At 38.6% G+C, this 144,179-nt stretch overlaps 3 protein-coding genes across 11 annotated transcripts; 2 read left to right on the forward strand and 1 right to left on the reverse strand.

The window, feature by feature from the left end:
* Positions 1-6,560: 6,560 nt before the first annotated feature.
* On the reverse strand, positions 6,561-81,817 carry AP3S1 (adaptor related protein complex 3 subunit sigma 1; the record flags this gene model as incomplete). Of its 8 annotated transcripts, XM_080699291.1 has the most annotated exons (7): positions 6,561-6,689; positions 8,786-8,833; positions 16,081-16,188; positions 30,445-30,516; positions 50,137-50,248; positions 60,128-60,219; positions 81,749-81,817. In XM_080699291.1, the coding sequence occupies 7 exons, from the start codon at positions 81,815-81,817 to the stop codon at positions 6,561-6,563; spliced, it is 630 nt and encodes a 209-aa protein (XP_080555417.1). The 8 variants fall into 8 exon arrangements, with proteins under 8 accessions (XP_080555417.1, XP_080555418.1, XP_080555419.1 ...); XM_080699292.1 differs by lacking the exon at positions 8,786-8,833; XM_080699294.1 differs by lacking the exons at positions 6,561-6,689; positions 8,786-8,833 and adding an exon at positions 13,081-13,116.
* Positions 81,818-82,264: 447 nt separating this feature from the next.
* Positions 82,265-92,508, forward strand: ATG12 (autophagy related 12; the record flags this gene model as incomplete). The annotated part of the gene is made up of 4 exons (XM_080699308.1): positions 82,265-82,418; positions 86,713-86,849; positions 91,552-91,614; positions 92,449-92,508. The coding sequence occupies 4 exons, from the start codon at positions 82,265-82,267 to the stop codon at positions 92,506-92,508; spliced, it is 414 nt and encodes a 137-aa protein (XP_080555434.1).
* A 9,067-nt stretch (positions 92,509-101,575) lies between these two features.
* On the forward strand, positions 101,576-113,763 carry CDO1 (cysteine dioxygenase type 1; the record flags this gene model as incomplete). Of its 2 annotated transcripts, none has more annotated exons than XM_080699305.1 (5): positions 101,576-101,745; positions 104,700-104,777; positions 106,650-106,804; positions 111,330-111,499; positions 113,734-113,763. In XM_080699305.1, 5 exons carry the CDS (start codon positions 101,576-101,578, stop codon positions 113,761-113,763), a joined length of 603 nt encoding a protein of 200 aa, XP_080555431.1. The 2 variants fall into 2 exon arrangements, with proteins under 2 accessions (XP_080555431.1, XP_080555432.1); XM_080699306.1 differs by having other exon boundaries at positions 106,653-106,804.
* Between the last annotated feature and the right edge of the window lie 30,416 nt (positions 113,764-144,179).

Genomic DNA, 144,179 nt, shown 5'->3' on the forward strand with positions numbered 1-144,179 from the left:
ACTTCTACTCCTTCATGCCTGGCCCTGTGCGGTCTACCTGCTGGGGAGGACAGCACCACATGATTACTGATGCTGTTCCATCTTTGAGGGCATCAAGTCCAAGCTGGTAACAAGGTGTGTCTGTAAAAAGCCATTCTGTTACTCTAGTGACTGGACTTTGCGGTTAAAGCCCAATCTCATGCATCTGTATTAACTATTCTACCTTCTTTGCTGTTAAGTGGATTTCATAGTATTTTGTGATGTTATACAAAACTCCATGTTGATCAAATCAAACTTTTTGTAAGTCCCTGGACAGGTATGACTGTGACCATATAACCAGGAAGGGTGAATTTACACTTTGAATATGTATCAACTTCAGTTACTTGTCACCAAGTGGCAGGTTCCTTCCCTAAATGGAAGAGGGTGGAGTGTCAGGGACTAAGCCTTGAGCCCGTGACTGGTAGATTGGGCTATTTGGCAGAAACAGTGGCTAAATCAGTCTTGGTGAGTAGAAGCCTATGCTATTTAGCCCAAATTTAGCCTCCACTCTGATTCCATCGCTACTTCATTCAAGTTCCTTTTATGCCAATTCTGTAGTGGTAGTAACAGAGACAGACTATTATTTTATTGAGTCATTCCACTTATTTATTTATATAGTACCTCTTCTGTGATACTTTCTGATGGGTAACATGATTCAAAAAATTTCAAATACAAAATAAAAATTTCATATTGAATAGATAACAAAAATGTGGTATATACATAATGGAATTTTACTTAGCCATAGAACAAAATTATGTCATTTTCAGATAAATCGATAAAACTAGGGACTATTATGCTAAGTGAGATCAGCTAGTCTGATCTCATATGTAGAAGCTAGAAGGAAATCAGGAAACAAAAAGGATATCAGTCAAATAAGGAGACACCAGCAAAATGGTAGAAGAGGACGGGAGAGGAAGACCAACAGGGGAAACAAAGGACAATAAGAAATGCTCAAAGAAGGTCATAGTCATGACCCTCCCAAGTATGGATAGAAAAGAATGCACTTACTAAACTAATGGCCAAATATCACCTACAGGAGGCCTTACCTGCTCTAACAGATATCACACCTAGCACAGCAGCTACACTTGGGTCTTCAACTGATCAAGTTTACTAAAATAGTACACTGTCATTCTCTAGGACCTATTTGTAGGGAACAGATTGGTCAATTAAATGAGGACATAATGACCATTCCCAAATTCTTAGGTCCTTTAGGCAATAATCTCTTTATACTTATTCTGTTTGAGTGTGGGGGCACTTTCAAAGATTCCACAGTCTTTCTTTCTACAGTAGTTCTTCTCCCACATATTAAAGGAACTGCTATCACTTCAGGATTTTCAAACACTGAGTGAACAGTTAGACATGTTCAAGAGTAAGAAAATTACTACGAGGAGGATTTGTGCCCAATGGACTAAGAACTAGCCGTTGGTCAGGACTAAATTTATTACTTGATCTCCATGTTTTCAACGGTAATGGGCATACAAGGGTGCAATGATCATTGGTTCTTAGGTATCAATGCCAACCTGGAAACTGTGCCCAACAGTCAAAATATTGGATATTTTCTATTTCACAGTTATATTAGTAAAGCAACAGGGAAATCATTAACTTAGGTGAGTGCTGTGGTATTGCAGGGTCTTTCTCCTAAGAGATTCCATCTTTTCCTCAAATTATTAGTTCTGGTCTTGAGAAGTGGCTCAGAACCAGATACTGGCTCATGACTTTATTGTGGCAGTTGTTCTCCATCTGATCATCCATTCTTGACTTGATATGATTGTACAGACTGATCAATGCCCTTACTGGTGGAGAACCTCTCTGGTACCACAGAACCATGTTCCACTGAACACCTCTACAGTCTGCAGATCATGATCCTTGGCTGATACTCTGACTTTGCAATTCTTTTAAGATTAATTTACTCACTTTGCTCTTGGCAGTTAAGTTCCACAATCTGATATTTATTATTTGGAGATCTTATCATTCCCATTGTTATCAGGCACCCAGTTCTACAACACTTCATACTATTGGCCCTGACCTTCAGAGGATAGTTACTACTAACTTCTAAATAATGCTGGTGTCCTTGTACATTGATCTGGAAAATGTAATTCTTGCTGGGCACCCTGCCTTATGCAGCATATTCCCTTGTGCACACACATTTCTCTTTTGACCCTTTCTTTCCATGTCTGCCTTGGCAGTTCTGGTTATACTTTACATAGCTGGGCCAAGGTAAGTGGTCCAAATTCCTCTAAGCTTCCGAGAACTACCCTAAGTGTTAACACTGCTTAAGTTTCCACTATTTTAAGACTGTTTATATAAAAATAAACTCTCATCCAAGGCCCTGTTCCTTTCTCCTTGACCCTAGCTCTTGGATCCAGGCCCATACACACTCTTATCAGCTTCTCTAAGTTTGTTTTGGCAAGGTGCTACAGCTAAAATGAAGCTCTGGGCCAGATCCTGAGGTTTTGTTTGTTGTTTTGTTGTTGTTTTTGTTGTTCTTTAGCTACAGATAAGTCTGTATGTCACCAAGAAGGCCCTCTCGCCTTCATATATCATGTTCATTAGTGATTAATCACTCTCAGTTTTTTTCTTTCTTTTGCCTCGGCAATGGGAATTGAACCCAGGAGCATTCTACCTCTGAGTTACACCCCCAACCATTTTTCTTATTTTGAAACAGGGTCTCTCTGGTACCCTTAGTATTTCTTGAGTGCATCAATTCCCCAGACCCAATGAAGCAGCCACCTGATTTCACACTATTTATATCTATTACTTCTCTTGGAGAAGTCCAAGTAATTACTTTCCTTGGATTTTTCACTGCTTATGACAGTGTCCCTATCATAACACTCCTAGTATTTCATCAGTCAAAGTTTCAACAATTACAATTCTCACCCCACCTGCCACCAGTAAAAGGAGTGTTGCATTACTAGCCTGGGAGAAGTGATGCAGTTGCAAAACTTTATTTTGGAATTTGCCTTCTCAAACCATTCCAGGAAGGTTTGAGACAGGAGGATTGCAGGTATGAGGCCAGCACATAGTAACTTAGTAAGATCTTGTTTCTAAATAAAATATTTTTAAAGAGCTGTGGGTGTAGCTCAGAGGTAAATCATCCCTGCTTCAATCCCCAGTACCACCACACAATAAAAAAAATAAAAACAACAAATACATACATTCTTTCTTTCTTAAATAGTGCACTGTGATAGATAATTTTATGTGGTGACTTGACTAAGCCATAAACTACCTATATATTTGATTAAGCTGAGTTGATGGGCTTCCCAGAAAAACTGAGATGGAGATATGCGTGTACTCTGGTATGCATTGGGGTCAAAGCCTGTAAGGGTATAAATGATGGAGGTTAATGCAAAGGAAAAGGTTAAACTGCAAGCCAACACAAAAACCTCAACTGATCCCATGGCTAGCAAGGGAGCTAGGATGGCCTTAGAGCTGTCCTGCCTGAGCCAATGGGGCTGGGGCTTTACAATTTGATGGAGGAAGTCCTAGGAGACGAGTTATGACTTTGGGTGAAGCAGCTCTCTCCAACTGGTGTCACTTCTCAACAAATCAGCTAAATGCTCACAGCCAGCTGCAGAGGCACTCGCCACAGGCCTGATAGATGTGCACCATGGCATCCAAACCGGTGTACTTTGTCTTTACCCAACAACCCACACGAAGTCTCAGAATAATAAAATCACCAACACTGTGATTACTGAAAACAATTTTTCCCCCCTGCAGGGGAAGGAAAAAGCAAAAATTTTTTTCCCTTTGGTCTTCAGTGGTATATAGTTAAGTATTTTAAAATAACATGGAATGGTTCTCTTCTGGGAGATTATGCTACCAGTTCACTGTATAGCTCTGTTCATTTGCTCTGCTTTTATTATTTAGAGTTTAATATTTCAAAATTTTATTTTAATAATTATGTAAAATATTAAAATCGGTAAAAAATAAGGTACTTCCTGAGAATTTAGCTTTTATCCCAAATATTCTGCCCCATTCCCCCTTTGATGATGGGCATATTTTAAAAATGTGAATGCTTTATCCTTCATTTAGGAAATATAAACTGGGAGTAGTAGCACATACCTGAAATCCCGGTACTTGGAAGGCTGAGACAGGATCATTGCAGGTTTGAGGTCAGCACATGGTAACTTAGTAAAGACCCTGTTTCTAAATAAAATAATTTTTTTAAAGAGCTAGGGGTGTAGCTTTGAGGTAAATCAGCCTGGGTTCAATCTCCAGTACCACATACAGAATAATAAAATAAAATAAAATGTAAACAACACATACATACATTCTTTCTTTGATAACTGATAATATACTATGATAGCTAGCTTTATGTGGCAACTTAACTAAGCCATAAATTACCCATATATTTGGTTAAACACTATTCTAGATGCTTCTGTGCATGTGTTTTTGGGAAGAGATTAACTTTTTTTTTTCCAAAGTTTTTTTTTATTTAAAATTCATTGAAAGAAATAAATTTACATTAAAAAACAGAATTTCACAAATTGGAAGCCAGGAACAAAAAGAACAAGTCAGTACTTTTTCCTGAGAGTGTGGGGAGCCATTAAGGTCTTCCCCCTTATCTTTACTAAAAGCATACTTCTGACTGTCCTTCCGCCCAGAGCCAACAAGGTTTGGAGTCAAGGAGGCTTCAAAGTAATTAATGTTAATGATGCTATTGTTCTGTCTGAGCTAAGGCTAGGTTTGTGTTGTTTGTGTTGCACCAGGGTATTGTTTGACCTGCCCAGACTTTGAACTTTTTCTGGTGTGGGGGGGTAACCTAAAGCTAAAAACTATAAATACCACAAGAGACTAAACCCCAACATCGGCCAGTAGAGATATCGACCCGGGAGTGGACTGGCAATCCTTCCATGTTTAGGAATAAATAATATTTGGAATTTAATTCTTAGAGTTATATTATTTCATCTTCACTCCTCTCTTCGGAACCGTAAGCTCCAGCAGATCTAATTAGCTATACAATGAACTTTCCTAGCTTTTGTTAAGCAAATCAAAAGTATTTGTCCTATCTCTAAGGCATCAAAAAGCACTCTGAATGCTAAATGGATTGTTCAGATACAAAGTTTCAGCCCTCTAACAGGGATTAAGATACATCAAAAGCTGCTATGATTAACTTTAATATCAAATTTTACATACTTCTACTCTACATAAAATTAAGAATTCCACACTCATGACCTAAATTTCAATAATCTGGCCATATTTTAGTAAAATCTTACTACTAAATTGATATTCTGAGTAAAATAGATTGCCCTGCCTATGTGGGTGGGCTTCATCCAATCAGCTGAAGGCCCTAACAGAAGAAAAGGGCTGACACCTAATCCCCACAAAGAAAAGTCCTCTTGCCTCACTGCCTTTGAACAGGGACATTGGCTTTTCCTGCCTTCATAAATGAATGAAAATCTCCATTCTTCCAGGTGTCTGGAGCCATCAACAATCTTAGGTCTTCAGCTTATCTGTTCTCCCTGTAGATCTTGGGATTGGTTAGCCTCCTGAATATCAATTTCTTTTAATAATTTCCTGATGTACATACATTCACGTGTGAACTTATCCAGAAATAAGAATAAATAAGAACATAAAGGTCAATTAGAATAAGTGAGTATCTGGACTTTTAAAATCAAACATTAGTTAAGCTTTGACTCTGTGATGGGATACTCAAGTGGAGCCCTGTTTCACAGGCTTTTGTTTAAAAAAAAAAAAATTGGTACTTGCTAAAATTATCGACCATCATCTGGACAAGAGAAGATGAGATGCAAGGCCTAAAATTATTTGTATAAAAATGTTCTCATATTTTCTTAATATACATTATAAAAAATAATTGTCATTTCCAACTATAGATCTCATCCTATGTAATATATATACTATGAGATATACTACTCTTGATTTGTGAAATAACTAAGTTTCAGAATAATTGTAGGTTTCTGAGTATTAAAAGCTCAAGTATATATTAAATAAAACAACATTAACAGCTGCTCTCAGTGATAAAATATATTTTATTTACTTTGTTGTGTCAGAGGATTGTAAAAAAAATTATTGCTAAAGTAGATATCAGGCAAACAGAAAGGTGCTTTATAAGTCCAGTTACCTTGGAGTTTATTTAAACTAAGAGGAAAAGATCATGTTTTCATGCAATACACACTTGGTTCTTTAAATAACAACTGTGACAAATAGCAGAAAGAATTAAGGAATGTTGTACTTGTGATACATACAAAACACCAACATTTTGGATTGTACATAATTAAAGAAATAGCTCACTTTTAGAAATACTGTTAATAGCCAACACATAGAGGCATGTCTTAGGTGGGCATAGGAATGTAGTTAAGAAAAAAAATCATACTGGAACTACTCAATTTCTTTAAAATAATTGAGCAAGAAGAGCAACATTGAACTTCCACACTGATTTACACAATTTCTATACAGTACCTTGACTTAAATCCAAGAGCAAAAGTTAAGACTCTCATCCTCAATTTTTGGTAAACAACTGCATGGTAAACTTAGATGACTTTTCCCCCTGATTTTTACCTGGGAGTGGCCTTTTTAATATTTTATTTAAAAGAGGGCAGATTTGGCACTTTTATACTGATGTCACCAATGTTAATATTTCTTGGGATCTCAGGAAGATTCATATTCTTTACAGCTGATACAGCACGGGCTGGGGCTCCTGCTAAGCCAGCCTGTATACAGAAGTAAATAAAAAAAAAAAAAAGAAAATGTACAACTCAGGTATAGCTCATCAAAAAACAATTATAATGAAAGACAATGATGAAAGATTTTCACATAACAAGCTTAAGAGACCAGATGGTAGTTTGAATTGGTATGAGATGGTTACTTTGAAATACTACTCTATAAAAGAGAAAAGAGTTGACACATTAAAAAAAATATAGTGAATACATGCAATAATAACAATGTAAGATTTAAATACAAAATAATTTGTATTACACCTAGATTTATCACAGGCAATATTCACATGACAAAAGCTAAGCTTTATCTAATTTTTTATTTAACTGACATATAAATATGAAGCATAATTTGTTTCCTCATTAAACATCTCTTGCAATAATCATGTTTTTCTTTCAAAATGGCATTTATTATCAAGTATGTGCTTTAAAATAAAAATTGAAGGGAATAACTTATATTTGTTTAGTTTCTTTATTCAGGGATAAACCCTTAAAACATTCCACAATAATAAAACGATTAAATTGTTTAAAATTGTGGTAGCTCTTATAAACTGTGTGTGTGTGTGTGTGTGTGTGTGTGTGTGTGTGTGCTGGGAATTGAACCCAGAGGCATACTACCTCTGAGCTAGTCCTCCCCCCCCACCCCGCCCTATTTTTATTCTTTATTTTGAAACAGGGTCTCATTAAGATGCGGAGGTCCTCACTCTGTAGCTGAGGCTATCCTCGAACTGTGATCTTATCTCAGCCTCCCAAATGCTGGGATTACAAGCGTGTGTCGCCACACCTGGCTTTTCTAAATCTTTCTAAGAAAGTTTTAGAACATTTTTTATTTTTTATTTTAACTTTTTGAACCCAGGGGCATTCTACCTCCAAGCTACACCCCCAGCCCTATTTTTTATTCTTTATTTTGATACAGGGTCTCACTGAGTTGCAAAGGGCCTCACTAAGTAGCTAAGGCTGTTTGTGAACCACAATCACCCTGTCTCACCCTCCCAAATGCTGGGATTACAAGCGTGTACCACCATGCTCCGCTTAGAACATTTAAAAAAAACAAGCTTTTATGTAAAACCTTAATCCAAAGAGAATGGCCTGCCTAAAAAGATAAAACTGCAGCTGGGCGTGGTGGCACACGTTTATAATCCCCGTGTTTGGGAGGCAGAGAGAGGAGAATTGTGCAGGTTTGAAGCCAGCCTTGCTGGCTTAAGAAACCCTGTTTCCAAATAAAAAATATAAAATAGGTCTGAGTGTAGCCTGGAGAAGGGTTCCATCCCCAGTACCACAAAAAAAAAAAAAAAAAAAAAAAAAGAAACTGCAAGAAGAGGATAATTCCAACCTACCATACATTAAAAATGATTATAAATTTTTGTCATATAAAGTAGATTCAACGACATATATGTTCAATTGACAGTGTACAATTTTAGAGAATGAAGAACATACAGAAATTAATGAATTCTAAAATTTCCACTATGTATAATATTTGGCTTCCCTCTTAGTAGGAAAATGTAATTTGTAAGATAACTGTGGAAGAAAATATGCTTAAAAATAAAAAATTAAAAATGCATATGTAGCCAGATGTGGTGGCACACGCTTGTAATCCCCGTGCTTGGGAGGCTGAGACAGGAGGATCGCCCAGGTTCAAATTCAATCTCGGCCATTTAGTGAGGCTCTCAGCAACTTAGTGGGACCCTGTTTTCAAATAAAGTATAAAATAGGTCTGGGAGTATAGTTCGGAGGTAGAAAGCCTCTGGGTTCCACCCCCAGTACCACACACACACAAAAAAAACAACCATATGCATATCATTTTTCAGAAATAATATCAACTGCCTTCATATTTAAGGCTTACTTTATATATCAATAAGGTTTTATCACTTTTATGTAATAAAAGTAATTTAATCACTTTGTATATAATAAAGCAAAACTAAGAAACACATATAAGTTCACTGGCATCATCTTGCACAAAAGTAGACAAGTAACAAAAAAAATCTTCCACTTTGTTCAGGAAATTTTTAAAGGTCCCTTTTTTCATTTTAGTTTTTTGATTTAGGTAATCCTACCTCTTTTGTTAACTAAAATAATAATAATAAATCTGTTACCTGAGAAAAATCTTGACTGATACAAAATAGGCCAGTGTAAACTATTTGCTGAATAAAGGATACAAACATTGTTAAGCAATGAAATAAAAGCCATGGATTATCAGTTCAGAATTGGAAATAGTAAAATAGTATTAATAATAGAAATGGTCTAATATGATATGGATGAAAAAATCCATACCCCAACTAAAGACTGTACAGGGCTGGACAATCTAATTTTCACAATTTAGTGGAGGTTAACTGTTCTTAGTGTGCAGCTAAGTACCTACCTGAGGCAGTGAGGTTACGTTAAATCCCACTTCCTTCCTAGGCTTCCAAAAGATGTTAGAGATGCAACTAAATATTATTTAGGGTAGCAGGTATAATATTCAAAGGATCTTTAATTTGATCTTAAAATTTAGAACAGTTAAGGTCAAAGGAAAATACAGTTCATAAAGGTTCATCACCCTGCCATTTTTCTTTCAGCAGAAATTATGTTGTCTTCCAAAGGAACAAAAATTACTTTACAATGCTATGGACATCCTGAAACTAGCATCATTTTTCCAAGTAGAAGAATTTTACAATTTTTATAACTAAAGAGCCAATTTGCCACTATTTTCACTTAGGAATGAATATCTATGAAGAGTACAAATTGTAATTGAACAACAGAAATGTATGGATATAATTTGAATATAAATATTTCACTTTATAAATTACTGAAGGATTTTTTATGGTGAATAAGAAAAATGTGTTTATTTTATTGGATTCTACAGTTTATATTTATTAATAGTAAACATAATTTACTATTATGAAACCTTGTTTTATTACTCCATACCGTGTACAGCTAAACTAAGCTTAAGTAAAGAAAATGAGAATAACAAAAATATCTTGTTAAGTTTCATTAGATTAAGTTGGTTATTTTTTTTTGTGACCAAAGTTGGTATTGACTGTCAGCTGCTAATAAGAATATACAAATTTAAAATAACAATTGATTTAAATAGCATATATGTGCCCATCCTTATTAAACAAAACCAGAATAATTCTTCTAAAAACCATCTATAATTCTTCTAAAAATAAGCAGCAAGCCACAGACATGCAAAGGATGGGAACTATTTAGAACACGCAGATGAATTAGGAGAATCAAATTATTTCTCAAGCATGTTCAATCCTTTTGTGTGGCACATCATGAGCCATATGGAAATCCATTTGCTAACAGAGGTATGAAGTAATTTTCATCTGGGTTAAGATTTCTTTTTCCCAGTAAGATATATGCAAAGCAATAGGATAATTTTCACTAAAACTTAACTTTCTCAACACTAAAATTTACCAAGAATAAGTTTACCTGGCTTTATATAGTTTATATACAATCAAAAAATTTTAAAAGATATTTCTAACATACAACATGGTTCTTAAAGATTTAAGATTACACAGCTGGCACAAAGCAAAAATAAGAAGAATGAAATTCTACTGGAGAAATAACTTGTTTCCATCTATGTTATACTGAGCATGATCACGGCAGGTAAACTGCAGCCAACTCTACTAACAAAAACAAATACATGAATCCAAAGCAGTTAAGAGTATGAGCTGGATGAAAGAATGAAGTACAGTATATAAAAAATGGTCATGTTTTCTCTCCCATGAGATTAACAGAATTAAGAGAAAGAAAACAAAATGAAGTCTGCAAGTATACCAAAATGAGGCCAAACAGAGAGAAGACTTATACAGACATACTCTTGGGAATTCCAAGCACTTGAATTACAAAGATAGTAATGGATGGATATGATTTGTTTTTTATTTTGTTTTTAAATTGCCAGACCCAAAAATAAACAGAATATGAGCAAGCAAAACCGAAAAAGCAGCACTGCTAAAATATTTCAAAGAACCAGAAAACTTTTTTTTCTCATGCAATAAGCAATTAACTTTTTTGAAGGGAAATGGAAATTAATAATCTATTTCATCTCAGATATAAAATACCATCTTAAAATATTTTCTTCAAGCTTGCAATATAGCATAGCAAGATGGTAGCTGGAATGACTGTGCATGCTAAAACCTTTCCTCACCCTGCTGGAAATTACTATTGTGCATATTCATAATTTTGCCCTAACAACAGAGTGAAAGAACACCAACACTAACAAATGTAGTTTTAAATGGTTTCAGATTCAAAATTCTTAACAAAATAAGGGCAGACTTTTAATGGATGCTTTTGAGGAAAAAGTTTAGTATTTTTATTTCTGAATGTGAGGCAGAATAATTTAATATAGGGAGGTATAACAGGATTTAAAGGCAGCATTTTAATACCATAGTTATAAACATATCAGAAGTACAGATGACAACCTTCTAGTGAGCAAGAACTAAAGAATTTACAACTCTGTCAAAATGAGAATGCTCAGGATTTTTACAATCTTCAAAAATTACTAGTCATTTTATTTATCTCTGGTTATAGTTTTAATTTCTAACAGGATTTACCTATTGTAATAAGTATAGCAGACTAAAGATACTAATGTGGTTTCTTATATCATAAGTTTTGACACTGTAAGTGACCTCAAGGGTTGATCCTCACCATACTTTAGTAGAAGTTTAAAAAAGATGTGAATTTCAAGGTCTCTAGAGGGGCAGAGTCAACTTTGACCTGACCTTCCCATGGTTACTTTGCCTGCCTTTAATTCTTTGAATGTGATTTTTAAAAAGCCAATTAATAATTCTAATGATGAAAGTTAACAAATCCAAGTGGTTAAATGGTTCCTTTGATAGAAAACAGAAGTTTGACATAAGTGAAATACTGGAACATAGAAACTGGCAGTGCTCTCAATCAATGGAGTGAATGAGATTACTTATTTTCCATTTCAGAGACAAAGTAAAATGGGCACAGGGACCAAAAGTGGTATACCAGCTTTATAATTCTGCCCATAATATCAAAGATATTATAAAGCCACATGTATGGTTTTTTGTTTGTTTGTTTGTTTGGTGGTACTGGGGATGAAACCCTTCTACCTCCAGGCTATACTCCCAGACCTATTTTTATATCTGATTTGGAAACAGGGTCTCTTAAGCCAGCAGGGCTGGTTTCCATCTTCCTGTCTCCACCTTCCAAGCACAGGGATTACAAGAATGTGCCACCACGCCCGGCTATGTTTTTATTTCTCCAACCATCCAGAAAGTAATAAGGCAGTAGCTAAAAAACAATGCTAAATTCCCAGTTTTTCTAATTCTCACTTTTTCTAACCAGTCTAGTACGTAACCTATGTTGTTAAGTTTATAGATTGTTTTTCCTCCATAAGACCCAATAAGCTATTTTCATCTGGAAATTTTTAATTGGAGGCATATAAAAATTTTCATTTTTCCAGAAATGGTTTTGTACTAAAAAAGTTGCTCATTTCATTAATTCCACAGTGTAAAAAAAGCAACAATGACAACAAAAACTCCAGAAGAAAAATTAGTTTTGAAAGCTTAAAGTCTATTAAAATACTTTTAATATTTGCCAATATGCTTTGCAAAAATATTCAGGCATTACAATATTTGATTGATCTGATTATGACATGCTATATTTGCTACAGTATATACCCATTGTATATCAGCCAATTCTATGTTTATATGTTGTAATTCTACTTTGCATGTGGTTAATTATACTTTTAGAGCACTGAATTCAAGTTTTAGAAAATTTCTGGTCTTACTTTTTGTTGGCCACTATTAAAATGCACCTGCAGTTAAAATTGTAAAAGCAATTCTGTTAAGACTTTGGAACTGAAACCCATTTGGGAACTGGGGGAGTACTATTTAACAGTCATTGTTCTAAGCCTTCACTGTTTCCCCATTTGTATGCAAAATTCTAAAGGCTCTAAAGGTTCAGCTTTCTGTTTTTAAATTCACAGCTTCTAAAACTAGGTAAGTAACTTTATGTTAGAGTCCTAATTTAGAGATGGACAAAAAATTTGAGAGTTAAATTAAGATTGTTTCTGCTACATCATGCTCAAAATAAAGCCTAAATTTTAAAAAGTAAATTGTCATTTCTACAAATGCAATTTGTCAGTTAAATGACAATGTTTTAAATAAAAACCAAAAATTTTAAATTTCCTTTTACAATGCAGGCAGACAAAACAGAACAAACATGACATCAATGATTTACTAGTAAAATACACTAAGTCCAATAAAAGATGAAGAAACTACAAGGAAAAACTAGAATGGAAAATAGGCTACAGGGACTATATGGGTTCATTAACACAAAGAATTTTTGAGTCTGGCCTAATTAATTAATTGCCTTTGACATCATTTTGCTTTCCCTTTGTTAAAGTACATTTTTCTCAAAGTCAGCAATACCTTGTCTACCTGTCCTGTCTGGGAGACTGAAAGATAAAGGTCTGTAAGAGAGAAGAATGGAAAGAGCTAGAAAGATCAGGATGTTCAGAAAAAAAGAGGACTAACTTTTAAAAAGTAATGACTAAATTCAGACCCATTTATCCATCTTAAGAATAACATGAAATATATAAAAACTAACAAGTCTCCCTGACCCCGCCCCTCTACCTCCACCCCCAGGGAGTCATTTTACTCTTAGGCAGATTTTTGGGTGCCTTTTATAATCCCCCAAATCCCACCAGCCTCCCAGCTCCAACCCTCCTTTCCCAGGTCCCCAATGTTGTAGTGAACCATTTTTCTATCAAAACATAAGAGATGAAAATACAGTTGGAGCATATCTGTTTCTTCTCTCCTTGAGGACCTGGCAGGTCTTGCTTTCACCTGTCTAGGTATTTAAGAGTTAAACTCATCACCTTTCAATTGCTGAACATTTAACTATCTTTAAATCAACAGAATAAAATATTTTATTTTTGACAAGCACCAAAAATAAGTCCACATTATATTTTAAAAGATGCATCTTAATTATATTCATGTTAATTTTAAAAAGAAAAATGCTATTCCTAAAATACTGCTCATATAAAGCGTAAAATATAATTGGTTCATTTCATCAATCATAATATTCAGAATTAAAGTCTTTGTTGTTAAGTCTTTGTTTTATAATAAATTATAACTAAAATTTAAAAAAAGACTAGTAAGTTTTTAACTTTGCTCTCAATAATATTAGATTAGTTTGCAGAGTCCTATCTCTGGGAGATATCACCAATTGAAGTAACTAAGAAATAAAAAGTATGCGAAAACTTTTGATACTTTGATGCTTGTAGCCTTACAAACATATTTAAAATATAAAAAAATTGCTGATAAGTTACACAAAGTCAACATATTTTTTAATACTATTTCTTAAAACATGATCAGGATTATATGGCCTCATTTTGACTCAAAAATTCTATTTCATACCTAAGATCTTAGCAGACATTGTATGTAGAGAAACATCTGATAAAGATAATTTTGTGGTTTATTTCCAACCAAAATTAAAACATAATCTTCTTATAAAGTACAAAAAGAAAAATTAATTTATAGCAGATAACAACTGATTATACATGTTAGAAGATGGTCAATGGGTGAATAATAGAAACATTCACCAGTATTCTAAACTTTCAGTAGTACTATTTCTGTGAAAGTTCTTTTTGAAATTATTTTAATTTTCTAACTATAGTATTCTCCTAAACTATGTAAACTTCATTTTACTACTCTTTATAAACAAGAAAACTCATTAACAAAGTTTTACTGAAGAATAAAAAAGCAGATCTCTATAAGGCACTTATGACTTCTGCAAAAACTATACACTAAGAGATAAAGAAAAGAAAGGGACCCCAACCCCCAATGAAGGCAATAAATGCCTGGAAATGTGAAATTCCAAACAAGTGGCCAATATATTTCTATAGTTACACAGAAACAATAAATTATTTATTCATGTTAGACCTATTAAGAATGGATGTTATTGTTTATCCCTTGGCTTTACATTTAAAATCTATCACCATAAAGTTTTATGAAACAATGTTTAACAATTCATATACATTTCAAATTATAATTTTATGACTTTAAAAACTATAGGGCTTAGAGTTAATTTTTTATACTAAATAATATACTCCAAGTCAACTATACTAAATATTCTGGGCCCCTTCTTTTGTTCTAAAACAAAATTTTCTATATTATTCTATACTATGTATTTCTCTTTTAAAAACCAGGGCTTTCAAAATGGGTTATAAACATGCACAAAACATAAGTTGCTTAAAAGAGTCCTAAGTTTTAAGCTCTTTATCACCACTACAAGCCTGTCCCTTAGGAAACCAATACGAATAGAAAATTAAGATGAGGAGAAATGCAAGACTAGTTTTACTTTAAAATAGAACACTGGAAGTGATTTTTTGGAAAGCTTCAACTATATCTAACCCTCACATTTTAGATTTATCTATCATCCTGTATTTCCTTCGATTCAAATGAGCACAAAACTGTGTCAAACTGATCCTTTGAAATTTCAACAAAATATTTTTTTCAGAACTCACCTGTTGTAAATTAATGCTAGTGTATTGATGCCCTGCTGCTTTTATAGTAATATTAACTTTCAGCAAACCAAACACCTGAACTTATACTAATAATTGTAAATGAAATGTTCTCCCAATTTGAGTTATGACTTGCAATATCAAATGTAGGGTGTCTTCAAATATGTACAGCACTGAATGAGATATCACCTTTCTAAATTTCTGTTGTAATTTAATCCTTCAACCAAAATTAAAACATACCTTCTTATACAGCACAAAAAGAAAAAGTAATTTGTTCTTTTCTTTCTCTAATGTACTTGAGAGGCTCAGCCATGGCATCTGCTGTTGATAAACACCCTAATTCTTAGGGTTTTATAACAACATTAAGGTGCTACTGTCCATATTCACCCATCCTAAGGTTGAATATAATAGCATATATTTAGTCATGTATAAAAACCCGATTCTTTCTCTTTCAGAATACAGTAAATGCCATGAATATATGTAACAATGTAAAAAATGTGTGACATAACTGACTTATTAGTGATCTTTGGGAAGGACCCAGAATCAGAAGATTGAGGTAGATTTAGTGGGCACCCAGATTACTAAGTGCCTATTATATCTTAAAACATTACTTTCTCATAAGAATCTCTTCTCCTCTCCCTTTCCAGAAACAGAATATGAAGTTGTGTTTATTACTCAAGGCAGCTGACTATGGGCTGGAAGAAGAACAATGTAAAGCTACTTGGTGTATAGTAGTCAGAGGACATTTAGCATACCAAAATGATTATATTCTATTTTTAAAAACTGGATAAGCGTACCAGCTATACCTAAAGGTTGATACTGAACGACAAACAGTGAAAGTTACAAATCATGCATAATTTATGATCATGCTTTAGAACCTTCATTAACTAGAGCATTTTCCATTCTTACCTCAGATTTTTCCAGTTTATTCTGTGCATCAATTTGTGTAACAATCTCATTCATGTTGGTTTCCAACACCATTCCTCCCATCACCATTTCTGCAAGAATATTGTGAACCTAAAGGAAAAAATAATATGAGCCCCTAAAAACGTGAACCACAAAAAGAGTTCATGATTCCAGTAGCTTTGGTTTAAATATGGCCGAGTTTATTTTGTAGGCAGGAGTGGTAATAATTTGCAGTGAGGACTCCTAATCAGTTTTCATCACTACTGTGACACAGTTGTACAGCATCTCTAAGTCTTTAATGGAGGCCAGGAGTGGTGGCTCATGCTTGTAATCCTAGCACTTGGGGGGGCTGAGACAGGAGGATCGCACAGGTTCGAAGCCAGCCTCAGCTACTTAGTGAGGCTCTCCTCCACCATGCAATCCCACCATCAATAAGGCTGAGTGATCATGAATAGAAACCTCTGAAACTTTAAGTAAAAAAAAAGCCTTTCCTCCTTTTTGGTTGATTATCTTTGGTAACTTTTTAATTTTTTTTTTTTTAAAGAGAAAGCTGATTACATGGTACTAGCTGCAGTGTCCAGCAACTTCTAAGGGGTCTTAGAATATATCACCCTTGGATAAGGGAGCTAGATTACCACTGTTGTTATAATATTAAAACAAAGTATCAAGTTTAATACTTTAAAAATGACCTATAAAAATTTTATACTAGATTCTTAGCCAACAATTACTAGGTTGTAATTTTATACTCAAGGTACTTAAAATGATGTAGCAGTACTAAAAAACTCTAGATTAAGAAAAATTTTCCTTTTATTGTAGGTACTTTAATAGTGCTTTTGCCACCAAATGTTCTATATATGCAATACCCATTTTTCTTATCATAAATATGTCAGATGACTAAAAATAGTATCTTCTATTCAAGAGTAATAACTCATATTTTTAAAAAAGTTTTTATTGGACAAAAATCAATAATTCAGAACTGAAATAGTTTCCATAAGATAGCATATTGTATTATATTTTTTAAAATATAAGGTGATAAGATTATGAATCGAGACTCTAAAATTATATAGGTATGAATAAAGATTCTACTACTTATTTATATGACCATGAAAAGTCATATCACTTCTGAGTCTGTTACCTGGTTTATTAGTTTAGTATCTACAGAGTAGAGATAGAAATAGTATAGATAATCAACAGGATTAACCTAAATTAAATGAATAATTCATGAAAATACTTAGCAACTTATTTATTAGGTTTTGTCTTTTTTTTGGTGGTACTGGGGGTGAAAACCAGAGGCAGTCTATCTCTGAGCTATACCCTTGACCCTATTTTATTTTGAAATAGGGTCTCATTAAGTTGTAGAAGGCCTCACTAAGTAGCTTAGGCTGGCCTTGAACCTGCAACTCTCCCATCTCAGTCTCCCAAGTACTGGGATTACAGGTATGTACCACCACACCCAGCCAACTGCTTTGAAACTAATGCTAAACACAACTAATATCATCATTACTACTAGATACTATTTTAAAAACTGTTTTGATGCTATATTTATGATGTATAATTTTATTCTCACACTAACCTTTGTTACAGTTAAGAGAATAAAACAACCTACTCAAGACACATAAAAGCTAATATTTGCCGGGTGTGGTGGCGCACGCTTGTAATCCCCATGCTTGGGAGGCGGAGACAGGAGGATCGCGCAGGTTCGAAGCCAGCGTTCTGGCGTAAGAGACCCTGTTTCAAAAATATAAAATAGGGCTGGGCGTGGTGGCGCATGCTTGTAATCCCCGCGCTTTGGAGGCAGAGACAGGAGGATGACGAAGGTTCGAAGCCAACCGCGCGCACTGGCTTAGGAGACCCTGTTTCCAAATTAAAAAAAAGTAAAAATAGGTCTGGGAGTGTAGCCTGGAGGTAGAAGGGCTTCCAGAAACCCCAGTACCACCAAAAAATAAAGAAAGAAAGAAATAATAAATAAAATAGGAACCCCAGTACCACCAAAAAAAAAAAAGCTAATATTTGATAAATCAATAATTTAAAACGAAGTCTAGGTGATCCAAATCCAATTTCTTGCTTTCTTCCATAGCAATAATAAATGTAATTCACATATATTAATGAATATTATAAAATGACACAATTAACTTTTAGTCATAATCTATGAAAAGTTGATTAAAGGTCAAGAAGGTGATTAATATAATAAAACTAACTAACTTATAATTACTAATAGGTAAAGGAAAAATGCTTGGAAAGGCCATGGCCAGAGACATATATTCATTAAAACTTCTGTTTTAGAAGAAGGACCTCTGGTTTCTCTTCTTAAAAATAAATTTGTATAAGAAAGCACAACTGTTAAGGCTCTTAAAGTGCAGCAGCTCTCCCAAATCTCTCTTGTGGGTTCCCAACTTCATCCCTGAGTGCACTATACTACTGCCTTTCCAAAATAAAAACAAAAAACAAAAAAACATAGAATGCAAATAATTACTAAAAAATTACAGGTTTTGGTAGTACAGAAAAATCTACCAGGTTTAGAGATGTCAAAATATGGGTGGCCTACAATTGGGGGAATACTCAAATTATAAAACTATATGTCAATTTAAAATAGAAAATAGGATGCAAATTTGTACTAAAAAATAACTCTATGACAGAAATTCAGGAATATAGAAGAGATAGAAAAGGGTCCAGAGAACTAAATCTTTAATCTATAATCCCATTGATTACTGAGGGAGGGAAAGTTTATTACTCCTATACTCTCAACTCTATGCTTCTGTGACCAAAGATATGTGTTTGTGTGCGTGTGCACAGTAGGTGGGTGGTATGGTTCTGTTAATCAATTCTGCAGTAATACTAGCTAGGTGTCTTCAATTTCAATGTAATGATGATATTATCTACTGAGAGATAATGTCAGATTCCATAGGTTGAGGGATGGGGTTCTCAACTATTCCTTCTTTAGATTCAACTAATTTGGTAAAGTGGCTCACTTAGAAAAATACTTATACTTACTGGTTAATGATAAGGATATTACAAACGATATAAAGAGACAGGGCATGAAGATGTGGGAAGGGGTGCAGAGCTTCGGTGCCCACTACAGGTGCACTATCCTCCAGCACTCTCTGGGTGTTGAGCTATTCAGAAAAATCTCAAAACTCCTTTAGGTTTTATGGATGACACATTATATAGACAAGATTAAGTTGATGACCACTAACGATCAACTTAAACTTCAACGCCTTCCCTAGGCTGAAAGTCGCAAGCCTTTAATTATGCTTTGGTGTTCTAAGGTGAAAAGCCTGTACTCCAACCTAAAATTTCCTAGGGGCTCCTAGCCATCAGTCATCTTACCAGTATACAAAAACAATCATCACTCTGAAGATTCCAATGTTTGTGAAGCTATTTTCCAGGAAAAACTATGACCAAATACAGTCATCATTCCTGTTGTCTGGGGAAGGGGAGCAGTTTAGTGCCAGGACCCCTATGGATACCAAAAATAGTTAACCAAGTTTCTTACGTAAAATGGCACAATATTTGCATATCACCTAGGAACATTCTCTTAAAAACCCTCCTGTATGAGAACAAAGTCAGAAGTTCACTACCACAGTTCATTCCTTGACAGAGAGCATGGTAGGTCAGACCAGATGGCAGGTCTCGTGTACCTTGCTGTAGTCTCAGGTGTGCCTTCTTTTATGGCTGTGGATAAAGGGGTTGCATCACGTATATTTTGATAAACTCACATTCCTGGTTTTTTTAGCATGGTCTTGACAAGCCCATGACTCTATGCACCCTTGACTTAACTTGCACAGGTGATAATTTTGTATTAGCATGTGTAAGTTATTTGTCAGTCTGTGTCTAATGATGTGGTGGTTCTGTATCATCTGGTGGTTATCTACTTGAACAGTCAAGGTGCTAAGTCATTCCACCTTAGCATATCACTTGCAAGACACAGCCTAAAGGCTATGGAGTAATTCAGAGCACAGCACAATCTACTCTCTATAAATAGCAAATACCATATTAATAATATTTGTTTATCTTAAACATATGCTCTCCCTACTCAATGTTATAAGTACTTTTGAACATAGACCATAACTTGTGAATTATACTTCTATGTTTTTCTTAGTAGCTATATAGGGAAACAATTAATAGTTCAAGTTATACAGAAACTTTTGTGAACAACAATAACCAACACACTGCATCTAATATTAGGTCTCTTTATCCAAATATAACCAATTAGGAGTATCTCATATATCCTCCTAGAAAACTAATTATATACACACTTATATGACTGTATGCATGAATAATTTACAAAATGAGATTCATTCTTTCCACCGGCCCACAGAAAAATAAAGGATGAGTTGTTTTTTAAGGAATACCTCATACAAGAAAACAAAAGTTTAAAAAAAAATGAAACCAAAACAGAGTACTAAATCTACTCTAAAAACTAATAAGACATGATACTTTATTATTATGACAGAATAACTGATTATAAAGTTATTTAAAATTGTTAAACATTTCCACATATTTGTCTTCCTAAGTCATGCTCTAACTAATCAGATGATTAAAGTTTAACACATATATAATTTAGATAATTTACTAAGACCTGTATTTAAAATTCTAAATCATCTAGATACTTGTCTTTACATTTTGTTATTTCTTCAAAAATATGCTACCACTGATTATAAAGAAGGTAATTATTTTATGTACCACTAAAAAGGAAAAATATTGACAATAATGACAAGTTATAGAATGAGTGTCCTAATCTCAGAAATGTTAAAATATAAAAATGATTTCAGAATCCATAAATATAGTATTTTCTCATGCTTCAACTCTACAACTCTTTAAAATTTTATCTATTTTAAAGATAAAATAGAAACCACAATGAAATCTTTTAAGAAAATGGATGCCTCTGAGTTTTGCTGAAATCAATGCTAACACTATTTTAAAAACAATGTTTAAGCCTATTATGGTAGCACACACCTTTATTCCCATTATTTGGAAGCTAAGACAAAAGAATTAAGACCAGCATGGGGTAACTCAGAAAGACAAGTTCAAAATAAATAGGGAGGTAGGTAGATAGGTAGGGCTGGTGGTGGTAGAATGCCTGTAGGTTCAATCTTCAGCACCACATACAAAAAGACTTCTTCACTCCCCAATTATATCTTCTCAAAATATGTTTATATGAATTTTGTTAAAATAGACACTTCATGAAAAAAGAAATTCAATGGCCAATAAATGCATGAAAAAATGCTCAACATCATTAGAAACCAGAAATGCAAATAAAATCTACCATGAGATTTCAACTGACTCCAACTAGAATGGCAATCATTCAAAACACAATAACAATGCTATTTCAAACAATAACAAATGCTGGCGAGGATGTGGAGAAGTGAGAACTCTAATATATTGCTGGTAGGATTGCAAATTTCTGCAACCACTTTGGAAAACTATATGGAGGATCCTCAGAAGAATGGGAATGAACCTATCATATGATCCAGCAATACCACTTATTGGTATCTACCCAAAAGAATGAAAACCAAATTACCAAACTAATGCATGTGTATCTAAGATGATAGTTGAACAATTCACAATTGCCAATAAGGAACCAGCCAAGATGTCCAGCAATAGATGAATGGATTACAAAACTATGTGATATGTACACAATGGAATTTTACTCAGATATAAACACAATCATTTACAGGGAAATGGATGGAACTGAAAAACATTATGCTAAGTGAGATTAGTAAGTCACAAAAAATAAGAAATCAGATGCTCTCCCTAATATGCGAAAGCTAAGGAGAAAATGGGTCACAGGAGAAAATAATTAAATGAAAAAGAATAAAACTGGTCTCTTACCTAGCACCATATACAAATATTAACTCAAAATAGATAAAAGACCTAAATATAAATCTTAAGACTACAAACTTTTAGAAGAAAATCTGGGTCATAAAATCTCACAACATTGAAATTGGCAGTGTTTTCTTGGATATGATTTCAATGGCACAGGCAACAGAAGGGTAAACAAACTCCCTAAAAAATAAAAAATATTGTATATCCAAAGACAATGTAAACAGAGTTAAAAGTTACTGATAGAATGGGATAAAATATTTCCAAATGCTATATCTGAAAGTATATTAATATTCCAACTAGAAATCCTAAAAATTAGCAACAATAAAAGCAAACAATACAATTTAGAGATAGGTAAAAGACTAACATAAATAATGAATCTCCACAGATAACCAATCTTAGTTGTCTGTTGGATGGAAAATCTTGTTTCTCTGGTTCTGGTGTGTGTTACCTATTTCTTATTTGTAGTTAATCTCTTTGAGTATTTTCTCTAGCGCTGGTTTTGAAGATATAAATTCCTTCAGTTTCTGTTTGTCATGGAAGCTTCTTATTTCCCCATCTAATTTGATAGAAAGTTTTGCTGGGTAGGAAATTTTTGGCTGGAAGTTGTTTTCTTTCAGAGTTTGGAATATGTTACTCCAAGCCCTTCTGGCTCTCATGACTTGGTTTGGGAAGTCTGGAGTGATTCTAACTGGTTTGCCTCTGAATGCCACTTGGCCCTTTGTTTTTGTTGCCTTTAAGATTCTCTGCTTGGCTTCCACATTGGTCATTTTGACAATGATGTGGCGTGGGGATCCTCTTTTCCGATCCTGTTTAAAGGGAGTTCTATAAGTTTCCTGGACCTGTGTATCGACCTCTTGCTCTATGTTTGGAAAATTTTCTACTATTACTTCCTTGAAGAGATTGTTGATCCCTTTGGTTTCACCTTCTTTTCCCTCCTCTATTCCAATTATTCTTAGGTTAGCTTTCTTAAAATGGGCCCATATTTCTTCAATGTCAGATTCCTGCTGCCGGATTTGTTTTCTAAATTAGAAACTATGCGTTCATTTTTGGAGTGATCATCTTCTAAGAGCGAAATTCTATTCTCCATGTGGTCTAATCTGTTGTTTATACTTTGAATTGAGGCCTTCACTTCATTAATTGCATTCTTTATCTCTTCTTGGCTATCTCTGAATTCTTTTCGAAACACCTCTATTAATTTCTACAGTTATTTTCCTGATTTGATCTTCTAGAAATCTCTGAATTTCTGTTTTATCAGGTTCTGATGTGGTGGGGTTGTGGGCATTCATTGCTCCATTGTTATTCCTCTTTCCCATGATTTCGGAAGTTTGTGCCTTCTCTGGGTTCTTCCCTTAGGTCACCACAACTTTACTTAAGGTGCTCTGGATCTCGAGTCTGTGGTATCTCAGTCCCCACTACTCCTTTACTGGGTTGTATCGCAGAGTCTTAGACCCAGGGAGTCAATCAAGGCTGCTTTAGATCATGGGGGGTGCCAGTTTGGGCATTCTCCTATGGTGTGATATCTCTGCCACCGCCACTCCCCCACTGGGTCAAGTTCCTGGGAGTGAAGTACTGGGATTTCTCCGCTAGGGGCCGCAATTTGACTCACTGTTGTTGATTGTGCTGATGGAGCTGTAGTGGACTCGGTGAATTCGCTGCTGCTGTCGCTGGTGGCAATATGGTGCTGCTGACATGCTCTCAGCCGTGAGGCTGGCGTATTTCTTCTCTGGTTTTGAGCTCCGCTCTGAGTTACTGCAGGGTGTGCTGAGTCCAGCCCCTGGGAACTTTAGATGCTCCCTGAGCCAAAAAATCTGCCAATTTCCGCCCGGCTGATCTGCAACAGCTCTCCTGGGCTCGTTGTCCGCCATTCCTCTCTGGAGCCTGGTGCGCTGTTGAGTGCGTTGGTCTGGAACCGTTCGGTCAATTCGCCGCTGCCGCCGGCAGTAAGGCGCTGCTGCCGCGTCCTCGGCTGTGAGGCTGGCATAGCTCCTCTCTGGCTCTGAGCTCCGTTCTGAGTTCCCCTCCTCTCTGGGGCCTGGTGCTGCAAGGGAAGATGGCGCCTGTGCCACTCTGCTCCGCGGCTCCAGCTGCAGCACTGCAGTTTGGTTTCTTTCTGGTGTCTTGTTTTTCCAGCCCTCTTTTTCTCTCTCCCTTGTAATTACATTTTTTGTTTCTCTGCTGATGGTGTTCTCTGGCTATGAAAGGTGCTGATTTTGTGGTAACAGAGATTGGTTGTTAGCGGGGCTCCTAAGCCCCACTTTTCTCCGTTGCCATCTTCCCGGAAGTTTCACTTGATATTTTTAAACTTTAGAAAGTGTTGCTAAGTTGGACATGGTTGCACACACCTGCAATCTCAGTACCTTGGAGACCAAGACAGGAAAACTGCAGGTTCAAGACCAGCCTAAGCAACCTAGCAAGACCCTGTTTTAAAAGCAAAAATAGTATAATAAAGGAACCACTTCCACTTAAACTATGTGCATATGTGAGAACACCAATGCCAATATAATGTATCTCTCAGGAAGAGGGGAAAGAGCTGGGGGAAACCTCACCAAGTGCTGTGTGCATGCATGTCACTAGTATTCTGAACTACATAATTGTTTGAAATTACAATGCAACAATAAAATTATCAAAACATTTTTTTTAAGTCTGGGGATATAGCTCATGAGGTAGAAGGCCTCTAAGTCTAGTCCACAATACCAAAAAATAAAAGTGTTGCTAAGAAAATATAAGCAGTTCTACATGTAGTCTATTTGACATTATCTTGAAATTAATTTAGTTGAATAGGATCTACTGATAAAAGAGCAATATCCTCCACAAAACTAACTTTTTTCTTTAGAATTATATTATGAAATTCCAAAATATAAATATTTTTAAAAACTCTTGAAAAGATTGAGGTATATATTTTATTAGCAAAAATTCATCAAAATTTTGGCAACATTTTCAAGATAAAAACATCAAGGCAAGTATATAACATAAAATAGTAATAATAATGAATACATTTGTTATTGGCTCAGAAGTAAAATTCTATTTTAGTACATAATATTTATACGTGGAATGTGAATGTCTCAAAATATTAAGGTTTAATATTAGAAAGTTGTTCTACTTTTTATTCAGAATTCTGTGACAATTACACAGAAATCCCATTTAAGAGCTGCTTCTCTAAGACACAGCTCTCAAGCCAGGCGTGGTAGCGCATGCTTGTAATCCCCATGCTTGGGAAGCAGAGACAGGAGGATCGCGCAGATTTGAAGCCAGCCTTGCTGGCTCAAGAGACCCTGTTTCCAAATAAAATATAAAATACATCTGGGAGTGTAGCCCGGAGGTAGAAGGGTTCTATCCCCAGTACCACCAAAAAAAAAAAAAAAAAAAAAGAAAAGAAAAAAAAAGACACAGCTCCACGCCCCCCCATAAAAAACTTTACAATAATCCAATCAACTCTATTTTTACTTTCTGGTTTATGTGTTATTATTGCCATATTCAGTGTTACTTTTTTGTTTTAATCCTGTTTGAATTCTAAGAGTCAATATTCATTTATACTACTTACAGATTTATCACGTGTGTGTGTGTGTGTGTGTGTGTGTGTGTGTGTGTGTGTGTGATACTGGGAATTAAGACTTAGGGGCATTCTACTTGCAAGCCACATTCCCAGCACTTTCTTTTATATTTTGTTTGGAAACAGGATCTCGCTATGTTGCTGAGGCTGTCCTCCAACCTGTAACAGCCTCCCAGGTACTTGGGATTACAGGTGTGCATCACCACATCTACTCTTCATTCTTTCTTCATTTCAGACCGCTCCTGTGTAAAGTACCTAGTTAAAATTTCCACTAGAGAAGATTTGCTCGTGGCATATTTATTTTCTCATTATTTATTTCCTTGACCCCCCTTTTTAGAAGATATTTTTGATGATTTTAACAAGGAATCACAGTTTGACAATTAATTTCACTAGTCTTCTAACTTTTTCCTACTGAGAAGTCAGTTACCAATCTAACCATACTTCAAGTGAAGATGATTTATCTTTTCTTTCTGGATACTTTTAAAATCTTTTCCTACTATACAACTTTGCCATCATTAGTCTACGCACACATTTATTTCTAAATAGATTTAGAAAGATTTCTAAATCTAGCAGATTTCTTTCTGCTATGCTACTTTTATCTGCAGATTGGTATGCTTCATTAATTCTGAAAATTTCTCAGATTTTGATACTTAGATATTGAATCTATTTCATTCTTCTCTTCTGAAACTAAGAAGAGATGTTGATTAGCTCATTCTCATTCTATCCTCCATGACCTAAATCTATCATTTATATTTTTCATCTTTTTTGTTGTTATGTTGTATTATGGATGTACTAGCTTTAAATTTACTCAACTATATCTTACCTACATTTAAATCTATCCACTGAAGCTGGGTGTGGTGGCACACGCTTGTAATCCCAGTACCTGGGAGGCTGAGACAGAGAATCACAGGTTCAAAGCCAGCCCTTAGCAACTTAGCAAGATTCTAAGAAACCTAGTGAGACTCTATTTCCAAATAAGAAATACAATCGAGCTTAGGGTGTAATTTGGAGGTAGAATGCCTTTGGGTTCAATCCTCAGTACAAAAAGAATAAAAAATGAAATAAACCCATCTACTAAAATTTTTAATTTTGGTATTTCTTTCCTCTTTTTAAAATTGTATTAGAATTCCTTTTAAAATCATCTAGGTCACTTCTTAACTTGCACTTATACAGAGGCTGCTTTTTCTTCCTCCACTATTGGAATTTAACTTTCCAATAACTTGATCAGCAGTAGACAGGAGCTGGTGTGTCTTAGGCCAATTTCCTAAGCTGCCATAAGAGGGTGGAGCCTGGTACACCTGGCATTTTGTTTCACACAGCCAGGAGTTTGATTGTAGAAAGGAAATACTGAGTAAATAAATGCATCAAGAACAAGAGGAATTAAAATAGGTAAGAATAATCTCTGTCGAAGAAATAAATTGCCAATATGGAGAAGTCTAGAATAAATTATGTCGTATTGCACTACACTCTGAAGTATTAATGTGAAAATATAATTAGATCTTTTCTACCAAAGGAATAACTTGACTTGGGCTCCATTTTGTTAAACTGCATTTTGTGACCTTGTGTATACTTGTATTTTTTGTAAAGTTAGCATTTCCTGAAAATTGTCAGTGCCAATCCCCCCACCCCTGGAATCCCTTTCAGACAATATGTAAACATTGTGAGGCCATGCTGCCAGAAATAGGAACACAACACAGAAGCCCCATGCTGGAAATAAATTACCCAGCAGTTTTCTATCATGCTGTTACTACACGCCTGACTTTACTAGAGGGAGGACCACTTTTTGAAAAAATAAAATTTGCCTTGCTGAGCTGCTTTCAAATATGTCTTTTCTTTCGATGCCTTTTTTTTTTTTTTTTTTTTTTTTTTTTTTTTTGTGGTGCTGGATATTGAACTCAGGGCCTTGTGAGTGTTATACCACCAAGCTACATCCCTTGGATGAGCAGAGTCAGGCCCGGTATGGTGGCCTGACTCACTTAGTGAGACCCTATTTCAAAATAAAAGAATATAATAGGGCTGGAGGTGTAGCTTAGACGTCAAATGCCCTTGGGTTCCATCTGTAGTACCATACACACAAAAAATAAATTAAAAAAATAAAAAGTAACAGGAATATTCTTAAGTGTGAAGTAGTATAAAATATATTGATTTATAAACGTAGAATACTAAAAAAAGACTCCTAAAAATATCAAGTTTATGTTCTCTGTCCAAAATGAGATAATATATGAAATCAAATCACTTAGTGAATGAGTAAATATGATCTAGAAGACTGGTTAAAGTGTATGATTTGGATGGCAATAAATAAATAAGCGTGTGTGTACATATGTATATATATATATGCATATATACATACACACACACACACATATATATATATATATACATACATACATACATAGTATTTTTTTTTCCCAGTACTGGGGACTGAACCCAGGAGCAGTCTACTTTTGAGCTACATCACCAGCCTTGTTTTTTATTCTAAGTTGCAGAGGGCCTAAGTAGTTGAGGCTGGCTGAAAACTTGCGATCCTTCTGTGACAGCCTCCTAAATACTGGGATTACAAGTGTGTGCCATCACATCCAACTCAAATAATTTTTAAAAATGCTTCTTTGTGCTATACTTTGATTGTGGTAGTGGCTACCTAACTACATGTATTTGCCCAAATTCAGTTAATTATCTGATTAAAACTGCTGACTTTTAATGCATGTAAATTATACTTTAGTGAAGCCAATTTTTAAAAATCAGTTACATTTTGGCTAAAATTTGTAATTATTTAAAATTATGTTCAATGGCTTAACCTTTAAAAAGGATCAATGAGATTATACCAAGTTAATAACAGGAAACCTGTACACAGTAAGAACAAAATCTCTTCCTACTAAATTCCACATCAGCAAGCCAATACTGTATAGAAACCTCATTTATAGTTCCTTCTATCATCTTCAGCTTTCAGGGAGTCACTGAGCTCTGTCAATTCTCCTCTTGGAGCCTCTATTCATTTCTTTATGGGCTATTCCAATCGATTTTTAATTTTCTTCCCTGTTTTTAATCTCCCTGCCTACTAATCTGACTTCTATAATGCAGAAAAATTACCTTGCCAAACATATATATAAAATGAACAATGACCATAGAAATTTCTTGAGAAATATAAAATTGCTTCAGAATAAAGTCCAAAGTTCATGGCACTAACAACTCTTCAAAATCAGACCTCTTGATCAATTAGACCTCCTCACACAAAAAACCCTGTATTTGTCTCTGCCAGTAGAGCTGCCTTTTCCTTTCCTATCTGTGAAACATCTATTAATTGTTTAAAATCCAGTTTAAATGCAATTTCTTCCATTCATAGTCTCACAGAGGTAAGTGGTTCAGCTGTATTCCCATTAACAATGTTACTTGTTAATGTCACTGTCTCCCCTTCTCTACTGTGAACTCCTGTTTGGCAGGGCCTGATTCTTCATTACCAAGTACAGCAGCTGGCTCAGGGTAAAAATAACTAATGAACTGAATACTAAAAGAATAAAAATATTATTACTTAGCTGAGTGTGGTGGCACATGCTTATAATCCCAGAGCTTGGAAGGCTCAGACAGGAGGATCACACAGGTTCAAAGTCAGCCTCAGGTACTTAGTGGGGCTCTCAGCAACTTAGACCCTGTTTCCAAATTAAGTACAAAAAAAATAGGTCTGGGAGCATAGCCTAGAGGTAGAAAAGCCCGTGTTCCACCCCCAGTACCACACACACAAAAACACTTATGACATACTAAACCTATTTTTACTCTGACAAATACAAATTAGTGTTATTCTTTAATTTTTCCTCTTCCCCCCTCCCATTCTCTGTTAGGTCACCTTATTCATCTATAATATCTTCTTCATCTAGAGTTCCTCCTATGACCCATGTAAAAGATGCTTTTTAATTTTTATTTTTTTTAATTTTTATGTGGATCATATTGAAAATGTCATACATTCAGACTGTGCTTGGTGCTCTCCCCCCACTTCCCCTTCCTTCCTCTCAAGAATGAGGTTGACCATGCTATATTCATACTTTTACATATATTCATATGTAGCTCTTCCACTAATCAACCTCAGCCTTATTTCTTTCCTACCCTTCCATTATAGCTTTGCTGAGGTTTCCTCTCCATTATCTTGAGTCCCACTGGTATTCTTAGTACTTCCTAGTTTGGGCATATTAGAGAAAACATATGTCTCTCCTCTTTCTGTGCTTGGCTGATCTCACTTAACATAATGTTCTCCATGTCTTTCCATCTTCTTGATAATGAGATGATTTTTTTCTTCTTTATTGCTGAGTAGAATTCCATTGTGTGTATTTCCCATAATTTTGCAATCCATTCATTTATTGATGGAGACCAAGGTTGCTTCCATATTTTGGCTATTACAAATTGTGCTGCTATGAACATGAGTATGCATATGTTACTATAGTTCTCTAATTTCAACCCCTTTGAAGAGATACCCAGGAGTGGTATAGCCAGATCATGTGGTAGATACATTCCCAGTTTTCTAAGGAATCTCCACATTGATCTCCATAGTGGCTGAACGAGTTTGCACTCCCACCAACAGTATAAAAGAGTTTCTCTTTCCCCATATCCTCGCCAGCATGTGTTGTTATTTGATTTCTTTATGTTTGGAGTTAGATTGAATCTCAGCGTAGTTTTGATTTCCATCTCCCTGATGGCTAATGATGTTCAACATTTTTTCATAGATTTATTGGCCATTTGATCTCTTTTGTGAAGTGTCTATTCAATTCAGTTGCCCATTTCTTGATTGGGTTATTTGTTTTGCTAGTGTAGAGTCTTTTGAGCTCTTTGTATATTTAGCAAAGTTGCAGGATACAAAATCAATCTAAAGAAATCAGTTGCTTTTCTATAAGCCAACAATGAATCCAGTGAAAGAAATAAAACAATTCCATTCACTATAACCTCAAAACCAATAAATACCTAGTGTTATTCTTTAAAGCTTGGACTCGACAACATAGAAGCAGTACCTTGTCTACGTGGAAAATCAAATCCAGTTCACAGACATTTTCAAAACATTTGTCCAATGTTTCCACAAATACCTACAGAGAAAGACAAAAAAATGTTTTTGAGAATTGTGTAAATATATTCAAAATTATTATCTGTATGGCAAACAATTCAGACAGTTAAAGATGCTACACAGCATTTCATCTTTATTAGCCATTTAGTTATCCTTTTATAATTCCTGTTCAAGATTTCCTGTTCAAGTCTGTTTGACTTTTCATATTGATATATAAGAAGTCTTTACATAATCAAGATGCAGTTTTTGTTTTATGCACATTTTACAAATATCTTCTCCCACTCTGAGACTTGCCTTTTCATTCTCCTAACAGTGTCCCTGGAAACAAGTTTTAACACCCAATACACTCCAATTTGTCTCTTTTTTTCTTTTACAGTTAATATTTTTGTTATATCCAACTTAAGAAATCTTTGCCCACAACTAGATTTGGAAGATATACTCTCAGGAGAAAACAAAAGCTTTATTATTCTAGTCTTCATGTTTGTACTCAATCTATCTGGAATTCATTTTTGTGTATAGTGTGGGATAGTCTCTCATAATTCTAAATCATTATTTTATTAGATTTACTAATGAGAACAAAGTTTCCAGTATTCCTTTAGTTTTTCTTAACAGCTTTTACCAGTTCCACTGCTTTGATTACCTCTAAGGTGCAGGCATCCCTTTCTAAGCATCAAAAAAATGACTGTGCTGTTAAAAATGTTGTCTAAATACAGTTTTACTTCACTTACATGTACTTGTAAAAGATTAGAATTTATTATATTGGGCAAAAAGGGAAAAAATTTTGAGAGTATTAGGTATGTCATCTGTGAACTATGGAATAGCAATAAACCTGGGCTCCTTACAAAAGCAGTATGGTAGAATGGCGAGGACCTATGATTTGAAACCATTATGTCTTGGCTTCAAATTTCTGCTCTGCTACTATCTAGCTTGCTCTGCTGCTAAGAAAAATGTGAATACTAAAAAAAACAGAGGCCCACAGCAAAATGTTGTTATGACTACATGCTCTTAATTTATAAAAGTACTCAAATACTAAGTTTGGTTTAAAAAAAAATCAAAGACCTTTAGCCGGGCGTGGTGGCACACACTAGTAATCCTAATTTGGGAGGCTGAGAAAGGAAGATCTGAGTTAGCAGATAGGCTCAGCTAATACTTAGTGAGGCCCTTTACAACTCAGTGAGAGCCTGTTTCAAAATAAAGAATAAAAAATAGGGCTGGGGCATAACTCGGAGGTAGAATGACCCTTGGTTGCAACCCCAGTAACTAAAAAAAAAAAAAAAAAAATCAAAGACCTTCAAAAAATTCCATTAATTTTGAGTTAGCAAAAAATTATTTGATATAATTACAAATGTAGAGCCCCCAAGGTGAAAATAAACTGTTCTGTTACATGGAGAAGGCAATACAAAACAATACTCTACAAACTTAAAAAATTAAGAAAAAATTTAAAGAAACTTGCAGATTCTAATCAATAATAATGATGATAAAACTGTTTTATTATAATTTCACAAAGAGAAAAATAAGAGCTAAACCTAGAAGTGACATGAAATAGCACCCTCTTGTGTTTCATTTAAAAATGACCAAAAAATTTAAAGACAATTTCAATTTAAGATATTTGTCTAGTACATAGCTACTCAAGTGCTTGATATAAAACCAAACAATTTCTGACCTCAAGGAATTCAAGTGTTAGTGTGAGAGAAATTAAGATCATGTCATATCCAGACATAAAAAGGGTCCCCTTTTCCTGTGCTTTAAAATCTATCAACAGAACTTGTTTCTATTATCTTTAATTTAAAATATCTGTATTCACAGGCAATAAAGGCTAACAGGGAAGATATTGGAGTGCCTAGAATTATACATAAGTTAACTACAAAAGGTATGTCCTGAGGAAAGTGTTGTTAGATGATTCTGTCATTGTTCAAACACTGTACAGTGTACTTAAACAAACCTAGACAGTATATCCCTAGGCTATATCATACATATATATGACACCGTCTATCTATCCTAGGGCTATGATGAATGGAACAACAGAAGATTAAATTGAGCACAAAAGAAAACGGGATCAATAGAGTGGTGAAGGGTGGAGATATAGTGGGGTAAGGCACTGATTGCCTAGCATGTGCCAGGCCTTTCATTCAATCCCCAGCACCAAAGGAAAAGAAAGAAATGGTGACCACATTTATGAGTATGTGGTACTGTAACACAGCATGTTACTTATGTTATATTTATGTTATAACCTTTGTATTTAATATGACTTCAAGTCCTTTATTCTGAATTTAAGTCTTAAGAAAAAAGTTTTAAGTAAGAAAATAAATAAATTAATTAAAAAATGTAAGCCTCTTGTGTGGGCAAGTTTACACATATTTATAATCTCAGTACTTGGAGGCTGAGACAGGAGGAATGCAGGGTTGAGGTCAACCTAAGACACTGCTTAAACATTTTTAAAAAGAAAAAGGGTTGAAAATATAGCTCAAAGGCAGAATGCCCCTTGGCTTAATCAAAGGATGAAAGAAGGAAGGCAGAAGACAGGCTGGTTCTAAATAATTTCCTTCTGAGCACAAAAGTAACAAGTTTTTGTTTTGTTTTTGTAGTATAAGAGCATTCTACCACTGAGCTACACCCCTGGCCCTTTTTACTTTTTGTTTTTAAAATGAGATCTTACTAAGTTCCTGAGGCTGGCCTTTAACCTGAAATTCTCCTGTCTCAGCCTCTCAAGTACTGGGATTATAGGCATGTGCCGCTATATTTGGTTGAGATTTTTTTTTTTTTTTTTTGGTGGTACTGGGGTTCCTGGAAACCCTTCTACCTCCGGGCTACACTCCCAGACCTATTTTTTTATATTTTAATTTGGAAACAGGGTCTCCTAAGCCAGGGCAACTGGCTTCGAACCTGTGCAATCCTCCTGTCTCTGCCTCCCAAGCACGGGGATTACAAGCGTGCGCCACCACGCCCGGCAAGAATTTTTTTTAATTTGTATTAACACAAACTATTAGAACTATATTTAAACTGCTACACAAAAGCTTATTTCAATAATGATATTCTTCTACCTATAATTGAATATTCTGCAATGAATATTTTGAATACTGACTTAAAGTAAACTGAATAAAAATATTAGAAAGCTTTTCTTCATAGTAGAATTTCAACTAACAAATATAGAAGGTAAACCTGTATGATGGAAAAATAATCACTACTTGGAAATATCACAAATAATTGTTTCAGAAAAATATCATTATATGCTATAATTAATACATATATGATTATAAGAGATATTTATATGGTTTTAAAATATTCTGCATAAGATACTTATTGGTACAAAGGAAAATATTAACTTTACTAGTAGGAAAAATACAACTTTACTAGTAGGCAAACCTGATAGCCTGCCCATAACAAGTAAATAAATATCACAATAGGACAAAGTGACATGATGTTTCTCCTGATATTAGGCTTTAAGGAGTCAATAATAAAAGGATACAGAATCACTTCTGTGGTGTCTTTGAAAAAAAACAAACATAACCAAAATCATGAAACATCAAACAAAGCTGAACTAATATTCCATACAATAAATGACCAGTATTCTTCAAGGGATCAAAGGTATGAAAGATATGAAATGAGCTGGGTGTGGGGGTGCATGCTTATAATCCCAGTGCTTGGGAGGCTGAGACAGGAGGAACACACAGGTTCGAAGCTAGCCTCAGCTACTTAGTGAGACCCTCGGCAACTTAGTGAGACCCTGTTTCCAAGTAAAATATAAAAAATATAAGTCTGGGAGTATAGCCTGAAAGTAGAAAGCCCCTGGGTTCCATGCCCAGTACCACCAATATAAAAACTAAATGCAACATATGGTCTGAATTAATCTCTGAGAAAAATTACATTAATGGGATAACTGGCAAATTTTAAATAAGGTGGGCAGATTAGACAAAAGCATTGTGTCAATGATAATTTTCTGATTTTAATAACTTTACTGTATGTATATGTATATTTTATGAAAGATATTAAATTTGGAGAATCTGGGTGAACACATATGCGAGAATTCTTTGTACTATGTTTGCTCCTCTTTTGTAAATCTGAAATAATTTTAACAAGAAAATTTAAAAATATTCTTAAAAGAAAAATTTACATCGAAAGGCCACTCTTTCACTATATCCAATTTCTTCCTTAAAAATCATTTCCCACTAGAAATGCCTTAAATTCAAGAAAAACACTAATAAAAGCTGATTTTTTTCACTAAACTTACACTGTAGAAGAGAAAATATATTTTAAGTGGTTTCTAGTTCCAAACTTGTGAAACTAAGTACTTTTTCCAAAATACTTCCTTTATTACTATGGAGGAAGTGATAATGATGTATCTATTATATTCTAGGCTCTATGCTGGATCTATTATATTCTAGGCTCTATGCTGGATGCCTATAATCATTAAGCTTTAATTCCTACAAAAATGTGGGCAAGGTAGGTATGATATATCAGAACTTACTGAAGAAAATTGGGGAAAGATGAGGCAAAGAAGTTACCCCAAATTATGTAACTGTTAGATTACAGAGCTAAACCTGACTCATACTATCATCCATTTCTAAACACCAAGTTGATACCATGATGCCTCTCAAGAGGACTGAGATATCAACAAAACATGTAAATTGGAAAGTCGGGCATCATCAAATTTGGTACCAGAATTATCATGAACAAGTGTCAATGTAAAACACTAAAAAGTGAATATTACATTCCTAATTACTAGAAATTATACTTCCAATCATGAAAATAAGGAAAAAGAATTATAGGAATCTTGAGCAACTTTAACAATATCCAAGTTGTTTATATAAGTATTTTCCTAGTTTCCCAAAGACATATGAGAAACAAATCTTACTGAAAATAGGAAGTTTTAAATATTCTGGTAAGGGGCCCTAGGCAGGATTGCACGGAGCATGCCAGACCCCTGGAGAAACTGGGGCCCAATCGCAAGGCCCTGGGCCCCGGGTGAGGGTCAGGTGGGGCACCCTGGATCCCGGAATAGCTGAGGCCTGGGTCGCAGGACTCTGGGCACCGGGCGGGATCGCGTGGAGCACACCAGACCCCCAGAGAAACCGGGGCCCGTATGCAAGGCCCTGGATGCCGGGTGGGGGTCATGTGGGGCATGCTGGACCCCCTGAGAAACCTGGGCTGGGACACAGGACCCTGGGCCCTGGGCGGGATCGCGCAGAGCACTCCATACCCCTGGAGAAATCGGGGCCAGATCACAAGGCCCTGAGCCCCGGGCGGGGGTCAGGTGGGGCACGCCAGACCCCTGAAAGAGACAGGTCCAGGTCACAGGACTCTGGGCCCCGGGCGGAGTCGTGCAGAGCACACTGGACCCCCGGAGAAACTGGGCCCAGGTCACAGTGCTACTGAGTGCCTGATCCCACAACCTCCTCAAACCACACATACTGTCTTCTCTTATTAAAAAAAAAAAAAGGAAAAGAAAAGAAAAGGAAAATAGAAAAATATCGGAGAAGGGCCAAGAAGGCCGTGGCAGATGCCAGGATACTGGAGATGCAGAAAAAACTTATCCAAATGAACTGAAACTTTTGGAAAAATTCCCCGTGAAGGACTGCTTCTTCTCTACATTCTTAAGAATCTTGGACATCACATGTAAGGAGAGAGTTTAGCAGAGACCTAGGAGGAAGGCGGTGTTGGAAGCGGTCTTTGCGATAGCGGTGGAGACTTGTATTCAGGAGAGGCAGAAATCGGATCCTACCAAACTTATTTTTTGGAGAAATTAAACCAAACGTCGAATACTACCGTTGTGCATGCTTAGGAACACTGAACAACATTCAGGGTGGAAAAAGAGCTTGGGAAAGATTTGAAATGGTGGAGGCAGTGGCAATGGCAGTGGCCAGTACTCAGGGGAGGCAGAGATCTGATGCATTACACCTGGAACCTTTAAAGTAATAGTCCCAGAGGCAGTATGCTACCACCACGCACCATCAAGAACGTGGGAAAAATGGCTGGGCGAAGAGGGTGCTCAGATTGGAGCCTGCCGAGGGGTGAGGCTGGCAATGGAGACAGCAAAGCTGGGATTGGAGCCTGCCGTGAGGCAAGGCTGGTGCTGGGGCCTCCGTGGTCGGGATCGGAGCCTGACAAGGGGTTAGGCCGGTGCCGGGGCCAGCAAGGCTGCGATCGGAGCCTACCGTGAGGCAAGGCTGGTGCTGGGGCCTCCGAGGCCGGGATCAGAGCGCACGGAGGGGTTAGGCCGGTGCCGGGGCCAACGGCCAGCATCGGAGCATGCCGTGAGGCAAGGCCGGTGCTGGGGCCTCCGAGGCCAGGATCAGAGCCTGCCGAGGGGTTAGGCCGGTGCCGGGGCCAACGGCCAGCATCGGAGCATGCCGTGAGGCAAGGCCGGTGCTGGGGCCTCCGAGGCCAGGATCAGAGCCTGCCGAGGGGTTAGGCTGGTGCTGGGGCCAGTGAGGCCAGGATTGAAGCCTGCCGTGAGGAAGGCTGGTGCTGGGGCCTTTGAGGCCGGGATCGGAGCCTACTGAGGGGTTAGGCCGGTGCCAGGGCCAGCAAGGCTGGGATGGAGGCTGCCTTGAGGCTAGGCCGGTGCTAGGACCACTGAGGTCAGATCGGAGCCAGTCGAGGGGTTAGACTGGTGCCAGGGTCAGCGAGGCTGGGATGGAGGCTGCCTTGAGGCTAGGCCGGTGCTAGGACCACTGAGGTCGGGATCGGAGCCAGCCAAGGGGTTAGGCCAGTGTGGGGGCCAGCGAGGCCAGAATCGGGGCCTCCCATGAGGCAAGGCTGCTGCTTGAGCCAGCGAGGTCTGGATCAGTCCACCGGGTAGCCAGGCCACTACTGGGGCCGTCAAGAGTGGGATCGGTACTTGCAACGCGGCATGCACAGAGAAATATCACAGAAAATAAAAACCAGATGCTTCCCCTAATCAGCAATAACGAGGAGGAAAGGGGCAACAGGAAAAGGTCAAGTTATAGAAAGGGCCCTATAGTGAAGCAATTAAGGTGATCAATCAGAGGGTATGGAAAAGGGGAGGATGGAGCCTCTTTATAATGCAGGAGGCACATAAAAAAATGTATCAAAGTTAATCACCAAACAAGCATGGGATTGAGGGAAGGGGAGGGAATGGGATGGGGAATGGATGAGAGCTAATTGGATGATGTGTGCTTGTATATCCTCTCAAGTCTTGTATTCCAATGTGATATATGATTACAATGCACCAATAAAAATAAATTATAAATAAATAAATAAATATTCTGGTAACAGAGTATGGTATAGAAGGCAAAACCTTCCTAACATGATCCTGGGCATTTACTCTGGAATGAATGAATAGCCTAGGAAATGAGCCCCCTGCGACAGGGCTCCCTCTTCCTCCATCAAGACGAACTGTACTGAAACTTGTCTTCTTATGGTACCTGAGGTTTGTTTTCCCTTAACAGAGGAGTTACATCTTCCATTACCCTGAATACCGGTGGTTGGCTTTCCCAATTTTTAAACCAGGTACCATCTAATCCTAGATAGCCCTAAGATTAATCAGCTCATCTACCAACACACTAAAAAGAGCACTTTCACACCTCCCCTTGTAATAGAAAAAAAAATGAGGCTGAGGTGGTTCTGCTGGCAACCACTGTATGCTAGGTGTGTCAGCTAGAACCTACCACAGCATAATTTGCTATATAGTCACGGGAAGATCTTTCCTTCATTAAGTATTCTTGTCTTATTAAAAGTTTTCCCAATTAAGTCCATCTCTTATCACATAAATGTACAATCATTAAAATTCATCCTAAGTTATCATACAGAATATAGAATAAGGAGATTCACAAGTTTCTAAAAATGAGAATAGAGATAAAGGATCATTTATCTAATTCAGTTATGTACTACTGCAATATTTTATATGCCTTTCTTAGGAATATATGCTTTAATTAAAATGTTAGCTAAAAACCAGACTACTACATGTCAATCATAGACATAGGTGTCATATACAATATCATTTTTTAATTCTCACACTTACTCATTGGGAGTTGGTATTATCATTATTGCCCTCAACTTGCTGATAAGAAAAATGGGCCAAAGAGGTAAAAAAAAAAACCTACCCATAGTTATTCGCCTAATACACAGCAGAGCCTAAATGGTTATAACTACTATAAGGTACTAGATACTAGATTCACTGATCAGTCTAACAATCTCATGAGATCTATAGATAGCATATTTGAATCAAGCATAATTTTCAGGTGAAAAATTCTATGTCTATAAAGATTAAATAACATGGTCAACATTATAGTAAATTAGCATAGTAGCAATAAATAAAACAATCTCCCCAAACCAATATAACAGTCCTGTAATCATGACAAGTGCTATACATAAGTTAAATATATATTCTAACACTGCCCTTTCTAAACTGAAAAAAAAATTTAACTGTTTTCAGTTTTTTCACTTATAACTGAGCAAAAGTAATGCTCTGATAATGGTATATGCAGTATAGGAAACTATTAACAGGAATTTAGAATTATCCAGTGAACTTTCATGCCTCCATTATCAGCGTGGCACAATAAACTAAAGACAACATGACTGCTTATAAATAACTCAATTAACCCAATATCAATATTTAATGAATTTCTATTGTTGGCCTGTAAATATTTTAACACTTCCAATGAAAAAAGCTACAACAGACAGACAAAACTCTTAAAAAGGTAGATATTAGCTCTGAAATTTGCTTCTATGGCAGTCAGTATCACACCATAATAGTACGTAATAAGGAATAAAAAAGAACTATCTCTTTTTTTTAACTTATGAGGAACTGGCGGAACAAATAAGTGACATAGTGATGTATAGTAGGATTTACTTATAATGCCTTCCCAGATTTTATACAATATACAAATCTACGACAATATATACACGCCTTAGGAATACTACATCCTGGCATTAAAAAGCTTTCCAATGATCATTTGAATGGTATGATTTTATACTTAAAACATCAAAATTATAAACATTTATTTAGTTATATGTTGATGTTAAATTTTCTTGATCTGTTCTCCAAAGAATCTATAAGACCAAGAAATTTTTATCTAAATTCTTGATTTTTAATTTTCCACATTTTTATATGAAAGTTGCCCTTCTCAAAACAAGATAAAGAAACCAAGAAAATCAATTTTCAATAAGCTCTGAATAGTTCTTTGATGAAACCAAAGAAAAATAGTGAGCTACACTTCCATCCTTGTTCATCTGACCAATAATTTATTTTTTAAAGTTCATTGACTCGTTCATGATTAGCACTCCTTAAATACTTAATGAACTAGAGTAATCAAAAGGAAAGACAATATCCAGGCATGGTGGTGTACACTTGTAATCTCAGTACTTGGCGCACACTTGTATTCCCAGTACTTGGGAGACTGAGACAGGAGGATCGCATAGGTTCAAAGCCAGCCTCAACTATTTAGTGAAGCTCTCAACAACTCAGGGAGACCCTGTTTCCAAATAAAAAATCAAAATAGGTCTGGGAGTATAGCCTAGAGGTAGAAAAGCCCCTGGATTCCACCCCTAGTACCACCAAATAAATAAATAAAATAAATAAATAAATAAATAAAGGAAAGACAATAAATAACTACAAAAATGTGTATGTGTGGTGTGAAGGAATAAATCCAGGGATGTTCTACCTCTGAGCTACACTCCTGGCCCTTTTGTTTTTAAATTTATAAACAGGGTCTTGCTAAGATGCTGAAATTTGCTAAAATGACCTCAAACCTGTGATCCTCCTGTCTTAGCCTCCTAAGTACTAGGATTTTAAGTGTGTACTATTGCACCCAGCTAACTAGTCCCAGTACTTGGGATCCTCCTGTCTTAGTTTCCTAAGTACTAGGATTTTAAGTGTGTACTATTGCACCCAGCTAACTAATCCCAGTACTTGGGAGGCCTGAGAAAGGAGAGAAAACTCTAGTACTTGGGAGGCCGAGACAAGAAAATCCCAAGCCAGGCGTAGGCGTGGTGGTGCAATCTTGTAATCTCAGTATTCAGGAGGCTTAAACAGGAGGATCATGGATTCACGGCCAGCCTCAGCTACTTAGTGAGGCCCTGTTTCAAAATAAAGAATAAAAAATAGGGCTGGAGAAGCTAAGTAGAATGCCCCTGGGTTCCATCCCCAATACTTAAAAAAAAAAAAAAAAAATCGTAGGTTCAAGACCAGCCTGGGAAACTTAGCAAGAACTTATTTCAAAATAAAAATTATAAAAAGATGGGGATATATCTCCAATGTAGATCACCCCTGTGTTCAATCCCTAGTACCATAAAACAAATGCTGAACTACAGAACTTTCTATATGTTTGTGGTAATGATAAATGTAGTAGCTGTAAAGTAAATTATAAAACTTTTTTTTGCTGGATGTGGTAGTGAACACTTGCGATCTCGGTTCTTGGGAGGCTGAGACAGGAGAATCAGAGGTTTACAGCCAGCCTCAGCAAATTAGTGAGGCCATCAGCAACTTTGTGAGAACCTGTTTCAACGTAAAAAGAATAATATAGGGCTGGGCATGTAGCTTGGAGGAAGGATGCCCCTGCATTCAATCCCTAGTACCACCACCAAAGTAATAATACTACTACTAATAACAATAATTAATAATAATAATAATAATAATAAACACTTCTTTTTGTGACATAACGGATGAACATATGATAATTCCATGAGGCTTTGTAAATATCTCTAGTCTACTTTTGTAATTGAAAAATGACAACTGTCCTTAAGTTCTCTTTTATGTATCATATCTAATATTAAAAAATAAATTATGGCCAGGTGTGGTGGCGCACGCTTGTAATCCCCGCACTTGGGAGGCGGAGACAGGAGGATTGCGCTGGTTTGGAGCCAGCCTCGCTGGCTTAAGAGACCCTGCTTCAAAAAATAAATAAATAAATAAAAATAAATAAATATAATATATATATGTATGTATGTATATATATGTCTGGGAGTGTAGCCCGGAGGTAGAAGGGCTTCCAGGAATCTCAGTACCACACACACTAAATAAATAAATAAATAAATAAAGAAAGAAAGAAAGAAAGAAAGAAAGAAGGTGGAGGGCATGGTTTAGTGGTAGAGCACAAGCTCAGCATGTGTGAGGACCTGAGATGAATCCCAAGCACATACACAAAAAACAACTGTCAATGTTTGAACATTAATAGCTAAAAAATTTTATAAAACACAAGGGATTTTTTCTACTTTCCACACGCACAAAACAGAACTTACTTCAAATATTAGAGAATATTTGTTCTTTGACAATTCCCCATCTAATTTCCTTCTAAGATATAACAACTATTCTTTCATTAACAATTAAAATGAGCTACAGCATCAAAAAAATAAGAGATGACAATCTCAGAACACAAGTACAAAAGACTTCTGATTTACCTTTACAAAACTTTCTATTTGAAGATGGCGACCGAGAAAAGCAGCATTTATGAGTCCTGCTAAAACTCGATCTCTATTGCCACAACATCAGCGCTTTTCATAGCCAGAAAACACTATCAGCAGAGAAATAAAAAATGTAAATACAAGGGACAGAAAAAAAAAAAAAAGACTAGAAGAACAATCAGAAACCAGAAAAGAAATCAAGCCCGCAATGTGTTGGCGGAGACATGCCGGCACCATCTTCCCTCACAGCACCAGACTCCAGAGAGGAAAGGTAAACAAGGAGCTGAAGTGAGCAGCTGCGGATCATTAGGGTGTAATTCAGCAGTTCTTTCAGCGCAAAGAACGTCTAAAACTCCCAGTGGCCAAGCTCAGCATGCCCTCCAGGAACTCAGAACGGAGCTCAAAACCAGAAAAGAAATACGCCAGTTTCACGGCTGAGGGTGTTGCAGCGGCGACATATTGCCAGCAGTGGCGGTGAATTCACCGTGCCCTGCGACAGCTCCTGATCAGCGCGCATAATAACTGTGAGTGAAATTGCATAAAGGAGAAATCCCTGTACTGCATTCACAAGGATATGCGCAGCTTTAATAATCTCCCTGGCCTTTATAGCAGTACTACACTGTTTCAATTATTGTAGCTTTATAAGGTTTGAAATCAGAAAATGTACATCTTCCAGCTTTGTTCTTTTTTGAGATTGTTTTGGGTATTGAGAGTTCATATTTCATGTTAGGATAGATTTTTTCTGGGGAAAAAATGTATGATAGTTTCACCTTAAAAAAAGAAAAAGAAAAAATATCCTCTGGTAAGAAAGAAAGCAAAAAGAAATATTGAAATGTTATCTCTAAATGATCAAAAGTTTGATATCAGACAAATGAATGTTATGTGAGATTATCATTGTTAATTTTGGATAAATTGCTATAATATTAGGTGTCAACCACTAAGCCAGGCATGGGACGAAGGGATGGGGAGGGAATGGTATGGGGATTGGGTAGGGGCTAACTGGGTGATGTGTGCATGTATGTCTACACAAGTTTTGTATCCCATTATGATGTATGAATACAATGCACCAACAAAAAATAAAAATAAAAAAAAATTTAAAAATCTCTTTTTTTCTTTCTTAATAACAGTATTTCTCTTCAGTAAAAGACTTATTTGAAATGGGATAATATCTCTTTTTATACCTCTTCTAACTCTAGTAGCTAATTCAGGTAAATAAAAAATAATGTTTTGAGAGCCAAGAGTGGTGGCACACACCTGTAATTCCAGTACTTGGGAGGCTAAGACAAGAGAATCACAGGTTCAAAGACAGCCTCAGCAAGTAGTGAGACTCTCTACTTAGTGAGACTCGGTTTCTAAATAAGAAATAAAATTAGACTGAGGGTGTAGCTCAAAGGTAGAATGCCTCTGGATTCAATCGTAATATGACAAAAAAAAACAAAACAGTGTTTTGGAATGTACTATATGTGTCTTACTACCCTCTTCAGTTATGGATAACCAAGAGAAAAATAGAAAGTACAGTTTATACTAAAACAGTTTCTTCCTATAAAAGCATAAAGCATTTTGAAATAAATAATAAATTACTCCCTATATGAAATAAAAATGTAATAATGAACAAAGTTTTAAAGCAATGGGATATATAGTCTTGATCAATCTTAACTGTTACCAATCCATCTGTGAGTAAAATATGGTTTGTTTCTTTACCAGAAAAACAATGAAAAAAACAAAACTGTTTCTCAAGATAGATTTAAGAGTAATGAGACATATTAATGTTCCCTTTATCACTTATTTTTATTAACAATTATAATATCAAAAGTTTTAGTCCTTCTATATTTCCTTTTTTTTGGGGGGGGGAGTACTGGGGATTGAACCAAGGGGCATTCTACCTCTGAGCTGCACCTCCAGCTCTTTTTTATTTTGAAAGAGGGTCTCACTAAGTTACCACCCATTGCCCTTGTACCTGAAATCCTCCTTTCTCAGCCTCCCAAGTCTGAGATTACAGGCTTGAGCCATTGCTCATTTTTATGGCAAACACTGCTTGTTCTATAGTCCTCCCACAGAGGGTTGCTGCTTCATGCAGCTCCCAAATAATTGTTCTGTGATTCTTGCCATGGAAGGTCTCTGCTCCCTACAGCTTCCTAAAAATTATCCCATGGTTCCTACCCTGGAAGGTAGCTGCTCTAAGTTTCTCGCACGACAGTGACATGAAGCCTAATATGATAATTTTAAGAGAATTTAAATAACTGGGGGATCAGGGAGGAGATAGATGACAATTCTTTTGCCTGTCTGTAGCCAGGGCCTTACTTTTATAGAAACTTTGGGCAAGGCATCATAAAAGTTAATCATACACAGAAGCTAACAATTGTCACAGGTTACAATAAAGAAGATCAGTGAGGCAGGCATATGACAAGCTTGGAGGAAGGAGGGATTAGATATTACTGAGCAGAGGCAACATCAAAGACCGCACCTTAGAGACTGCACCAGGTCTCTTGGAATTGACCGCTTGCACACAAATCCCACCCGGCCAAATATCACGTATTCAAACTGAGCTGGTCCAAGATGATAATCTCCATGTATGTTCTAAGATGGCCCTTAACATCTGATATTTCTGAGCTTGGTTTCTCTGAATTTCTGAATTTATTACTTAAATTTTTTGCTTGGGTTGATTTACCATTTATTCTATAACCTAACTATAGCTCAAACTATACCCTTTTTCCTGCTGATTTAAACAAAACATACAACTCCTGAGAAACAAAACTTCCTTTTTATATGCAGCTTTCTCCAACTTAAAAGTACTGACACTGTATTCCTACATTTTTGCACTATCCAGAAAGAGAAAGAAAACACAAGTTTAGTGTGTTCCTTTATGATAATCTTAATCCAATATAATTATTTAGTGAAAATTCCTGGTGACAGAGTCCTTTTTTTTTTTTTTTTTTTTTTTTTGGTGGTACTGGGGATGGAACCCAGGAGTCTTTCTACCTCCAAGCTACACTACCAGTCTATTTTTTATTCTTTACTTTGAAACAGGGTTTCACTGAGTTGGAAAGGGCCTAAGTAGCTGAGGCTGTCCACAAGCCACGACCTTCCTGTCTCAGTCTCCCAAATGCTGGGAGACTGAGACAGCTTGTAAACCACTACACCTGGCGAGTCAATTTAAAAAAAAAAAAAAAAATTTTTTTTGCTTTTTTCTTTTATTGTACAAAAGATTGAACTCAGGGACATTCCACCTCTGAGTTACATCCACAGCCCTACTTTTTCTTCTTTATTTTGAAACAGGGTCTCATTAAGTTGCAGAGGGCCTTAGTAGTTGAGTCTAGCCATGAACCTGTGATCCTCCTGTCTTAACCTTCCAAGTACTGGGATTACAAAAGCATGTGGCTCCATGACTAGCAATTTTTCAAATTTGTATAGAACATGTTACATATAAATACAAAATACAAAACATAGATGTACCCAGAGATTAATGATTTTCACAAATTAAACATATCAAATATTAACTAGCACTCAGTTGAAAAGTTTCTACTAGTCTGTAATAATTACCATATTTTATTTTCTAACTATTCCTCTAACTAACCTTTGGACCTTTGTCAGTTATTTTACACAGAATATTACATATGAGGTATTAAACTCACAAATTCAGCAATTATCTTTCAAGGACCTACTATATGTAAAGAGCCATTCTACATAATAGGGAAAAAATCCATAAATAAATAAAAATCCTAGACATCATGGACTTTATGTTCTTGTAAGGGTAAATCACAATAAATACAACAGAGTAGATCAACTATTTATTATAGTAGATGGTGCACAGGGCATGATGGTGCACGCTTGTAATCCCTGTGCTTGGGAGGCAGAGACAGGAGAATCGCTCAGGTTCGAAGCCAGCCGTGCTGGCTTAAAAGGCCCTGTTTCCACATTTTAAAAAAAAAAAAAAAAAGTAAAATATAGGTCTGGGAGTGTAGCCCATGGGAGTGTATCCCAGAGGTAGAAGGGCTTCCAGGAACCCCAGTACCACCAAAAAATAAAATATAGTAGATGGCGCTATATGAAATATATAATACATATTAACATAATATATATTATATAATATAATATATAATATATAAGTAATATTATATATTATATAATATAATGAAAAGAATAATAAAAGAGGAAAGGGGTTAGAAAATGTAGAAGTATTTTTAGAGAGGATGGCCAGAGAATACCCTATCAAGAAGGTAACATCTAGGTCAAAATCTGAAAGAATGATGGAACTAGGCAAGGGAGTATCAAATGAGAGGATATTCTAGGTGCAAAGATCAGTAAGTACAAAGATTCTGAGATAGGAACATGCCTGGCATATCTGAGGAACGGCAAGGAGGCTATGCAATGGGGAAAGGAACAGAAGATGAAGGCAAGGGGAAGGAAGATCAGCTGGGGTCTTATACTATTATTTTAGGGAATTTGGCTTTTATTCTGAGTACAACAGTGTTAAAAAGTGGCACATTTCAACAGGATAACCCTGGCTGTTTCAGAGAAAAGACCAAGGAGAAAACAGTAGAAACAGGGAGGGAGGCCAGTTTGGAACCTTTGCCATAACAATACAGGCAAGTATTTTTGTGGCTTGGACAAAAGGTGGTGGCAGTGGAGAGAATGGTAAATGGTCAGATTTTATACAGCCAATAGGATTTGCTGAAGAGACAGATGTAGAAAGGTCACAAAATGAGAGTTCAAGGACAAATACCCAGGTTTTGGCTGGTTTGACTGGAAGACTAAAGTTATTAACTGTACAAGAAATGCAGATTTTTTTAATGGACCAACCAGAACTCAGTTTGGGACATGTTAAGTTTGAGGTCATCATAAGATAACCAACTGGAGCTGTCTAGTAGGCAGTTGGATGATCAGGTCAGTAGTTTAGTGGCAAGATACGAGCTAAAAATTTAAATTTTGGTGTCAACAATACACAGGTAATATTTGGATACAACACCTAGCAAATGAATAAAGAAGGCATTCAAGGATGGAACCTTTATGGCATCATCAACATTTGAAAGTAGGTGAGATCAGAAAACTAAAATGAAGTAGCAAAATACAAGGTAGGAGAGAAAAGCAGGCAAGTAGGTTGTTCTAGAAACCAAGTTAAACAAGTAGTTCATGGAGAAGAATTATCAATATCTTAAATAAAGGAGAACTGAAGAGAACTCTTAGATTCAGCAATAATATAGCTCAAAGTCTGACTGGAGTGGGTTTAAGAGAGAACAGAAGAAACACTTAAGACTTAGTATACTTTAAAAAAAAAAGTTTTGCTTAAGCTGGGCATGGTGGCGCAAGCTTATAATCTCCACACTTGGGAGGCAGAGACAGGAGGATCGCGCAGGTTCAAAGCCAGCCTCACTGGCTTAAGAGACCCTGTTTCCAAATAAAAATATAAAACATAGGTCTGGGAGTGTAGCCCGGAGGTAGAAGGGCACCCAGGAACCCCGGTACCACCAAATAAATAAATAAATAAATAAATGAATAAATAAATAAATGTTTTGCTTAAAGGGAAGATAAAAAGACAATGCCTAAAGAAGAAAAATAGGTTCAGGACTTTTTTTTTTTTTTTAAAGATGGAGAGTGTCTTGTAAGCTGGGAGAAATGACTAGAGGACAAGGGAAAAAATAATAATACAAAAGAAAAGGGGAGGATTGCTTGAACAAGAAGATGATAACTACTATATAAGTTCATGGGTTGGCCTTAGCACGGTGAGTTCATCCCTGAAAGAAGATAAGAGTATACAGCACAAATGTAGATGGTTAAATAGACAGAGCTTGTGAAAGTTCTCTTCTGAATGCTTCAATTTTGTCTGTGATCCAGGAAGCAAGAGGCTAGAAGTGCTGGAGGTTTGAAAAGACAGGGGATGTATTACTAAGTCATCTAGAACTATGAGAAAGTAAATGCACCAGGAAATAAAATGAGATTACTGGGTAGCATTAAGGACTCAAAGAGGCTAGGAATCACAAATTAAAGTGAGACTAGTGAGTATGTTTTCTTTTCCTCTAAGTATTTTCACATGTATGAGTACAGGAAAGCAGTTAAGGATACAGAAGCCTATGTTACCATTATAGACTACGGAATTTAAGCTGAACGAAGAAAGGTAGGACATCAGTACAATCACAGTGAGTGAAAAAATGATAGATTTTTTTAAAATGGAGGAACTGGATGGGCCCAAAGACTTCTTGGATAATAGAAATAATGATATGAAAAGATATGAAAAGAGATGGTTGAGAGAAGGAAGAAACTTCAAAATTGAGATTACGAACTGGTGGAAGTTTGGATAACAATGAGGCCTAGAAAGAAGTAGTAAAGTAGGTCTGACAGCAAAATTCAGTGAGGGAAAGGAGTTGCAGGCTGCTGGCAGAGTTATGCATATGTATACTGAAATCATTAAGAATCCTAAGCAGTCTTGGAATGAGTGACAGTGAACTAAGAAATACAATTTGTTAGAAGATAATGCTCCCTCGACTTTGTTTCTGCACATATGAGAAGCAGAGGCACTTGCTGTCTTTGTTCTGAACAATCTTTCTTTTTTTTTAAAGGGTTTTCAAAAATGTTTTAAAATTATTTTATTTATTTTATTTTTGGTGGTACTGGGGGTGGAACCCAGAGGCTTTCTATTTCTGGGCTATATTCCCAGACCTATTTTATACTTTATTTGGAAACAGGATCTCACTAAGTTGCTGAGCGCCTCACTAAATAGCTGAGGCTGGCTTTGAACCTGTTTGATCTTCCGGTCTCAGCCTCCCAAGTGTGGGAATTACAAGTGTGCACCACCACGCCCACCTCTGAACAATCATTTTAAGCATGCTATGTAACAGACTTGGAAAATACAGCATCATCCTCCTGAGAAAGAGATTCACCTCCTCCCTTGAAAGAAAAGAGAGAATCTTTTCCTGGCAACAAAGGCCAAGAATACTATGTGTCCATTATAAAAGATTCCAGTTCCCAAAGCTTGAAGCTCCTCACCTATAACTCCACCTGCTGTGTAGACAGGTGGTCACCTGGCCTTCTCCACTTCACCCTTTCAGAATTACTGATATTGTGGCTGATTAAAAAAAAATTATAATGCTTTTGCTGTTAATAATAAAACCTTTTCTTTCTGACTCAGAGGTTTTCTTTGGCCAACAACTATGAAAATGTGGAGGGATAAATTGTCAGCTTACAAATAGAATAAAATCTTCAACCCTTGACTACTGTTGACAAAATCTCCAAGGAAAGAGAGATATATAAAGACATGATTAAAATCAAATTGATAGAAAGTGGAATAATTTGATAACATGAAGATGTCACAGAATCTTCTAGAAAGACAAGCAATATAAAACAATCTAAGAGAAAACAGCTACTACTTAAGAGGGTAGGAAGTAAGACAGTAAGCAAGGCTTAACTTAGAGCAAAAAGTCAAGTAGTATTCATAGAAAAAGTTAAAAGACAATTGTCTCGTGAGTTACTCTGAGTTACAGGGACATTATGAAAAGATTTCAGGAGACAGAGAGTTAGGTTTTAGGGTCAGATTTGAATATATGTAATGAGAGACCTGTGAATTGTGGGTTCCTTGTGGTAACTCACATGAACAGGAAATAAGTCTTAATGAACTCAGGTTTTTGTTTTTTGTTTTTTGGTAGTGAATATTGAACCCAGGGGCATTCTACCCTGAGCCATACTACCCTCCAGGCTTTTAAAATTTTTATTTTGAACTAGAACCTGCATACGCCGGATGTGGTGGTGCACGCTTGTAATCCCCGCGCTTGGGAGGCTGAGACAGGAGGATCTCGCAGGTTCGAAGCCAGCCTCAGCTGGCATAAGAGACCCTGTTTCCAAATAAAATATAAAATAGGTCTGGGAGTGTAGCCCGGAGATAGAAGGCCCCTGGGTTTCACCCCCAGTACGAAAAAAAAAAAAAAAATCTGAACTAGAACCTGCATTCTTCCTATCTCAGCCTCCCTCCCAAATACTGGAATTATAGACATGTGCCACCATTCCTCGCCTGACATAATTCTTAATCAGATTAAGTTTCTTTACCTATTTCTATATCCCTTATTCTTCTTTTAGCCACCCAATAGCTTATGGAACATTTATTTCTTATCTAATGAAACATCCTTAAAAAAATCTTTTTTCAGTGCTAGGGAGTGAATGCCTTATGCATATTAGGTAAGTGCACTATTAATAAGCAATAACTCCTGCCCTTAGAAAATGTTAAATATAAAAGCTTTTAAAAACATAAAATGTAAAAACTATTAAAGACATTAAGAGACAAGTGTTAACTTACTTGAATCAGATCTAAAATGCCAAGTTCACTTTCTGAAGAATCCACACAGAAGACAAAATAGAGCGTTGCATAATGTCTATAAATAAGTTTGTTGTCAGATCCTCCAATTAACCTAAATGATAAAACAAATAAAATGTTATAGAGACGAAATGCAAAGCATTTTATTCGCTCAAGCAAAGTGAGAATTCCTTTAAAAAACGTAAAACTGAAAGGTAACATATAATGGTATAACATTCAAGTGTACTTATTTCAGAAACTAAATAAATTAGGATGGCTGTTTTCTTCGGAAATGCCAAATAAAAGAAGCCAGTGCTCATTAAACTATTTATTGAGTAACTAGTATGTGCAAGGCACTGATAGTGGGTAAAGAGCAACAAACAAAAATACCAGCTAGTAAAAGATGCTACATCAGGAAACAAAATAAGATAATGCCACTTTATTGGGTTCACCATTTCAGACTGGGTATTAAAAAGTGAAATCTAGGCAGAGATCATTAGATTAGGAGCTAGCCATGAAGAAACTTAGAGATGAGCAATTCAGGCTAAGGTGACAACTAATAAAAATGCCACTTCATGAAGAACAAAGTATGTATGTTCAAGGAAGAGAAAAGACCAGTGGAAAAGAAAACATTAGTAAAACAATAAAGTCAAAGAAGTAGGGAAAAATTAGATCATAGGGCATTTGTAAGTGCTTACTAGATTTAACTCCATAGGTCACAGTAAATGACACAGCTTAAGACTGATATATCAACTAGAAAAAAAAAAAAAGAATGACATTTCTTAAGTTTTAGACAGATATACCATCAAAATCTCCAAAAATACATTGTTTTGAAATATAAATGAAAGAAAAGTGAACTAAGGTAATTCTTTCAAGTACGTTTTTATTTATATTTTCTGGAATTTCAGCATTTTAAAAATAACTTAGGAATCATTTGAGACAGTTTATATTATTCTAAATATAGTTTAGCTCTATCATACATAAGTTTATGTTAACAAATTCACTTCAAGAGAAACCTAAACACTAACATAATTTAAAAAAAATCAAGGCTAAATGTAACAAAAGCTTACTAAACAGTCAAACAAAATACAGGAAATACCATGTATTTCTTACTATTAAACATAATACTAAATTTACAGGTTCTGTATAAAAACTTCTCCAAATAAATGCCATGCTGTGTTAATAGCAAAAGCAGAAATGACGTCCAAAAAGAATTAAGAGTTGCTATAATAATGGATTCTTTCTAAAAAAAAAAAATTACTTTCAAAATATATATATGTTCCTTAAAGTTCTGAAATTACGTTTATAACTGTAGTTACAACTGTTCCCTAAAAAAGACAAAAAGAATACAAACAGCAGGCTTCACTATATCCCAAATCCTCAATTTAGTGATTTTCTTAAATTTTGTTTTAAAAGAAAGCCAAATTTCTGAAACAAGTTTCAAAATGGCCACTATTATTTAAAGAAACCAAAGATACTAATATGGCAAGTACATACTTTGCCTTAAAAATACAATTTTTGTCTTCAAAGTATAGTACAATACTGACACAACTTCTTGTATGAAATGCAATACAGAATATAGTACGGCAGAATTTCTGAAATATTCTTATTTCAAGTTATTTCAGGGGAGAAAACTGAGGTCCATGAATTTGTGTGACCTGAGGAAATCAGCCTATTAGTAATGAAAATAGAACCAAACTAGATGTATAGCCTCACTTCTGTTGTAGTATTTGTTTTCTACTTCATATAAACTTAGAATAGTCACAATTTCAAGCCATAATTTCTGTCTACTACATGTCATATACTGTTCTGGGTGGTTAAGTTTCCTATAAGATGAGAAATTATGCAACGAGAGGAAGTTACAGTAATGGCAAAGATAACTCCTACAGAAATTTGGGGAAATTAGGTATAAATAAAATTTAAAAGCAGAAGCAGATATACTTTGTTCCAATCATTAAATTAGAATTCTTGAATTAATAGAAAAACTTACAAGTTGCAAGTATGCATTATATATTTAAGTATATATTTAAGTACATATTAAGTATATATTAAGTATATTACATATAAAGTATATTATGTATTAAGTATATATTAAGTATATTTAAGTATATATTTAAGTATAGCATGATTTAAGCTTTTAAGAAATCCAAGTAATGAAAAGGAATTTATGGTCAATAAGAATGGATTCTGTTTCCCTGTGCTACTGTACACAAGATGTATCATATATACTAAAATATAAAAAACTCTAGGTTTATAGTTATTCTGTTATTAATGATACTGAGAGTCACAGTTTAGTTTGAATTCTCAATGAGAAAAGTCTTAAGTATATTAATTATATAAATAAAAGTAGTATATTTTTAAAACAAACTTTTTTCATAGAAACCATTAATTTGAAAAATAATACTTACCAAGCTAATTTTAAGTAATTCTTACTTATTCATTTAATAGATTAGCTAAATTTTAATTTATACCATAAATTATGTATGTACATAGATACAAAGACATATTTGAAAAACAAGCTTCAATCTTTATAGTAAAAAAATAAAGAAATTATATATATAGCTACACTTTTTTTGGGTGGTGCTGGAAACTGAACATACTAGCACATTGTAGGCAAACACTACCACTGAGCTACATCCCCACTCATTTTTATTTTTACTTTTATTTTGAGTCAGTCTCACTAGTTGCCTAGGCCGGGCACAAACTTGTAATCCTGAGTCTGGGAAGATGGTGACTGAGAGAAGCAGCACTTACAAGTCCTGTTGACACCTGGTCTCCATTGCCTCAAAAACAACATTCTACAAAGCCAGAATAAAAACGATAAATACAAAGGACAGAGAATAAGAAGATTAGAAGACTGACCAGAAAACAAACAAACAAACAAAAAAACCCGCCCACCTTGAGGCGGCGTGCGCCACACCAGCATCAACTGGCCTTACAACTCCAGACTCCAGAGACAAAAAGAAAAACAAGGACCTGAACTGAGCAGCTGCAGATTCACAGGTTGTAAGTCATCAGTTCTTCCTGCACAAATACCAGCTATAACTTACAGCAACCGAGCTGAGCAAGCCCTCAAGGGATCCAGAGCAGAGCTCAACACCAGAATAAAAAAAAAACCTGTAACCCTTGTGGCCCAGGTTGCTGCTGCGGTGCCATCTTACCAGCAGCAGCCAAGCTCACTACACCCACCAGAGATCCAGGTCAGTATGCACCAATATCGTAAGTAAAACTGTGGTCCCCATAGGATAAGTCCCATTGTTGTTCCCCCAGAGACTCGCACAGCTGCGATAAACTCCCTAGGTCTGAGATTTGGCAGTTCATCCCAGTGAAGGAGTAGTGGCAGCTGAGAGTAACCACATTCTCCAGAGATGAAAAGCAGCTCTCAATAACACCATAAGTGAAGCCATAGTTCCGTGGGAAATCACGCAGCCTGGCACCCCAAGGGTCGCCTGCAGTCCCGATAAACTCTCTGAATCTGAGACTTCGCAGCGTTACAACCCGAAGATGTAGGAGTAGAGTCTGCTATTAGACATAGCAGAGGCTCAGACAGACTCAGGCTCTGATCAGTGAAAAGTGTGGGGGGAGACTTATTCTTAATAATAGATCCAACTAGTAGTATCTCTGGGATCATTACAGACCTCCCAATCATGAAAAAGGGGGAAAAGTGAGACCAGCCCAGCTTTAGCTGTGGAGAACAGAGACTCCTCTGCTTACCTGCTGAACCTCTAAATTCCCACTACTAAGATTGGATCAGACATAATATCCACAAAAGACAAGATGCCAAACATCAGAAAAACAAGCCTGAAAATATGAGAACTAGGAATAGTGGAGAAATAATGGAAATCACAAATACTGACCTACAAGAAATGCAAAAAGGAGAATTCTGAATCCTGATCTTCAATATGATGAAAGGCCTCAAAGCACATGTACAGGAAATGAAAGAGCAAGTAGAAACACTAGAAAAGAATCAGAAAGAGGTCTGGAATGGAATGAAAGAGTCAATAAATGAAATGAAGACAGCAATAGAAAGAAATTCTGGAACATTAGATAAAATGGAAAACAGAATATCACTTTAGGAAGACAGTTCATTCTAAACCAAAAGCACAATCAACAGCATATAGAAGTCATTGCAGCAACAAAACCTAAATATTCAACAAATATGGGACAATATGAAGTGTCCTGATTTATGGATAAAAGGCATTGAAGAATGAATATAGGTACAGACCAAGGGTATTAATAATCTACTCAGAGAAATAAGTTCAGAGAATTTTCCAAACATGGCAAGAGACTTACACGTTCAGGAACCATACAGAAGACCATTAAGACAATATCAAAGAAGGACCTCCCCACACCATGTAATAATCAAAATGACCAACAAAGAGGCCAAGAAAAGAATCTTAAAAGCAGTGAGAACAAAATAATGGGTGACATATATGGCAAAACAATACAAATCACCCCACACTATACAACCAAGTCATGAATGCTAGGAGAGACTGGTATGATGTGATCCAGACCCTGGAAGAAAAGAACTTCCACCCAAAATTGCAATATCCAGTAAAGTTATTATTCAAAATTGACAGAGTAAAATTTTGGGTGTTTCAAGATAAGCAGAACCTCAAAATATTCATGAATACAAAGCCAACAAAGAAAAAATACTTAAAGAAATAAACCATACAGAAGAAAAAAGAAACAAATTTCAGAAACAGAGAAGAGACAAAGTTGATCATCAGGACATCTAAGTAATAACATTATATCAAACAGAAGATAGAAACAAAATGAAAGGAAACAAAGATCATATTTCAATAATAACTCTGAATGTCAAAGGACTTAACTAACCAAGCAAAAGACACTGACTTGCCGGGTGTAGTGGCGCACACTTGTAATCCCAGCGCTCAGGAGAAGACAGGAGGATCACACTGGTTCGAAGCCAGCCTTGCTGGCTTAACAGACCCTGTTTCCAAATAAAAATATAAAAAATAGGTCTGGGAGTGTAGCCCAGAGGTAGAAGGGTTTCCAGGAACCCCAGTACCACCAAAAAAAAAAAAAAAAAAAAAAAAAAAAAAAAGATATAGACTGGCAATGTGGATTAAAAAACATAACCAATATATGATATGCTGTTTGCAAGAAACTCTCCTTACAGCCAAAGACATTCACAGACTAAAAGTGAAAGGATGGAAAAAGATGTATCATGCTAATGGAGACCAAAAACGGGCAGGGATAACAACGCAACAGAAAAGACTTTAAGCTAAAACACATCAGAAAAGGCAGGGCACTTCCTTTTATTAAAAGGAACAAGCCACCAAGAAGATATAATGATAGTCAATATTTATACCCCAAATGTGGGTACAGTCATATTTGTAAAACAAACCCTCTTGAACATATCTCAAATACACCCAAATACATTAATATTAGGAGACTTCAAAACACCTCATACACCACTGGATCGATCTTCAAGGAAAAAGATGAGTAAAGACTCTTCAGAACTAAAAAAAAAAAAAAAAAAAAAAAAAAAAAAAAAAAAACAAACTATAAACCAAATGGACCTAATAGATATATACAGAATATTTCAACCGGGAACAACAAAATACACATTCTTCTCAGCAGCCCATTGAACCTTCTCCAAAATAGATCACATCCTGGGCCACAAAGCAACAACCAGCAAATTCAAAAGATGTAATATAATTCCCTGTGTCTTTTCAGACCATAATGGAAAGAAACCCAAAGAAACAATTTAATTAAATGGAGACTGAATCATACACCATTGAACTACGAATGGGTGAGATCAGAAATTAAGAGAGAAATAAAGAAATTTCTGGAATTTAAATGAAAATAGACACAACTTAACAAAATTTATGGGACACTTTGAATGCAGTGTTAAGAGGAAAGTTTATAGCATTGAGTGTCCACATAAGAAGAACATAGAGTCCACAAGTAAACAACCTAATGACACAACTCAAAGACCTAGAAAGACTATAACAGTCTAAGCCCAAAGCCAGCGGAAGGCAGGAAATTATTAAAATCAGAGCAGAAATAAATGAAATGGAGAACAAAAAAATTAAAGATCAACAAAACAAAAAGCTGGTTCTTTGAAAAGATTAATAGGATTGACAAACCTCTGGCCAACCTAACCAAAAGAAAGAATCAACTCAAATTATTAAAATAAGAAATGAAAAAGGTGACATCACCACCGACAGTGGGGAAATTCAAAGGATTATCAGAAACTATTTTGAAAATTTATACTCCAACAAACTGAAAATCATGGAAGAAATTGATAGATATCTAAGCACATATAACCTACCTAAACTGAACCAAGAAGATATAGCAAGCCTAAACCAACCAATAGCAGGCAAAGAAATAGAAACAGCAATAAAAATTCTGCCATCAAAGATAAGCCCAGGCCCTGATGGGTTTCCAGCTGAATTCTACAAAACTTTCAGTGAAGAAATAATACCAATACTTCACAACTTGTTCTTGGAAATTGAGAAAGATGGAATTCCTACAAATTCTTTCCACAAGGTCAGTATCACAGTAATCCCCAAACCAAATAAAGGTACCTCAAGAAAGGAAAATTACAGACCAATATCCTTAATGAACACAGATGCAAAAATTCTAAACAAAATACTAGCTATATGCATTCAAAACCATATTAAGAGAATTGTACACCACGACCAAGTTGAGTTCATCTAAAAAAAATCAAGGCTGTTTCAACATACACAAATCAATACACATTATTCACCACATAAATAGAACTGAGAACAAAAACCACATGATCATATCAATAGATGCTGAAAAAACATTTGACAAAATCCAACACCCATTTATGTTAAAAACACTGCAGGAAACTGGAATAGAAGGAATGTATTTCAACATCATTAAGGCAATATACAATAAACCCAAAGCCAACATATATTGAATGGGGAAAAAAAATTGCAAGAATTCCCTCTAAAATCAGGAATAAGACAAGGATGCCCACTATCATTTCAATATAGTCCTGGAGACTCTTGCCACAGCACTAAGACAAGAGAAGCTAGTCAAAGGAATTCAAGTAGGAAGAGAGGAACTAAAACTATCCTTATTAGCAGATAACATGATCCCTTATCTAGAAGACCCAAAGAACTCAACCAAAAGAATACTGGAGGTGATTAACCAATAACTTGCAAAGTTGCAAGATACAAAATCAACCTAAAGAAATCAGATGCTTTACTTTATGCCAACAATGAATGCACAATGAAAGAAATAAAGAAAACAATTCCATTCACTCTAACTTCAAGACGAATAAAATGCCTAGGAATAAACCTAACCAAAGATGTACGAAGAAAATTACAAATCATTAAAGAAAGAAACTGAAGAAGACCTTAGAAGATGGAAAGATCTCACTTGCTCATGGATAGGCAGAAAAAATATCAAAATTGCATTTCTGCCAAAAGTGATCTATAGATTCAATGCAATTCCCATTAAAATATCAGCGACATTCTTCATAGATCTAGAAAAATCATTCATGAATTTCATATTAAGAAAGAAAAGAGCCAGGCACGGTGGCGCAAGCTTGTAATCCCTGCGCTTGGGAGGCGTAGACAGGAGGATCGCATTGGTTCGAAGCCAGCCTCGCTGGCTTAAGAGACTCTGTTTCCAAAAAATATATAAAATAGGTCTGGGAGTGTAGCCCAGAGGCAGAAGGGTTTCCAGGAACCCGAGTACCACAGAAAGAAAGAAAGAAAGAAAGAAAGAAAGAAAGAAAGAAAGAAAGAAAGAAAGAAAGAAAGAAAGAGGAGAAACCCAGAATAGCTAAAGCAATTCTCAGCAATAAGAAACATGCAGGAGGCATCACAATCCCAGGCTTCAAATTATACTACAGAGCAATAGTTGTTAAAAAAAAAAAAAAGCATGGTATTGGCACAACAACAGTTATATTGGCCAGTGGAACAGAATAGAAGATACAGAAACAAAAACAGCCACCTATAGTCAATTAATCTTTGACAAAGGAACCAAACTCATATGTTGGAGAAAGAATAGCCTTTCTGACAAATGGTGCTGGGAGAACTGGCTATCCATTTGTAGACAGATGGAACTAAACCCTTACATCTCACCATGCAGAGGAATCAACTCGAGATGGATCAAAGACTTAAAATTAGACCAGAGACTGAAGTTACTAGAGGAGGGCATAGGCTCAACACTCCCAACATATAGGCACAGGCAGTAACTTTCTCAATAAGACCTCCAAAGTGCAGGAAATTAAAACAAGAATTAACAAGTGGGATGGCATCAAATTAAAATGTTTCTTCTCATCAAAGGAAACCACCAAGAACCTAAAGAGAAATCCCACAGAATGGGAGAAGATCTTTACCAGCTACCACTCGGATAGAAGTCTAATATCCAGAATAAACAAAGAGCTCTAAAGATTCAACACTACAAAAACAAATAATCCAATTAAGAAATGGGCAACTGAATTGAATAGACACTTCACAAAAGAAGATACAAATGGCCAATAGATACATGAAAAAATGTTCAACATCATTAGTCATCAGGTAGATGCAAATCAAAACTTCGCTGAGACTGGATCTAACTCCAATCAGAGTGGCAAGCATAAAGAAATCTAATAACAAATGCTGGCGAGAATATGGGGAAAGAGGAGTTCTTTTACACTGTTAGTGGCAGTGCAAATTAGTTCAGCCGCTATAGAAATCAGTGTGGAGGTTCCTCAGAAAACTGTGAATATATCCACCATACAATCCAGCTATACCACTCCTTGGTATTTGTCCAAAGGGGTTGAAATTAGAGAACTACAGTAACATATGCATACCCATGTTCATAGCAGCACAATTTGTAATACAGGTGTGTGGGTTTGTGGAACCAACTTAGGTCTCCATCAACAGATGACTGGATTGCAAAATTATGGAAAATACACACAATGGAATTATATTCAGCTACAAAGAAGAACAAAATCATGTCATAGCACAGAAAGAAAAGGGACACATGTTTTCTCTAATATGCCCAAACTAGGGAGTATTGGGGATACCAGAGGGACTCCAGATAATGGAGGGGAAATCTCAGCAAAGTTAGAATTGAAGGATAGGAGAGGAAGAAGGCTGAGGTTGAGTAATAAAGAAGCTATATACAAGTATGTATAAAAATATGAATATAGCATGGTTAACCTGGACACTCATTGTTTGGAGAGGGAAGAAGGGGAGCTGGGTAGGGGAGAGGGCACCAAGCACAGTCTAAATGTATAACATTTTCAATATGTTACATATAAAAAAATTTGTAATCCTCCTGCTTCAACCTCCTATATAGCTGAGATTATAGGTATATGTCACAATACCTGGCTTAATCTAAAATTTTATGTATATTCCCATTAAGAAATACTCTATCTAATCATTAAAAAGGATGAGGTTGCTTGAAACATAGAAGTTTTTCAAAATAATAACAAGCAACCCCCCCAACAAAGCATGCAAATAAGCATATATGTGATCTCATAAGTAAAATTTTTTTTTAATTCTTTATTTTTTTTTAAACCGGGTCTCACTGAGTTGCAGAGGGCCTCACTAATTAGCTGAGGTTGTCCGCGAACTGCGATCCTCAGGTCTCAGCCTCCCGAATGCTGTGATTACAAGTGTGTGCCACCACGCCCGGCTAAAATTCTTCAATATTATGCTTTTGTATGTTAATAAATGAAAGATACATTTTCTAGGCTATACAAAAAACTGGGGAGAAAAACTGAGATTGGGAGGAAACTCATTTAATATTTTATACTTACTGTAATATTTTAATTTTTACTATATGAATATAATTTTCTTGTTAAAATGCCTTTATAACATTTCTAGAAAGACTACAACTTTTGAAAATATCTGTTAGATTTATAGCTAACAGATGGCAATTAATCTTCCTAATCAATTAATCAAAATTATATTTTAAAAATAAACTGACCAAACAGTATTTATGTATACATTTAATCACACTGTTAAAAATTATAAATTCTATAAAATACTTTACTTACAATCCTCCCTCTAGGAAATTACAAACATTTTCATCTCTCTTAGATACCAAATGGAAAGTCTCCCTGATGATCTGTTGTTGTGTATCTTCACTCTGAGAAAGAATAATTCATGAACATTAGGACTTAATTTATAGTTTTAAAAGCATTTTTGAATTTTTAAAAGTAAATTCAATTAAGTGAGGGGTGCTTGCAGAGCTGACTTAAATTACACTTCTCAGAAGCAAAACTCAGTATTTTTTCATGAAAAAGGAAAAAAATTGCTTTATACTTTACCATTATAATCAAACAATGTATTTCTAAGTTTAAAAATCAGCAAGAAAAAAAAACAAACAAACATATGCTCATGAAAGGGAAACTAAATAAAACTTTGTCAAAGTCCATTAGTTTACAAATGAATAAACTGAAAAAGTGAACAGAGGAGTTAAAATTAATTCACATAGTCAATATATATTTGAATGAAAGAATAATGAGGTTTGGGACTTCCAATTAGGTTTACCCTTTATTAACTACATACTGAGGTAAGAGTTCATCCATCTTATTCATCTTTATATAGCCCTGACCTAAAATCAAGAATTAGTTCAACAAATATTTATAAAACTCAACAAAGCAATTTATATCCCAGTAAACAAGAATCAGCTTCACAAACTTTGCAATAGAACACTGACGAAATTATGAGCAAGAATATCACAGAAAAGATAAAAATGGTCTATACACAAGTGAAATTTCTTCAATAGTTATTAAGTGACATAAAAATGAAAAGAACATTGAAATGACTCTACCATTTCAATGATGAGATGCACCATTTTGGCAAATGAGTAAAATATTACAGTATCCAATATTAACAAAGATGAGGAGATAAAACTCTCACCTCACCATTGTTAAGGCAAACAGTACAATCACTTAGGAAGAGTTTTATTAACCAGTATTTTTAGTTCTAGATACCATTCAAAAGCATATAAAACTACCATTTTTGAAGGTTAAAAAATATTGGTAATTACATTTATGAAGTAAACTCTTATGCACCAGGATATACATAGAATATTCATGAAAACACTGCTTGTAAAAACATAAAAGCTGAAAATAGCTCAATGTCCACCATCCACTGAATGGATAAATTATGGTATACTCATATAACAAAATCTTCTAAGAAGTAAATTATATGCTTAAATATGAATGATTCTGAAAGGAATAATGAGGAAGAGAGTGGCTTAGCTCAGACCTCCATGACAAAATGCTACCATCTGGGTGGCTTAAGTAACACTTATTTTCTCATAGTTCTGGAGACCAGAAGTCCAAGAGCAAGGTGTCAGCATGGTCATTTTTGGTGAAGGGCTCTCCTCCAGTCTTATGATGACCACCTTTTCACCATGTCTTCACATGGCAGTGAAAGTGGGCAAAAGTAAGTTCTCCATTATCTTTTCTTATATAGGATTTTTATTAATCCCATCAATAGGGCCCCACATCATGGTCGCACCTAAACCTTATTATTTCCCAAAGAGCACATTTCTCAATACCATTATATTGGGAACTGGGGCTTCAATATGTAAATCTGGAAAAGACAAGTGATTCTATAGCAGGGGTAGAAAAACAAATATCAGATTATAAACATCCTATTAGCATAAAACCCAAAACTAAGCAATATTTTGCTTAAATAATACATTTAAAGACACATACACTATAGATGATAAAAGTAAAACTATAAAAAACCAAAAAGAATGAGCAAAATAATTTAAAGGATTAATTTCCACAAAAAGTATATTCTTTAACCACATTGCAATTAAGAAAGTCAAAATTCTTTAAAAACAATTATCAAAAGGTAGCCAAACTGGAAAAGAAGAAGCTATTTCTTTTTAGATATGATAGGATCTTATTTCCCCTTCCCAAAGTCCTAAAGAATCTAAAAAAACAAAAGAAAAAAGAAACTGGTAACGCTAATAAGCAAATTTAGCAAAGTAGAAAGATAAAAAATGAACACCAAAAAAACCTTTAGCAATGAACAATTCTAAAAATAAAACAATACAATTCCATGCGCAATATCATCCAAAATATTTAGGAATAAAGATAATTAATGTTATAGAAGGCTTATACACCAAAACTAGAAATCACTACTGAAAGAAATTAAAGATAACAATTCATTTTTTCTTTTCTTGAGGTTTTATTATCTTTTTAAATTTTTTATTGGTACAATGTAGTTATACACCTTAATGGGATGCAAGATGTTGGAGGCATACATGTACACATCACCGAATTAGCCCTTACCCAAGTCCCGCCCCATTCCCTCCCAATCTCTCCTTCCTATGCTTGGCTTAGTAACCAACTTTGATATGTTTGTTCAAGTACATCATGTGCTTTAAAGAGTTTCCCTCTTCCTCTCTTCCATTCCTTCAGGTCACCTTATTTGTTCCTCTATAGAATCTCTTTCTTCATCTAGAGTTCCTCCTGTTAACCATTTCTCCCTAGCTTTCGCTTATTAGAGAGAGCATCCAATTTCTTATATTTTTGTGACTAACTAATCTCACTTAGCATAATGCCCTCCAGTTCCATTCATTTCCCTGTAAATGATGTAACTGTTTTTCTTTATGGCTGAGTAAAATTCCATTGTGTACATATCCCACAGTTTTGTAATTCATTCATCTGTTGATGGACGCCTTGGCTGGTTCTATAGTTTGGCTATGGTGAATTGTGCAGCTATGAACATAGATATGCATGCATTAGTTTGCTAGTTTGGTTTCCATTGTTTTGAGTAGATAACCAGAAGTGGTATTACTGGATCAAATATTAAGTTCATTCCCATTCTTCTGAGGTTCCTCCATACTGTTTCCCAAAGTGGCTGCACTAATTTACAATCCCACCAACAATGTTTTAGGGTTCCCACTTCTCCACATCCTCACCAGCATTTGTTGTTTGTGTTTTGAATGACTGCCATTCGAGTTGGAGTTAGGTGAAATCTCAGGACAGTTTTGATTTCCATTTCTCTGATTGCCTGTGATACTGAGCATTTTTTCACGCATTTATTGGCCATTTTAATTTCTTCCTTCATTAAGTGTCTATTTAATTCACTTGCCTAATTTTTGTTACACATAATAAGAAATTTTATTATCTCCAATGCTGGTGCATAAGGAACAAGTTTAATTAGAGAAAGAGACAAGAGGAAAATCTTAGATATTAAGGTGGATTTCTGAGAAGCTTTAAAAGCTTCTAAGTTGACAGAAAAATTGCTCATAAAGTCTTTTTAATATATAAGGCTTTACTTAACAATTTTCTTTTTTTTTTGGTGGTGGTGGTACTGGGGTTCCTGGAAACCCTTCTACTTCCAGGCTACACTCCCAGACCTATTTTTATACTTTTTTACTTGGAAACAGGGTCTCTTGAACCAGCGCAGCTGGCTTCGAACCTGTGCAATCCTCCTGTCTCAGCCTCGCAAGCGCGGAGATTACAAGCATGCACCACCACGCCCGGCCTACTTAACAATTTTCACTAATTTTGTAACAATATGAAGTTCATCCAGTCTTTCACATGTCAAATTAAATGAAAAACATATAGCAAGCAAAACAAAAATTCCCTGTGATATAAGAGTACTAGAAATAGTTTGTCTTCTTTGTATTTTCACATACATTGTAATATCTAAATTTGAAGTCTTTACAAAAGATATTTTAAATTTTGCCTTTTAAAAAATTATGACAATGGATTTTCCTGAATTATAGATCATAGTAGCCATTATCAAGATACAAAATTTCAAATGCTGTTGGAAACACATTTTAAGATATGGTACACGGAAAAAATATTTTTAGTTTACTCATCCTTTTGGGATAATGAAGATTACTTATTTGATTGATACTCATATCAAATTTAGCCTTTGATAACTATTGACTTGGCTAGATCCCAAAGTAGAATTTTGAAAGTTTTCTCAAGAAATATTCAGTCCAAATAACTCAAAGGCATGTTGTGGATATATTTTTGTCCCTCATTCTATGATTAGTTTCAGTGGTTGATTGTATTGGCAGTTTGTCTTGGACATGATTTGCTCTTGCAAAACCATCTTTACAGCGAGACAAATGTCAAACGTTATCTTCCCCTACGAAGGGGAAATCATCTCGATCAATAAAAGTCAAAGCCATGGGTGTTTCAGGGCATTTCTTGGAAAACAGATTTCGACAGTCTTGAGATCCTTTCTGTTTCATGATTCTTTTTCACAACCGTGCAGTCACTGCCCTACTGTATTCTGAAAAAAGTAAAAACCAATTTTTCTTTTTGAAGATCCAAGTTTTTCATCAGCACAGGACTATTGGAAATGAACCCAAATGGCAGCGGAATGAGTCTCTCTCCTCGTGGTAGTTTCCTCCTCTATCAGTATGTCACTAGTTACTCTTGATTGATAATCTCATCACAGCCTAGTGTTTCAGTCAGACGATTGACCGCCATAAATGAAAAGAGCTCTTCGATAAAAGCTAACTGATCAGATGAGGTCTCATAATGGATCAGAAACCTGCCATCCCTTGTCTTGTATTAAATCCACTTCATATTACTATACCAGAAACTCTACATTGGTTACTAGAATATTACTACATTTGTACTCTCGCTAATATCTAGTATATACTACCTTACCAAACTCATATACTATTTGACCCTGAGACCTTACCCTATTCTTCCATTTACTCCTTCACTTCCCTCCTTATTCAACTGTTGAATATAATACAACTTGCCCTTGAATATACAAGCTGACACCTAGAGACTGAGAGAAATCTACCAAAAGCAACAGTTACAAACATCTGAAATCATGGGAAGGAAGAATAACAACGGAGCAATGAACTTCCACAACCCCACAATAACAAAACCTGATAACACAGAAATGCAGAGATCTCCAGAAGATCAAATCAGAATTATAACTGTACAAATACAGGACTTCTGAGAAGAATTTAGAGTCTGAAAGAAATAAAAGATGCATTCATTGAAGTAAAATTATCAATTCAAACTATAAACAATAGATTAGATCACAAGTAGAATAGAATCTCACTCCTAGAAGATGATATCTCCAAAAATGAATGCATAGTTTATAACTTAGAAAACACAATTCGACAACAGAAATTAGACATTGCCCGTCTTCTTTTTTTTTTTTTTTTTTTTGCAGGTCTGGGGATGAAACCCAGGGTCATTTGACCTGCAAGCTATATCCCCTGCTCTATTTTTTTATTCTTTATTTTGAAACAGGGTCTAAGTTGTGGAGGGCCTGAGTAGCTGAGGCTGTCCGTGAACTGAGATCCTCCAGTCGTAGACTCCCAAATGCTGGGATTACAAGCGTGCGCCACCACGCCCAGCTTGGACCCATCTTAAGAGAGCTAACCTAAGAAAATCAGCATAGAAAAGCAATCTCTTCAAAGAATAGAAAATTTTCCAAACATAGAGCAAGAGGTCGATACACAGGTTCAGGAAACATATAGAACTCCCTTTAGACAAGATCAGAGAAAAGGTTCCCATGCCACATAATAGTCAATATGACAAATGTAGAAGCCAAGGAGAGAATCTTAAAGGCAACAAAAACAAAAGGCCAAGTGAGAGTCAGAGGGAAACCAATTAGAATCACTCCAGACTTCCCAAACCAAGTAATGAAAGCCAGAAGGGCCTGGAGTAACATATTATAAACTATGAAAAATACAACTTCCCGGCAAAAATTTCCTACCCAGCAAAACTATCTTCCAAATTAGATGGGGAAATAAGAAGCTTCCATGACAAAGAGAAGCTGAAGGAATTTATGTCTTCAAAACCAGAGCTTCTACAAAGAAGAAATAAGTAATTCATGCCAGAACCAGAGAAGCAAGAATTTCCATCCAGAAGACAACTAAGCAAAACAGAACAAATAGTATTTCAAAATGAAATAAAATCTTAACATGTTAGGAATTAAAAATCATCTCTCATGCCAGGTGTGGCGGTGCACACTTATAATCCCCGCGCTTGGAAGGCAAAGACAGGAGGATCGTGCAGGTTCAAAGCCAGCCTTGCTGGCTTAAGAAACCCTGTTTCCAAATAAAAATATAGGTTTGGGAGTGTAGCCTAGAGGTAGAAGGGTTTCCAGGAACCTCAGTACCACACACACACACACACACACACACACACACACACAAATAATCTCTCAATAATCACACTGAAGTAAATGGCCTCAACTCCCCAACAAAAAGACATAAAGTGGCAAAATGGATTAAAAAACAGAATCCATCTATCTGCTGCTGCTGCTGCTTGCAAAAAACACACCTTACAAGTAAAGATAGTAACAAACTTAAGGTAAATGACTGGAGCAAAGTAATATATGCCAATTGAACTTGAAGGCAAGCATGAGTAGCAACTATGATATCAGTAAGTTACAATTCAAGCCCAAGTTTATTAGAAGACACAAAGAAGGTCATTTTTTTTACTGGTAAAAGGAACAATCCAACAAGAGGAAATAACAATGATCAACATTTATGTCCCAAACATAGGTGCAGCTACTTTCACAAAACAAACATTAAGTCACCCATAAATCCCAATACAAAAATACTAGGAGACTTCAACACTCCTCTTACACCATTAGACTGATCTTCTAGACAAAAGGTCAGTAAAAATGCCTCAGAACTAAAGAACACCATTAATCAAATGGACCTGTGGACATAGAATATGTCACCCAATTACAGCGGAGTTTACATTTTTCTCAGCTGCTCACAGAACCTTCTCCAAGTGAGCACTAGAAAATTTACAAAATGTGACATACGTCCCTGTCTTTTCAGACCATAATGGAATAAAATTAGAAATCAACTATAAGACCCAGAAAAAACACATAAATATGTGGAGACTGAACACCACACGTCTAAATGAAGAAATGGTCATAGAAGACTAAGAGGTGAAATCAAGAAATTTCTAGAAAAAAACAAAAATAGAAATACAACATATCAGAACTTCTGGGACACTTTGAAGGCAGTATTAAAAAAGAGGAAAATTTCTAGTACTGAGTGCTCACATAAGAAAAACAGAAAATCATCAAATAAACAACCTAATGACCGCAAACCCCTTGAAAAACAGGAACAATCTAACCCCAAAGACAGTAGAAGAGAGGAAATTATTAAAATCAGAGCAGAAATTAACAAAGTAGATAAAAAAAATACAGAAAATCAACAAATCCAAAACCTGGTTTCTTGAAAATATTAACAAGATAGATAAATCACTATCCAACTTGCATTAGAGAAATGCAAATCAAAACTACCCTGAGATTTCACCTAACTCCAACTAGAATGGCACACAAACAACAAATGCTGGTGAGGATGTGGGGAAGAGGGAACTCTAAAACATTATTGGTGGAATTGCAAATTAGTGCAACCACTTTGGAAAACAGTATGGAGAATCCTCAGAAGAATGGCAACAAATTTACCATTTGATCCAGCAATATCACTTCTGGATATCTACCCAAAAGAAACCAAACTACTGAACTAATTCATGTGTATCTGTGTTCAGAGCTGCACAATTCACCATAGCCAAACTATGGAACCAGCCAAGATGTCCATCAACAGATGAATGGATTACAAAACTGGGATATGTACACAATGGAATTCTACTCCACCAAAAAATAAAACCCCACAATGCATTTATAGAGAAATGAATGGTATTGGAGGACATTATGCTAGGTGAGATTAGTCAGTCACAAAAAATAAGAAATTGGATTCTTTCCCTAATGCAAAAGCTAAGGAGAAATGGGTCATAAGAGGAACTCTAGATGAAAAAGGAAATCCTATAGAGGAGCAAATAACACAACCTAACTGTGAGGATGGGAGAGGGAAGAAGGAAACTTTCTAAAGCACACGATGTACTTATTCATATTGTAGTCAACCACTAAATCAAGCATGGGAGGGAGGGACAGGAAGTGGAATGGGAATTGCATGGGTGCTGGCTGGGTGATGTGTGCATGTATGTCTACAGAAGTATTTTACCCCATTATGATGTATGAATACAATGCACCAATAAAAAATAAAAAAATAAAAATTTAGAATCACTGTACTACAAGTGATTATCAGCATGCAAGAAAATGAAAAGACAACCAATTGAATGTGAGGAAATATATATAAATCATGTTTGATAAGGGACGTGCATCAAGAATACAAAGAACTCTTGCAGCTCATTAGTAAAAGGAATAGTTAGATATACCTGTAACCCCAGCAACCCAAGAGGTGACAGCAGGGGGATCACAAGTTCATGGTCAGCCTATGCAATTTAACAAGACTCTCTCTCAAAAAAAAAAAAAAAAAACAAAACAAAAAACAAAAAAAACTGAGTATGTAGCTCAGTGGTAGACTGCCCCTCAGTTCACAACTTAGTACCCCCCCACACACACACACAAACAAGAAATGGGAGAGAGATGACAACAATCCAGTTTTAACAATGGGTTAAAAAAATTCTTAAAAAACATACACAGAGCGTGGTGACGCACACTTGTAATCCCAGTAGTTGCAAGGCTGAGACAGGAGGATCACAGTTCAAACACAGCTTCAGCTACTTAACGGCCCTCTACAACTTAGTGAGACTGTTTTAGAATAAAGAATAAAACATAGGGTGGGGGTGTAGCTCAAAGGTAGAATGCCCCTGAGTTCCATCTGCAGTATTGAAAAAAGAAATATATGTGTGTGTGTGTGTGTGTGTGTGTGTGTGTATGTACTTATATATACAAATGGCCAATAACCACATGAACAGATGATTTCTTATTTAATATCATTTGTTCAATATAATTTGTCATTCAATATCATTATCATTCAATATCATTTGTTGTCGGGAATCCAGCCCGACAACTGACGGGGCTTGGCGAGATGATGAGTACCGACGACTCAAACACAAACCCACGAGCCGGGAGTCAAGTCAAGCAAGATCTCATTTATTTCTCTCCAAACAATCATATATATAGCACCAAGCCACGAGGGGAATTTCTATGAGAAATAGCCTAGCCTATCCGGGATAAAGATCACTAGCACATAGTTTACAACCAATCCCAGGCCAGTACATGAGCCATTCATGTGTGCAGGAAGCTCCTTTAAAGGTAGAAAGGGAAAAACCGCTCAGTCTCCCCACCCATAATGAATGGGGAAACCACACCTTCCTAGCTTCCTCCAGGCGCCATCTTTGCCCCTTTTTTGCAGAATCACTTTACTTAAAGTTTTGCCTTAGGCCGTAGGCTGCAGGCCGCTCAGGCCAAATCTCCTTAGGCGCTGTATAGACACACCCCATCAATTTGTCATAAGAAAAATATATATCAAAATCAGAGATGATGAACATGTGAAGAAACTGGAATCCTCAAATGTAGCTGGTAGAAATGTAAAATGATAATTGGAATAGTCTGGCAGTTCTTCAAACAAATAACCATAGAATTACCATATAACCCAGAAATTCTATTCCTATATAGACCAAGAGAAATGAGTATATATGTCCTGATAAAAATTTACACATAAAGCTGGATGTGGTGGCACACACTTTTAATCCCAGTACTTGGGAGGCTGAGAAAGGAGGAGCACAAATTCACAGCCAGCCTCAGCTACTTAGTGAGGCCCTCCACAAATTAGTGAGACCCTATTTCAAAATAAAGAATAAAAAATAGGGCTGGAGGTATAGCTCGAAGGTAGAATGCCTGATTTCACCACAGTACTACAAAAAAAAAAATTAAATATTGAAAGCAGCATTATTCACAGTAGCCACAGTGGTAATAATACAAATGTTTTTGTGGCAATACTATGCTGTTTTTATTACTATATCTTTGTAGTGTAATCTGAAGTCAGGTATTGTGATGCCTCCAACATAGTTTTTGTTGCTAAGAATTGCTTAGGCTATCCTGGGTCTTTTGCTTTTCTATATGAATTTTAGGATTCGTTTTTCTAGTTCCATAAAGAATGATGTTGCCGGGGGTGGTGCTGTATGCTCTTAATCCCAGAGTTTGAGAAGATCGCACACATTCAAATCCAGCCTCAACTAGAGTAAGGCTCTCAGCAACTTAGTGAGACCCTGTTTCCAAATACAGTATACAACATATCTGGGAGTATAGCCTGAAGGTAGAAAAGCCCCTGGGGTTCCACCCTCAGTACCACCAAATAAATAAATAAATAAATAAATATGTCATTGAAATGTTAATAGGACGGCATTAAATCTGTTTATCGATTTTGTTACTATAGCCATTTTTTTTTATTGGTGCACTGTATTCATACATCATAGTGGGATACAAAAAACTTTTGTAGACATACATGCACACATTGCCCAGTCAGCCCCCACCCGATCCCCACCCCATTCCCTCCCCATCCCTCCTTCCCATGCTTGGCTTAGTGGTTGACATCTAGTATTATAGCAATTTATCCAAAATTAACAATGATAATCGCACATAACAGTTTCATTTGTCTGATACCAAGCTTTTGATAACTTAAAGATAACATTTCAATATTTCTTTTTGCTTTCTTTCTTACCAGAGAATATTTTTTTCTTTTTTTTTTTTAGATGAAACTATCATATATTTATATATTTATTTTTCAGGAAAAAAAATCTATCCTAATATGGAATATGGACTCTAGATACCCAAAACGATCTCAAAAAAGAACAAAGCTAGAAGATATATATTTTCTAATTTCAAACCATATAAAGCTACAATAATTGAAACAGTGTAGTACTGTTCTAAAGGCAGATATATAAACCATTGGAGTTAAACAAAAGCCTAGTGATACATTCTTCTATATATTGTTATTTTTGACAAGGTTTCCACGAACATTTGGTGGAGGAAATAATAATCTTTTAACTAAATATTGTTGAAAAATAATAATTACACGAAAAAGAATAAAATTGGACCCTTACCTAATCCCATATACAAATATTAACTCAAAATAGATAAAAGACCTAAATATAAATCTTAAGACTATAAACTTTTAGAAGAAAATCTGGGTCATAAAACCTCACAACATTGAAATTGGCAGTGTTTTCTTGGATATGATTTCAATGGCACAGGCAACAAAAGGGTATACAAACTCCCTAAAAAATATTGTATATCCAAAGACAATGTAAACAAAGTTAAAAGTTACTGATAGAATGGGATAAAATATTTCCAAATGCTATATCTGAAGGTATATTAATATTCCAACTAGAAATCCTAAAAATTAACAACAATAAAAGCAAACCATACAATTTAGAGATAGGTATAAGACTAACATAAATAATGAATCTCCAAAGATAACTAATCTTAGTTGTCTGTTGGATGGAAAATCTTGTTTCTCTGGTTCTGGTGTGTGTTACCTATTTCTTCTTTAATCTCTTTGAGTATTTTCTCTAGTGCTGGCTTTGAAGACATAAATTCCTTCAGTTTCTGTTTGTCATGGAAGCTTCTTATTTCTTCAACTAATTTGATAGTTTTTCTGGGTAGGAAATTTTTGGCTGGAAGTTGTTTTCTTTCAGAGTTTGGAATATGTTACTCCAAGCCCTTCTGGCTCTCATGACTTGGTTTGGGAAGTCTGGAGTGATTCTAATTGGCTTGCCTCTGAATGTCACTTGGCCCTTTGTTTTTGTTACCTTTAAGATTCTCTGCTTGGCTTCCACATTGGTCATTTTGACAATTATGTGGCGTGGGGATCCTCTTCTCCGATCCTGTCTAAAGGGAGTTCTATAAGTTTCCTGGACCTGTGTATCGACCTCTTGCTCTATGTTTGGAAAATTTTCTTATATTACTTCCTTGAAGAGATTGTTGATCCCTTTGGTTTCACCTTTTTTTCCATCCTCTATTCCAGTTATTCTTAGGTTATCTCTTTTATAATGGGCCCATATTTCTTTAATGTCAGATTCCTGCTGCCGGATTTGTTTTCTAAATTAGAAACTATGCGTTCATTTTTGGATTGCTCATCTTCTAGGAACAAGATTCTATTCTCCATGTGGTCTAATCGGTTGTTTGTACTTTGAATTGAGGCCTTTACTTCATTAATTGCATCCTTTATCTCTTTTTGGCTCTCTCTGAATTCTTTTCAAAACACCTCTATTATTTCTACCGTTATTTTCCTGATTTGATCTGCTAGAAATCTCTGAATTTCTGTTTTATCGGGTTCTGATGTTGTGGGGTTGTGGGCATTCATTGTTCCATTGTTATTCCTCTTTCCCATGATTTCGGAAGTTTGTGCCTTCTCTGGGTTCTTCCCTTAGGTCACCACAACTTTACTTAAGGTGCTCTGGATCTCGAGTCTGTGGTATCTCACTCACCACTACTCCTTTACTGGGTTGTATCGCAGAGTCTCAGACCCAGGGAGTCAATAGAGGCTGCTTTAGACTATGGGGGGTGCCAGGTTGTGCGTTCTCCTATAGTGTGATATCTCTGCCACCGCCACTCCCCCACTGGGTCAAGTCCCTGGGAGTCAGTACTGGGATTTCTCCTCTGGGGCCCGCAATTTGACTCACTGTTGTTGAATACGCAGATGGAGCTGTAGTGGACTCGGTGAATTCGCTGCTGCTGTCGCTGGTGGCAATATGGCGCCGCTGCCACGCCCTTGGCCGTGAGGCTGGCGTATTTCTTCTCTGGTTTTGAGCTCTGCTCTGAGTCCCTGTAGCGTGTGCTGAGCCCAGTCACTGGGAGCTTTAGATGCTCCCTGCGCCAAAAAAATCTGCCAAATCCCGCCGGGCTCTTCCGCAGCAGCTCACCTCGGCTCACTGTCCGTGCTCTTCCGCAGCGGCTCACCTCGGCTCTCTGCCGCTCCTCTCTGGAGCATGGTGGGCTGTTGAGTGCGTTGGTCTGGAGCTGTCCGGTAAGCTCGCCGCTGCCGCCGGCAGTAAGGTGCTGCTGCCGCGTCCTCGGCCATGAGGCTGGCGTATCTCCTCTGTGACTCTGAGCTCTGTTATGAGACCCCCTCCTCTCTGGGGCTGGTGATTTTTTTGTTTCTCTGGTGATGGTGTTTTCTGGCTATGAAAGGCGCTGATTTTGTGGTAATAGAGATTGGTTGTTAGAGGGACTCTTAAGCCCCGCTTTTCTCGGTCGCCTACTATAGCCATTTTGATGTTGTTTATTCTATCCAAAAACATGGGAGGTTTTTCATCTTCTAAGATCTTCTTCAATTTCTGTTATCTGTGGTAATTTTTATTGAAGAGGTCTTTTATCTCTTTGGTTAAATTTATATCTAAGTATTTTAATCTTTTTGAAGCAATGGTGAATGGAATTGTTTTCCAAACTTCTTTTTCAGTGGGTTGACTGTTGGGAGTATACAAAAGTTGATTTTTGTAACTTGATTCCTTATCTGGCTATTATGCTGAATTTTGCTTAATAAATTGAGAAGTCTCCTAGCTTTATTTATTTGGTTTTCTAAGTATATGATCATGTCATCAGTGAATAGAGATAACTTCATTTCTTCTTTTTCCTATTTGTATATCTTTAATTTCCTTCTTTTGCCATATTGCTCTTGCTAGAATTTCAAGTACTATATTTACTAGGAATAGTGACAGAGAGCATCTTTGTATTGTTCCTGATTTTAATGGAATTCTTTCAGTTTTTCTCCATTCAGTGTAATATTGTTAGGCCTACATAATTTAACCATTGGGATCTTAGAGAAGAAAAATATAAGAGACATTTCTTTCTGAGGAAATAAAAACTACTGAAGGACAATTTGGAATGTTCTACAATGCCCTGGCTACATGATCTTCCGACCAGGAAAAGTAGCAAGCAGTACTAATAACAAAAGTAATATATTATTAATTTAGGAACAATTAATGAGTTTTCATTAGATGTCAGGTTTTACAAGTATTTTCTTATCTAATCTTCATTGGAAAATCTTTTTTAAAGTAAAAGTGCCCAGAAGAGTATTTAAATAAATTATGTTTTACTATGCAAAAAACTATCATGTTGTCATTAAAATTATTTTCTGGTTATGAAACCAAAAACAGGCAACAAAAGAAAAACAAAGATAAGATGACAGGAGCTCATAAAAATTTAAATTTTTTGTGTATCAAAGGACACTACCAACAGATCAAAAAGGCAATCCAATAAATGAAATAAAATATTTGCATATGTCCAATAAGAAACTGATACTCAGAATATATAAAGAACTCTTACAACTCAACAATAAAAAATCTGGATTGAAAAGTGGGCAAGACTTGAATAAATACTTCTGCAAAGAGTCAGAAACATCCAATAAGCACATGAAAAGAGTATCAGTCATTAGAGAAATGTATATCAACTACGAGGTACTACTTCCCACCCATTAGAATGATTAATACCAACATGCAAAGTTGCCAAGGATATATTATTATTATTATTATTATTTGTGGTACTGGGGTTCCTGGAAGCCCTTCTACCTCCGGGCTACACTCCCAGACCTATTTTATATTTTTGAAACAGGGTCTCTTATGCCAGCGCGGCTGGCTTCGAACCTGAGCGATCCTCCTGTCTCCGCCTCCCAAGCGCGGGGATTACAAGCGTGCGCCACCACGCCCGGCTTGCCAAGGATATAGAGCAACAAGAATTTTTTTTACATTGCTGGTAGGTATGAAAAATGGTTCAGCCACAGCAGAAAGTAACAGGGTGACTCCTCAAAGAAGTAAATATAGAATTACCATATGATTTGGCAATTTCACTTTTGGGTATATAATCAGAGTTAAAAGCAAGAATATGAACAGATATTTGTACACTTAAGTTCATACATGTATTTTTTGCAATAGCCAAGAGGGTGGATGCAACTCAAGTGTTCACTTATTTACGAATGGCTAAACAAATATGGTATTTATGAACATGCAATAGAATATTATTTAACCTTAAAAAGGAATGGAGTTTTGATATACTAAGTGAAATAAGAAAATCATAAAAGGATGAATATTCTGGGATTCTTCTTATACGAGGTTCCTAGCAAAGTCACTTTTATAGAGACAGTCACTTTTATAAAGATAAAGTAGAACAGTGTTTCCTAGGGGCTAGGAGAAAGGGAGAATGGGAGTTACGTGATTTTAACCTTAAATGCCTCCCAAACATCGTATTAAGCCTTGGTCACCAGCCTATAACACTACTGGGATGTATTGCAATCTCTAAGAAGTGGGACCTAGTTTCCATAACTGAGACTGCTGAGGTTTCTGGCTGAAATGAGACTGCTCTGCCACATATTCCCTATCATGATGTTCTGCCTCACCAGAAGCCTAAAAGTGACAAAGCCAACCAACCATGAAGTTTGAAACCGCTAGCTAATATAAATCCTTCCTCCCTTACCATAGACATTTCATCAGTGTTGGAAAGCTAATACAGGCAGTTAGTGTTTAATATGTATAAAGTTTCTGCTGGGGAAGAGGAACAAATTCTAGAGATGGGTAACGGTGATGGTAGCAGAACAATGTGAATGTTCTTAATACCAAGTGACTGCACACTTAAAAATGGTTAGGTATGTATATGTGTATGTGTAAAACAAAAACTTTTACCATTTTACACATTAAATTACAATAATGACAGGAAATGAAAGTGTATATATGTGATGGGATGAACTGGCACTCTTCTACCCACTTAGCACACAGGAATCAGAACAATTCAATGGGTTTACAACACTAAAAAGGAACCTTTTCCTCTTGGGTAGCAAAAAGAATAGTAAGCGATAACTGCTGATTCTTGTATTTACATCAACCTTTAAGCAAGACAGGAAAGATGTAAATGTTTCTCAGCATAATGGAGGTATTCTAATAGGTTTTAGTTCATATAAACTTTGTTCACATAAAATTAAGACTGTGAGAGGTCTCAGAAAAATAAACTGTTTCCTTTTGGGACTTTGTTACTTCACAGGCAATAGGCATGCACAGGCTTAGCTTGATCACAGGTCTCATGGTATAGAGGCTGCATGAAATTGGAATATTCACTTTCACCTTCATTTATGGACTACTGCTCCTACCTCTCCAGAGCTTAAGATAACTGGGTAGAGGATAGAGGACAGAATCATGAACTTTTTGCAAAGGCATTGTTGAATTGTGCAAAAGACCAGTAATGTTCAAGGAGAAATAGCTCCTTTTTGTGGAGGGCATGTGAGGATAATTTTATCAGAGTGGAAGTTGTAAAGAAGGGATTCAAATGATGTGGCATACAGGCATAATCTGGTCTTGTCTTTTTCTCTAACCTTATTTCTTGCTACTTTTTACTGTGATTACTCAGGGTGCCTTTCTGTTATTCCTAAACAAAATTTAGGGTGTTTTGTGCCCCTTTCTACCTAAAACATTCTTTCCTCTGCTATTCACTTAACTCTTTTCCCCTGTGTTAGTGGTTTGTGTGTCACTGGGACCAAAATATGTGACAAGAACAAATTAGAGCTCTGAGGAAAAGCTTATTTGGGCTCATGAGTTCAGCCCTTGGCCAGCAGACTCTAGGGCTGAAGCATCTCAGAGGAATGGCATGGTGAAGAAAAGCTGCTCAGTTTATGGCAGCCAGAAACAACAAAGAATGACTGGAAGGAGCCAGGTACAGAGGAGTCCTGAAGGCCACACTCCCAGTTACCCACCATCTCCAGCCACACCCAAGCCTAGTAAATCCATTCAAATTATAAATCCATCAATAGCCTAATTTGCTAAAGAGGTCAAAGTCCTCAAAATTCAATTATTTCACTTCTAAACATGGTTACATTGACAACACATAAGCTTTTCAAGGGGACATTCCAGGTCCAAACCCAAATACACCTTTGTCTAATTCTCTTCTCAAATGCCAGGTCCTCAAAGAGGTTTCCCTGATGATACTAATATAGTGCCTCTCCCCCATCACTCTAGCCCCTCCTGCTGGCTGTTTCATTTTTCTTCATAGACCAATCATAATCTTACACAATTTGTTCTTTTCTCTCTCTTAACAACAGAATGAAAACTCACTGGGCAGCAGTGATGTTGTCTTATCACTGTATTATTAGTGCTAAGAATGGGGCCACACAAACAACAAATATTTGTTGAATGAAAATGGGCAGGGAAAGAAAAAGGAACACAAAGGAGAGGCAAATCAGATAGTTTCCAGACAGGACACTTCTAAGACCTAAGCCCAGAAGTGCCACTTGGGAGTCTTATAAAAACACCTGACTGGGCATGGTGGCTCACACTACTTGGGAGGCTGTGACAGGATGATCACAAATTCAAGGACAGTGCTAATAAGTAGTGAGACTCTCATCAACCTAGCAAGACCTTATTTCCAAATAAAAAATTTAATAGGGCTGAGGGTTATAGCTAGGAGGTAGAATGCCCCTGAGTTCAATCCCCAGGGCCACAAAGAAGGACACACACACACACACACACAAAAAAAAAAAAAAACCCTGTCAGCCAGATCTAGTTTTAATTCTTTTGCATTGCAATACATTCTATGAACTTCCTGATCCTTCAGTACAAAAAAAGTGGTTTACCTTTATTGGAGTTCAAAATATTTAATAAAGTGAAGGCTGATAGGGCAGAAGAAGTAAGGAAAGAGCAAGCGGAAGTGCCCTAATATACCATGAGGCTGTGAGGGGCTGGCCTGCTTGGTGGTCTACTACTTGGAATTGCCTTGGATTCACAGCAGCAGTGGTACCCCAGTGCCACAATTAAAAAAAAAAAAAAAAAAAAAAAAAAAAAGACAAAATCAGCCTCCAGACAAGAGAAATTTTGTGAAGAGTAAAAAAAAAAAAAAAAAAAAAAAAAAGGAAAGAATCTGGACCTATGAGGATGCCACTGGCTTGCTGAATCAAATGACTTTGAAATACATCTATTACTCTGCACTATTCCACCTACCACACTGTCTTAATAGTCACTAAAAAAGACATAAATGAACATGGATATATCTTTCTTAAAGATTTTTTTAACAGGAAAAAAATGTACATTCAATACATTTTTATGTTAAAATTCTAAGAAGGAACAAAGGAAGGTTGCTATTAGTTACTTCTAGGACTGGCATTTGGATAGTTTATAAAAAAAGAGACAAGTCATATATTAGAATTTAGAAATTCTTCAGCTTACACTTTATATACAGATGGTATATGGTATATACATATATACATATCATCTGTGGAAACAACTAAGACAACTCATGAAAGAAAACACTTCTACTTTATTGGAGTGACTCACCAAAGGATGATATATTATGATATGCTAATAACACCCAGGAATCATAACCCAGAGGGTATCTTTCCTTGAGAGCTACGTACTTTAGCTGCTATATGAATTAGTTGTCTCAATACACAAGCTTTCCAGGCAAATATTAAAATACAAAAGGTTTTTGTTGCTACATTGCTGTGGCTAAACATCAGTTGAAAGAGACAGTTCAAGGATACAGAAGGCCAAAACAAAAAGGTGCACTCTGAGTCCGCCCTTGAATTCTTATTTTTTCTTCACCCTTGAATTCTTAATACCCGACTCCAGCAGAATGAACTAAAACTTCAGTCAGGTAAAACAGATGTGTAACTTCAGTATGTCTCACATATAACAAACTGCTTGAAGGAACAAAGCTAAAAATCTATTACAACATGAAATGGCAATGTGCACTATTAAAGGTAGAGATGAATGCAAAGATTATTTTATCATGAGGGAGGATAAATGAATGAAAATCTAATGCAGTTAGGGGGGAAGCTTTTTGAAAAAGGTTAAACCTTTTCTAAAATGCTCATTATTAAACCATTATTGTTGGACTCAAACCTCAGCATCCTGTCATGGCACATAACTATTGGTCCAGTTATACCCCAAGTACTACATTATAGATTAAACCTGAAACTGTCTATTTTTAGAGACTTTTTCAACTTAAAACACAAACAGCTGAAGCAACAGCTATTCTACCATGATGTATGTGCTAAAGGAATGAATGTGTTTAGTAAAGATTTATCAATAACTTTCTATATTCAAGACTTACTGTTAGCCAGATATAGTGGTACACATCTGTAATTTCAGTGATTCAAAAGGCTGAAGCTGAAAGATGGCAATTTTATTTATTTATGCATTTTGATATTGGGGAATGAACCCAGAGGCATTCTACTTCCAGGCTACCCTCCTAGCCTTTTTTCTTTATTTTAAAACAGGTCTCACTACATTGCTGAGGCTAACTTCAAATCTGCAATCCTTCAGCCTCCCAAGCACTGGGATTACATCTGCATACCACCATGCCCAGCACTTTATTCTTAACAACAACAACAACAAAAAAAAAATTCCAAGGGCAAACTGAACAATGTAGAGACCTCATCTGGGGGTGTAGCTCAGTGGTAGAAAGCCCCTAGGTTCAATCCCCAGTTCCTTCCCACACAAAGACTCCATGTTGATTACTTTCCATCAAGAATTCTATAGGACAGAAGCCCCAAAGAATTATAGGCTAGGAAATAACAATACTGTATGTAAAAGGATAAAAATAAAATCCTAAGAAGCAGGAGGAGACTTTCAGGAAGATAAAATGCTTCAGTGTTATTTGAGCTGGGCCTAGAATGAGGAGTCAAATTTGGATCCATTGCAAGAAGAGGAGGACTTCTCAGTTAGTGATGATAGAATGTACTCCTATGCTCTATACACACAGACATCATTTCCACCAGTTCTTCCCTGACAGAATATGCTCTTGCCCTGACAATCGTCTTGGTTTTCTCCAAACAGGCATTTTCATCTTAGGGCCTTTGCCTTGGCTGCTCCCTCTGTTTGGAATGCACTTCCCCAGGTACCAGCAAGGATGGTTTTCTTACCTCCCAGTCTTTGCTCAGATATTACAGTCTCAGTGGGAACTTAACCAGGTATCCTATTTTAAATTATCTCCACACTCCCTATCACCCTGTCCTATTTTACTTTTTCCATTGGATTTATTACCACCTGGCACACTTTACAATCTACTGCTTATTTGCTGTGTCTACACCCTTCCCACAAGAGCAGAAGTGGATATGTTTGTTCATCTCCACTGTCTGCACATAGTGGTCAGGAAATAAATATTTGTTGATAAAACTGACTGAAAAAAATAAATGAAAAAGATGTCGCCTCTCAAATAGGCTATATTCTAGTACAATAAGAAAATATATACATTATCTTAAATTATTCCTGAAAGACTACTAATCACACAGTTAGCAAAATCCAATTTATAAAGACTAATATACAGAAATAGCTTCTGGCACGGCACTTCTACACAGCCAGTAGATTAATGTTTTTATACCTTCTAGCTCCATGCCCCAGCAACAATGCCATAGCAATGGCCAAAAATGCACCAGAGCTGCCACTGCTGCCGGAACTGCCTCTTCCCTCATTAAGCTTCACTGCTACCTACTGAGTGAAGGTAAAAAATATTTTTGTTACCATTGTTGGACAAGAGAAAAGCCTTTCTAGATTTCCAAATTAAATTCATATTTGGGTAGATGGTTAAATTCTACACGATAGGAAAGATAGATTGATATTATGGATTAGCCAAAGAAGCTACTATGCTTAGTTATTAAATTCAGACATAAAAAAATTTTTTTTGAATTCTATTTTACTACTGAAACATTTTGTTTTGTTTTGGTACTTAGGGTGGAACCCAGGGGTTTTTACCACTGGGCTATACTCCCAGACCTATTTTATACTTTATTTGGAAACAGGGTCTCACTAAGTAGCTGAGAGCCTCACTAAGTAGCTGAGGCTGGCTTTGAACCTGTGCAACCCTCCTGTCTCAGCCTCCCAAGCACTGGGATTACAAGCGTGCAACACCTAACCCGGCTGATGTAGAATTTTTAAACAGAGTATTAGGATTTAAGTTATCCTACAATAAAACTATCCAGGAGTAGTGAAGAAAAATTTAAGGGCAAGATGACTCTTCCTTCAACCATTCTCACGTTTAATTTTTAATGGCAGGAAGGATTCCCATCTGCACTTAACTGCATAAAAGTGTAGGTCTTGGCACAGTTTCAATAGTGAACTGAAAGTTGATTTCTGGTATAAGCAAAATGCCCTTAAGACAAAACAATAGGTATATCCCACATTAATCCTATCAGTGAGAGCCCAATTTTATGGGTTTTACATGGTGGTGAATTGTGCCCTCAAAATGGTCATCTAAGTGACCCTTTCTCAATCACTTACAAATTACTTATCTTTGCTATCTTAAAGCTTCTAGAATTCAGCAATATCAAATATTTTCCATTCTAAAGGAGATTTGCAACTACTATGTGTGTAAGTAGAAAAATCGAAAAATGAGGGCAAACCGCCCTATATAGGGGGAAAAAAGCCAAACTAGCAACTGAAACCATAACTTTCTGGTACAGAATCACAGTTCTAAACAGTCAGCCACAAATGTCGCCGGCAGCTTCAAGAGTAAATGATTTAGTCAATAGGTAAGACGCCGGACTAAATAAACCACGGGTCCTCACTCATCTTTCTTCTTAGTAAAACCTGAAAGTCACCGAGACACCGCCCGCACCGGGCGCGCGGTTACTGGAACGCGGGCAGCTCCGGCTCCTCGGCGGCGGGCGAGGCGGGCAGGGCCGGGGCGGGGGCGCGGAGGCCGGGCTGCCGGGGCGCGGGGCCGGCGCGGGGCCGGCGCAGGCCTCGCCGCGCCGCCTGCGCTGTCGGCGGGCGGAGCGCGGCGGGCGCGGCTCCCACCCACCGCCCTGACAGCCCGCGCGAGGCGGCGCGGGACCGGGTCGCTCCGCCGAGCCGCGCTGGGCGCCGCCCGCCGCCAACGCCTCCCCTCGCGGACCGCGGCGGCGGGCTACTCACGTAGGGCTGGTAGAACTTGGAGAGCCGCGGCTTCCCGTGGTTGTTGAAGATGAGGATCGCCTTGATCATGGCTGGGCCGGGCCGACCGGGTGGGCGCTGGGCCGGGGCGGGGCGGGCAGCGAGCCTCGCCTCGGGTAGGAGCCGGTGAACCTTCCCACCCGCCCCCTCCGGCACGCGCGCGCGCTCCCGAGCCGGGGGCGGGGCCAGCCCGGCGGGCGGTGGGCGGGGCGAGGCGGGCGGGCCGCTGGTGGGCGTGGCCATCGGGCGGAGGGAAGCGGAAGCGCCGCAGCCCACGCCTGGCGAAGGGGTGCCTGTCACGTGGCCGCGCACGCGCTGTGGCCGGCGGAGCCTTCCCAAAGAGTTTTGCGGTAAAAAAAAATTCATTACCATTTTCAAGGTCAAGATCCTGGGCAGGTTCGTTTTGGAGGACTAGCCAGCACTCCAGCGCTCGCTGTGGGTGGTTGGACCCCCTTCCCGGGCGCCGGGCCGCCGCCGCCCCCCCACCCCCCCGGCAAGATGGCGGAGGAGCCCGAGCCTGCGCTTCCCCTCTCTGCTGCCGCCGGCGGCGAGGGACTCACGGAGGTCTCCCCGGAAACAGCCACTGCAGAGCCCCATCCTGCTGCAGTCTCTCCCGGGACGGAGGAGCCTTCTGGCGACACCAAGAAAAAAAGTAATTTTGAGAGCAGTTTCTGGGCAGAGACTGGGGGTTTAGGTGTGTCCGTAGGGGTGGAGGCCAACGAAGAAGCAGAATTTCGAGGAGGGTGCTTACCAGATGTACATTTTCACAGGCCAGACTTGTACTTTTCAGTTTCAAGCTTCTTGAGTGCCTCACACAAAAGCCATCTCTGAACGCGCACCGTCTTCCTAACTGGCCTTGATTTGATAACTTGGTTATCGGTGTGGCGCCGGGTACTTGGCTGCCATGGCGCTCTCTATTATGTAATTCTAACCTTCCTTAGAGTTGGCCAAACTTCGAGCGAGAGCGGAGTGAAATCTCGTTAATTCCAGGTACTTAACAAAGGAGTTGATTATTCGAATATTATAAAGTGATACGGATGATCAGCGACAACGCCTGAGTTAGAATTCACGAGTTTTGATTAGATCGTAGTCCTTCTCATCCCCAGTTGAGTGTGAATTCATTCCTTGATCCAAAAAAGTTGACCCAATATGAAGAATGTTAAAAACTAAAAGGAACTGCCTTTGCAAAATTTCTAATTTTGAACCTCTATAAAGGAATCATTTCATTGAATAAGCTGTCCTTAGCCGTTTGTTGTGTGAGAATTTGTTCGCCATTGGAAATTAAATTTCAAAGGATTTTTTTTTTTTTTTACTAATCTTAGTCCAAGTTTAGTAATTGAGGTTGACTATGGAGGTTTTTAAAGAGGCCCCAAAACGGTGGCCAGCAACCCAGATATTGCCTAAGGGCATGTTTGTTTTGGTCTATACAATTAGTTTTTTCTTTTTACAAGTTAAGCTAATATTGAATTTCTATCCAGATTGTCATCCTTATTTGAGGACAAGCTAATTAAAGGAGCTAAAACATTTCATATGCTACAACTTTACCAAAGGATTTTTAATGAAAGGACAAAGTTTGACCACACCAGAGACTACCTTGTAGCCAAGAGATTTATTGGAGGGACCGGTATGAAAGGAAGAAAGAAATAGAGACAGATGGGGAGAGAGAGAAAGAAGAATAAAGGAAAAAGAGAGAGCACATGCCGGGGTCAGTGTTATATAGGGGTTTGGGGTTGGATTGGGGGTTAATAGGCTAGGAGAAATGCCCTTTGAACTAATTGGCTAAAGTCCCATGGGAGGGTGTCCTGAGGCCTGGTAATTGACTAGGGGTAGGAGGGGGAGGGGGGAGAGATCCCTTTCACTGTTTGGCCAAGGGGCACCAGGAGGGAGCAGGTCTCCAGGTAAGTAACCTGGTGAGGTCCTAGGAGGATGGTAGCTTAACTGGGGTCAGACCGGGGCTCCTCTGGAAACTTAGCTCATGGGGGGGGGGGGGCCCTGAAGTAAGAACCTAATTCATCTAACAGTTGAAACGACCAAAGTTGTTGGCCCTAGTAATGTACTAGGTTTCACCTGGGGAAGCTTTTAAAGTTTGTAGCCAAGCATGGGGTGGAGGGGAACCTGTAATCCCTATTCTTGGGAGTTTGAAACCAGAAGATTGCGGGTAATGAGGCCAGTTTCAGCAACATAGCCAGGCCATCAGCAACTTAGTGAGAAATAAATGAAGACGTAGCTCAGAGGTAGAATGCTCCTGACTTCAATTCCCAGTACCTTCCCCTCCCCTACAAAAAAAGAGTATTTCAAAACAAAAAAAATTTTTAAAGGGCTGGGAATCCCAGAAATTGTGAACATCTGTAATCTAAATGTTTCCCCAGTTGGTTCTAACCAAGGTCCTCAACTGCAAGCAAATCACCTTTAGAATGTAAGAACACAGCTATAATTATACATTGAATACGTTTCCTTCTCTAGCTCTTTTTTCAGTAGGACAACTCAGTTCCTAAATGCAGCTGAATTATTGATAGCTCCAGATGGCCAAAGGAACTGGGAAGGGAGATATTAAAGGCAAGCTAACTAAAATCTCCTATATTATCTCTAAATTCATCCCTCTTCCCAGGAAAACTGAGAGAAGGATAACTAGCTCTTTAGCAAAAAGGTAAACTGTGCATATTGCTAGGTGCCTTCATTCCAGGGGAAATTTTTTTTTTTTTTTTTTTTTGGTGGTTCTGGGGTTCCTGGAAGCCCTTCTACCCAGACCTATTTATATATATATATATTAATTTGGAAACAGGGTCTCTTAAGCCAGCACGGCTGGCTTCTAACCTGCGTGATCCTCCTGTCTCGGCCTCCCAAGCGCGGGGATTACAAGGGTGCGCCACCACTCCCGGCTAGGGGAAAACTTTAATAAATTTGACTTCTGACTTCATTGGGTCCCAACTTTTAGCACCAAGGAATGAAGTAAGGATGTAGTAGAACAGAGGTAACTTCAGAGGCAGTAGTGTACCTTTTCCTTTTCATTATTGATGGCTTGCTTTTGATTGTAAGTGCTCTCCACACACCACACACAAAAGTAACATTTTGTTCAAGAGACAGCTCCATAGTCTCTATGATTTGCATATCTATATATTGGATCATTAAGTTTTTTTTGTGTGTGTGGGTTTGGGGATGGAACCCAGGGGCATTTGACCTCTGAGCTACACCCCCAAAATAATTCCTTATTTTGAAACCAGGTCTCCCTGAGTTGCAGAGGGCCTCACTAAGTAGCTGAGGCTGAGGCTATCCGCAAACCGCGATTCTCTGGTCTTTTCCCGAATGCTGGGATTACAAGCGTGTGCCACCACGCCTGGCTCATTAAGATGTTTTTATTCTCTGAAAATTTTTGGTCCCCTAATTATATTTTAATAGGTTTATTTTTCTTTATTAAAAAGTTTGTTATGGAAAGTTTTGTAGTTAGAAAAAGCAAAAGTAATACCAAGTAATAATTGCCTGTGTCACTACTGAAAAGAACATTTTGGTGCATATTCTGTATGTGACCATGTGTTTGTGATACCTTTAATGAAATTGAGGTCATATTCTTAAGAGTTTTATATTTAGAACCACGTTTTACTAACTTCCCTATGCTGCTAAATATGCATTTATAATGTTTCCTTAATGATTTTAATCTTAAGGATCATTAAGTATGAATAGTGTGCTGGATACTACTCATTCATGTACTAACTCATTCAGTCCTCAAAACAACTCTGAGTGGGTGCTATTCCCACTTGACAGGAGAAATAAGCACAGAGAATGAAAAAGCTTTGTGCGTGTGTGTGTGTGTGTGTGTGTGTGTGTGTGTGTGTGTGTGTGTGTATACATACCTAGGAAGTGACAGTCATTATTCAAACCCAGGTAGCTTAGAGTACATACCCTTTGTTATATAAATTCTGTAGGAGAGAACAACTTTTATTTAATCAGTCCCCTTCAACTATCCATATTGGGTACTTGGATTTAACCAGTTCTTTTTTTCACTAAAATGTCTCAGTGAGGGTAAAATCCTTCTAAATGTACATCTCATATTTTCTTAGACTGTATTTTCTAGAAGTATTATTGAGTAGAGATACATGTTCATTTATTGGATATGTAGTACTGAAAGAGAACTTTATATTCTCAATAGTATATATCTCATCTACAGTATTCTAATTTTTGTAGTTTAGTAGATGAAAAAAGTATGAGATTAAACTTTGCTGTTTTTGTATGCTTAAATGTTATTTTACATCCTTATGGAACTTATATTTCTTTGAAATTACCTGTTATGTCAAAATGCATTTGAAAGATTAGTCTCATGGGCCAGAAATGATGGTGATCTCAGTGTTTGGGAGGCTGAGACAGGAGGGTTTGAGGATTTGAGGCCAGTGTGCAATAACTTAACTATTGGTTTCAAAATAAAAAGGGATGAGAGTATATAGCTCCAATAGACCACTCCTGGGTTCAATTCCCATTACTGCGGGCGCCCGCACACGCGTATACACACACACACACACACACACACACACACACACACACACACACGATTATCCTATCAAGAGAAGTTTCTATGTTCAAGGAAAAAAATAATGATACAGAATCTAACATTTCATATCTTTAACATAGCTTCAGAATCATAAATATATGTAAAATACAATTTTCTAATGTCTTTTTTGTGTGTGTGTGGTACTGGGGGTAGAACCCAGAGGTTTTCTACCTCTGGGCTATACTCCCAGCCCTATTTTATATTTTATTTGGAAACAGGGTCTCACTAAGTTGCTGAAAGCCTCACTAAGTAGCTAAGGCTGGCTTCCAACCTGCGCGATCCTCCTGTCTCAGCCTCCCAAGCGCAGGGATTACAAGCGTGTGCCACCATGCCCGGCTTTTCTAATGTCTTTTATGTCACATTCTGATTACATGTTTTTGTATAATTGTCAGTATTTTTTTTGCAGTTGACATCTTGCTAAAGGCTGTGGGAGACACCCCTATAATGAAAACAAAGAAGTGGGCTGTAGAACGAACCCGAACCATTCAAGGACTCATTGACTTCATCAAGAAATTTCTTAAACTTGTGGCCTCAGAACAGTTGGTATGAAAACAGTACTAGTGGTTTTTCTACAAAAATCCACAATAGTTCCTAGGCAACAATGAATAATTTTTATATAGAAATGTACCTGGCATGTGGGATTTATGTACTCTTTTGAAGGATTCTTTGGGGAACCCTAAAAGGAAATGAATTTGAGATTGATTTGCTTTACAATGCAAACCAATTTTTTTACCTAGTGTTTTTGGGAAGAGAAGAACTTCAGCTTGTAAATTCTCACTGGAAAACAAAGTAGACAAATTTAAGGATGGTAGTTTAGGGACGAAGGATACAGCCCATTGTGGAGTATACCTCCCACATACTGGGGGCCTTGGGTTCAATCTCCAGCAACAACAGTCATGCTGAGGAGAAACTGGGAAATTAAAATTGAGCAGAGTAGGGGATATGAGAAAGGAAGGAAAGAGAAGGACCACATCAGGATGAAGAGGAGCAGCATCTGGAAAGTTCAGCAAGTAGGTCTCCATATTTTTAACACTACAAACAACAGAAGGAGCTGTGAAGTGAGAAAAGTTATTCTAACCCACATCATGCTAAAAGCTGAGGGAAACAAATTGGATATAAAAGCCAGCAACAGGAAGAGCCAAGGTCAAATACCTCATAGTGTTCCAAGAAAAAAAGGAAAACCAGAATAACATCTCTGGAAACAAATTATTCCAGGAGAATATGCCTATAAGATCAGAAACCACAACTGTATTTCAAAATTAGATAAAAGACAAAATTATGAAAGATGTGAACTGACAGTATCAGCATTTCTAAATAAAACTGAGAAATAAATGATAGAGCTCAGGAAAAGAATTAGAAATGAAAAGAAAATTATTTCCAAAATGAAGACTAAACTGGAAGGAATATAAGAAAAATAATACACACCCGAGTTAACACCTTAATAGAAACAGAAGGCTTTTTTTTTTCTTTTGGAACTGGGTCTTACTAAGTTACAGAGGGCCTCACTAAATTGCTAAGTCTATACTTAAACTTGCAACCCTCCTATCTCTTCCTCCCAATCCTCCATGGGATTATAGCCATGTGCCACCATGCCTGGCTCAAATCTTTTGTTTTAGTACTGGGGATTGAACCTATAAGTCATTCTATCTCCAAGCTACACCACTAGCCCTATTTTTTTTTTTTTTTTTTGAAACAGGGTCTCACTAAGTCGTGGAGGGCCTGAGTAGCTGAGGCTAGCATCAAACCTGCGATCATCCTGTCTGCCTCCCAAATACCTGGCTGTTGCTCATATCTTATTTCAAAAAGAAACAAAAGCAAAAATGATGTGATAGAAAGCAACAGATAATGAGTAAAAACAAAGGAGAAAACATATGGGACTAGATGAAATATAAGAACCAATACACAACAGATAAATACCTTATAAAAATAGGTTACTTTTTTTAATTAAAAAAAAGTAGAAAAAATGTGAGAGAAAGTGACAGGTGCTGAGTATAAACAAAGGAGAAAACTTGGACAGTGGAAGCAGGAAGTCCTTAAGAAAAACCAAAACAAGGGAATGAAACAAATACTTTAAAACTGTAAGGGAGCTGGGCATGATGGCGCAAGGTTGTAATCCCCACGCTTGAGAGGCTGAAACAGGAGGATTGCACAGGTTCAAAGCCATCCTCAACTACTTAGGCTCTCAGCAACTTAGTGAAACACTGTTTCCAAAGTATAAAATAGGTCTGGGAGTATATCCCGGAGGTAGAAAGCCTCTGGGTTCCACCCCCAGTACCACCAAAAAAAAAAAAAAAAAAATGTAAGGGAAAGTTTCCCTCTCTCTCTCTCTCTCTCTCTCTCTCTCTCTCTCTCTCCTTTCCTCTCCTCTCCTCTCCTCTCCTCTCCTCTCTCTCTCTTTCCTCTCTCTCTCTCTCTCCTCTCTCCTCTCTCTCCTGGAGGTTGCATACAGGAGCATTCTACCTCCAAGCTACACCTTCAGCCCTATTTTATTATTTTATCTAGAAATGGGGCCTCACTACATTGCAGAGGGACTCACTAAATTTTTGAGCCTAGCCACAAACCTGTGATTCACCTGTCTCAGCCTCCCAAGTCTGGGTTATAAGCATGCACCACTACACCTGGCTCGTTTCTTAAAAAGATGTAAAACTGTATATTGTAGAAACATACTAAATACCTGTGAATATCAACCCAAAACAAGAAACATTTTTTTTGAAGATTTAAAGAAGTTTATTAAAAGATAGAAATACAGAAAATAGAAATACAGCCCCATGCCAAAATGGCATGAGGGGGTGACTCGAAATGAATACACCCCAAGAAACATTCTAATAAAATTATTGGACTTGAAAGAAGGGAAAAACTTTGGAATGTGGGGTTGGGTGAACTTATAAGGAAAAGGAAAAGGGGGTTATTAAACTTTAATAGCAAAGATAAAATATGAGATGAGAGATATCAACATATAGATTGATTTTAAAAGAAACTTTATTTTTTAAAATAGTTTTATCTGCCCAAACTTGTAGATTTTGGAAATTGTAATTCCATGAAATTTTGCTTTCATAAACCCAGGGTAACTGCTTTTAAAATGACCAAGTAGAGTCAGGTGTGGTGGCGCACGCTTGTAATCCCAGCATTTGGGAGGCCAAGACAGGAGGATCGTGGTTTGTAGGCACCCTCAGCTACTTTGGCCCTTTGCAACTCAGTGAGACCCTGTTTCAAAAATAAAAAAATATGGCTGGAGGTGTAGCCCAAAGGTAGAATGCCCCTGGGTTCCAATCACAAAAAATATAATGATCAAGTATGCCAGGTGTTGTGGTACTACATGCATTGAATCCCAGTACTTGGGAGGCTGAGAAAGGAGAATCAAGACCATCCTGATTTAAGACCATTCTTGGTATCTTAGATCTTGTTTCAGAATAAAATAGGGTAGAATTCCCTTGAGTTTAATCCCCAGTACCACACACACACACACACACACACACACACAAGTATTTCTAATTTCTTCATTGAGATTGATGATGATTACCTATGGAGCTCTATGGTATACAGATACATTTGTTTATCTCAAACTAGTTGAAATGCTTTTTAATTTACAATCACTTTCAACAGAAGTTCACTAACTTCTGTTACATTGCATGAAATTCCCTTAGTTCTTCTTCTCCTCTACTTTTCCCCCAAACATACCATCTTCCTTTGTCTCCATTGTCTGTGAAGTCTTATCACAACTGTTTACCTGGTTGAATCCTGTTTTTTCCATGGTTCTCTTCCAGGAAGCCTTCCCTGGTTCTTAGGCTTGACCTAACAAGGTAACAGCACCACTGTATGCTATATACCTTGTTAGATGCATTTTTCTTGTCTATATTACCTACTCATGGGTCTGCCTCTCCAGTAGATTGTAAACACCTTGAGGAGAAAAATCATGTTAGTCTTAATAGTTCCACACCTTTTGCAACTCTAATCACATCATAGACACCTATGAATATTTCTTGAAATAAAATGAACAGTTATCAAAGTGTCCTCTCCTACTTTTACTGTTAGTACTAGATTAAATCTAGGGTCTCTTCTATGCCATAACGTGTTCTCCACTGACCCGGCCTTCCTCCAGCTTCTCTAAAGTCTTCCAAAACAATGAAGTAACACAAAGAAAAATGCCAGGAGTCAGACACAGATTTACAATAAAATGCACAATACTTTAATACGTGTATTCAATTCATCTTTAACCATGAATTAATGTAACAATGAACAATTTGTAAATAATTTAACTGTAAAACATTTGTTGAGTACATACAGCAGTCACTATTACATGGTATTAGCTCATTTTATCTTTCCTTCTAGCTTCCAAGAGGTATTTTCCATCTTACAAATAAGGAAATAAGCCAAGAAATGTTATATGTATTTAAAGCCAGGATGCAAGCCCAAGTATATCCGCATAAAGCCTGAAAACTTAAATCACTATCCTGTTACCTTAGGGCTTGAAGTTTCAATGTTACCTGTTTTTCATTTGCCTGCAAGTGGCTTTATAATAGTGACACTGAGCCTGAAGTTTAGTATCTTGCAGTTTTCAAGAAGCCTAACCATGTATATCATCTTTTATTCTCAAGAGAAATACACAGATTGCTTGAATGTTGTTTATTGCATTTTGGCCAAGTATGTGAAATTTTTAGAAAAAAAATACTGTCATGCTGAAATGAAACTTTTAATACTGAAATTTCTGGAATAAGCCTTTAAAAACTACTTGTAAGCTGGGCATGATGGTGCACACTTGTAATCCCCGCACTTGGGAGGCGGAGACAGGAGGATTGCGCAGGTTTGAAGCCAGCCATGCTGGCTCAAGAGACTCTGTTTAAAAAAAAAAAAAACTACTTGTAACAGTTACTGAAAAGCTTCTTAATAGCTAGGCTTGGTGGTACATGCTTATAATTCCAGTATTTGGGAGGCTGACACAGGAGGATCACAGGTTCATGGCCAGCCTCAGCAGCTTAGTGAGACCTTGTTTCAAAATAAAATATAAAAATAGGGCTGGGGGTGTAGTTCAGAGGTAGAAGTTTCTTAATTACAAAAAACTGGGAGCCACTGATCTAAAAAATTCTGCTGTTTTTATTCCTTTGTAAAAGAGATATGATGTTCATAAAAATCTCTTAAATCTTATCAGATGCTGTCTGGAGAAGCTTTTCTCAATTTCAAGACAGTTTGAAAGTTACTAATAAGGATACATTAAAATGAACTTACTAAATTTATTTATTTATTTCAGTTTATTTATGTGAATCAGTCCTTTGCTCCTTCCCCAGACCAGGAAGTTGGAACCCTATATGAGGTAAAAAGTTGATATTTTTATCTTAATGGATTATGTATAGTATACTGTGTAATATGCATATGATAGTGGGTCATTAATTTAGATTTTAAGAGTTGGTATGCCATTCTTAGTTATTGATGGGGTCATTCTCAATTATTGGAAGAGGTCACTTTCTCATTCTTTTTTATATCAACATCTTGAATGTAGTAAAATCTTAATTATACAGTGATTGAACTTCATAGTCTTTTGTTTGTATTATCAAAAAGGAAGTTTTCCCTTATTAGCATATAGATTCTTATCGATTTCTATGTTATTCATATGATCCACAATCCAAATATGCCTCTATGAGACTGAAATATCTACATAAAAACCACTGTGCTCAACATTTTGCAATATCACGGTAATTATTATAGAGTGTACATACTTGCATTACTAGAAAACAAAAATACATATTGTCAGAGGTGTAGAGAAGGGGCAAGATTAAAACATGTTATAAGTCCATTCATACCCAAGATACTTAATTGTGTCGGTGGTGACACACGCTTGTAATCCCAGTACTGGGAGGCTGAGACAGGAGGATCACAGGTTTGAGGCCCTCCGCAACTTAGACCCTGTTTCAAAATAAAAAATAAAAAGAAGGTTTGGGGGCATAGCTCAGAGGTAAAATGTCTCTGGTTTCAATCCCTGGTACCCCCCACCCCCCCACACACACACACAAAAAAAAAACTAGTGATAAAAGCAGGAATCTTTTAAGATAAATAACCTTATAACACAGGTAACCTAGATGAGCATATGTGGATATTTATGGTACATATGACTTTTGAGTTTAATGTACTGCCTCTTTTCTTTTTGTAGTGCTTTGGCAGTGATGGCAAACTGGTCCTGCATTACTGCAAATCTCAGGCATGGGGATGAATCACAGAGAAAAACAACTTAGTACTCAAACAGCTGTGAAAAGTTTCAATGCTTGTGATAAGAGACTTGACAGATATGAACTACTCATCTTGTGTCTGCTGTGACTTAATACTTATGCATAAGAAAACATCCACAGTAAACTCACAGAAAATGTGATTTGTTTTAGTACACAGGTCATCATAAAAGAGTGAAAAGAGTATGCCTGTTGCTTCTACCTATTATTACTGTTGTTTTCAATCTGCCTTCAATGTTGAAAATAATGAAACTTCATAAGCGTCTTTATTACCGGTTCTCAAAATGACTGAAATTACTTACTTTGTAGAATTGGCACACTCTATCTACTGTGTTGTCCAGTAAAATGACATTCCCTTGACCTCTTGGTTAAATGCTTTCACAGTCCAGTAGAGGGCAGCCTTGCCGGCAGAAAGAGTATGGCGGTTTGTTTTTACATCTTTGCCAAGTGACATTAGAAAAGGCTGTTATTGCTAATTTCTAGCTGACATCTATCCAGGAGAACAAGTATGTCGGCAAACTGGACGATATACAGAGAATAAGTATAATTTAAGCTTAATTATGTTGGGAAACAGTAATTTACAAATTCTGGACAAATTAATCATATAACTCTTTTCAAGATTTTTGAGTCTCAATGTTGTGCTACTCTGCCACCTATTTATACAGTGTCAAAAGAATTCACTGAGTAAGCCTGACATCATTGAGTGTTTCATAATGTAGTTATTACATTGAAGCATTAAAAAAATTGAAAAATAACCTCAGATTTATTTGCAGTCTGTGCCGTGACTTAAGAGAATACCATGTGAGGTGAGCATAGTGGCGCACACCTGTAATCCCAGTACTTGGGAGGTTGAGACAGGAGGATCACAGATTCTAGTCCAGCCTCAGCAACTTAGGCCCTGCTTCAAAATAAAAAAAAATTAAATGAATAAAATGGGACTAGGAGTGTAGGTCAGAGGTAGAATGCCCCATAGTTCAATCCCTACCACACACACAAAAAAAAGAATACCATTTATACTGATGCTATTAGACTATTGCTTAAATTGAGGCCTAACTTTTTCCTTCTCTTTTGTAGTATACTATAATTTTAAAAAGCATCCCAATAAATTAAATGGACTGTTCAAACAGGATTTGAGAGTATTAGAATTCCAGGTCTTTATTTTCTAAGGTAATATAGTTACCTTTCAACTAGGAGATGATGTGGTTTTAGGGATATAAAGTGTATACTTGAACTACACCTATATCTCTTAAATTCCAGAATGTACTTTATGGCTGGAGTTAAGCCTAACATTAGAAGTTGCTGTGTAATAATTCTCATTACAGTGAAGAAATTGCTGTTCAGTTTCATTTCCTGAGAATGTAAATTCTTGGCTTCCCTATATACCAGTGTCCCTTTGTAATAAATAAATATAGCTAATAATTTGCAGTGAATAATACAGGTTGAATTTTACACAATTATAAAAGAAGATAATTTTATACATATGTTGAAAGCTAGAATGTGGATTTTTGAGTCAAATAGGTTGAATATGGAAAAGATCTCTCATTTTGACTATTAATAGTTTACTGAATTAAGGAATATAGCACATGCATGGGTATTTAACAAATGGAAAAATGTGAATTTATATATTACATTTGCTGTTGATGTTTCAAATAGAATATTTACTACCTCAACAATCAAAAGTACTTGAGTTTGAGTTGACCCAAATAACTTACTAGCTTGTTAAATCTAAGTTTAGCTATAAATATATGTACTTTTTTTCTACCCTAATAACTTCAAAGAATATATAGAACTTTGTTTTTTTTAATCATATTTACATTGTTTTCTTGAACTTTACCCAAATAATCATTCTTTACTAAGTTTGCAACATTTACTTATAAAAACCTAGAGTCCCTAAGTTATCAGGTGATTAGAACCTAAAACACAGTTTATTCAACACATGTTTTTGCAAAAATTTGCAGTCTAAATAGTTAAGTATAATTGAAAGGGGGGGGTGACCCTTCAGGTTATATTTTAAACTTTCTATGTGATTGGGAAGATAAATGTCAGTACTGCATGCTTTATTTTACTGTGTAGAGGTGACCCACAAGGGACAAAGTTTATGTAATAGAATATACTCCCATCTATAAAAGTATTTATGCCAATGACTTCATAATAAGTTCTCCATGTTTGTGGCATAAGGTAAGTTAAGAATATTTTATCTGTAATCAAAATAATATTGGATACTTCCTGGAATCTTGATTTTTAGAGGTCTTAACCTTAAAGGGACCTTAAATATTATGTTTTCTATAATCAGAGCAGAAAACTAAAAAGTGCAGGCTTTGTATTGGATTATACATTAATCAATTTACTTGTGTGTAAGCCAAAGTAGGAAAGCATTAGATGTGGAAGATGTATTAAGATGAAAATAGCCTTTCATGAAGCTTATTCATTTTGGCCAGATAATAATGGAAAATATTTGGCTAGGCATGGTGGCACACACTTGTATTCTCGGTACTTGGGAGACTGAGACAGGAGGATCTCAGATTCAAGGACATACTCAGGAACGTAGCAACACTCTCAGCAACCTAGAGAGACCCATTTTCAAAACAAAGTAGAATCGGGCTTTGATATAGCTCAAAGGTAGGATGTTCCTGAGTTCAATCTCCAGTACCACAAAAAATGAAAAAAAAAAAATTCAGAAAGCATTTAACCTAAATTTGCGTTATTACTGTTTATATTCCCTGATTTTACCATATATACAGATAAATATTTTCCCCCTACATCTGCTCACATATTTCACTTATACCTAGCCTCTTCAATCCCCAATTCTCCTTCAAAACCCAAGTTCAAGTATTAACTTTTCCTTAGTGCCTGTGTAAATCACAGGTACTAAGAGGGTTACCCTCTCCCTCATAAGAACACTTAGCAGCAAATTACCACTATTAGAGAATTTAACTGCATACTGCCTCATAGGCATGCGCTTATCCTTCATGATTGGACAGGTTTCATCCCTGAAAATTGGATGTTTCTGGCACTTTTTTTTTTAACTAGGTACCCACATATACTCAGTAACTTAAATAGTATTAGTGTGATTTAACTTAGAAAAACAACAATAAAGAAAATTTATATCACTTAAGTTTTTATGGCAGAAGTAATGAAAATGCTTGCAATATGTGGTAGGGTTTTAATGCCTTTAGCATGAATTCATCAGATAAGGCAAATTGAAAAATGTGCAGAAAATAAGAAAATGCAAGGACTGGGATGTAACTCAGTGATAGATGCCTGGTTTCAATCCCCAGCACCCAAAATAAATTTTAAAAAAATGCAATTTATAAAAGAAAAATAAATGGCTAATAAAGTATGAAGCTCCTTCATGAAAAAATGTAAAGAAGAATAGATTTGATTATTGCCTGTCAATTTAAAATGCAAATCTTGATGCCAGTAAAGTTGAGAAATAAGACCTGTCATTCTTGGTGAATGGACTGTTAATTGGTACTTCATTTTATGGAGAAGTTTGACAGTACCCCCCCCCCCAAAAAAAAACCCATGAAACTAACTGTAAAATTCTACTTAATCATTAATGTATTGAGTGTTTACTCTGTCTTTAGCAATAGAATAAGACAATTGTTCTAATCGTGTCAACTTTTCAGATATGCATTTAAATCAGGATTTTTTTAATTAAATTTTTAGAAATAGTGGGAAGTAAGGTATTTGATAACATTGACTTTACCTTTTTTCCCTTTTTTTTTTTTTTGGCAGTACTGGGGACTGAATTCAAGGGCATTTATACATCCAAGTGACACCCCCAGCCCTATTTTTTATTCTTTATTTTGAAACAGGGTCTCACTGAGTTGCAAAGGGCCTCACTAAGGAGCTGAGGCTGGCCACAAACTAAGATCCTCCTGACTCAGCCCCCCACGTGCTGGGATTACAAGTGTGCACCACCACACTGGGCTTGTTTCCTTTTTTTCTTTTTTTTCTTGGTGGTACTGGGGTTCCTGGAAACCCTTCTACCTCCAGGCTACACTCACAGACCTATTTTATACATTCGTATTTGGAAACAGAGTCTCATAAGCCAGCGTGATGGCTTTGAACCTGTGCGATCCTCCTGTCTCCACCTCCCAAGAGCGGGGATTCCAAGCATGCGCCACCACGCCCGGCTCGGCTTGTTTTCTTAATGAATGGGATTAGAAGAATATAAGTCAATTACCATAGTTTGTTTTATATCATAGCAGATCAGATAAGTGTGAATCCTAATGTTGGTTTCTCCTAGTGATAGTCATAAAGGAAGCCTATCAATTTTAAAACATGTCCCAGTTATAGTATGTAGATCTGCAAAATATGTTACCCCTTTTCCCACTCCAGTTGTTTCCAGTTCTCTTAGTGCAAATCCATCCTCTGTTTGCTCAGCCTCTTGACTCTCCCAAGCCATTTCTAATCTCTTATCAAATCTGACAGTTTTACCTACAAAATTTGTTAGAATCCATATATTCATGCCAAAAACCATTGCTGATGGGATGTGTCCATACAGCGCCTAAGGAGATGCAGCCTCCCTCGGCCTGAGCGGCCTGCAGCCTAAGACAAAACTTTAAGTGAAGTGATTCAGCAGAAAATGGGCTAAAGATGGCGCCTGGAGGAAGCTAGGAAGGCATGGTTACCCCATTCATTATGGGTGGGGAGACTGAGCGGTTTTTCCCTTTCTACCTTTAAAGGAGCTTTCTGCACACATGAATGGCTCATGTACTGGCCTGCGATTGGCTGTAAACTACGTGCTAGTGATCTTTATCCCGGATAGGCTAGGCTATTTCTCATGGGAATTCCCTCGTGGCTTGGTGCTATATATATGATTGTTTGGAGAGAAATAAATGAGATCTTGCTTGACTTGACTCCCGGCTTGTGGGTTTGTGTTCGAGTAGTCGGTACTCATCATCTCGTCAAGACCCGCCAGCTGTCGGGCTGGATCCCGACACATTGCTATATTTTTTTTCTGTGTATGATAGCTAATTGGCTCCCCTATATCTGTTCTCTCTGACAAAAGTTCTCTAGTGGCTTCCCATATGAAAGTAAATGCTGGAGTCTCATGTTGCCCTGCCAGAGCCTATGTGATCTGGAGTTCCTACTGCCCCACACTGCCACTCACGTCTTCATTCATCAAACATTAAGTCTGTACCTATCCCAAGGCCTTCGTACTTTCTCCCATCTGGACCCCTCCCCCAGACAAATATGTCTCACATCCCTCACTCCCTGCTCAAACATCTCTTTAAGGAAGGGATCCCTGAACTCGCTGAGAAACTGTCAACTCCTTCCCAATATCCCATGCTTTATTTTTCTCCATTGTATTTTGTATGCAGTCAGCATTTATGTGTCCATCTCTCCATGTGTATTGCATACAACATTTGTTGTTACGACCCTATCCCCATTAGACTAAGCCCTCTGAGGGCAGTGAGTTCATTTTGTGAACAGTGCTTGGCTCGTAGTACATGCTAATCCCAGTACTTGAGAGGCTGAGTCAGGAAGAACACTGGTTCAAAAACAGCCTCAGCAAGTAGTGAGACTCATCAACCTAGTGAGACCCTGTTTCAAAACAAAAATAAAATAGGGCTGGAGGTAGAGTTCTGAGGTAGAATGCCCCTGGTTTCAATTCCCAAAACCACAGAAAAAGTAATATGCTTGATTGATAGACAAGTTATTTCCAGGCATCTAATAATTCTAGTTTCTGGATATCTACCCCTATGCAAAAGTCTCAAAAAGTGAGAAATACTACCCTGGGCTTTTCAGAGTAGAGTAGAACTGCTCTTTAGAATTTTTTTATTATGTTAATAGAGCTTATAATATTCATAACTAATTTTATTGCAAATTAGTTATAATATATTGCTCTTGAGAAGAAAACAGGAGCATTGCTTGAGCCATGGAATTGAAGGTTGTATTTGAAAGTTAAATGTAAATGAGGCTGTACTAACAGTTCTTACTGTTAGTGTGAATCACGTAAGTAACTGCAGTGAAACTGAGAAATGTTAAGTGCCATAAGTGAAAGAATGATTTAACTACTTCATTTGTTCAAGAGGAGGAGAAATTGTTCAATTTGAGAGGCAAATAATAGCCAGAGTACGACTAGACATGCAAAATGGCCTGGGATCTAGGCAGAAGGACAAGCATAAGCAAAAGAATAGATTTGTAAGCACAAGAAACAGTGATCCAGTTTTTGTTTGTTTGTTTGTTTCAGTGCTATGAATTGAACCCAGTATCATTCTACCACTGAACTACAATGCCAGCCCTTTTGATTTTTAATTTTATTCTGAGTTGCCCAAGCTGGTTTATTTTTACTTATTCAATTTTGTGGTGCTGGAGATTGAATCCAGGGACATTCCACTTCTGAGCTACACCCCAGCTCTATTTTATTATTTTGTTTTTTGAAACAGGGTGTTGCTAAATTGCAGAGGTTTACTAAGTGCTGAGACTGGCTGTGAACCTTCAATCCTCCTATTTTTGCCTCCCAAGTACTAGGATTACAGGCATGCTGACTAATTTAATTTGGAGGATATATTGGTAAAGAAGATAAGAGTAAAAGATGAAAATTTGGTAGTTTAGAACCAAACCATGGAAACTTTAATGCAGAGCTGACAAAAACTTGTGTGAAGCAGTTTTACTGAAAATTTGTGACCTGGAAACATCAGCTTATGCTTTAGAGCAGTTAAGCAGTAAGGCATGAATAAACGATTTGTGTGAGGAAATGCTTGAACCCATGGAGTCCAGTTTAGAAGGCCAGGGCTGTGATCCAGAGTTGAAAAAGTGGAGAAACAATAAGAACAGAAAACAAGAAAAATAAGATGTGTAGAATGAGAAGAGTAGCCAGTGATGGGTGCGGTTTTTGATCCTGGTTGGTTCATTGTAGAAATAGAACATCTGAGATGAAAAGCAGGCTTGAAAGGAGTTTCTAACATACTACATTTGAGGTCCTGAAGGGTGCTGGAGCTTTCACTTGGCATGTAAAATTAGACATGAGAGGCATCTATCCAGATGCAATCAATGAAAATTTTTAAGTGTGGGAATAGAAGAGTGGGGGTGTTTGCCCCCAATGCCAGTACTGGGTATTGAACCCAGGGAGGGCCTCACACGTGGTAGCAAGTGCTTTGCCACAGAGTGCTTCTCCAGGCCTTTATTTATTTGTAGTACTGGGGGTGTAACCCATGGGCTTTTCTACCTCTGGGATATACTCCCAGACCTATTTTACATTTTACTTGGAAACAGGGTTTCACTAAGTACTTGAGGCTGGCTTCGAACCTGTGCAATCCTCTTGTCTCAGCCTCCCAAGCACTGGGATTACAAGTGTGCACCACCACACCCAGCTATTATTTATTTATTTTTTAGGACATAGTCTCTCTAAGCTGCCCAGGTTGGGCTTGAACTGGAGATACTCCTGCTTCAGTTTTCCCAGTATCTGGGATTACAGGCCCCAACTCTCAGCCAGTAAAGGATTTAGAAGAGGAAGACAATAAAATTGTATGTCTATATTAGGAAAGATCTTTAAAGATCAAGAGGAATCAGAAATAGCAACTGAATTGTCAGGAAAAATTAAAGAGTCAACTGAGAAATAGAAAATTAAGCTTATATTTGATTTGTTCTTTCCAGATATTAATGAATTAGAGTATCTGAAGTGTAATGACAAAACAAAGCATTGACAAGAATAAAAAACTATGAAAATCAGTGAAAAGTACAAGTTACTTGCTTCCCAAATACTTTACTAGTGACCGCCCAGCTTAACAACACAAAGGTTTGCTTCTGGAATGTTTTCTGCCTATATCTCTTGAACAATGGTGATTGAGCTATTCCTTTTCTTTCGTAACAGTATGGGAGTATATTGTAATAACATTGATTAAGGATCCAAATTAATTTCTGGATCTATAATGAAAAAGGAGGAATCTATACTTGCATTACTTGCATTTCTTTCACATTTTTCTGATTTTAAAATTGTTATCAAAACATCCTAGGTGTGATGCTCATTATACAAATGTATGTATCAGGAGACTTTTTAAAGCACACACCTAGAATTGAAGGATTCAAATAATCTAATTAGAACCTTTAAAATCAATGCACAATTACTCCTGTCCGCCCCAAGGCCTTATTCTCAACATCAGTGGGAACATTAAGTTCTTTGCACTGGATATTATTTCAGGCAATGCTTGACCTTTTTTTGTTGTTGTTCTGGAGACTGAACCCAGGGGCGTTCTAGGTTGATGAGCGAGTCACTCTTTGCTGAGACTGTCCTCGAACCTGCGATCCTTCTGTCTCAGTATCCCAAGTACTGGGATTTCAAAGCATGGGTCACCTCTCCCAGCTGATACTTGACTTTTAAAACTACATTCTAGACCTTGTGGCCTCCATCGATTCACTAGTTTTTACTAAAAACCCGAATCTCTTTTGTTAAAGTGTGCTTATAATGCGCCACTCTAGGATTAAATCTTTTTAGAAAAGATGTAGCTCATTTCCAATGGCCTGGTTCAATCAACAAAAACAGTCGCTCTAGAGCCTGGAGTCCACCATCAGCCTTCGCAGGCACCTCACAATTCCTGAGCTGTATTTGGAGGCCAATACATCCTCTTCCTTCCTCAGGGCACCGCCACCCCCACCCCAAGCCTTCTCCAGACCCTTTCTGTCTACACCGGCTTCGCAGACCCAAGCCTGGGCGGTGGCACAAGGAGAAAGGTTGGGGTGGGCGGCCAGAAGGCGCGTCGGGCTGGGGGAGACCAGAGCCCAGGGCGAGCTCCAGGCCAGCGCGGGCGGAGCGCGGGGCTCCGGGGCGGGCTGGGGCCGGGGGCCGGGCCGTGCGCTGCTAGCCCGCCGCCCCGACGCCGCCTCCGCCGCCTTTCTCGGTGGCTCTCGGCCTCGCACCACCCCGCGGAGGCTGTTGGTACATTCCTGCCGACTCCTGGAGCTTAAAAAGAGCCCGGGAGGGCGAGCTCCGCAGCTCTGCAGCCGCCTGCCCCGCCTCTCCTGCGCAGCGACGGCAGCCGGCGCCTCGAGGTCCTCGCGGGGTTCTCTGCGTCGGGACCCGCGGCCGCTGCTGGGGCCCGCGCCATGGAGCACACCGAGGTGCTGAAGCCGCGGACCCTGGCCGACCTCATCCGCATCCTGCACCAGCTCTTCGCCGGCGACGAGGTGAATGTGGAGGAGGTGCAGGCCGTCATGGAAGCCTACGAGAGTGACCCCGCCGAGTGGGCAGCCTACGCCAAGTTCGACCAGTACAGGTGAGCCCCGCAGCCCCGGCGCCCGCCGCTCTCCTCGGCCTCCTGCCTCGACCGCAGCGGACGGCGCTGGGAGGGGGGCCACCCCGAGGCTGCGAGCTGTTCTGTGGTCTCCTCGCCTGCCGGCAGGGCCAGCTTCACCCCGCTCCACCCGGCCTCGGAAACAAGGCCTCCCGCAGTGCTGGCCGCCCCTGGTGCCTGGACCTCCCCCGCACCAGCCACCCGGAGCCAGGGACTGGCTGGGCTGGGAAGGAAGGGTGCCGGCTGGCGGGGGACACAATTCTCCGTTCTCCATCACTGCGCCTCAGGCCCCTGCAACCAGGCACCTTCCAGCAGGCGTTTTTTTTTTTTTTTTTTGCTAATGTAAAACAGATACTTTTGTCTGCCGCTACTATCCAATTTCTGTTCTCTCACTCTTCCAAACCAAATTAACCTCCCCGAATGCGGGTTTGTTCAAATCCACAAAGCGGCTTCGAAAATGAAATACACCGCCTAGTGGGGTTTCAGCCCGCACACTTTAGGCTTTCTCTACTCCTCTGTCCAAGCATTTGGGTTGTGCACAGAAGACCTCTACTTCCCGGATGCGCTTGAGTAAGGTAGCCTGGTAGGCTGGGGTCTTTGAAGACCCCGTAAAAAAATATTTTAAATCCTCTGTGGCCAGAACTAAAATTTAGTCATTGCAAAGGGTGAGGCGGGCTGCTTTTCCAAAGAGCAAGTAAGCGCTTCAGTACTTTCGGTCAACTCCATGAAGACTGGCGAGAGGAAGGTATCCAAAAGAAGAGCAAGAAGAGATCTCTTCTCCTTAGAAGTTAGTTTCTCTTGGGCACCTCTCCTTAACATGTAGGATGTTGAGTCAAGTTTTGTTAGCAAGGACCGTTTCAACTGTTTTAGGATTTGAAATAGAAAATTGAAGGCCACTTAGGATCCCGTTTTTCATTTGCAAACTGGCTTTAGGATTTCTCTTGGTGCCTGTCAACTCAGCTCTTGTAAGGCCCTTCCGTGGCTGTCAGTAAACCTACCCGAAGTTCTAGCTTTTCAATTTTATCTATATTTACTCCAAATAACTGAGAGCTTGCTATGGGATAGGGACTCACAGAAGGCATTCTTACTCCTACTTTACAAGCAAAAACTAATAATCAAGGAAAAGATTGAATAACCTGCACAAAGTTTTATTTCTGCCAGGGTCCAGACTATATACAACCAAATCGGACTATTGTTCCAGAGCCCACACTTAACCACTGATCAATTTCCTCTAAACCTGTAACACTGTAATAGTTTTGACCAAGTGAAATTAATTAACTAGGGTGGGCTATAATCGCTCCCAATCTTTAGAACGAAAGCATTTTCAGAGGCCTTGAACTAGTGCTGACTGGAAAACCTTGTGAAATATAACCCACTGGCTTGCTTGACCTAAAGCAAGGCTCATTCAGGTAATAGTGTAGTACCCAATGGGCTTGAAAAAGTAGAGAGAAGGAAGGGCCAGCAGAAATGAATGTACTAGCATTTGGGGCATAGAATAGGTGTGTAGCACTGTGAAGGATTTTGATCTATCTAGGACCTTGAAGGTTTGGATGGGCAACGCAGAAGTACCAATACAGAATATGATCCATAAAATATGTTCCAATGTGGGCCAAATGGTAACTCTCTGTAAGAAGGCCTAGAGGAGATTGGTGGAGGGAGAAGTAGAAACCTGGTACAGAAACCTAGTTTGCTTTGAATAAAAGGCTGTGTGTAATGACAGCCCTTTATTAGGTCAAAAAGAGCTACAAACAATGACAGCTAAAAACTACTTACCAAGTAACTCCCTCAAGATCATGCTCTGCAGGTACCTGACCCTGAACCTGGGGGATGGTAGATGAGGGAGAGGCAGGACAGAAGGACATTGCAGGATATAAGTAAACAGTGAACCAACACTACAAAAAACAGGGTATAGATCCCTTCTCTTAAAATTCATGGTATAAGTGAATGTCATAGCTATCATATATGTTTAATTAGATGGTAACAATAATACCTCTTGGGCCAATACCACCTTTAAAACCCCCCTCCCCTGACATGGATATGATAGTTAATTTGGCTTGGATTGGGGGGGGGGATAATTGCTTTCTCCTAACTGTAAAAAAAAGAAAAGGTTAGGTTTAGTATTCTTCCCTAATATAGCCTTTGTTTTGGTCTTTAGATCAACCCCCACCTTATTTGTGTAGAACTTTTCCTTATGAGTGCTTTTGAATGTGGTTTGTATCTGAGCTTTAATAGTAAAACTAAGGAGAATTCTAGAACAGCTATTTAATGAGCCTTCCCCTCACCCTCAAAGTCCTACTTTAGCTACCAGAAAATAAGCCCCAAACAATAGCAACATTCTTCCCTGGAGCAGTTAATGCACTTTGCAAACAACTTCTGTAATACACTTTATCAGTTTGAGACCACCCCCCCATCATCTTTCATGCCATTAATTAAAACTTTAAATATAATTCAAAATACAGATCTTAACAAGTATGGTAGTATATGCCTGTAATCCCAGTACTTGGGTGGCTGAGACAGGAGAATCCCAGGTTTTCTAGGCCAACCTCAGCAATTTAGCAAGGCCCTCAGCAACTTAGTGATATGTTTCAAAATAAAAAATAAATAAGACTAGGGGTGTAGCACAGAGGTAAAATGCCCCTGGGTTCAATCTCCAGTCCTTCCCACAGACGCATATATACACATATACACACACACCTTGTCATTGTGGACTAGCAAACAAACAAAAAAAAACCCAAATTTTGAAAGGTCAAAAATTGGCTGTTAAAATTATTTTTCATTTGTACTGCATTCTAGTTAGAAAACAATATTCTAAACTTCATAGAGGTAGAAATAACACTTTTAAGTTTGCGAATGAATGATACTTTGTGATACTTATTTTTCCTACTACTTGTTTCAGCAAATTGGAATACATTCTTTTTTTTCTTTTTTTTTTTTAGATATACCCGAAATCTAGTGGATCAAGGAAATGGAAAATTTAATCTGATGATTCTATGTTGGGGTGAAGGACATGGAAGGTAATAGAAAAATTTATTTTGGATTTCTGTCCCAACATATGAAAAATACTCAGTGCCAGGCTAGCTACTAATCTTGCAAGAACTAACATCACATTTTAGAATTATTTGTTCACACTGTCCCCTAATCCCAGTAAAAATTCTCATGGGAATTAGCATGGTGGGGGGTGGGGGGTGTCAGGCATATACCATGTACATTAAAACTGTCCTCAAGTTAAAAAAAGATAAATAAGTACCTTAAAAATAATTACCTTAATTCCCCACTCCTCCCTGTCTTTTATGGAGTTAAACTTTTTATGTAATTGTGCTTCAATCTGACCTTTGTGGTGTTTGAGGTGTAAACAATTGTGGGACCAAAGACCAAACCATCAATATTTGGAAATAGAAAAATATTTCACAAATTCAGGGAATTTCATTCTATTTCAAATTAATTATTTAGCTTGTAGTTAAAGAAGTAGGCAACTTAAACTAATACTGATTATTTAAAAATTGGTTCTTTATCTTTAGTTTGTATATGTGTCAGTCTTATTATCAACTGAACATTGTTATCTTTTTAAGAAGATTCTTCTCGGTATTTGAGAATGCTATAAAAAGAAAAAACAAAATTGATGGGAGAAAGGAAATTTAGATTTACAAGGCTTTAGAAAGTTATACTGTAGAGTACATCTATTTACTTCTATGGAAATGGAGTTAGACTCATTCATTCATTCATATTTTTTGAAAGATTATTAGGGATATGACTCAACAAGATTTAGGGAGTAGATTTTATGGTACATATATAAGTTAATAGAATTCAACATATAAAATAAATACTAAACACATACACATGTTGGTATATTTTAATCAACTCTGTAGCCAGTATGATTTCATGTACCTAAATGCTATTTACTCTATTGTTACATGAACTAACTCATTTTTCCTCAAATGCAATTTGCTTTATCCACTTTACTCTTACCTCCATATTAGGAAGTAATCACGTTAGGCTACTCTAAATCTATAGGATATTAACATTACATATACTTTATAGTATGATTTTAGTTTGATAACATGAATACACATGCCTCCTTCCCCTTTTCCCATGAAAAAAAGAGTAAAGGCCTGAGGAAAAAAACACTAAGTAAAATTCTAAATGATCTTCTTATTGTGGTACAATTATTACAGATGATTAGCTTTGTTCTTTTAAAAAAATTCTCTAATGTATTTTTTTTTCAAAAATTTGTTTGAAAGTAAAACTGACAAAAATTGTATGTATTCAAGGTGGTTTTTTTGCAGTATTGGGAATCAAGCTCATGGCATTCAATGTTGAGAAAGCCGTCTTCCACTTCTAATGAACTTTCATGATCAAGTAGCTCAGCCTAAGTGATTTATTAAAAGCTATATTTAGGGGGTGATAAAAGGTTGCTTATTTTGTGTTTTGTCATCTAATTACTACTACAAAATCATTAAAATATTAATTGCTCAGCTGAGCATGGTAGCACATGCCTGTAATCCTGGTACTTGGGAGACTAAAACAGGAAGATTGAAGGTTCGAGACTAACCTCAGCAATTTAGCAAGACCCTCTTTCAGAAATAAAAAATAAGAATTTCTGAGGGTGTAGCTCAGAGGCAGAATGCTTCTGGCTTCAATCCCCAGTATGATCAAATAAAATAATTGCTGTTTGGTAGGAGTAGGCATCAGAACTGTGCCCCTTATATGACTTGAAATGGGTGGCATTTTATTACTTGGCCCTGAACAATGTTGGATTGTAAATTGATGACACTTTGAAAATCCAGCTGAAATGGATTTGTATCTTCCTGGCAGTGTGTAGTGTCCAGTCTGAGCCTACTTGGTACTGGACAACTACTGAGTTCAGTTGTCATTTTGTGTATATATAGCAGCATTCATGATCACACGGATTCCCACTGCTTTCTGAAGATGCTACAAGGAAATCTAAAGGAGACATTATTTGCCTGGCCTGACAAAAAGTCCAATGAGATGACCAAGAAGTCTGAAAGAACCTTGAGGGAAAACCAATGTGCCTACATCAATGGTAATACCCTATCCTTTCTCTTAAAAGCAAGTGGGAAAAACTGTGAACTCTTATCTGAAATATTGGTTATTTACACATGGTTAGTGGAACCTGCCTTTAAGTCATGATTGAAAATACTTCGGAAATGACCGAAAAATATAATGGGCTTTGTATTTTAAGACTTTGCATCTGGGTTTGAATCATTAAAAACATGTGCATACAGATTAGCATCCATTAAAAAGGTCATTTAATTGTCAAAACTCAGGATAATTAGAATAGAATATAAACTCACATTAAATAGAGTCTTTCAACAAAAAAGTTAGATCATGTTGGAAATAGTCATCCTTGTGTTAGAAAATGTTCTGGAATTGATTAAGAACACCAGCCAGCCACTATTTTTTTTTTTTTTTAATGCATACAGCATACCTAAAAGACTTTAAAATCTCTCAAGGGAGATTTTACAAAGTATGTGTTTGAGGCAGTGATTTATTATAGATATCTTACCAAGAATTCATTCTTTCCCCTAAATGTAGTTGGAGTAGCCAAATGCTTTTCAGACAAGGCAGTGATTTAACTTGTATATTCCTAAAAGGGATAGTAACTTTCCAAAAAACTTAGTAAAACATATATTTTTTTTATTCTTGTTTACAGATGAGGTTACCAACACATAGAATGATTAAATAGCTTGTCCAAGGTTACTTGGCTTTTAAGTGGCAGCTAGGATTTGAGCTAAAGCAATTTGATTCCAAAGCACATGCTCTCAACTAGGATGCTATTTCACTTAATATAAAATAAAGTATTACAAAGGTTTTCCTGGAAAAGCCAGTTCTCCCTTTTACATACATACAGAGTGTGTGTGTGTGTGTGTGTGTGTGTGTGTGTGTATGTGTGTGTCGTTGGGGATGGACTTCAGGGGCCTTCTACTTCTGAGCTATACCAGCTCTATTTTACTTACTATTTTGAGACAGGATCTTATTAAGTTGTCCAGGCTGGCCTCAAACTTGCAGTCCTCCAGTCTCAGCTTCTCAAGTACTGGTATTAGAGGTATGCATCTATGCATCACTGTGCCTGGCTTCTAAAAGTCTAGTATTGGCCGTAATACTTGGCCTAAATTTGTTATCTCTTTAGTTTAAGAATGCAAAGTCAGATTAATAATTTTTTCTCTACATAACACAAAGCTGTTTCCTATGTGATAGAAAACGTGATACATTTTCTCAAATATTTGAGGGTCATTATATATAAGGTACACCATATTTACAATTTGTTACCTGTACTGTATACAATGCAACCAGAAGCCTTTCAGAAAGTTTACTTTCAGCTAGCATCAGTCTTTGAGAAAGTATATTAGATCTTGAAAAATAGGTAATCTTTTTCAAGGGTCTCCATGTAAATCTGTAGAAGCCCCTTGTATAAAGTAAGGAGGTGAGGTGGGACAAGGCTGTGGTGAACTGGAGCATGCATGCCACACCTGGGTCACAGCAGTCAACACTGCTCCAGTGAGATCATCTTTATTTTTCTGCAGAAGTTGGAAATTCAGGTTTTTATGTGAATTTTTGTCAGTTAGTAAAACATTGGGTGGGATATGCTAAATATTTCTGTAATGTACCCAAAACTTAAAAGCTGCAAATTTCAACCTCAAATTTTTAAAGATGTATGATAAGGATGAGATGGATATTGATCAAGGGGAGGAAGCTTTGAGAACAAGAAAAAACATGAGTGAAAGCATAGTTCTTTCCAAGAATGGAAACTTCAGGACTGGGATGAAAAGAAGAAAAGAGAATAGGTTTGGTCAGAGAGTAGTAGGAGGATAAAATGAAATGAGGACCTGGACTTCCATGACCAACTTAAAATACAAGTTTTCTTTAATCAGCAGAGTTGCAATTAGGAAAATCTTGATTGATTTGGTAGCATGCATCATAGGATGGAGGAGAAGAGAAAGGAGACTAAGGCATCCTTTGTAGTGGGCATAAAATTTGATAGGGTGTGGATGTTACTGCCTTCATAAATATCAAGAAAGGCCCAGTATTACTATGATGGAAGGTATATCATGAATATAAAACAAAAGGAGGCAGAGAAAAATATAATAATAATATAATTATAATAATGATGATGTTGGAATTAACAACAGTAAGGTTCATAGTGTTAGAGAAGCCCAGAGGTTTCTCTAAACTATGGGTGGCTTATTTTTGGATGACTTTTGCTTGTTAGATTATCTATAATGCATGGTGTATGTACCTACAAGTGAAAGAATAAAAAAAAGTATTTGTATAAAGGTAAGTTCTTAGGAAAATTAAATATTTGTTCAAAGTTATCCTTAATCCAGAGTTTTATGAAAGCAGTAAGTTATAGAATCAAGGCATTTACAGATCCCACTTTTATAATTAAAGAAAACTGGAGATTTCCTAAAGTTGTGCCTTCTTCAAATGTAGTCTGGCTTGTCCCTCTAGCTAGGAGTAGAACCTTAAATCTCTGTTTCTTGGCTTTATTCTATGGGTATCTTTGTTTCTGTTTTGCTTTCTAATCTTGAAGATGCTTCTCAACCAAGGCTCTCTTTCTTACTGCTTCAGTGCAGTGTGGGTGACCTCTAGGCCAGGGCTTTGCTGTCAACTTGAGGTCCCCTTACATCACCCCAAGCGCTCCTTTACTTTCCTGGGGTGGTTTCCCTGTTTCCTGGGCTCCCATTTTCTTTGTTTTTGCTTCACACCATAATTTTGGAAAGCATTTATTTCTTCTAATGGTTCTATGAGGGAGGTAAATTTCTGAGACCTCATATATCCCAAAATGTCTGCATTCAATTATTGCAACTTGATTGCTAATTTAGTTGGATATAGACTGTGACCTGATAAGCATTGTCCTTTACAACTGTGAACATAATCTCTTTGTCTTTTAGTTTCCATTATTCTTCTATAAAGCTCACTGCCATTCTGATTTCTAACTCTGTGAAACCTATTTTTTTTCTAGAAATTTTTGAAATCTTCTCTTCTGTTGCCTTCATCCTCTCCCCAGTACTGTAAAATTACATGCTGATGTGTCTTATTTGATGATGTTTTGTACGAGTATCAGTGGGTGCTTTGAATCTGGACATTTGTGTCCTTCAATTCAAAAAAATATTCTCAGATTATTTCTTATTGTGTTTCTGAGATACTCCTATTGTTTAGATATTAAACCTCCTGAACCATTCATCTGACTTTTTTTTCCTCTTTCCTATTTTCTCTTTATCTTTTGAGTCTTGGTTTAGCTTTTTCTGTCAACCCTTCTATTTGGGTTTTTATTTCTAAAAGTTTCTTTAATTTCCTGGTCCTTTTATATTTTATCTTTCTGAGGACAGTTAATGGTAGGCTTTTTAAAGTCTTTCCCTGAGTAACTACTGTTTCACACCATTCTGCCCTCTGTCTTCTGTACTATAGGCCAGCTCAAATGTCTAGTGGCCTTGGCTATGTGATAATGTATAAAAACTGGAACAAAAAGTTAACTGGTAGCTCTGAACAAAGAAGTGGGGCTTGTTGACTGGTTTTCACTCTGTGATAGTCTGGCAGAGCCTTTTCCTTGAAGAACTCCCATTGACAAAAGCTTTATAGCTTTTTTCTTGAGCCAATAAAATTCCTTGAGAAGTTTGCCATCTTCTGTCTGGAGAAAAAAAAAAATCTTCTCTGGAAGCTAGATAGAGAGGAAAACAGAGATCTTACCATTCAATGTGTAAATTTTTTGCTTAATTTATTGGGTTTTTTTTTCACCTGGTGTTCACTAGTCCCAAGGGGATCTATTATACTCTTTCTAGAAAATAGATCTCTGTCTTCTATTGGAAGAAAAGGGAGGGAGAATTGGTGAAAGGAATTTGAGACTCTTCTTCCTACTTAAGAAGCCTATTTAGGCTTTCAAAAGTGAATGTGGTAGTGTATGTTTGTAATCCCAGTACCTGGGAGGCCTAGATGGAAAGATTGCAGGTTTGAGACCAGTTTCAAAACAAAACAACAAAAAAAATGAAGTAGGGCAGGGGTGTAGCTCAGAGGTAGAATGCTCCTGGATTCAATCACTAGTACCAGAAGAAGAAGAAAAAGGCTTCAACCAGTTAGTACAGGTGAGCCTATCTTCAGTCTCATTTCCAGAAGTGCTTGGTACTGCCAGTTCCTAGTTATTTAAGAGTTTCAAGATACAAATCAGATTATTGTTTTGCTTTCCCCACAACTGGCTTGGGATTTAGCTTCCCCTCCCTTGCAAAGCCATCTATCTTTCAAATTTACAAATTTTCACCAGTGTTTTCTCTTTTTCTATTTTCTTTGTCTCTGTATGTTGTAACATTTTTATATTATTATTATTATTATTATTATTATTATTATTATTATTTACTGAAGTGGGAGGGTATTTCAGGAAAGAGCAGAAGTTAATGCATACATGTCACTATCTTTAACTGAAATTTAATTTAACTAATTTCTGTTAACTCCATATGTATCAATATTGTCTCATGATCATAGTTGGTTAACAAAATTTTTACCTTCAGCTATGATCTAAAGTTCAACTTCTTTTCTGCCCTTTTATATTTGTTCAGATTCTATTGGCTTACATCGAGTAGAGAACATCAGTCACACAGAACCTGCCGTGAGCCTTCACTTGTACAGTCCGCCTTTTGACACATGCCACGCCTTTGATCAAAGAACAGGACATAAAAACAAAGTCACTATGACATTCCACAGCAAATTTGGAATCAGGACTCCATTTGTAAGTATAACTTCTTCCTCTCTGGGGTTTAAATGTCTGTGGGTTGGCAATAGTACATTGTGTACATTGCTGTTGTTCTAGATATTCAAATATTTTAAAATCTAAGCATTCTTCCTTTTTTTTTGGTGGTACTGGGGTTCCTGGAAACCCTTCTACCTCCAGGCTACACTCCCAGACACACACACACACACACACACATATATATATATATATATATATATATATATATATATATGTATGTATGTATATGTATATATGTGTGTATATGTGTGTGTGTGTATATATATATATTTGGGAACAGGGTCTCTTAAGCCAGCAAGGCTGGCTTCAAGGCTTCGAACCTGCGTGATCCTCCTGTCTCCACCTCCCAAGCATGAGGATTACAAGCATGCACCACTATGCCTGCTAAGCATTCTTTTTAATACTTTTATCAGTGCACTGCAACTATATATCATAGCAAGATTCAATGTGATACAAACATAGATGTGCATAACTCTTACTGTATTTCCTTTTAACATCTTTTAATTGAAAAATGAGATGAACCTTAACTCGGGAAAAATTCAGTATATCTTTTTTTTTTTTGGTGGTACTGGGGTTCCTGGAAGCCCTTCTACCTCCGGGATACACTCCCACAGGCTATACTCCCAGACCTATTTTTTAACTTTTTTTTTATTTGGAATCAGGATCTCTTAAGCCAGCGAGGCTGGCTCTGAACCAGCGCAATCCTCCTGTCTCCGCCTCCCAAGCACGGGGATTACAAGCGTGCGCCACCACGCCTGGCAAAACCCAGTATATCTTAATTGTATCTTAAACTTTGTAGACTATATTCTCAATTTATATAAAAACATTAGGGCCAGGCATGGTGGCGCACGCTTGTAATCTATGCACTTGGGAGGCGGAGACAGGAGTATCGCGCAGGTTCAAAGCCAGCCTTGCTGGCTTAACAGACCCTGTTTCCAAATAAAAAGTAAAAAAATAGGTCTGGGAGTGTAGCCCAGAGGTAGAAGGGTTTCCAGGAAAAACTTTAAATATATGTCCATTTCCAAAGAAAATGTTTTCTCTTTATTTATTTAGGAAATAAAGAAAAAGCTATATTATTTTCTATAACTGCTATGACTTACTTTTCATAGATTGAATTTGCTGGAACAACAAAAAATAAATTGCATAATTAACTTTTGTAAAGTGAAGACTCTATTTTGATGATATGTAACCAAAGAAACTTGTCTGATTGCCAAGTTTGCTTTTCCTTTGAGGTGTGATTCTAGTTGGATCACAGATGAATGAGAATAAACTATACCAACAGGTTTTGTTTGTTTTGTTTTCTTGTGGTGGGGATGGAAGCCAAAACTTTGTGCATGTTAGGTAAATACTCCACCACTGAGCAGCATCCCTAGCCCCTGTTCCTTCTTGAGGAACAAACATCAGACAACCAACCAACAGTAATGTATGCAAGTCTTTTATATCTGGTGAAATGAAGTGGCTGTTTAGAAGAACAGTCTATGTTTAGTATTTGTTTTGTGGTACTAGGGATTGAACCTAGGGGCATTCTACCTTGGAAGCAAACTCCCAGCACTTTTTAAAATATTTTGTTTATTGTTTTGAAAACAGGGTCTCGCTAAGTTGCTAAGGCTGGCCTTGAGCCTGTGATCCTCCTGTCTTAGCCTCCCAAGTACTGGGATTGCAGGTGTTCATCACCACACCCAGCTTTTATTTAGTTTGGGTTTTTTCTTTTTTTTTTCAGTACTGGGGATTCAACCTATGGGCATTCTACCTCCAGGCTATATATCCCCAGCCTTATTTTTTATTATTTATTTTGAAACAGGGTCTCACTGAGTTGCAAATGACATCACTAAGTAGCTGAGGCTGGCTGTGAACCGTAATCCTCCTGTCTCAGCCTCCCAAATGCTGGGATTACAAGTGTGTGCCACCATGCCAGGCTTATTTAGTATTTGGAATGTTCAGAAATAGTACATGAGAACAATACCCGTGAATCTAATGAAAGCCTAGCCTTGGAAGGAAGGGAGGGCAGAACTTTCTCAGGCCACCACCCTGTTTTTATGTCACTTCTGAATTCTAGGAGAGATTCTTATCGCAGGAACAAAACAGAAAAGCTGCACTGTCTTGACCAAGTGTTCACACATTGCTGGAAAAGCAATACTGCTTAGGACATGCTAAATAAAATGCCTTGTATATGTAAAGATTCTCACCCAGCCTGCCTTTTTCTTTTCTTCCAGCCAACTTCAGGTTCACTGGAGAACAACTAAGGAATTCCATACCCAGCAAGGTTTTGCTTTAAGGCCATGGACAAGAAACCCCCACCTTGTGCTGTTCAGTAATACACTTAAATAAGCCAATTATTAGGTCTACTGCAAGACAGATGCTAATGGTAACACATAAAGTAAGGAAATAATGCCCTGAGCTACTGCAGAAGAAAAATTCCACTAAAGAAAAGCCTTGTGATTTAAAGGCCAGGTCCAGTGCTCTTCCGGTTCTCGCCTCCATTTGCATTGAAACCAATTGGGTTCTTTCATTGAGATTTTTTTTTATAGATTTTTGAAACACTTGGTCTCTTCAAATTAACAGTAAGTAAAAACAAGATATCAAATGCCTGCTTTGTTAACTAGGGGACTTAAATGTAGGTGTCTTTAATATACTTTGTATATTCTTAATATTTGAAGATAATTTTTTGAATCTATGGATTTTATTTTTTAAACATTATTTTACAAATTTCTTTTCTATGAATAATAGAGAAACTTAAGGCAATTTTCCTCTTGGTAATGAAACTCAGAGGATTTAGAAATATACATGTACCCAAACCTACAACAAACCAAAACATAAACTCATGTCTAGTCAAAGATTTTGTACTGCTTCCAAAATCACCAAATAATTTTAATAAAACTGGATTTGAAAACAATTTGAAGTTGTCTTTCTGAAAAAAATTTACACACATGATAGTTTCTTAGATTTCCAAAAGTACTGTGGAAAATGTTTCTACAATGTAAGAATATGAGGGTAAAAAAAACTGCATTCATACTGAGTTTGATAGCACATGCCTGTAATCCTTGTACATGGGAGGCTGAGACAGGGGGATTGCATGTTTGAGGACAGTTTATGATTTTAGTGAGACTCTTAGCAACTTAGCAAGCCCCTGTTTCAAAATAAAGAGAGCTGGAAATGTAGCTCAGAAGTAGAATGCCCCTGTGTTCATTCCCCCAGTAGCAAAACCAAGAAGTTTCATTCAAAAGCAGCTATCAGGGTGAAATGTTAGAGTACTTGCTTAGCATATGCAAAGTCCTGGGTTGGACCTTTAGCACCACACAAAAAAAGGGATTTTATAGAGGAAGCTGAAGGTGAAGGTGTCTAGCTTCTTGCAAATCTGATGTACCTGGCAATACCAGGTCTGCACTACATGTTCATTGGCTCAAATAGCCAGCTAGAGTCTACCCTTGGAAGGGACCGTCCCTCCAGTCCACTGTCGCCTCCAACTCACCTGTTTCCTTGTGTGCATTTGAGCCTGCTCCATGTGTTTTATGCAGTTTTCTTAGGAATATCTGTCCTAATCTTAGAGTATATCATATCTGGAAACTTAATTAGAAAATAGTCTTGGAAATTTCTGATTGTGTTGTTTATATTGCTTTCTCTCATCTTTGAGAAGGATGTGAATATTCATTGAAGGCTTACTACATACTAAGCATTGCTATGTTTTTTGGACTAATAGGCTATCACAAACTGAGTGGCCAGATTTTTTTTTTTTTTTCAGTACTGGGGATGGAACCCAGGGGCATTCTACCTCTGAGCTACATCCCCAGTCCTATTTTTTATTCTTTATTTTGAAACAGGGTCTCACTGAGTTGCAAAGGGCCTCACTATGTAGTAGCTGAGGCTGTCTGTGAACTGTCATCCTGTCTCAGCCTCCCCAATGCTGGGATTACAAGTGTGCACCATTACACCAGGCAAATGTAGATTTTTTTTGCCCTACTACTTCGTGGTAAAAAATGTAACAGCTTCACCACACAAAATCAAGGTGTTATAGGAGAACTGCCTTCCTTTCTGTAGGTTCTGGGTTGTATTTTGTTCTTTAGTTATATTTTGGTTTCCCAGCCTTTTATTTTTTTTCACAGTACTGCAGATGCAACCCAGGGGCATTCTACCTCTGAGCTACACCCCAAACCCTACTTTTTATTCTTTATTTTAAAGCAAGGTCTCACTGAGTTGCAAAGGGCCTCATTAAGTAGATGAGGCTGTCCGCAACTGCAATCCTGTCTCAGCTTCCCAATTGCTGGGATTACAAGCGTGGGCCACCGTGCCCAGCTCGGTTTCTCAGGCATTTGACTGTCCCCTCCTCCGTGTGCAAAGCTAATGGTGGCAACAAGACTGAACCATCACTCTTAATCTTCACTTCTCTTCTCTACTTTAAAAGACTCTTGCTTAGATGATATCTCCTCAAGACTGTTCATACATATGAAGTCTCTTGCTACACAAAGTAGCATATTCATAGGTTATGGGTATGGGACGTGGTTGTCTTTGATGGTGGGGCCTCTTCCCTATTCCAGTTTACTCTCTGGTCTCCAGTGAACTGTGTCCATCACACATACAAAATAGATTTGCCCAGCCTTAGATGCTCAGTCTCATCCTACTATAATTATCAACATATAGTCCAAAAATCTTGTCTAGATCTCAGTTAAATTAAATATAAGTGAGGTTCTTTTTTAAAATTCATCCTGGGACACAATTTCAATAGAACATAGTAAATAAATTTGCTGAAAGTATCCAACCAAGTTTAAAGAGTTAGGATTTAGACTCAGGATTTGATCCCAAGCAGCCTTCCTCTAAAACCTATTCTCTTCATATCCTTTTAGGATAAAAGAAACCTGTGCCACTTCCCTTGTTTGTGTATCCCATTGTATTAAAATGGAAAATTATGGTAGAGTTACATATTTTTTACATAGGGTATACTTAAATATTGAATAAATAGCACTTTAACAAAAATGAGGTAATAATTTATATAAGCATGGCAATATATAAATAAAAATCCTTGCGAATATGAGGCTGCCCAGAAGGCTGCCCACCTGTTCCTAACGCCTTGCCCATGATCACACAGGAGCAGACTGTTTTTCACAGAGTTCAGCATCCCCATGGGTCACTGAAGTGTCTGCACACATGGCAAGACTGTCAGTATCAAGGGTTCAAATGGATTTTGTAGGAGGCAGAAAACACTGAGGTCTGTAACGTCACACTGGTCATTAAAGGATGAGCGGAAGAAAAAAAGATGCAAAGGATTAGGTAGAAAAGGAGAGGTATAAGCCCCATGAGGGGAGCCATTGACCTGGGGGCACCATCTAACCCAGTACCTCTCAACTCACCTGCCAGGAATGCCCCTTTCCCAGCTCTTTACATGGCTGGCTCATTCTGACTTCACACTTCAGAGGAATTCTCCAACTCTACCTATCTAAAAGTGAAATCGCCAAGCACTTTCTATTCAATTCCACTAAAACACTTATCTGGGAAGTGTCATTTCTGTTTTATTTATTTTTTATTCTGCTAATAAGATGCAAACTCCATAAAGGTTCTCAAAATTAATGGAATGAATGGGGGAAGGGAGACTGAATCCCTTACATGATAATTTGCATGAACTTATCCTAATGCTAATAGTCTTTTCTGTGAGCTATCAAATCAAGTATGCTATGTTATTTTCACTTAGTATGCTAATTCTAAGGATAGTTTTTGTTTGTGTGTTTGTGTGGTTTTTGTTTTTAAGTCACAGACTTCTTAGGTAAGGTCTGTATCAGAGACTTGTCTTTTGGTGCAGATTCATTAGTCATAGACTAGTTGATGAACAGAGGGCTTTTACATTTATTTCATGGAAGGGAACAGCATTAATTATCCTATTAAGCAACAGTGCTTAGACTTATTTTGGACAATGGACCACATTTTTGCGGGGTGGGGGGGCGGTGATAGTGGTGCTAGGGAATGAACCCAGGGGAATTCTACTTCTAGATACACCCCCAGCCATTCTTTATTATTTTTTATTTCACAATAGGGTCTTACTAGGTTGCTGAGAGCTTTGCTAAGTTGCTGAGGCTGGCTTTGAACCTGCAATCCTCCTATCTCAGCCTGCCAAGTACTAGGATTACTGGCATGTATCACAATGCCCGTCTGATCATGGATCAAAGATTTGAAAATCTTTGAATGTTAAAAATATTTCTCTAGACTGGGTGTGGTGGTACACACTTGTAATCCCAGTATTAGGGAAGCAGAGACTGGAGGATCACGGTTTGCAGACAACCTCAGCTACTTACTGAGGCCCCTTGCAACTCAGTGAGACCCTGTTTCAAAAATAAAGAATAAAATATTAGATCTGGGGGTGTCACTCAGAGGTAGAATGCCTCTGGTTTCCATCCTTAGTACCAAAAAAAAAAAAAAAGTATTTCTCCAAAAAGGCAATAACCATTAAATGAACACACAATTTCAGAAAGGATCATGATTCCTTCTGTAGGCCACTGGGAACTCTAACAAGTTATTGAACAGTTGGTTAAATAGGAGCTATTTGACTTAATTTTCTGATAGTAAGAGGGCATTAGCCTGAAGGACCACTAGTTAACCTTCAAAAGGTTACAGTGAACTTTCTAGGAATAATGGAAGGCAGGAGCTACTTCATCCAAGGCATGGCCATGTATTTCACAAGGTCTGTCCTCTTTCTAAAGACATTTTGAACTTTCACAAACTTTATCCAATTGGCAGCTGTTTTTGTTTTTGTTTTGGATTTGGGGTGTGTGTGTGCGCGTGTGCGCGCGCATGTGTGTATTGGGGATTGAATCTAGGGACATTCTCTGAGCTATGCCCCCAGCCTGTAGTATTTTATTTATTTTTTGTAGTACTGGGGATGGAAACCAGAAATATTCTGTCTCTGAGCTATACCCCTAGCCCTATTTTTATTATTTATTTATTTATTTATTTATTTATTTATCGGTTGTTGTTTTTTTGTTTCGTTTTGATTTTGGGTGGTACTGGGGTTCCTGGAAGCCCTTCTACATCCGAGCTACACTCCCAGACCTATTTTATACTTTTTTTATTTTTGGAAACAGGGTCTCTTAAGCCAGCACGGCTGGCTTAGAATCTGCGCGATCCTCCTGTCTCTACCTCCCAAGCGCGGGGATTACAAGCGTGCCCCACCACGCCCGGCTATTCTTTATTTTGAAACAAGGTCTCATTAATGTGCAGAGGGCCTCACTAAGTAGCTGAGGTTGTCTGAAAACAAATGATCCCCCTGTCTTGGCCTCCCAAGTACTGGGTTTACAAGTATGAACCACCATGCCTGGCGCCTGTTTTATTTTTATTTTTGTAACAGGATCTCACTAAGTCGCTAGGGGTCTTACCAAGTTGCTGAAACCTGTCTCAGTTTCTCAAGTAATATAATTACAGGCATGCATACCCAGCTTCACAGCTGTTTAAAAAAAAATAGTGGGAGAGTGGCATAAACCAGAAACAGAAGGACAGATGTTATTATCAGTCCACATATTCAAGATACCTAGATTAGGCAAATTCACAGAAACAGAAAGTAATAAATAGAAGTTACCAGAAACCAGAGAGTGAAGGGAATGAAGAGCTATTGTCTAATGGGTTCAGAGTTTTGGGTAGGGATGATGTAATGTTAGATACACAGCATTGTGAATATATTTAGTGCCACAGAATTGTACATTTAAAAAATAATGGCTAAAATAAATATGTGTACTTTCAAACAATAATTATTTAAAAATTATATGTAAAAAGTGTATGTGTGTGTGTAACAAATAAGACATACTATCATTTAAAATACATATGAGAGCCGGGCGTGGTGGCGCATGCTTGTAATCCCAGCATTCAGGAGGCTGAGACCTGGAGGATCGCGGTTCGTGGACAGCCTCAGCTACTTAGTGAGGCCTTCTGCAACTCAGTGAGACCCGGTTTCAAAATAAAGAATAAAAAATAGGGCAGGGGGTATAGCTCGGAGGTCAAAAGCCCCTGGGTTCCATCCCCAGACCCGCAAATAAATAAATAAATAAATAAATAAATAAATAAATAAATAAAATACATATGAGGTTGAACACAGTGGGCACACCTGCAATTGTAGCAACTTGAGAGGCAGAGGCAGAAAATACCAAGTATGAGGCAACCTGGGAAACTTAGGAAGGTCATAATAAAATAAAAAATGGCTGAGTATGTACCTCAGTGGGAGAACATTTGTCTAGTATGTATGAAGTTTTGGGTTCAGTCCCCAATACTGCAATCTTTTTAAATGCAAAAGACACGAAAGGCATATGGTGAAAACTAGTTTTTTTTTTAAAACAGTGTTCCTTCTTTTAAAGTAAACAATATATGTGTGTGCGCTCATGTATATGTGTGTTCCTGGGATTAGAGCTGCAAGACCTGCGTATGCCAGGCAAGCACTCTACCACTGAGCCCCATTCCTGCCCAATATATCATTTTTGTGTTTCCTCATTTTTTCCCTCCCCATATATATGTATCTTGTCTGTATCTCCATATCAGAATCTAATCATTTTCATTATTAATTTTCATGACAACTGCATGCTATTTCAATATATGAAAGTACCATACTTTAACCAGTACTCTATTGATGGACTTTGATGGAGATTGCCAACCTTTTACCATTACAAACAATTCTACAGTGGATACCATGTACACAATGTAGTTGTACAAATGTCACTTGTTCTAGTTCTTTATTGCAAGAAAAGCAAGATAACAGGTCCCAGGAAATGAGGTAATAGCAAAAGGTCATGGCAAGTTGCCCCTGCCCGAGGGCTCCCTTCAGCACAGGACCAGCCACTTGACATCCTCACTCTTCAGCCCTTTCCAACCTGCTCACTGCTGAGTGAAGCCATACAAAGCTGCACTGTGTTCAGAAGTTTTTTGCCCATAGAGAAATTACTTATCACAGCCAAAATAAGCCTGAGGGAAATCCGCATGTAACAATATGGGTATTATCAATTTAGAACTCTTTTCCAATCTCAATAGGAAAGTTGGTACATCCTTGACATTTGTTTTTACATGTTAAGTTGATTTTTTTGTGTGTGTGGTTGAAGAAGACGTGACAAGCTATCACATATTGCTTCACTTATTGCTCATTGAAAGGCATTTGGTTTATTTTTATTGCAGTGTTGGGAATTGAACCCAGGAATACACTTGAACCCTCAAAATTTGTTTCTGTTGTTATTGTTTATAAAGTAATTCCTAAAGAAACATAAAGAAATAGTGAAAGACCAACTCTCCTTCAGTAGTCTGAGAAGCCTTATAAAAGCTCCCAGATGTTGTCCTCTGCTTAACATTTGTAGCTGAATAGCCACATACCTAAAAGCACAATCCGGGCAGTCTTGAGGGTGGAGAAAAGCTATAGAACTAGAACAAAGTGGGTTAGAAATGCTACAGAAGAAGAAAGTAATCTAATGCAACAGAAGATTGATTTGCCTTTGATGCCAAGAGCCCTGCCAGGTATGCCATGAAAAAAGTGTTAAGGCGACTTTTCAGGGAAAGCTGTATGACTTTAATGAGTTTATTCAGAATTCATCTGAATAAGTATGATACACATATAATCATGAAGATGAAGCGTACTTGAGTGAGGACGGAGTCAAACAGGTTTGTTTTGTTTTTGTTTTTGTACTGGGTATTGAACCCAGGGGCATTCTACTTCTGAGCTATAACCCCAGCTTCTTAAATTTATTTTTTATTTTTTATTGGTACATTTTATTTATACATCTTAATGGGAAGCAAGATGGTGGAGGCATACATGCACACATTACCCAATTAGCCCTTTCCCAGTTTTCATCCCATTCTCCCCCACTCCCTCCTTCTCATGTTTGGCTTAATGATTGATATTGGTATGTTTGTTAAAGTACATTATGTGCACTAGAGGATTTCCCTCTTTTCCCTTTCTATTCCCTCAACTAGGTCACCTTATTTGCTCATATATAGAATCTTCTTCTTCATATAGAGTTCCTCCTTTGACCCATTTTCTCCCTAGCTTTCACATATTATGAAGAGCATCTGATTTCTTAATTTTTGTTACTGACTAATCTCAGGCAATGGTGAATTGTGCAGCCATGAATATAAATATGCATGCATTAGTTTGGTAGTTTGGTTTCCTTTCTTTTGGGTGGATACCGAGGAGTGGTATTGCTGGAATATATGGTAGGTTCATTTCCATTCTTCTGAGGTTCCTCCATACTGTTTTCCAAAGTGGTTGCACTAATTTGCAATCCCACCAACAGTGTCGTAGAGTTCCCACTTCTCCACATCCTCTCCAGCATTTGTTGTTTTTTGCATTTTGAATGATTGCCATTCTAGTTAGAGTTAGGTGGAATCTCAGGGTAGTTTTGATTTGCATCTCCTGATTGCTAATGATGTTGAACATTTTTTTCATGCATTTATTGGCCATTTGAATTTCTGCCTTGTGAAGTGTCTATTTAGTTCACTTGTCCATTTTTTAAATTGTGTTATTTGTTTTCTTAGAGCTGAGTTTCTTGAGTTCTCTGTATATTCTAGATATTAGTCCTCTATCAAAAGAGTAGTTGGCAAAAATCTTCTCCCATTTGTTGGCTTTCAGTTGAGGTTCTTGATAGTTTCTTTGCTATACAGAAGCTCTTCAGTTTCACGCAATCCCACGTATTGATTTGTCATTTAGTTTCCTGTGCCTTTAGGGTCTTGTTGAGGAAGTTTTTATCTGTGTTTATGTGTTGCAGTGTTGGGCCTATGCCCTCTTTCAAGGAGTCTCTAGGTCTTTGGTCTAATTTTTACGTCTTGATTCATCTTGAATTGACTCTTGTGCAGGATGAGAAAGTGGGATTTATTTCCATTTTTCTGCATATGGTTAACCATTTGTTGAATAGGCTATCTCTTTTACAGTGTATGTTTTGGGACCCTTTGCCAAAAATCAATTGGCTATAAGTATGTTGATTTGTTTCTGAGTCTTCAATTCTACTTCATTGGTCTATGCATAGGTTTTTGTGCCAGTACCATGCTGTTTTTATTACTATGGCTTTGTAGTAAAGTTTAAAGTCAGGTATTGTAATTCCTCCTGCATGGATTTTGTGGCTGAGAACTACTTTGGCTATTCTGGGCTTTTTGTTATTCCAAACAAATTTAAGGACTGATTTTTCTATGTCTGATATAAATTATCTTGGTAATTTAATGGGTATTGCGTTAAATCTAGAGATCACTTTTGGAAGTATGGCCATTTTAATAATATTTATTCTACCTATCCATGGATATGAAAGATCTTTCCATCTTCTAAGGTCTTCTTTGATTTCTTTTTTCAATGTTTTATAATTTTCTTTGTAGAGGTCTTTTACCTCCTTGGTTAAGTTTATTCCTTAGTATTTTATTTTTTTGTGGGAAATCCTGAGTAGAAGTGTTTTCTGGATTTCTTTTTCAGTGGGTTTATGGTTAGTATACAGAAAAGCTTATGATCTTTTAAGATTGATTTTGTATCCAGACACTTTGCTGAATGTATTGATCAGTTCTATAAGCCTTTTTGTTGAGTTTGTTGGGTTTTCTAAATATAGTATGATGTCATCTGCAAATAGTGAAAGTTTGAGTTCTTCTTTTCCTATTTGTACTCCTTTGATTTCCTTTTCTTGCCTATTGCTCTGGCTAGAGTCTCAAGTACTATATGAAGAGAAGTGGAGCTAATGGACATTCTTGTCTTGTTCCTGATTTTAGGGGAAATTCTCACAGTTTTTCCCCATTTAATATGATGTTGCTATAGGCCTATTGTAGATTGCCTTTATTATGTTGAGATGTGTTCATTCTATTCCAATTCTCTGCAGTGCTGTTAGCATAAATGGATGTTGGATTTTGTTAAATGTTTTTTCAGCATGTATTGAAATTATCATGTGATTTTTGTCTTTGGTTCTGTTTATATGATGAATAACATGGATTAAGTTTCATATGTTGAACCAGGCTTGCATCCCTGGGATGAACTCTACCTTATCCTGGTGTATGATTTTCTTGATGTGGGTTTGAATGCATGTTGCTAATATTTTGTTTAGCAGTTTTGCATCCAAGTTCATCAAAGATATAGGCCTGTAATTTTCCTTCCCTGAGCTGTCTTTATTTGGTTTTGGTATTAATATGATGTTGGCTTCAAAGAATTTGGGAAAGTCCACTTTTTTCTATTTTGCAAAATAGGTTGAGGAATATCAGGATTAGTTCTTATATAAAGGTTTATAAAATTCACTTGGGAAACTATCTGGTCCTGTGCTTTCTTTGATGGTAGGCTCCTTATTGCTGTTTCGATCTCTTTAATTGCTATTGGTTGGTTGATATTTTCTGTATCTTCTTGACTCAGTGTAGGCAGGTTGTATTTATCTAGAAAGTTGTTAATTTCCTCTAGATTTTCCATTTTGTTGAAGTATAATTTTTCAAAGTAGTTTCTGGTAATATCTCCGTTTCATCTCTTATCTTCCTAATTCTCTTTTTTGTTTAGGTTGGCTAGTGGTTTATCTATCTTGTTAATTTTTTCGAGAACCAGCTTTTGGTTTTGTTGATTTTCTATATTATTTTTTATCCTTTACTTCATTTATTTCTGCTATGATTTTAATAATTTTATGTCTTCTACTGGCTTTCGGGTCAGATTATTCCTGTTTTTCAAAGGCTTTGAGGTGTGTCATAGGTTATTTATTTGATTATTTTCTGTTCCTCTTATGTGAACACTAGGTGCTATGACTTTTCCTCTTTTTTTTTTTTTTTGGTGGTACTAGGGGTGGAACCCAGAGGCTTTCTACCTCCGGGCTATATTCCCAGACCTATTTTATATTTTATTTGGAAACAAGGTCTCACTAAATTGCTGAGAGCTCACTAAGTAGCTGAGGCTGGCTTCAAACCTCCACAATCCTCTTGTCTCAGCCTCCCAAGCGCGAGGATTACACGCTTACAGGTTTGGGGACGAAACCCAGAGGCATTTGACCTCCGAGCTACACCCCCTGCCCAATTTTTTATTCTTTTTTTATTCTTTATTTTGAAACAGGGTCTCACTGAGTTGTGGAGGGCCTCACTAAGTAGCTGAGGCTGTCTGCGAACCATGATACTCTGGTCTCAGCCTCCTGAATGCTGGGATTACAAGCATAGAAATTTTTAAATTTCACCCCTTACATCTTTTATGACCCATTCTTCAATCAGCAGAGTAGTGTTCAGTCTCCACATGTTTATGTGGCTTCTCTGGGTCTTCTTACAGTTGATTTCTAGTTTCATTCCATTTTGGTCTGAAAAAACACAGGGAAGTATGTCACATTTTTTTAATTTGCTAGTGCTCACTTTGTGTCCCAGGATGTGATCTATTTTGGAGAAGGTTCCAGGAGCCAGTGAGAAAAATGTGAACTCTGCTGTAGTTGGGTGGAATATTCTATATGTGTCTAATAAGTCCATTTGGTTGATGGTGTTTAGGTCTGAGGCATCTTAACTGATCTTTTGTCTAGAAGATCTGTCTAATGGTGTGAGAGGAGTATTGAAGTCTCTCAGTATTATTGTATGGGACTTATGTGTGACTTAATATCACAAATAGTTTGTTTTATGAAGGTAACTGCACCTATGTTTGGCACATAAATATTGACTATTATTATTTCCTCTTGTTGGATTGTTCCTTTTACCCGTTAAAAAAAAATCACCTTTTTTGTCTCTTTTAATCAGCTTGGGCTGAAGTCAAATTGGCTGATATCATAGTTGCTACTCCTGTTTGTGTTTGAGCTCCATTGCTCCAGCCCTTTACCTTAAGTTTGTTACTATCTTTACTTGTAAGGTGTGTTCCTTGCAGGCAGCAGATAGATAGATTCTGGTTTTTAATCAGTTTTTTCCACTTTATGTCTTTTTATTGGGGAGTTGAGGCCATTTACATTCAGCGTGATAATTAAGAGATGATTTTAAATTCCTAACATATTGGGATTTAACTTCTGTTTGAGGTACTGTTTGTTCTTCTTTGCTTAGTTGTCTGCTGGATGGAAATTCTTGTTTCTCTGGTTCTGGTGTGTATTATTTATGTCTTCTTTGTAGTTTATCTCTTTGAGTATTTTCTTTAGTGCTTGTTTAGAAGACAAATTCCTTCAGCTTTTGTTTGTCATGAAAGATTTTTATTTCGCCATCTAATTTGAGAGATAGTTTTGCTGGGTAGGAAATTTTTGGCTTCAAGTTGTTTTCTTTCAGAGTTTGCAATATGCTACTCCAGGCCCTTCTAGATTTTATAACTTGGTTTTGGAAGTCTAAAGTGATTCTAATTGGTTTCCCTCTGAATGTCACTTGGTCTTTTGTTTTTGTTGCCTTTAATATTCTCTCCTTGGCTTCTACATTGGTCATTTTGACTATTACATGGTGTGGGGAACCTTTTCTCTGATATTGTCTAAAGGGGTTCTATAAGTTTCCTATAACTGTGTATTGACCTCTTGCTCTATGTTTGGAAATTTTTCTGATATTACTTTTTTGAAAATATTGTTGATCCCTTTGGTTTCACCTTCTTTTCCTTCTTCTATGCCAAGGTTAGCTCTTTTAAAATGGGCCCATATTGCTGGGCGTGGTGGCGCATGCTTGTAATCCACATGCTTGGGAGGCAGAGACAGGAGGATCATGCAGGTTTGAAGCCAGCCGCGCTGGCTTAAGAGACCCTGTTTCCAAATAAAAATGTATAAAATGGGTCTGGGAGTGTAGCCCAAAGGTAGAAGGGTTTCCAGGAACCCCAGTACCACCAAAAAAAAAAAAATGGGCCCATATTTCTTCCATATCCAAATCATGCTGTCAAATTGCTTTTTATAAGTTATATACTATGCATTTGTTTTTGGAGTGATCATCTTCTAGGATTAAGATTTTATTCTCCATGTAGTTTAATTGATTGTATATAGTTTGAATTGATACCTTCACTTCAATGATTGCATCCTTTATTTTTTCAGACTCTCTTTAAATTCTTTTTGGAAGTCCTGTATTATCTCTACAGTTACATTCCTGATTTGACCTTTGTGAGATCCCTGCATTTCTGTGTTGTAAGTTTCTGTTATTTTGGTGTTGTGGGAGCGCATTGCTCCCTTGTTATTTCTCCTTCTCATGATTTCAGACATTTGTACTTGTTGCTTTTAATAGATTTATCTCGATCTCTAGGTGTCAGCTGGTATATTTAAGGGCAAGTTGTGTTGTATTCAATGGTGAAGGTTGAGTGAGGAGGGAAATGAAGTTATAAATGTAAGAATAGGGTAAATCCACAGATTGGATCAAATAGAATGAGAGTATGGTTTTGGTATGGTACTATAGAGTACAAATTAGAGATAGTGAATATGTAGTGGTATTCTAGTAACAAATGTAGAGTTTTTAGTATAGTGATATGAAGTGGACTTAATACAAGACATAGAAGAAAAGAGAGGGAAAAAAAAGAAAGGCGATGGAGAGAAGAGAATAGGTATGTTCAAGGAATGAACTATGGGAGAGGGTTTGGTAAGATGGTAAAAAAACAGGCACACACACACACACACACACACACACACACACACACACACACCAAAACAACACCAAAAACAAATCAATGCAATTCTACAAATATATAAATACTCTGCATTCTGGGCAGTCTCTCTCTGTGCAGACACTGAGTGCCACCAGCACCTTTCATGCTGAAAGCCTGGTTCCTGAGTTATTCTCAGTCTATGCAGATGGCCAGAATCAATGGGGCTGGATCTAGTATTAAGCACAGGTCACCCCCCCCACACTTTCCACAGAAGTGGAGTCTCAGTCTCTCCCTCATTTGGAGGTGGTGGATGTCTCTGGGACCAAATTCAATGTAAGAGTCTCTGTTCTCCACAGCTAGGGCTGGTCTGGTTTGACTTCTCCCTGTTCACCATGATTGGGTGGTCTGTGATGATTCTGGAGATCTTACTATTTGGGTCTAGTGTTCAGCATAGGTCTCCCTCCATACTTTTCACTGATGCAGAGCCTAAGTCTGTCTGAGCCTCTTCCTAGAATAGTCACCTTTTTTTATTTTGAAACAGGGTCTTGCTAAATTGCTGAGGTTCTTGCTAAGTTGCTGCATCTGGCCTCCTGTCTCAGTCTCCCAAGTACTGAGATTACAGGCATGTGCCACTGTGCCTTGCTCAGGTGTTTTGATGAATGAGGAAACAGAGTCAAGTGAAGTTAACCAATATATCTGAGCAACGTTGTGCTGGTGCAGGCTTATTCATCTCCGTAGAGGCTGATAATTGGGAATTTTGCAAGGAAATTGGTAGATTGAAGTTGGTCATGTTGGGAGAATTTATGCCATGAAGATTAGTAATACTATAAACTGGGATATTTTTCCCTCAAAGAGCCTTTGTTAAACATTTGCTAGAAGACTACTCTTATCAAGGTAAAGACAAGATTTACTTAGACTATTCAAATATACGTGTGTGTGTGTGTGTGTGTGTGTGTGTGTGTGTGTGTGTGTGACTGGGGATGGAACCCAGGGATATTCTACCTGCAAGTTATACCCCCAGCCCTATTTTATTCCTTTTATTGAAACAGGATCTCACTACATTGTGAAGGACTTACAAGTTGGTAAGGCTAGCCATGAACCTGCAATCCTCCTGTCTCAGCCTTCTAAGTACTGGGATTACAAGTGTGTGCGACCATGTCTGGTTCAAAAAATGTAGATTTTTTTTATTCTTTCATTTTTATTGGAATTTGAAAATTTTATGTGTGTGTGTTTGTGTGCTTTTCACATCAGAGAAATAGATCCTTTACAGTAAGACAAGAGATATTATTTCTCCCTACCCCATTTCAGAGATGAGAACATTTAGAACATAGATGAAATGTTTTGCCTAAGGACACACAACTAAGTAATGGAAAAACCAAAAACAGACACCAGTCTGACCAGGACATGTTGGACCTTGGCAGAAGAGAAAGCTATTAAGCAGGAACAGAAGGTTAGCAATGTGGCCACGCAGAGATGACTCTACGGCTTCCTGTCTGAAGTCTGACAACTGGCTTCTGATTTCACAGTTTAAAAATATATTCATGAGGTCTTCAGCCTGGATGGAACAGAGTAGTTTTATTTTTCCCGTGTGGATCCAACTAATTATTATATCAGAGTAAAGGCTGCTAAGGAGCTGTGCTTTTATTCTTACTTATTTCACTGGTCCTAGCTATATTGCATGGCACCAGGCCAGTACTGAGCTAAATCCTCAGAACTTGGACTCACTCAGTTCCAAGAGACAAAATTTGACCCAAACTGACCTTAACAAAACAAGTTTGTGCCACTGAAAAGCCCAGAGGGTAATCAGACCAGGGTGGACCAATGGGTTCTAAGGGCTTATCTGGGCTCCATCTGGCTCACCACGATTCTTGACTCTAAAGCCTGCCTTTGTGGTTACGATTAGTCCCACACCTTCAGGCTTTATGGCATCAAATCTCAGTTTTAGTTTGGACAAGTTAGGGGGTAACTTTTTCACCATCTTTTCGTGGGACTTGAGGAATGGACTCTATGGGCTCTGTTGCACAATAAGCCCCTCGCTGACACACTCACTGTGACCCCTGGCATGGCCTGCATCACGTGTGTGCCCTAGAGCCAAGGCTGGATTCAGCCCTACCAAATCAAGTGAACTTGCAGCAGGAAGTGGGATCATCAAGGAAAACCTGAAAGGGAAGGAGAAGACTAGATGCTGAGTAAACAATATCAGCATTTTTCCACTACATGGAATATTTGTTGAACAAATGAATAAGTAAAAGTAAAATAATAAAATGAAAGGTGATAGCAATTATACCATCATCACCTTTTTTATCGCCTGATAATACCAATTTAAAAAATATCAAGCCGGCGGGCGGGGCACGCCTAATGGGGCCCGGGTCGCGGGACTCTGGGCCCCGGCCGAACTGCGCGTAGCACGCCAGACCCCTGGAGAAACCAGGCCAAGTAAGACGCTGGGTTCTGGGCTGGGGTCGCGGGCTGGGCACGCCAGATGGGGCCCAGGTCGCGGGACTCTGGGCCCCAGGCAGAACTGCGAGTAGCACGCCAGATCCCTGGAGAAACCAGGCCCAGTAAGACGCTGGGTTCTGGGCAGGGGTCGCGCGCGGCGCACAAAAGCCGGGGCCTGGGTCGCGGGACCCTGGGCCCCGGGCCGAACTGCGCGTAGCACGCCAGACCCCTGGAGAAACCAGGCCCAGTAAGACGCTGGGTTCTGGGCGGGGGTCGCGGGCGGGGCACGCCAGATGGGGCCCAGGTCGCGGGACTCTGGGCCCCGGCCGAACTGCGCGTAGCACGCCAGACCCCTGGAGAAACCAGACCCAGTAAGACGCTGGGTTCTGGGCGGGGGTCGCGGGCTGGGCACGCCAGATGGGGCCCGGGTCGCGGGACTCTGGGCCCCAGACTGAACTGCGCATAGCACGCCAGACCCCTGGAGAAACCAGGCCCAGTAAGACGCTGGGTTCTGGGCTGGGGTCGCGGGCTGGGCACGCCAGATGGGGCCCAGGTCGCGGGACTCTGGGCCCCAGGCAGAACGGCGAGTAGCACGCCAGATCCCTGGAGAAACCAGGCCCAGTAAGACGCTGGGTTCTGGGCAGGGGTCGCGCGCGGCGCACAAAAGCCGGGGCCTGGGTCGCGGGACCCTGGGCCCCGGGCCGAACTGTGCGTAGCACACCAGACCCCTGGAGAAACCAGGCCCAGTAAGACGCTGGGTTCTGGGCGGGGGTCGCGGGCGGGGCACGCCTAATGGGGCCCGGGTCGCGGGACTCTGGGCCCCTGCCGAACTGCGCGTAGCACGCCAGACCCCTGGAGAAACTGGACCCACTAAGACGCTGGGTTCTGGGCGGGGGTCGCGGGCTGGGCACGCCAGATGGGGCCCGGGTCGCGGGACTCTGGGCCCCTGCCGAACTGCGCGTAGCACGACAGAACCCTGGAGAAACCAGACCCAGTAAGACGCTGGGTTCTGGGCAGGGGTCTCGGGCTGGGCACGCCAGATGGGGCCGGGGTCGCGGGACTCTGGGCCCCAGGCCGAACTGCGAGTAGCACGCCAGACCCCTGGAGAAACCGGGCCCAGAACAGAAAAAGATAAAGAAAAATATCGGAGAGGTGGTAAGAAAGCCGTTATGGATGCCAGGACACTGGAGATGCAGACAAAACTTATCTAAATGCATTGGAACTTATGGAAAAATTTGCCGTGAAAGAGGACTGCTATTTCTCTATATTGTTAAGAATCTCAGACATCACATATAAGGAGAGAGTTTAGCGGAGACCAAGGAAAAATGCGGTGTTGAAAGAGTTCTTCGCGATGGTGGTAGAGACTTGTATTCAGGAGAAGCAGAAACCGGATCTTACCAACTTTATTTTTTTGGAGAAATTACACCAAATGTCGAATGCTACCATCACGCATGCTTAGGAACACTGGACAACATTCAGAGTGGAAAAAGAGCCTGGGAAGGATTTGAAACGGTGGAGGCAGTGGCAATGCCAGTGGCCAATATTCGGGGGAGGCAGAGATCTGATACATTACAACTGGAACCTTTGAAATACTAACCACAGAGACAGTGATCGGAACCTGCTGAGGGGTTAGGCGGGCGCCGGGGCCAGTGGCCGACATCGGAGCTTGCTGTGAGGCAAGGCCACTACTGAGGCCTCCGTGGCCGGGATTGGAACCTGCAGAGGGGTTAGACCGATGCTGGGGCCAGCGAGCCTGGCATTGGAGCCTGCCATGATGCAAGGCTTGTGCTAGGGCCTCCGAGGTCGGGTCCGGAACTTGCTGAGGGGTTAGGCCGGTGCTGGGGTCAGCGAGGCCAGCATCGGAGCCTGCCGTGAGGCAAGGCCGGTACTGGGGCCTCCGAGGCCAGGATAAGAGCTTGCCGAGGGGTTAGGCCGGTGCTGGGGCCAACGAGGCCGGCAGCGGAGCCTGCCGTGAGGCATGACCAGTGCTGGGGCCTCCGAGGCCGGGATCGGAGCATGCCGAGGGGTTAGGCCAGTGCTGGGGCCAGCGAGGCCGGCATCGGAGCCTGCCTTGAGGCAAGGCCGGTACTTGGGCCTCCGAGGCCAGGATAAGAGCCTGCCGAGGGGTTAGGCCGGTGCTGGGGCCTCCGAGGCCAGGATCGGAGCATGCCGAGGGGTTAGGCCGCTGCTGGGGCCAGCGAATCCGGCATCGGAGCCTGCCTTGAGGCAAGGCCGGTACTGGGGCCTCCGAGGCCAGGACAAGAGCCTGCCGAGGGGTTAGGCCGGTGCTGGGGCCAGTGAGGCCGGCATCGGAGCCTGCCTTGAGGCATGACCAGTGCTGGGGCCTCCGAGGCCGGGACAAGAGCCTGCCGAGGGGTTAGGCCGCTGCTGGGGCCAGCGAGGCCGGCATCGGAGCCTGCCTTGAGGCAAGGCCGGTACTGGGGCCTCTGAGGCCGGGATCGGAGCCTGCCGAGGGGTTAGGCCGCTGCTGGGGCCAGTGAGGCCGGCATCGGAGCCTGCCGTGAGGCAAGGCCGGTGCTGGGGCCTCCGAGGCCAGGATAAGAGCCTGCTGAGGGGTTAGGCCGGTGCTGGGGCCAGCGAGGCCGGCATCGGAGCCTGCCTTGAGGCATGACCAGTGCTGGGGCCTCCGAGGCCAGGATCGGAGCATGCCGAGGGGTTAGGCCGCTGCTGGGGCCAGTGAGGCCGGCATCGGAGCCTGCCTTGAGGCAAGGCCGGTACTGGGGCCTCCGAGGCCAGGACAAGAGCCTGCCGAGGGGTTAGGCCGGTGCTGGGGCCAGCGAGGCCGGCATCGGAGCCTGCCTTGAGGCATGACCAGTGCTGGGGCCTCCGAGGCCGGGAGCGGAGCCTGCCGAGGGGTTAGGCCACTGCTGGGGCCAGCGAGGCCGGCATCGGAGCCTGCCTTGAGGCAAGGCCGGTACTGGGGCCTCTGAGGCCGGGATCGGAGCCTGCCGAGGGGTTAGGCCGCTGCTGGGGCCAGTGAGGCCGGCATCGGAGCCTGCCATGAGGCAAGGCCGGTACTGGGGCCTCCGAGGCCAGGATAAGAGCCTGCTGAGGGGTAAGGCCGGTGCTGGGGCCAGCGAGGCCGGCATCGGAGCCTGCCTTGAGGCAAGGCCGGTACTGGGGCCTCGAGGCCAGGATAAAAGCCTGCCGAGGGGTTAGGCCGGTGCTGGGGCCAGTGAGGCCGGCATTGGAGCCTGCCTTGAGGCATGACCAGTGCTGGGGCCTCCGAGGCCGGGATCGGAGCCTGCCGAGGGGTTAGGCCGGTGCTGGGGCCAGCGAGGCCGGCATCGGAGCCTGCTGTGAGGCAAGGCCGGTACTGGGGCCTCCGAGGCCAGGATAAGAGCTTGCCGAGGGGTTAGGCCGGTGCTGGGGCCAACGAGGCCGGCAGCGGAGCCTGCCGTGAGGCATGACCAGTGCTGGGGCCTCCGAGGCCGGGATCGGAGCATGCCGAGGGGTTAGGCCGGTGCTGCTGCCAGCGAGGCCGGCATCGGAACCTGCCGTGAGGCAAGGCCGGTACTGGGGCCTCCGAGGCCAGGATAAGAGCCTGCTGAGGGGTTAGGCCGGTGCTGGGGCCAGCGAGGCCGGCATCGGAGCCTGCCTTGAGGCATGACCAGTGCTGGGGCCTCCGAGGCCGGGATCGGAGCCTGCCGAGGGGTTAGGCCGCTGCTGGGGCCAGCGAGGCCGGCATCGGAGCCTGCCGTGAGGCAAGGCCGGTACCGGGGCCTCCGAGGCCAGGACAAGAGCCTGCCGAGGGGTTAGGCCGGTGCTGGGGCCAGCGAGGCCGGCATCGGAGCCTGCCTTGAGGCAAGGCCGGTACTGGGGCCTCTGAGGCCGGGATCGGAGCCTGCCGAGGGGTTAGGCCGCTGCTGGGGCCAGTGAGGCCGGCATCGGAGCCTGCCGTGAGGCAAGGCCGGTACTGGGGCCTCCGAGGCCAGGATAAGAGCCTGCTGAGGGGTTAGGCCGGTGCTGGGGCCAGCGAGGCCAGCATCGGAGCCTGCCTTGAGGCAAGGCCGGTACTGGGGCCTCGAGGCCAGGATAAGAGCCTGCCGAGGGGTTAGGCCGGTGCTGGGGCCAGCGAGGCCAGCATCGGAGCCTACCGTGAGGCAAGGCCGGTACTGGGGCCTCCGAGGCCAGGATAAGAGCTTGCCGAGAGGTTAGGCCGGTGCTGGGGCCAACGAGGCCGGCAGCGGAGCCTGCCGTGAGGCATGACCAGTGCTGGGGCCTCCATGGCCGGGATCGGAGCATGCCGAGGGGTTAGGCCGGTGCTGGGCCAGCGAGGCCGGCATCGGAACCTGCCGTGAGGCAAGGCCGGTACTTGGTCCTCCGAGGCCAGGATAAGAGCCTGCCGAGGGGTTAGGCCGGTGCTGGGGCCAGCGAGGCCGGCATCGGAGCCTGCCGTGAGGCAAGGCCCGTACTGGGGCCTCTGAGGCCAGGATAAGAGCCTGTCAAGGGGTTAGGCCGGTGCTGGGGCCAGTGAGGCCGGCATCGGAGCCTGCCGTGAGGCATTACCAGTGTTGGGGCCTCCGAGGCCAGGATTGGAATCCTGCCAAGGGGTTAGACCGGTGCAGGGGCCAATGGCCAGCATCGGAGCCTGGCGTGAGGCAAGTTCACTCCTGCGGCCTCCAAGGTCGGGACCAAAGTCAGCTTAGGGGTTTGACCGGTTCAGGGGCCAGCGAGACCAGAACTGGGTCCTCCCATGAGGCAAGGCCGCTGCGTGAGCCAGCGAGGTCTGGATCAGTCCACTGAGTAGCCAGGCCACTACTGGGACCATCAAGAGTGGGATTGGTACTTGCAACGCAGCATGCACAGAGAAATATCGCAGAAAATATAAATCAGATGCTTCTCTTAATCAGCAATAACTAGGAGGAAAAGGGCAACAGGAAGAGGTTGAGCTATAGAAAGGGCCCTATAGTGAAGCAACTAATGTGACCAATCAGAGGGTATGTAATACTGGAGGACGGAGCCTCTTTAAAATGCAGGAGGTACATAAACAAATGTATCAAAGTAAATCACCAAAGATGTGTGGGATGGAGGGAGGGGGAGGGAATGGGACGGGGGCTGGAGGAGGGCTAATTGGATGATGTGTGCTTGTATATCCTCTCAAGTCTTGTACTCCAATGTGATTGATATATGACTACAATGCACCAATTTAAAAAATAAATTAATTAAAAAAAATAAAAAAAAATAAAAAAAATAAAAAATATCAAGCCACTTGTTTTTCTTTCTCTTTTTACTCCTAAAATTTATTAAACACCACTATCATCTCAAAGACAGAGGCTTTACAGATAGACTCATGGCTGTGCTGCAAAGAAACCTCCAATATACAAACGTCCTTAATTAAAAACAGCCCATGTCAAAATACTTTCACCAGAGTTACAGCTGTGTAGCAAGAGATGATGAGATTGTTTCCAATATAGTAGAATCTAGCTAAGGCCCTATAACTGAAAACAGAATGTGTCAAATAGTATAAAGAAAACAGGCAAAATCACTAATTGCTTGGGGTCAGACATTTCCCTTAAGGACTTACTAGAGCCTACTCTCTTAACTGACCATTGTTGATTGCCATTATGAGTTACTCAGATCCTTCTTCTAATGATCACTCCTCCATCTATATGACCCATTTGGTCTTCTAGAACCACATCCAGTTCCTACTAGACCCTGCATCAGTCTTTCTAGTCCCCCCACCCTTCCCACCCCACAGTTAAACCAGATTTTATCTTCAGCTCTTAGGCTTTTCTGTTCTCTGGCCAAGTCTGTCCCTGCCTCACTGGCTTTGTTCTCCTGCCTCCTGCCTAAAGTGTACTCTGCCTCAGCTCACTGCTTCCAACAGAAGTGCCTACTCCTCTCCAAGGTCCAGCTCAAAAGCCAAACCTTCCAGAAGCTGCGCTGGTGGGAGGGCATCTCTTCACCTTTGGACTTTTATAGGACTGGTTGCTTTTATTTCTTTTACTTGTATAAAATTTTATTCTCACTTTCTTGTAGCATCTGCCATTTTCTGCTCTGTTACAAGGGTTGGCTTGTGTTTTTTTCTGCTACTAGATAACAGCCTACTGAGGTGATGGACAATGGATGGCCCCTCAGACACAGTCCATTTAATAGGTCCCAGCCAATTCTTGTTCTGTCCAGTTGTCACAGAACAACTTTTTTTTTTTTTTTTCAGCTCTGGGGATGGAACCCAAGGCCATTCAGCCTCTGAGCTACACCCCCTGCCCTAATTTTTATTCTTTATTTTGAAACCGGGTCTCACTGAGTTGCAGACGGCCTCACTAAGTAGCTGAGGCTGTCTATGAACCGCGATCCTCCTGGTCTCAGCCTCCGAATGCTGTGCCACAATGCCCAGCTACAGAACAACTTTTTGTTTTTTTAAAAAAGATTAATCTGGCTGTGCATGGTAGTGCATGCTTGTAATCTTGGTACTTGAGAGGTTGAGACAGGAGGATCTCAGGTTTGAAGGCAGTCTTAGCAACGTAGTGAGACTCTGTCTCCAAATTAAAACAAAACAAACAAACAAACAAACAAACAAAAAATAGGCCTGGGGGTATATCCTGAAGGTAAAAGGCCCTGGGTTTCATCCCCAGTACACCCCCCCCCAACACACACATGATTAATCTATGTCTTATTTCTATTGCTTTAGCTAAGTTAAAACAAATACCAGCCTTTGAAGGGGTTTTCTTCTTTCTGATGGTATTCTCCTTCACTCATTTCATGTGTTAAGATTGTCTATTCTTGGCATGGTAGTGCACACCTGTAATCCCAGTACTTGAGAGGCTGAGACAGGAGGATCACAAGTTCAAAACCAGCTTTAGCAACCTACTGAGACTCTCAGCAACCTAGAGAGGCTATGCTTTAAAAATTTTTTTAAGGCCGGGTGTGGTGGCGCATGCTTGTAATCCCCATGCTTGGGAGGCGGAGACAGGAGGATCGCGCAGGTTCGAAGCCAGCCGCGCTGGCTTAGGAGACCCTATTTCAAAAAATAAAAAAGAATAAAATAGGTCTGGGAGTGTAGCCCGGGGTACAAGGACTTCTGGGAACCCCAGTACCACCAAAAAAAAAATTTTTTTTTTAAAGGGATAGGGTATAGTTCTGAGTTAAAACACCTCTGGGGTTCAATCCCCAGTACAAAAATAAGAGTAACAACTAAAACTAAAACAGTCTCTTGTGTACTTTTGTCTCAGAGGCTAAAGAAGGTGTTTCAGGACAACCTCTCCTCCTTGCCCTTTTTATTTGATCTAAAAAATTGTGGTGTTCTGGGGTTTGATTGGGTGTAAAATCAGCCTTCTAAAAACCTTTGTGGATGGTATTCAAATGGAAAGGATATGATAGGGACTGTTCCCCATCTCCTGAAAGCAATTTGAAAAGAACTGAAGACTGGCCTCTGGGCCTCAGTGTCTCCATCCTCATTATAAAGCAGGATCCTTCAAGAGACCACACAGATTTAATCAATGAGGATATCAATGACTACTGAGAAGAACTGAAGCCTAAAGGTTTTTCTTTATTAGCATTGCATATACTTCTTGAATTTTTTATGTATTTCTGAGAGGGAGGAGGAACTTTCTCCAATAACAAAAAATAAGCAAAACCAAAATTGATCCTGGGTGTACACACCTGAGATCCCAGTATTTGGGAGGCTGAGATAAAAGGATCACAGGTTCCAGGCCAGCTTCAGTAACATAGCAAGACACATAGCAACTTAGTGAGATCATTAAGTAAAATACCCGAGTTCAATTGCCAGTATGAAGAAGAAGAAGGAGGAGGAGGAGGAGGAGGAGGAGGAGGAGGAGGAGGAGAAGGAGGAGGAGGAGGAGGCGGAGGAGAGGAGGAGGAGGATGACGAGGATGATGGCTTCTGGGAAGATGGCAACTGAGAGAAGCAGCACCTATCAGTCGTACTGACCCCTGATCTTCATTGCCTTAAAAACAGTGTTGTTTTTTAAGGAAAAAAAAAAAAAACTTTAGAAAGAACAGAGTAAATAAAAGATGGCAGGAAAAAAAGCTAGAAGACCAATCAGAGGACAGAAAAGATGGCAGGAAAATAAAGCTAGAAGACCAATTAGAGAACAGAAAAGAACCCTGCCTGCCTTTAATGGCTATGGCCACAAGAGCCATCTTGCCTCATTGCACTCGGCTCCAGAGACTTACAGGATAAAAACAACAACTTAAAATGAAGTAAGCAGCTGCAGATCATTAGAATTGGAAGAAGAGGGAGAAGGAGGAGGAGGAGGAGGAGAGCTGAGGGGTATACATTAGAGGTAGAGTGGCCCTGAGTTCTACCCCTGGAACTAAAAAGAATAAATAAATAAAATAAAGCAACTAAAATTGAGTTTACCACCGGCCTGGCAGGATACTAGTCAAGAATTAAAATTAATAATACAACATCTAATATGGGTAAGTTCCTCACTGCTATGAGCTGGGGTCAGATTCATAGACTGGTACTCCACCTGACCCCAGGACAAGAATCTATTGAGAACACTTGGGTTTCTATCTCAGAAAAGATACAAATCATGAGCTAAAGAATGGAGACAGAGTTTAAGAATAAAGAAAAACGTTATCCTCTACTTTGAGTAGGGTGTTAGTTACTAAGTTGTCCAGGATGGCCTCAAACTTTTACTTCTTTTGCCTCAGCCTCCCCACCAGCTGAGAAAATAGGCATGCTTTGTAAAAATATAGTTCTACTTATTTTATTGTTTTACCTCTTTATAAGATATAAATATACATGCATATATTAATTCAACCCTTGTTTGTAATAGCATCAAGGTTTTTTTCTATCTGCAATATTTTAAGATCCACACAATCTGAGTTGATGACTATTCTTGAGTTTGACACATTTTTTCTTACAGAAACTGGAAAGGAAAAAAAAGTTGTTTTTAATTTGAAGGTGTCAATTAGAAGGTCAAACCCAATCTCAGTTTTTCTAACTTCAAAGTCCAAAATGGTTGCAATAATTATTACATATTTTTTTCAGAATTACTACAAAATTATTTTACTCCTTTCACCTTATCTTTACTCAAAAAAATTCAAAGAAATTGATCAACAAATTCACTTTAAGACATTTCAAAGGTTCTTTTAAATAAAGATGAAAACAGCTGGTCTAGAAAGGAACTGGAATCCCAGGAAGTTGCTGGATGTCAAGTGAGATGGTGGCAGCCGCATATGAAATAGCTGAACCAGAAGCACCCAGCTACCCCACTGAGCCTGCATGTTCCCCAAGCTGGAGAGCATCTGGGAAGGTTGGGGCAGGAAATAACAAATGATAATAATAATGAAAGTAAAACTCACTATTGTTGCTATGTATTATATTGCATATTCATATATTATTTCACCTGATCACAATGATCTTGTGAAAAGAACTATTTTTATTCCGTATAGATAGACCCAAAGTTCATAACTGTGCTAATATTGGAAAATTACTTTGATATTGATTCCAAAATATAAAAAGCAGTCAGAGCCTGGGTGCTAAGCAGGCACCCAGGCAGGGAAGGGCAGTAGCTGTTATAATGCAGTTTCTTTCTTCCTCTCTCTGTATTTTTCTCTCTGCCTTTCTCTCTCTGCCCTTTGTTCTAATGATTAACCTATAGTAAGGATGTAAAGAAAATTAAGTCCTTTAGCCTTAAAAGCCTTAGAGACAAAGTCTTTAGCTCTAAAAATATATAGAGGCAATCAGTGCCTCTGTTTACCTCCTCTACTTTGTGACCTGGCCGGAATATAGGAAAGGTAAACTCCATGTGCTGCTTCAAAGCACCCATAGTTGATGAGCAACTAATACATCCCTATACAATAGAGGTGGAAATAAGGTAGGTTATTGACCCCTGCACTTAGTAACTGCACTGTTTGGAGGCAAAGAGGCACCAGCTGGATAAGAAATAAGTTACTAGCCCATTTACTTGGTAATGCTGATAAAAAAAGATACCAATACAAAATCTATTTAAATGCTGGGGTCCCAAAAAAGGGATCAGAGTTCTATTTTCAGGCTCTCCAGCGTGTGTGCCAGTATACTACTTTTTTTCTTTTTTTCTCTTCTCTATTTCCTACTGATTTTGTAATAAAAACTTGTTAAAGCTGCACCAATCTGCCTATTAGTTTTAATTTTCCTGTTCAACAAACTTTAATTGAATAAAGGAAAAGAGCCCATAGCATCATTTACAACTGTAATAAGAACAAGCTACAAAGAAGCAGATTTCCAATTGGCATCAAGTTCTGATTCCAAAGTTTGTATTCCATGCTCTACCAACTGAATTTTCTTACAAACTTCACCAGACCAGGATTTAATTTCAGGCAGAGCTGTTCAGATACTGAAACCCAGGAAACTGGGACCACATAAAATGGCAGAGACAGCTGGGTGTGGTAGCACACACCTGTAATTCCAGTACTTGGGAAGCTGAGACAGGAGGATCACAGGTTTAAGGCCAGTCTCAGCAACTTAGCAAGACCCTCTGCAACTTACCTAGACCCTGTTTCAAAATAAAGAGGGTTGGGGTATAGCTCGGAGGAGGAATGTCCCTGTGCTTCACCCCAGTACCACACAAACAAAACCCAGAGGCACTTTCCAAATCCCCCTGGTGAATGGACTTTATTTTAGAATTTCTTAGTTTTCTGATTTCTCATACTCTTAATAGATATTTTCCCACTATTATAGAAAAACAAGATGCCAAGAGGTTCTGTTGCCCTTATACTCATCCCCAGGATATGTTTGTTTCCTCACTCTCATTAAATGAGAATTATAGAATGTTAATGCTTCCTTTATTTCCAATTTTTTCTCAATTCTTATTTGCTAAGATTCTTTGGTACTTTTGTTTCTAAACTATTAGATTTTTTTTTTCTTTTGGCATTTATTTTTTAATTTGGGATTTTTTGTGTATATAGTACAAATTCATATCTCTCTACCATTATTTATCTAGATTTAACAATACGTCTAACAAGTTTAGAATGCCCCTGAGTTCAATCCCCAGTGTTCCAAAATAAATAAAGAGAGAGAGAGAGAGAGAGAGAGAGAGAGAGAGAGAGAGAGAGAAGAAAGGACTCTAAGCAGGGTGTGGTGAGGCACACCTGTAACCCCAGTACTTGGGAGACTGAGATTGGAAGCTCACAGGCTCAAGACTTCAAGGCCAACCTCAGCAACTTAAGGAGACCTTGTTTCCAAATTAAAAAAAAAAAAAAATAGGGCTAAAAGTGTAGTTTGAAGATATAACACCCCTGGGCTCAATCTCTAGTACCAAAACAAAACAAAATTAAGAAAGAGAGATAGATAAACAAACAAACAGAAGAAAGAGGAGATTCATGGAATCTCATCTGAGGAGGACATCTGAGGTGTCACTAGAAGTGATTCAATGCAGAGAAATATTTTGCAGCACACCACTTTCTGTATGCCAAGCTGGCTTTTTTTGGGGGGTGGGGGTACTGGGGCTTGAACCCAGGGGCATTTTAACTCCAGGCTATATCATAGCCCTGCTTTTGTTTATTTTGAAACAGGGTCTCACTAGGTTGCTGAGGGTGTCACTAAGTTGCTGAGGGTTCGGCTAATTTGCTGAGGCTAAGATCAAAGCTGTGATCCTCCTGTCTCAACCTCACAAGTATTGAGATTACAGGGCTGTACTACCATGTTATACACTATCATTCGTGAGTTAAGATTTTTTTCTTTCTGTATATATCTTGAGCATGCAAATCTTTCTGGATACTGCAGATCATAAAGGCAAGGCTAGATAGCAAACTGAACACAACAAACTAAGGATATCACTCAAATGGTGCTAAAGACAACAAAATATATAATAAGAAATTTAAGGATAAAATTGATTAAAATAAAATATTTTATTAAAATAACAAATATTTAGAATATATTTAATGTATACCAACTATTGATAGGATTTCTTGTAACGTAACATATTTCTCAAATAAACAAATGAGTCAAATAAACAAATGGCTCATGAGAAAGTAACATATAATTACCTAGAAATAAATCATTTTAGATAAGCATGAGAAGATTGAAAAATTGCTCCTCTAAGACTTGTTGATAGACATTGAAGCCTATCTACATAGGTATGTTTTATTAGAATGAGAAGGATAGGAGATCTTCTGGGACCTCCTATGAAAAGAGAGGTATGGTTAAGTGAGAGATGATTTAAGCCTAAAGTGCTCACAGATGAAATAGTTATTTCCTGTGCATCACCCTTTTATGCTGACTTATACTTCTATTAGATGAATTCTAATGTACTCTCCTTTCTGATGTTTCCTCTTTCTTCCAGGTTCTTCTGCCCACCAATTGCTATAGTTTCTCATTGTTCTTAACCAGTGGTTCTGTCATTTCTTGGCATATTGAAACATTTGTATCTCTGATCACACCATGAAAATGCTCTTTTTTCATCATAATGTACTGAAGTTAATTAAATGTGGATGGTGAGTTCAACATTACATGCCTTAAAATACAAAGTTTAATTTATAAAAGATTAAGAAAATAAATTACTATAAATGCTGTGATTCTTACATATATTATAACTTGCCACTTCTCAGTAATGTTTCTAACTTTACAGGCATGATTTACATAGTATTGATGAAATGTCCACAAACAATAATGTAAAGTGTTTGGATAAAAACCAGCCCAGTTGTTCCTTTGGGAAAAATAGCTAAAGTTTTGTTAATTTGGTTTTTTTTTTTTAATAGGTTATGGGGGAGGACACTGAAAAATAATACAACTCTCAAAAATTTAGTTAAGAAAAAAGAACAAGACCCCTGGAGAAACCGGGCCCAGTATCCTGGGTTCGGGGCGGGGGTCACGCAGGGCACGCCAGCCCGGGCCAGATTGCGAGACTCTGGGCCCTGGCCGGAACGCGCTTAGCACGCCAGACCCCTGGAGAAACCAGGCCCAGTATCCTGGGTTCTGGGCAGGGGTTGCGCAGGGCACGCCAGCCAGCCCGGGTTGCAAGACTCTGGGCCCTGGGCTGGAATGCGCGTAGCACGCAGACCTCTGGAGAAATCGGGCCCAGTAAGATGCTGGGGCTCGGGCGGGGGTCGCGCAGGGCATGCCAGCCGGGGCCTGGGTCACTGGACTCTGGGCCCTGGGCCGGAACACGCGTAGCATGCCAGACCCCTGGAGAAACCGGGCTCAGTACCCTGGGTTCTGGGCGGGGGTCGCGTGGGGCATGCCTGTTGGGGCCTGGGTTGCGGGACCCTGGGCCCCAGGTGGAGTAGTGCAGAGCACTCTGGACCCATGGGGAAACCGACCAGGTTACAGTGCTACTGAGTGAGTGCCTGATCCCACTAAATGGTGGAGGCAGTGGCAATGGCAGTGGCCAGTACTCAGGGGAGGCAGAGATCTGATACATTACACCTGGAACCTTTGAAATAATAACCCCAGAGACAGTGATCGGAGCCTGCTGAGGGGTTAGGTGGGTGCCGGGGCCAGTGGCCGACATCGGAGCTTGCTGTGAGGCAAGGCCACTACTGAGGCCTCTGAGGCTGGGATTGGAGCCTGCTGAGGGGTTAGACTGATGCTGGGGCCAGTGAGGCTGGCATCGGAGCCTGCTGTGAGGCAAGGCTGGTGCTGGGGCCTCCAAGGCCGGGATCAGAGCCCGCCGAGGGGTTAGGCCAGTGATGGGGCCAGCGAGGTCGGCATCGGAGCCTGCCGTGAGGCAAGGTTGGTACTGGGGTCTCCGAGGCCGGGATCCGAGCCTGCTGAGGGGTTAGGCCAGTGCTGGGGCCAGCGAGGCCGGCATCGGAGCCTGCCTTGAGGCAAGGCCGGTACTGGGGCCTCCGAGGCCAGGATAAGAGCCTGCTGAGGGGTTAGGCCGGTGCTGGGGCCAGCGAGGCTGGCATCGAAGCCTGCCATGACGCAAGGCCGGTACTGGGGCCTCCGAGGCCAGGATAAGAGCCTGCTGAGGGGTTAGGCCGGTGCTGGGGCCAGCGAGGCTGGCATCAGAGCCTGCCGTGAGACAAGGCCGGGACTGGGGCCTCTGAGGCTGGGATTAGAGCCTGCCGAGGGGTTAGGCCGGTGCTGGGGCCAGTGAGGCCAGCATTGGAGCCTGCCATGAGGCTAGGCCATTGCTGGGGCCTCCGAGGCCGGGATCGGAATCCTGCTGAGGGGTTAGGCCAGTGCTGGGGCCAATGGCCAGTATCGGAGCCTGCTGTGAGGCAAGGCCACTACTGTGGCCTCCAAGGCCGGGTCGAAGCCAGCTGAGGGGTTAGTGTGGGGGCCAGCGAGACCAGAACCCGGGCCTCCCATGAGGCAAGGCCACTGCTTGAGCCAGCGAGGTCTGGATCAGTCCGCTGTGTAGCCAGGCCACTCTACTGGGGCTGTCAAGAGTGGGATCGGTACTTGCAACACAGCATGCACAGAGAAATATCGCAGAAAATATAAATCAGACGCTTCCCCTAATCAGCAATAACTAGGAGGAAAGGGGCAACAGGAAGAGGTTGAGCTATAGAAAGGGCCCTATAGTGAAGCAACTAATGTGACCAATCAGAGGGTATGGAATAGTGGAGGACGGAGCCTCTTTAAAACGCAGGAGGTACATAAACAAATGTATCAAAGTTAATCACCAAAGAAGCATGGGATGGAGGGAGGGGGAGGGAATGGGATGGGGGCTGGATGAGGGCTAATTGGATGATGTGTGCTTGTATATCCTCTCAAGTCTTGTACTCCAATGTGATTGATATATGACTACAATGCACCAATTTAAAAAATAAATAAATTTAAAAAAAAGAAAGAAAAAAGAACAATATAGATTTAAGAAATGTATATTTTTAATATGCATGAGGGATTTTTTTG

This window comes from Muscardinus avellanarius (genome assembly GCF_963383645.1).
Source record: "Muscardinus avellanarius genome assembly, chromosome: 7".
Lineage (NCBI taxonomy): Eukaryota > Metazoa > Chordata > Mammalia > Rodentia > Gliridae > Muscardinus > Muscardinus avellanarius.